Source organism: Arachis hypogaea, chromosome 14, assembly GCF_003086295.3.
Source record: "Arachis hypogaea cultivar Tifrunner chromosome 14, arahy.Tifrunner.gnm2.J5K5, whole genome shotgun sequence".
Lineage (NCBI taxonomy): Eukaryota > Viridiplantae > Streptophyta > Magnoliopsida > Fabales > Fabaceae > Arachis > Arachis hypogaea.
The window spans coordinates 79,100,898-79,245,076 of record NC_092049.1 but is presented as its reverse complement, the minus strand read 5'-3'; the positions used below and the strand labels follow the sequence as shown (position 1 = coordinate 79,245,076).

Here is a 144,179-nt window from a genome sequence, read left to right as displayed (position 1 = left end):
TTCTAGATGATAGCTTTCTGTCATGCCACTTTTTTTATTTCTCTTTATAAAGCTTGGCATTTTCGAAAGCTGTGAATCTGAATTCTTCTAGCTCATTTAGCTGGAGAAATCTTTTTTCTCCTGCTAATTTGGCATCAAAGTTTAAGAATCTGGTTGCCCAGTAGGCTTTATGTTCCGGTTCCACGGGCAGGTGACATGCCTTACCATACACAAGTTGGTATGGAGAGGTCCCTATAGGGGTCTTGAATGCTGTTCTGTAAGCCCACAGAGCATCATCCAAGCTCCGTGCCTAATCCTTTCTACGGGTACTTACTGTCCATTCTAGGATTCTCTTTAATTCTCTGTTAGAGACTTCAGCTTGCCCATTAGTTTGTGGATGATATGGAGTAGCCACCTTATGGCGAATTCCATACCGAACCATGGCAGAGTAAAGCTGTTTATTGCAGAAGTGAGTGCCCCCATCACTGATTAGTACTCTAGGGACACCAAACCTGCTAAAGATATGTTTCTGGAGGAACTTCAGCACTGTTTTAGTATCATTGGTGGGTGTGGCAATGGCCTCAACCCATTTTGATACATAGTCAACTGCCACCAGAATATAAGTGTTTGAGTATGATGGTGGGAAAGGTCCCATGAAGTCAATTCCCCATACATCAAACAACTCAATTTCCAAGATTCCTTGTTGAGGCATGGCGTAACCATGAGGCAGATTACCAGCTCTTTGGCAGCTGTCACAGTTACGTACAAACTCTCGGAAATCTTTATAGAGTGTGGGCCAATAGAAGCCACATTGGAGGACCTTGGTGGCTGTTCGCTCACCTCCGAAATGGCCTCCATATTGAGATCCATGGCAATACCACAGAATCCTCTGTGCTTCTTCTCTAGGCACACACCTACGATTATTTCGTCTGCACATCTCTTAAAGAGATAGGGTTCATCCCACAAGTAGTACTTTGCATCAGTAATTAATTTCTTCTTTTGTATCCTGTTGTACTCCTTGGGTATGAACCTTGCAGCTTTATAGTTTACAATATCGGCAAACCATGGTGTTTCCTGAATGGCAAATAAATGCTCATCCGGAAAAGTCTCAGAGATCTCAAGAGAGGGGAGGGGCGTCCCTTCCACTGGCTCTTTCCAGGACAGATGATCAGCCACTTGGTTCTCTGTCCCTTTTTGTGTCTTATTTCTATATCAAACTCTTGCAGAAGCAACACCCATCTGATGAGCCTGGGTTTTGAATCCTGCTTTGTGAGTAGATATTTAAGAGCAGCATGATCAGTATACACAATCACTTTTGATCCTACTAAGTATGATCTGAACTTGTTAATGGCGTAAGCCACTGCAAGTAATTCTTTTTCTGTGGTTGTGTAATTTTTCTGGGCATCATTTAGAATGCGACTAGCGTAATAAATGACGTGCAGAAGCTTGTCATGGCTCTGTCCCAACACTGCACCAATGGCGTGATCACTGGCATCACACATTAGCTCAAATGTTAATGTCCAGTTTGGTGCAGAAATAACTGGTGCTGTGACCAGCTTAGCTTTCAGCGTTTCAAACGCCTGCAGGCACTCTGTGTCAAACACAAATGGCGTGTCAGCAGCTAGCAGATTGCTTACAGGTTTTGTAATTTTTGAAAAATCCTTTATAAACCTCCTAGAGAATCCTGCATGCCCCAGAAAACTTCTGATTGCCTTAACATTGGCAGGTGGTGGTAATTTTTCAATTACCTCTATTTTTGCTTGATCCACCTCTATTCCCTTGTTTGAGATTTTATGCCCAAGAACAATCCCATCAGTCATCATGAAGTGACCCCACCCTGTAACTATTCTTGTAGGAACCAGTTCATTTTTTTCATTATGAATCACTGTCATGCCTCCCTTTTTTGGGACGACTTGGACAGGGCTCACCCAGGGGCTATCTGAAATAGGATAAATAATCCCAGCCTCTAGTAGTTTGGTGACCTCTTTCTGCACCACTTCCTTCATGGCTGGATTTAGCCGCCTCTGTGGTTGAACCACTGGTTTAGCATTATCCTCCAATAAGATTTTGTGCATGCATCTAGCTGGGCTTATGCCCTTAAGGTCACCTATGGACCACCCAAGAGCTGTCTTGTGTGTCCTTAGCACTTGAATAAGTGCTTCCTCTTCCTGTGAATTTAAGGCAGAGCTTACGATCACTGGAAAAGTGTCACCTTCTCCCAGAAATGCATATTTCAAGCATGGTGGTAATGGCTTGAGCTCGGGTTTAGGAGGTTTTTCTTCTTCCAGAAGAAATTTCAGAGGCTCTTTCATGTCCTCTGAACCCTCTAAATCAGGCTGTACATCTTTAAAGATGTTTTCCAACTCTGATTCGAGACTCTCAGCCATGTTGATCTCTTCTACCAAGGAGTCAATAAGATCAACTTTCATGCAGTCTTTTGATGTGTCAGGATGCTGCATGGCTTTGACAGCGTTCAACTTAAACTCATCATCATTGACTCTCAGGGTTATCTCTCCCTGTTGGACATCAATGAGAGTTCGTCCAGTTGCTAGGAAGGGTCTTCCTAGAATGAGAGTAGCACTCTTGTGCTCCTCCATTTCCAGCACAACAAAGTCAGTAGGAAAGGCGAATGGCCCAACTCTGACAATCATGTCTTCAATCATGCCTGATGGGTATTTAGTGGAGCCATCAGCAAGTTAGAGACATATCCGGGTTGGTTTAACTTCTTCAGTTAAGCCAAGCTTTCTGATAGTGGATGCAGGTATTAGGTTGATGCTTGCCCCAAGATCGCATAAAGCTGTCTTGGTGCATTGACCTTCTAATATGCATGGCATCAGAAAACTCCCAGGGTCTTTAAGCTTTTCAGGAAAGCTTTTCAGAATGACTGCACTGCATTCTTCAGTGAGGAGAACTCTTTCAGTTTCTCTCCACTCCTTCTTATGACTCAAGATCTCTTTCATGAACTTGGCATAAGAAGGTATTTGCTCAAGTGCTTCTGCAAATGGAATCTTTATTTCAAGAGTCCTGAGGTAATCTGCAAAGCGAGCAAATTGCTTATCCTGCTCCTCTTTCCGGAGTTTTTGAGGATAAGGTATCTTGGCTTTATATTCCTCAACCTTAGTTGCTGCAGGTTTATTGCCTACAGAAGTGGTTGAAGAAGCCTTTTTAGAGGGGTTGTTATCAGCATTTGTGTGTGTCTGATCCCTCACCGGCAATTGAGTGCCAGGGTTAGAAGCTGGAGTGAAATTGGACGCCAGCTCCTTGTCTGTTCCTGGCGTCTGAACGCTAGAACTGTGCCCATTTTGGGCGTTCAGCGCCAGATCTTGCCCATTTTGGGCGTTCAACGCCAGATCCTTGCCTATTTCTGGCGTTGAACGCCAGTCCTGCCTTGTTTCTGGCGTTGAACGCCAGTCCTGAGCATGGTCTGGGCGTTCATCGCCAGCCTTCCACCAAATTTCTGGCGTTAAAACGCTAGAATTGCTTTTCCCTGGGCTCTTACTGTCCTCAGGTGAATTTTGGGTGGTCTGCTCATTCCTTAGCTCTTTGTTGCCTTGAGGTGGAGTATTTAATGTTTTCCCACTTCTTAATTGAACTGCTTGGCATTCTTCTGTTATTTGTCTTGACAGCTGCTGCTTGGTTTGCTTCAATCGTTCTTCCACATTTATATTAGCCATCCTTGTCTCTTGTAGTTTATTCTTGAATTCAGCTAACTGCTTTGTTAGAAAATCCAATTGCTAATGGAATTCAGCAGCTTGTTTCACAGGACTGAGTTCAGCAGTTACTATTTTAACCTCTTCTTTCATGGAAGGGTCACTGCTTAGGTACAGATGCTGATTCCTGGCAACTGTATCAATGAGCTCTTGAGCCTCTTCAATTGTCTTTCTCATGTGGATAGATCCACCAGCTGAGTAATCTAGAGACATCTGAGCTCCTTCTGCAAGCCCATAATAGAAGATGTCTAACTGAATCCACTCTGAAAACATTTCAGAGGGGCATTTTCGTAGCATCTCTCTGTATCTCTCCCAGGCATCATAAAGAGATTCATTATGTCCTTATTTAAAGCCTTGGATGTCCAGCCTTAGCTGTGTCATCCGTTTTGGGGGAAAGTATTGATTTAGGAATTTTTCTGTCAGCTGTTTCCATGTCCTTATGCTGGCCTTAGGTTGGTTATTTAACCACCTCTTGGCTTGATCTTTCACAGTAAATGGAAACAGTAATAGTCTGTAGACATCCTGATCTATTTTCTTATCATGTACTGTGTCAGCAATTTGTAAAAACTGTGCCAGAACTTCTGTAGGCTCTTCTTGTGGAAGACCGGAATACTGGCAACTTTGCTGCACCATGATAATGAGCTGAGGATTCAACTCAAAGCTACTGACTCCAATGGAGGGTATGCAGATACTACTCCCGTATGAAGCAGTAGAGGGGTTAGCATATGATCCCAGAGTCCTCCTGGACTATTCATTTCCGCTTAGGTCCATGACGGAGAAAGGGAGATGATGTAAAATAGAAAAAATAATTTTTTTATTTATTTAATTATTTATTTATTTGATTAACAAAATAAATCAAAATAAATAAATAAATAAATAAATGAGTGAAGATTTTCGAAAAACTGAGGAGAGAGAAAGTGGTTCGGAAGTTTTGAAAAGGATATGATGATTTTTGAAAAAGGTTTTAAATTTTGAAATAAAAATCTGAATTTTAGAAATAGATTTCAAAATTTGCTTTTAAAATAGAGAGAAAAGATATTTTGAATTTAAAGAGGAGAGAGAAAAATAATAAGATAGCAAAAGATTTAAAATTTTTAGATCTAATGCTCCTTGTTTTCAAAAATTTTGGGGAAAAACACCAAGGGACACCAAACTTAAAAGTTTTAAGATCAAGACACAAGGAAAACTCAAGAACACTTTGAAGACTCACAAGAACACAAGAACATGAAGGAAGAACACCAAACTTAAAATTTTTAGAAAACCAAACTAAAATTTTCGAAAAACACAAAAAATCAACAAGAAAACACCAAACTTAAAGTTTGGCACAGAATTTAATAGAAAAATTATTTTTGAAAAAGATTTTAAAAAGAGTGTACCAAACTGCCACGGACTTAGACCAACGCTCTAGCCAATTGGGCAGTAAATGTAACACTTGTTTTGAAGAAGGATATTTGTAACCAAGAACAATAATAAGAGACTCTAAACCAAAAAAAAGAAAATTTTCCTAATCTAAGAAACAAAATAAACCTTCAGTTGTTCAAACACGAACAATCCCCGGCAATGGTGCCAAAAACTTGGTGCACGAATTGTGAATCACACTTTTCACAACTCGTACCACTAACCAGCAAGTGCACTGGGTCGTCCAAGTAATACCTTACGTGAGTAAGGGTCGAATCCCACGGAGATTGTTGGTTCGAAGCAATCTATGGTTATCTTGCAATTCTCAGTCAGGAAGTCAATTGTGTTTATCAGTTGAATTGCAAATAAACAAGAGAGCTTCGGTTAAAGATTACTTATTATGCAGTACTGGAGAATATGTTGGAGTTTTGGAGATGCTTTGTCTTCTGAATCTCTGCTTTCCTCTGTCCTCTGATTCACGCACGCACGTCCCTCTATGGCAAGCTGTGTGTTGGGGCATCACCGTTGTCAATGGTTACATCCCCTCCTCTTGTGAAAATGGTCCAAATGCTTTGTCACAGCACGGCTAATCATCTGAGGTTCCCGATCATGCTGGAATAGATTCACCTCCTTTTGCGTCTGTCACTATGCCCAGCACTCGCGAGTTTGAAGCTCGTCACAGTCATTCAATCCCGGAATCCTACTTGGAATACCACAGACAAGGTTTAGACTTTCCGGATTCTCATGAATGCCACCATCAATCTAGCTTATACCACGGAGATTCTGATTAAGGAATCTAAGAGATATTCATTCATTCTGATGTAGAACAGAGGTGATTGTCAGACACACGTTCGTGGATTGAGAAAGGTGATGAGTGTCACTGATCATCACCTTCTCCATAGTTAGGCGCGAATGGATATCTTAGACAGGAACACACATGTTTGAATAGAAGACAGAAATACTTGCATTAATTCATTGAGACACAGCAGAGCTCCTCACCCCCAACAATGGAGTTTAGAGACTCATGCCGTCAAGAGTACAAAGTTCTGATCTAAATTGTCATGAGATACAAAATAAATCTCTAAAAGTTGTTTAAATACTAAACTATTAGCCTAGGTTTACAAAAAGTGAGTAGACTATGACAGATGGTGCAGAGATCCACTTCTGGGGTCTACTTGGTGTGTGGGGCTGAGACTTAAACATTTCACGTGCATAAGGCTATTTTGGGCGTTCAACGCCAGGTTTGGATCCATTTCTGGCGTTGAACTCCAACTTTTAATCCTTTTCTGGCACTGGACGCCAAACTTGGGCAGAGAACTGGCGTTGAACGCCAGTTTACGTCATTTATCCTTGAGCAAAGTATGAACTATTATATATTGCTGGAAAGCCCTGGATGTCTACTTTTCAACGCAATTGGAAGCGTGCCATTTCGAGTTCTGTAGCTCCAGAAAATCTACTTTGAGTGCAGGGAGCTCAGAATCCAACAGCATCTGCAGTCCTTTTTCAACCTGAATTAGATTTTTGCTCAGCTCCCTCAATTTCAGCCAGAAAAATACCTGAAATTACAGAAAAGCACACAACTCATAGTAAAGTCCAGAAATATGAATTTTTCCTAAAAACTAATGGAAATAAACTAAAAACTAACTAGAATATCCTAAAAACTATATGAAATTAACCCCAAAAAGCGTATAAAATATCCGCTCATCAGCCACCAAGAAAGGAGGAAAAGGGAAAAGCTTTTAAATGGGGCCACAGTTAAGTCATCTGCACAATCCTTTGAGGAGCTCATCAATTGTAACAACCCATCCACCTTGCTCTCCTTTGCATTCACCGAGGACGATGCAATCTTCAAGTGTGGGGAGGTCGTCCGACCGGTCGGCGATTTTGGGTGACAAGTTTCTAATCTCAACACTTTTGCATTTCATTTTTTTAGATCTTTTAGGATTTTTGTTTCATTTTCTTATTTTTGCATATATATACATAATAAACTTAGTCATAATAATGAAATTTTTCAAGATTTTTATATATAGGACACCTCAATTGATTTGAGTGAAAACTTTTTATAGAACTTGCTTCAATTATATATATTGTGGATCATATTTTTGAGCTAAGAACACAAGCTAGTGAGATTTGAGCCTAATGGTGTGGTTACATCTTATAACCACTTATTTTCCCTTCTTGTGTGCATTATTCTCTTTCTATGATTGTAATCTTTGATTTGTTTGATTCTTTATGTCCATTATTTTGTGTATTCATGCATTTATATGATTGAGGCCATCATTTCATTTAGCCCACTTACCCAAATAGCCTCACCTCTTATCATCCATTGTTAGCCAATTTGAGACTACGATTAACCCACTTGTTCTTAATTTAGCACATTACAAGCCTAAAGCGGAAAATAATAAATGTCCTTATTTGGATCTTTGATTAGCTTAGGCTAGAGTGTGTGTATCATTCAAGTGTGGGAACCTTGGGACATTGGGTGAATAAAAGGGGGAGTTTTGTATTTTTATTGTAAATATTGGGAATTGGGTACATGCTCATGTGTAATGAATGTATAGACCTTATGCATTGATGTTCTTGTATATAGTTTGAAAGAGAAAAACAAAACAAAAACAAAAGAAAAACAAAAGAAAAAATAGAAAAAGAAAGAAATAGAAAAAGAAAAAGAGAAAAAGAAAGAAATAAAAAAGGGGACAAAAATGCCCCAAAGTAAAGTCAATAAGAATCAATGCATATGTGTTGTGATCAAGAAAAAGAAATGCATGAGAATGTTGAAAAAAAAAGTGAGAAAAATGGGTAGTTAGATAGTTTTGAATTGTATAGGATGTCATAGGTTTGGTGGGAAGTCTAAGCTTATCAAAGATTTAAATTTCAAGCTCACTTGACCAAATATGCATCCTTACCTTGACCCTAGCTCCATTACAACCTATGAAAAGTCCTCATGATAGTTGTATGCATGCATGAAATAATTGTTGATTGTTAGATGAAAAACAAATCTTGGAAAGCATGATTAGGGGAGAATTGAGAGAATCGATCCTATACACTTGAGCGAATAGAGTGCAAACACTTCCGGTGAGGGTTCGATGCTCAATTCCATGATTCCCGGCTTTCATAAGTGTTCTTCTTGCAAGTCTATTTGAACTTCTTTTTTATACTTGAATTGGTAGGATTCATGAATCGTCATATGATCTTGGCCCTACTTGTGCATGTATGTCTTGGGGATTGATTTATTTTTAACCAAGTAGGTAGAATCATTTTGTATTTAGTTGCATTCATAATAGATAAGATTGCATTTAGATTAGTTTACATTGAATAAATGTTGATACTCTTTGTTCTCTCTTAGTATAAGCATGAGGGCATGCTTGGTTTAAGTGTGGGGAGGTTGATAAACCCCCTTTGTAGGGTTTATCTTGTGTTGAATTTAGAGGATTTTATGACCTTCTACCCACATTTATCCAATGAAATAGCATGGTTTTATAACTTCTCCTTTAATTGTGCTTAAGAGTGAAAACATGCTTTTTAGATCTTACAACAGCTAAATTTAATTTACCTTGATTCCATTAGATGCCTTGATATGTTTGTTAAGTGATTTCAGATTTAGGAAGCAAAGATTGGATCAAGGGAATGAAGGAAAAGCATGTAAAAGTGGAGAACTCATGAAGAAATGAAGGAATCGCAAAAGCTGTCAAGCCGACCTCTTCGCACTCAATCGACCATAACTTGAGCTACAGAGGTCCAAATGATGAGGTTCCAGTTGTGTTGGAAAGCTAACATCTGAGGCTTTGAAATGATATAAGATTTGTCATAGTTGCATCCGTGCATAGGGGCGCGCACGCGCACGGTATGTGTACACGCCGATGGTGGCACATGCTTCACTTAATGCAACTCGTGGCCAGCGATTTTAGAAGCCTTGTGGGCCCAATCCAACTCATTTCTGTTGCTATTTAAGCCAAGAATTGAAGGAGAATTAAAATACTTTACATACTTTTGATCATTAGTCATAGTTGAAAGTTTTAGGAGTAGTTATAGTTAGTATTCTAGAGAGAGAAGCTCTCACTTCTCTCTAAAATAAGGATTAGGTTTTAGATCTAGATCTAGTTCTTCTTCTCTCTTCTAATTTTCCTTTTCTTCCCTAATTGTTCTCTTGTAGTTATAGAATTCTTCTTCTCTTGTAATTCCTTTGTATTGTTAGTTGTAGTTTATGAACTTTCTTTTGTAGATCTACATTTCTTCTTCAATGCAATTGGTAAGTTCTTTGTTGTTTCATAATTGTCTTCCTTTTCTATTGTTGATCTCTTGCTATTCTAGTTAGATTCTTCTTTAATTCTTGCTATTCATGTTGTTTACTTTTATTGCCTTCTATGTGTTTGTTAAAATGTTTCTTTTAGTTATGAGTTTAGTTTTCTATTGTTTTGCCTTTCTATTGTTAATCTCTTACTTTTGTAGTTGTCGATTCCTTTAATTGTTGCAATTTTACTATGCTTTTCTTTTGTGCCTTCCAAGTGTTTGATGAAATGCTTGGTTGGATTTTAGAGTAGATTTTAGTGCTATTGGCTTGGGAAGGTAACTTAGGAACTCTTGAGTTACTAATGTCCAAGTGATTGACAATTGAGAGCCATTAACTCTAGATCTCACTAATTGATTTGGTGTAGAACTAGGACTTATGGACTTGGATTGACATAGCTCATTTGACTTTCCTTTATTAGTTAGAGGATGACTTAATGGGGTTGATCCTTGCCAATTCTCATGTTGTGGTTTGTGATTAGGATAGAGATCCTTGACCACCAAACCTTGCCAAGGCCTTTTTGTTATTTAAATTTCATTTCCATTTACTTTTCATGTTTCTTATCCAAAAACCCCAAAATACCTCATAACCAATAACAAGACACTTCATCGTAATTCCTAGGGAGAACGACCCGAGGTTTAAATACTTCGGTTTATAGATTTTAGGGGTTTGTACTTGTGACAAACAAATTTTTGTATGAAAGGATTATTTGTTGGTTTAGAAACTATATTGCAACGAGAATTTATTGTGAATTCTAAACCGTCAAAAGTCCTTCTCGTTACCGGCCCCTGACAATTACCTCAAAAGGACAACGAAGCCCCTGAGCAAAAAAAAGTCAATGTCGTTTTTTTTGGCACAGGGGCTAATTAGTCCCAAAAACAAAACATCAAGGGCCGGATTTGGTGTTTTTTTTCTTGGGGGCCTAGTTGTCCTTTCGAGATAATTGTCAGGGGCCAGATGGGGTATTCACTCAGTTTGATTTTTTAACTTTTATAATTTCAAATGTCATTATAAATATTTTTTAATTATTTTTTTATATAATTGTGCAGGATAATATTGAGGATGATAATGAAGATTAAGCTGTTTATTATTGTGGTTTATTGGTTAAGATAGAGTAGTGTTAGAAATGAATACATGTATGGTTGACTAATGACTTTTATTAGAAGATACTTATGTAGAATTTAATATTTTAGTATTTCGTAGAGTATTAGTAGTAAATTCTAAGTGGTTTCATTCTTATTTTGATATAGCTATGTTTAATTTAGTGTGAGATGTATGAATATTTAAAATTAACTTTATTCCAATATTTTTGGTTCATTATAAATATATTTTGGTTAGAGATAATTTTTATTATTTAAAAAAATTATTTAGTATAACTATGTATTTATTTTTATTTTATAATATTTAACTCATTTAATTAAAAATGCAGAATTATTATACATATAATCATATTACTAAGTATTATGTTGTATTAATAATTATTAGAATATTATATATATAGAAAATAAAAAAAATAAGGGACCTAAGGCTACACTTATATACAGTAGCTATGGTATATATAAAAGAAAAAAAACGGAGGACCTAAGGCTACACTTATAAACGGTAGCTATGATATACAATGTGGCTACGCTTTACAGGTGATGCGGTAGCGTTGAAAAGTGTAGCCTATGCTGGCAAAAATGGAAGCTGAAAAGCGTAGCCTTTGGTCTTGGACAGCATCACTTGAAAAGTGCACCCTATTCCCAAACACCAAAAGCGTAGCCCTTGGTGCAGAAAAGCGTAGCCTTTGAGAATAGGCAACGACCGAATAGGACTCACCCCAAAAAGCGTAGCTGTAGCCCAAAAAGCGTAGCCGTAGCCTATGACATCTTTTTTTTTTACTTTTGGCTACACTTTTCAAGTGTACCTGAATGGGTGTTTTTCTTGTAGTGTTTATTGTTGATTTGTTTTGTTGTTGTTAATTTCCTTGCAATTAGTAGTTATAGATTTATTTTCCTTGCAGTTCTATCTTGCTTTCCTTTTATGCCTCCCAAGTGTTTGATAAAATGCTTGGAAGGATGCTAGAGTAGATTTTTCTCCTCTTGGCTTTGGTTGAGTAATTGGAGACTCTTGAATTATCAAACTCTCTTGTTGATTGATAATTGAAAGTTGCTAATTGATTTGAATTCCACTAATTCTAGTCTTTCTTTAGGAGTTGACTAGGACTTGACTTTCCTTCATAGTTAGAGGTTGACTAAGTGGGAGCAATGGACAATTGATGTCACAATTGAGGAAGATAATGTGGATAGGACTTCTAGTTCTCATACCTTGCCAAGAGCTTTCTTAGCTATTAGTTTAATTCGTGCAATTTTACTTTTCTTGATCCTTATTCAAAACCCCAAAATACACATCCCATAACCAATAACAAGAACACTTCCCTGCAATTCCTTTGAGAGACGACCCGAGGTTTGAATACTTCGGTTATTGATTTTTATTGGGGGTTTGTTACTTGTGACAACCAAATTTTTGTATGAAAGGATTATTTGTTGGTTTAGAAACTATACTTGCAACAAGGTTTCATTTGTGAAATTCTAAACCGCAAAAAATTCGTTCATCAATCTTCATCGTGGTGAATAGGATGATCTGACAAATTAGCTCTGTTCATCATATTAAGACAAACGTGCCTGACAAACACCGGCGTCTACTTGGGTTCGTGTGAATACTTGGCCGGAAAGCACGAACCAACAGCTATGTTTATACATCTCTCAGACAGTTAATCCAGGACTTCGTTGGGGACTTTATCACGACACTAGTTCAGCTGATTTCTGGGGAGATTAGGGTCTCCATGGTATAGGCTAGAATCCAAAGAAGCAGCGTTCTCTGATCCGGAAGATTCGACCTTGTCTGTGACATTTTGAGTAGGATTGCTAGGAGAATGACTACTAGAGCTTCTCCCTCCGTCAGATTGAATGACCACGGGAAATGGCGTTTGACCTATAGCAGAGGAGTTCAATGACCACAGGCAATGGCTTTGATCACTTACAGCCTACCATAAAAGAAGATCATTCACAAGCAAGGAAGACAGTAATACCAAAGTTTATTCAGAAAGACAAAGCAACTCCGACTCTCAACTCTATTCTTATTAAATATCTTTATTAGTTATATGTCATCATACTTCAACCAACTCAATATACAACCTTCTGATTCTTCCTGACTAAGACCTGCAAGACAACCATTGCTTGCTTCATGCCACAATCCTCGTGGGATCGACCCTGACAAGCTCAGGTATTATTTGGACAACCCAGTACACTTGCTAGTACTACTGCTGTACGAACAGTGTGGGGTTTGCGTACATACCCACCAAGTTTTTGGTGTCATTGCCGGGAATTGTTTAGTTTAGACAAACTGCCGAATTGTTTTGCTCCTTAGATCAGGTAAGTTTATTTTACATTATTTTAATTAAATCTTTAACTTTTGTTTTCTTCTTCTTCAATTTTCAAAATTCTTAAAACTTTTTTAAAATTATTTTTCTTTTCTTTGTTCAATTTATGTTCTTGTTGAGTCTCTGATTCTTGCAAGAGTATAACTTTGATTAAAGTCCTTTATTTTTATTTTCTTCTTCTTCAAAATTTTCGAAAATTTCAAAAAGTTTTTCAAAATTTTTTTTTATTTTCTTTGTTTGATCTTTGTTTTTGTTTTGAGTCTTTTGTTTTTGTTCTTGTGTTTTTCGATTTTTATGAGTCTTTCTTTCTAAAAATTTTTCAAAAATAATTTTTCTTTGTTTAAATCTTGTTTCAATTTTTATGTTTGGTGTTTTCTTTTTATTTTTCTTTAAATTTTCGAAAATTTGTGTTTAGTTTTCTAAAAATTTTAAGTTTGATGTTCTTTTTATGTTCTTTAGTTCTTTGAGTCTTTGAATTTTGTTCTTTGTATTCTTGTTAGTCTTCAAAGTGTTCTTGAGTCTTGTATGTGTCTTGATCTTAAAATTTTTAAGTTTGGTGTCCCTTGGTGTTTCCCTCCAAATATTCGAAAAGACAAGGGTGCTAGATCTAAAAATTTTAAGTCTTGTGTCTTTTTTGTGTTTTTCTCTTTCATCAATAAATTCAAAAAATCAGAAAAATATCTTTTCTAATTTATTTCAACTAAATTTTCGAATTTTTTTAATAAAATTCAGATTTCAATTTTAAAATTTTATCTTATCATATCATAGTTGTCAATTTTTCAAAAATCAAATTCTTTTTCAAAATTTAAAATTCTTATCTTTTTCAAAAATCTTATCTTTTTCATATCTTTTTCAAAATTTAAAAATATTATCTTATCTTTTTCAAATTTCAAATTTAAAAAAAAACATATCTTTTTCAAAATCAAATTTCAAAATTTTATCTTTTTCTAATTTCAAACTTTAATTTCAAATCTTTTCTCATCTTATCTTTTATTTTTATTTTTATTTCATATCTTTTCTTAATTAATATCTTATCTTCTCTCTCTTATTTTTCAAAACCTCCTTAACTAACTTTTTTATTCTTAATTTTCGAAAATACTTCTCATTCTTCTCTCTCATCTTTTTCAAAACCACCTAACTAACTTTTTCCTCTCAATTTTCGAAAATTACTTCCCCTTTTCTCTCTCTTATTTTTCAAAACCACCTAACTAACTCTCTCTTCTTAATTTTTGAAAACTTCTTCTTCTCTTCCTTCCTCTATTTTGGAAAATTCAACAATTAAAATTCAAATTTTTTTTAATTAATTTAAGCTAATTTTCAAAAAATTAATTAAATAAATAAAATAAAAACAAAAATATTTTAATTCTTATTTGCTTTTTCTATTTATACTTCTCTTCATCTCACATCCATATTATTCTAACTCTACTTCCTTCTCTTGGTCTACCTCAACTTCTTTATCTTCTTTCTTTCTTTTTCATATCTCACTTAGAGCTTCTTGCCAATTGGCACAGAAAGCTTTCTTGTGATTTCCTTTCTTTATTTACTCTTATCTATTACTTCCTTGGTATTTTTCTTCTACTTCTTTTATTTATTTTTATTTTTATTTTTTTATCTTCTTCTTTCTTCTCTACTTCTAACTTTAAAGAGGAGCTTCTTGTCTACTGGCATAGTCTCTCTTCTTATTTTTCTTTTCTTCTTGTTTATGACAATGAACAGGGATAAAGAACCCCTCTTGACTCCTGATCCTGAACCTGAGAAGACTCTGAGGAGGCGTTTACAACAGTTAAAGCACAACACTCCGGTAGAGACCTTTTAGAAAGTTTTGAACAAGAAACAAGGGACATGGCCGAACCACAAGAGGAGCCTAGAAAGGTCTTTGGTGACTTGACCATGCCTACCTATGACTTTTATGGCTGAAGCATTGCTGTACCTGCCATTGGAGCTAACAATTTTGAGTTTAAGCTTCAGTTAGTCTCTCTTCTATAGCAGAACTACAAATTCCATAGACTTCCAATAGAAGATCCACATCAGTTATTAGCAGAATTCTTACATATCTGTGATACTGTAAAGACTAATAGAGTTAATCCTGAAGTCTACAAGCTTATGCTTTTTCCCTTTGCTTTAAGAGACAGAGCTAAGTTTTGGTTGGATGCCCAACCAAGAGAGAGTCTTGACTCTTGAAAAAAGCTAGTTAATGCTTTTCTGGCTAAGTCCTTTCCTCCTCAAAGGATGAGCAAGATTAGAGTGGAAGTACAAACCTTCAGACATAGAGAAGGTGAATCCCTTTATGAAGCTTGGGAAAGATACAAGCAACTGATCAGAAGATGTCCTCCTGACATGCTCTCAAAGTGGTACCTCATAGGCGTGTTCTATGATGGCTTATCTGAGATATCCAAGATTTCCTTGGATAGCTCTGCAGGTAGATCCCTCCACTTGAAGAAAACACCTACAGAAGCAAGAGAACTCATTGAGATGATTGCAAGCAACCAATTCATGTACACATCTGAGAGGAATCCTGTAAACCATGGAAGCTCTTAGAAGAAAAGAGTTCATAAAGTTGAAACTCTGAATGCCATCCTGGCTCAGAATAAGATCCTGACCCAACAGGTCAACATGATCTCTCAACATTTCACTGGGATGCAAACTGCACCTGGCAATAATCAGGAAGCTTCTCTTGAAGAAGAAGCTTATGATCTCTATCAACCCACCATGGAGGAGGTGAATTACATGGGAGAACCCTATGGAAATACTTACAACCCTTCATGGAGGAACCATCCTAACCTCTCATAGAAGGATCAACAGAAACCTCAGCAAGGTTTCAATCAAAGTGGTAGGAACCAGAATAGGTTCAACAACAAACCACCATTCCCATCTTCTCAAGAGAATATGGAGACCTCTAAGCAGAGCCTTTCTGACTTAGCCATTCTGGTCTCTAGCCTCACTATGACCACCCACAGTTTCATTAATGAAACAAGGTCCTCCATTAGAAATTTAGAGGTACAGGTTGGTCAACTAAGCAAGAGGATCCCTGAGATTCCCCAAAAACTCTTTCTAATAATACTGAGGTTAATCCCTAGAGAAGAGTGTAAGGCCATAACCATGGAGGTTGAGGCCGAAATAGAGGAGATTGGGAAGGCATTGAACGCTTGATAAACCACTATTTTATGGTTTATCTTGTACTTAATTGAGTGATTTTTATCTACTCTTTACCCACTTATTCATACTATTTGCATGGTTTTACATTTGCCTTCCTAATTATGAGCTTTAACTGAAAACATGTTTCTTTGGCCTTATATTTGCTAATATTAAATCCTCTCTTATCACCATTAGATGCCTTGATATGTGTGTTAAGTGATTTCAGAGATTATAGGGCAGGAATGGCTCAGAGGGTAGAAAGGAAGCATGCAAAATTGGAAGGAATACAAGAAGTTGAAGAAGTTGCTAAGTTGTCCAGCCTGACCTCTCTGCACTAAAACGGCTATAACTTGAGCTACAAAAGTCCAAACGACGCGGTTCCAGTTGTGTTGGAAAGCTAACGTCTGGGGCTTCGATTTAATATATAATATGCTATAGTTTCCCTGACGCTAGGTGACACGACCGCGTGATCCATGCGGCCGCGTCGCAGTGACAGAAATCAGCGCATTTGAATTCGCAACCAGCGAATTCTGGGCTATTTCTGACCCAGTTTGCGGCCCAGAAAACACAGATTAGAGGCTATAAAGTGGGGGAATGCATCCATTCATAGGGAGCTCGCGTTTTTATTACTTTCCATGATTTAGATTCAGTCTTGAGAGAGGTTCTCTCCTCTCTCTCTTAGAATTTAGGACTTCTCTTAGTTTTTAAGAGTGACTCTCGATCCAGGTTTTATGTTCCTTTGTTTTAAGCTTTCCTTTTCACTTTTATTTATTTATTCTAGTACTTGAGTTGATTATTTACTTTTATAATTTAATTTATGAATTATTCCATGTTACAGATTGTTATTTGAATTAATGATTATTTGAGGTATTCCAATTATTGATTGCTTTCTCTTTAATTTGTGTTACCATTGCTTTCCATCTAAGGACATTTTTATTCCAACAATTTTATTTTTTTCCTTTTTGGTCTTGGTTAAGAAATTAGTAACTCAACATTATTAACCTCAGCATAATTGATAATCGTTATCTTGCTAATTAAACTGAACTTCAATAATCCCAACCTTTTCTTAGGAAATAATTAGGATTCGAAGGTCAAACTAATTAGTCCCTTGACTTTCCTTTATTTTAGTAAAGGTTAACTAAGTGGAGTTTAGATTCAACTTTCATTATTGTTGAGAGAGATAACTAAGTTGGACTTCTAATTTCTCTTACCTTGCCAAAAGTTGCTTTACAGCATTTATTTATTTTAATTGCCATTTACTTTACTTGTCATTCAAATCACTTGCTTCTCACCTTCTAAACCCCAATTACAACCTTTATAGCCGATAATAAGAACATACTTCCTTGCAGTTCCTTGAGAAGACGACCCGAGGTTTGAATACTCGGTTAACAATTTTTAAGGGGTTTGTTACTTGTGATAACCAAAACGTTTGTACGAAGGGATTTCCGTTGGTTTAGAGAGTGTATCTACAACGCAACTGTTTTTATGAACTTCTTTACTGGCAAAAATCCCAATATCAAAATGGTGCTGTTGCCGGAGAATTGCAAACGTGTGCCTTATTAATGGTTATTGTAATTATTTTCTTTTTACTTGTTTTTATTTTTGTTTTTATTTTTGCTTTTTCTTAAATTAAGAGGTTATTGGTTTTTATTTTAAAATTTTTATTTTATCTTATCTTATTTCAAAAATCAAATTTCAAAATTCAAATTTAAAAATTTTTCAAAATTCAAATTTCAAAATTTAATTTTCAATTTCAAAATTTAAATAACTTTTTAATTTAAATTTGTTTTTATTTTTGTTTTTAATTTTTATTTGTTACTATGAACTCTCACCCCTTTGACTATGAGTTTGGTTACAATCATGTTGCAGGAAGAAGAAATTACAATGAGAACAGGCATCATGGTTGGAACAATCAAAGATGGGAGGAGCCACAAGGATTTGATTAACCCTCATGGCAACAACCACCTCCAATGGACTATCAACAACCACCACCATATGCCTATGAACCCTTTTCTCAACATGACTTTGGACCACCATACTCACAAGCCCCTTTACACCATTCACCTCCAGATGACCCTAACCCATATCCACCATACCAACCACCTTATGAACCATATATAGAACCACCCCAATTCCAACCCAATTACTCACAAGAACCACCATTTCAATATTCACCATCTCCATATCCATCAATCCAAGAGCACTATGATCCTATTTATGAAAGCCGAGTGCATCAAGAGACAAAGGATCGTTTCAAGGAAACAGTGGATCGATTTCATGCAACTATTCGTCAATTGGAGCAAGTAATAATGAGTCAATTAGCTTCCCGACATTCGGACACTCAAGGAACCCCCATGGCTTCATGTGGACAATCTAATGAAGAACGTAGTATGAAGGAGATACTAGAAACTCCAGTGAACAGTACGGAGCATGACTTTGTACTCGAACAAGTAGAGGAAGCTGGAATTATTGAAGAAGAAGAATTGGTTGAAGATTTAGGAGATGCAGAACCTCCATGGGAAAGTCCAGTCATAGAACCCCCTTCCAAGACGTTTGAAATTGATGCTAAGGAGGGTGTACAACCTCCAAAGCATATCATAGTTAAGGACTTGGAAGAGGTTGATCAAGAGAGGGAGATTCAAGAAGAAGAAGCACAACCTCCCATGCCCTTGGAAAGCAATGAAGAGGAGATTGAATTGGAAGAAAGCTACCAAGAGAAAGAGGTTGAAATTAAAGAAGCTTGCAAAGAGGTGGTAATTATCAGAGAAGAGCACAAGGGAGTGGAGCTTGCAATTTCATTAAAAATACCTCCCCCTAAGTTGCCATCATCCTTCACAACTTTCAAGTGGGTAAAATTCATATCCCTTTGCTTTCTAATCCCACTTGAATATGGGCTACTGGAGACGGATGGTCAAATTAGAGCTCTTTGTGGCATTAAGAGTAAGAGGAAGATGGCCAGTGGTAAGAATTGTCCTGCAAGGTTCATTATGGTTGGAAGCTTTAAGTTTAAACGCAAAGGTTGGTATAAAGCTCAACTGAGTGGGTCTAGGAAGTTATTTGGCCGCTTTAGTGAGAATTCAGATTGCCTACCACCCGGATGGAATCATGATGATCAACAAGAAGACGGGTGCAAAAGCAAGATTTGGGACCCCGGAATACAATCTATAAATCAGCACTCTTGGGGCCTTGTCACATGCTTTATCTTACTTGAAGGCTTTCTGCGCCTAGTTTGGGATCCCAGAGGACATTGGAATCATAAACATTGGTGGAGATTCCTGGATGAGTTCAAGCACAAGCCACCATAACAAAGGATTCCCCAAATGTCCAACTTAAGGACAATAACTAAAAGTGCTAGGTAGGAGACAACCCACCGTGGTATGATCGTTCCTTTTTCATTTTTATTTAGTTTTATTTATTTTTGAGTTTTATTTTATTTTATTGAACCTGGAGTTTTGCATCACATTCATATTAACACTGCATTCTGCATTTTCTTTTCAGATTAAAAAAAAATGCCACGTGACGCGTCCGCGTCGCAAAGAGAGGGGAGAAAATAAAAACGAACAGAGAGTCACGCTGGAGCGTGGCTGGAGGTGTGCCAGTGGCACAAATCGACCCACGCGACCACGTCGCCGACGCGTCCGCGTCACATGGGAACTTTGGCCTCCCACGCGACCGCGTCACCCACGCGACCGCGTGCCACGTAAATCGACATCACAAGGGTGCATGGCCGAAGGTTAAGCTGGAATGGGGCTGGACTCGTGCTAGAAGCCCAAGCCCTCCCACGCGAACGCGTGCCCCACGCGTCCGCGTCATATTGGAAATAAGGCCACTCACGCGATCGCGTCACCCAATATTTGGCAACTAATGATTTTGAACAGAGAGTTGTGCGAGTGCGAGGCTGCCCTCGCGCCAGTAGCATAAAACAGGTCACGCGACCGCGTGACCGACGCGACCGCCTCATTCAGTTTAAGCGCAAGTCGCGCGACCGCGTGGCTCACGCGACCGCGTCGCTTGCGCCGCACAGCTTATCTAAATTAGCCAAAAATATCTTATCTTTTCTTCCCCAAATCCTAATTTCTTTCTTCTTTTCTCTTCTTTCTTCTTTCTTTCTCTCCTTCTTCCCCTCTACTCTTATATCCCTTTAATTTAATGCATTTATTTGTTCTTTCCTTTTTCTTTTTCAATTCTTTTTCATGCATTTTTATGTTGATGTTGGAGTTTTATTTGGATAAGTGCCTTAATTTATTTGAGCAGGTGGCTATTCTGAGGAGAGATTTGACAATTGACATTTATTCATGGCTCTCTTATACATTTGGATTACATTATTTTCATCCCTATTTTAACTTGCACACCCAGTGTTTGTGAAAAAGCTTTTATGGCATTTTAAATCTTATTTTATTTTACTCTTTCACTTGCATGCCTCTTTTTTCACAACACTTGTGCTCCACATGTATTTGGATTATCACTCACAATTGTCATCATTACACATGCTCTTTAATTTAGCACATTTATTACTTGATGCTTGAGCTATGCTTCTCATGCCTATTATTTGCATGTTTTTTATCCTCTTGCATCTTATTATTTTAAATTGCCCTTTTTTGATCTTTATTATTGTCTTTCCTACATGTTGTAGCTACCATGTAGTTGGGCTATCATCTTTCCTTTGGCATTCCTTATCACTTGGAATTTCCTCCCTTCCAGTCTTAGTTTTCTATATTTTACACCCTTCCTTTTTTCTTCTTCCTTAGGCATGGGTACCAAGAAAGAAAAAGAGAAGGCCACTGACAAGACACCAGCAAGGAAAGGAACCAAGAGATCTCCAACTAAGGCACCTCCATCTACAAGCGTCAGTTGGAGCAACCCGTCCACCTGCACATCTCAGCATGCACCGAGGACGGTGCAATCTTTAAGTGTGGGGAGGTCGATACCGATCTCCATGGGTTAGTTACTCCTCTATCTCAACACCAATGATTTATTTTCCTTATTCATTGTTGCATTTGCATGTTTGATTGCATACTTGTTTAATTTTTTTGCATATTTTACCACTTGGTTGAAGTAATATTTTCTTTTTCAAGAAAACTTTTAGAGCATTTCACTAATTTGAATAAAATTTAATGTTACACTTCTTTGAAGAAATATTATACTGGAACATGGTTTAGAGCTTGAACATACAAAACCTGTGAGATTTTGAGCCTATTTGAATTGGTTGCATTTTAGCAACCAAAAATTTTGTTTTAGTGTGTATTTTTCTCTCTAAAATTGTGATCTTTGTCTTGCTTAATTCTATATTTCCATGGTTTGATGTATACATGCACTTATATGATTGAGGCCTTCTTTTCACTTAGCTTACATACCCATATGGCCTTAACCTTTTTATTATCCCTTGCAAACCAACTTTGAGCCTATTTTACCCCTTTGTTCTTTATTTTAGTACATCATTAACTCTAAGCGAAAAACAATAATGTCCTTAATTTGAATCCTTGGTTAGCTTAGACTAGTGAGAGTGCTTATGATTTAAGTGTGGGAAAATTGGGTTTGGAAACATTTGGTTTGACAATTGAGTATGTTAGAATTTTCTGAAAATGTGAAAGAAATGTTTAGGACATGTTCATGCATTCAATAATTTAATCATATGCATTGAGAAAAATAAAAGAAAAAAAATATATATATAATAAAAAAAAAGAAGAAGAAAAGAAAAAAAGAGAAAAGAAAAAGAAGAGAAAAAGAGCAAATAAGTAAAAGGGGACAAAATGCCCCAAAGTAAGTGGTGAAAACAATGCATATGTACTGTACTTGAAATTAGAATGCATGAATATGTGAAAAACATGGTTAATGGATAGTTAGATATTATATTATGATTACATGGATTGTCTAAAGTTAGGTGGAAAGTTTAAGTTAACTAACGATTCAGATTTTAGTCCACTTGGCCAAATACAATCCTACCTTGACCCTAACCCCGTTACAACCCTTAAAAGACCTCTTGATTTGTGTATTTGTGCATTAAATTTATGTTGATTGTTAGATGAAGAGCAAGCCTTAGAAAGCAAGTTTAGTAGAGAATTGAGAGAATCGAACCTTAAACACTTGAGTGATTAGAGTGTATACACTACCAGTGAGGGTTCGATGCTCAATTCCTTGTTCCCTGCTTTCATGAGCTATTTTCTTCTTGTAAGTCTATTTGTACTTCATTTTTATGATTTGAATTAGTGAAATCTAGTTCATATTTATTCTTAAAATATTTGTTTACTTTTAACCAAGTAGGTAGAAATATTTTGCATGTAGTTGCATTCATATAGATAGGTTGCATTTCATTCCTCTTCATTCTTTATAGTTTCTCTTGAGCTTAGCATGAGGACATGCTAATGTTTAAGTGTGGGGAGGTTGATAAACCACTATTTTATGGTTTATCTTGTACTTAATTGAGTAGTTTTTATCTACTCTTTACCCACTTATTCATACTATTTGCATGGTTTTACATTTGCCTTCCTAATTATGAGCTTTAATTGAAAACATGTTTCTTTGGCCTTATATTTGCTAATATTAAATCCTCTCTTATCACCATTAGATGCCTTGATATGTGTGTTAAGTGATTTCAGAGATTACAGGGCAGGAACGGCTCAGAGGGTAGAAAGGAAGCATGCAAAAGTGGAAGGAATACAAGAAGTTGAAGAAGTTGCTAAGGTGTCTAGCCTGACCTATTTGCACTAAAACGGCTATAACTTGAGCTACAGAAGTCCAAACGAGGCGGTTCTAGTTGCGTTGAAAAGCTAACGTCCGTGGCTTCAATTTGATATATAATATGCTATGGTTCCCCGGATGCTAGGCGACGCGACCGCGTGATTCATACGGCCGCATCGCAGTGACGGAAATCAGCGCATTTGAATTCGCAACCAGCGAATTCTGGGTTATTTCTGACCCAGTTTGCAGCCCAGAAAACACAGAGTAGAAGCTATAAAGTGGGGGAATGCATCCATTCATAGGGAGCTCGCATTTTTATTACTTCCCATGATTTAGATTTAGTCTTGAGAGAGGTTCTCTCCTCTCTCTCTTAGGATTTAGGACTTCTCTTAGTTTTTAAGAGTGACTCTCGATCCAGGTTTTATGTTCCTTTGTTTAAAGCTTCCCTTTTCACTTTTATTTATTTATTCTAGCACTTAAGTTGATTATTTACTTTTATAATTTAATTTATGAATTATTCCATGTTACAGATTGTTATTTGAATTAATGATTATTTGAGGTATTCCAGTTATTGATTGCTTTCTCTTTAATTTGTGTTACCATTGCTTTCCATCTAAGGATATTTTTATTCCAACAATTTTACTTTTTTCCTTTTTGGTCTTGGTTAAGAAATCAGTAACTCAACATTATTAACCTCAGCATAATTGATAATTGTTATCTTGCTAATTAAACTGAACTTCAATAATCCCAACCTTTTCTTAGGAAATAATTAGGATTCGAAGGTCAAACTAATTAGTCCCTTGACTTTCCTTTATTTTAGTAAAGGTTAACTAAGTGGAATTTAGATTCAACTTTCATTATTGTTGAGAGAGATAACTAAGTTGGACTTCTAATTTCTCTTACCTTGCCAAAAGTTGCTTTACAGCATTTATTTATTTTAATTGCCATTTACTTTACTTGTCATTCAAATCACTTGCTTCTCACCTTCTAAACCCCAATTACAACCTTTATAGCCGATAATAAGAACATACTTCCTTGCAGTTCCTTGAGAAGACGACCCGAGGTTTGAATACTCGGTTAACAATTTTTAAGGGGTTTGTTACTTGTGACAACCAAAACGTTTGTACGAAGGGATTTCCGTTGGTTTAGAGACTATATTTACAACGCAACTATTTTTATGAACTTCTTTATTGGCAAAAATCCCAACGTCAACGCTAGTGAAGAAGCCTTCGCTGGGCGTTCAACGCCCACAATGGCAGCAAGCCTGGCATTAAACGCTAGTGAGGAAGTCCTCATTGGGCATTTAACGTCCATCCTGGCAGAAAAGCTGGCGTTGAATACCAGCCAAGGAGCATTGGTTGGGCATTTAACGCCCAAACAGGAAGGCTTTCTGGCATTGAACGCCAGTGAGAAATCCCTCACTAGGCGTTCAACGCCCAACCAAGCAGCCATTCTGGTGCTGAACGCCAATGAGGAACCCCTCACTTGGCGTTCAACGCCCACCAGCCCAGGGAAGCTGGCGTTGAATGCCAGCAAGGACATCCCTCCTGGGCATTCAACGCCCAGAATGCTAGAGGGACTGGCGTTTAACGCCAGTCAGGGTGGACAGCAAGGGCGTTCAACGCCCACTAAGTTGACAAAGCTGGCGTTGAATGCCAGCCAAAGCACACCCTCTGAGTGCCTGAATCCCACTCAAGAACCCGCTAGCCCATAACCAAAGGAAACCATAAAGACAATTGAGGTTCCTTTGAATGCACTTCTACAGTGCCTAAGTTCTGATGACTACTCATCCTCAAGTGAGGACAAAGACACTAGGGAAGAGCAAGTTGCTCGTTTCCTAGGAGTTCTAATGAAGCTGAATACCAAGTTATTTGGTACAATGCCTTTGGAGGAAGAACCTCCACTGCTTACCAAAGAACTTCATGCCTTGGTTCAGCAAGAGCTACCTCAGAAGCTTCCAGACCCTGGACGCTTTCTGATTCCTTGCACCATAGGCACCATGACCTTTGAAAAGGCCCTGTGTGACCTAGGGAATCCTTGAGGTACAAGCTGCACACATCTCTTTTGAGATGGCAGACAAGACCATGAAGAAGCCATATGGCTTAGTGGAGGATGTCTTGGTTAAAGTTGAAAACCACTACATCCCTGAAAACTTCATTGTCTTGGACATAGGAGAGGATGAGGATGACTATGTCATCCTTGGAAGACCTTTCCTAGCCACAGCTAATGCTATCATTGATGTGGCTAAGGGAGAACTAACCCTAAAATTAGGGGAGGATCACATCTTATTCAAGATGCCTCATCCTAATTCTCCCTCTAAAAGAGAGATAACAGTGCAACACCTAGTGTGCCAACCCTCTCTTTCTGTGCAAAGCTCTGCAGAGCCTCCAGACATCCATTCTAAGTTTAGTGTTGGGCAACCCTCAACAAGCTCTAAGCACAAAGGTACTAAGAAGAAAGTACCTTAAGGCTGGAAGAACAAGAAAGTTCCTACTGAAGGCCTCTCACCTGGCATGAGAGTTGTCTTCACTAAGAATCCAATCCTACCATATACAGTGAGCCGTGTCCTATCTCTAGAGTATGTGGAGCTCATTCATGAAAGGACAGGAAGAAAATTCATTGTCAGGGGTGGAAATCTGAGCCCTTACTCACCTCCTTAAGGAGCTGAAGGTCAAGCTAGTGACTTTAAAAGAGCGCTTGTTGGGAGGCAACCCAACTTTACTCAACCTTATTTATTTTATTTTCATTTTGTTTTTCTTTCAGTCTTAGAGTCATGATCATATGCATCAGTCAAGAGATAGAAATTCAAAGCAGTGAAAACAGAACACTCCCTAAAGAGTGTTAAAGTTGAACGCCAGTGAGGAAGCCCTCGTGGATTAGCTGTCTAAGAGATGTATAATAAAGCGTGTGGTTCAGTACTATCTTGTCAAGGACTCGCAAGAACCCATGTGGAGTAGGGATAACGGTCAAGTTACACTCCCAATCCATTAGGATAAAGAACGAAGATACATCTTAGAATAGAATCAAGCATAGAGTGAAATAGAATAGTGATATTATTAATCCATAAGAATCAGTAGAGCTCCTAGCCTTAACCTAGGAGGTTAGTGACTCATACTGTACATAAAATAGTAGTGAAATGTTCGAATGGGCAAAGATCTCCAACAAGGGTGATCTTTGTTCTATATATATACTAGTCTAGCATCTAAGAATTAAATAAATAAGATAAACTAGTCCTATAGTGCAAAAAACCACTTTTGGGCCCACTTGGTGAGTGTTTGGGCTGAGCTTGAGTGAAGCCACGAGTTGGTACTCCCTCTAGGGCGTTGGATGCCAGCTTGGGACTCTTGAATGGGCTTTGGACGCCAGCTACCCCCTTCTGGGCGTTGAACGCCAGGAATGGGGTTGGTGGCTGGCGTTGAAGGCCAGTTTTGGGCCTTCATTTCCAAAGTAATGTATGGACTATTATATATTTTTGGAAAGCCCTGGATGTTAAAATCTAACAGAAATGCTCTTTCGAGTGCATGGAGGTCAGAATTTAATAGCAACTGCAGTCCTTTCTTTGTCTCTGAATTAGACTTTGTCAAAACTTCTCAATTTCAGCCAGAAAATACTTGATATCATCATAAAACACAACAACTCAAAGTAGAATCCAAAAATATGAACTTTGCACTGAAACCTATGAAAATATAGAAAAACTTAAACAAAACATAACAAAAACTATATGAAAATGATGCCCAAAAACGTATAAAATATCCCATCATCAGAACACCAAACTTAAACTGTTGCTTGTCCCCAAGCAACCAAAACAAAGTAGGATTAAAAAGAAGTGAAGGATACAATAAATCTCAGAGTTCTCAATGAAGCTTAGTTTCAATTAGATGAGCAAGACTTAGTAGCTTTTTGCTTCTGAATAGTTTTGGCATCTCACTTTCCATTGAAGCTCAGAATGAGTGGCATCTTTAGGAACTTAGAATCCAGATGATATTATTAATTCACCTAGTTTAGTTCTTTTTTATTCTTGAACACAGCTTCTTTTGATTCTTGGCCGTGACCCTAAGCGCTTTGTTTTCCAGTATTACCACCCAATACATAAACGCCACAACATCAAATATGCACTGTTCATTCATGCATTCAGAAAATAAAAGCAATGCCACCACATCAAATAATTGAACTATTCTTAATATATAACTTGAAATTCATGCATCTTACTTTTCTTTTTCAAATAAAATTTTCTTTTAAGAAAGGTGAAAGATGCATGGAATATTTCATAGCTTTAAGACATAGATAAAGATAATCATGCACTAGAAACAGACAATAAAATAGAATACATGGAAAACAGATAAATGACATAGGCAAAGGGAAGTATGGAACTTGACCACCTTAGTGACGGCGGCTGCTGCTTCCTCTGTGGAATCCAATTGAGCGCTTGATGTCTTCTATGTCACGCCCCTGTCTCTGTTGTTCTTCCCTCATGGCTCTTTGATCTTTTCTTATTTCATGGAGGATGGTGGAATTCTCTTGATGTCCCATCCTCAGCTGATCCATCTTGGAGCTTAATTCTCCTAGAGAAGTATGCAATTGGTCCCAATAGCCTTGGGGAGGAAAATGCATCCCTTGAGGCATCTCACAGATTTCTTGTTGAGTAAGCTCCACATGCTCTTGTTGAGGTGCATGTGCAGGATCTCTAGTTTGTTCCATCCTTCTTTTAGTGATGGGCTTGTGCTCCTCAATAGGGATGTCTCCTTCTATGATAATTCCAGTTGAATTGCATAAGTGATATATAAGGTGGGGAAAAGCCAACCTTGCTAAGGTGGAAGGCTTTTTAGCTTTCTTGTACACTTCTTGAGGTATTACCTCATGTACTTCCACCTCACTTCCAATCATGATGCAATGAATCATAATGACTTTGTCAATGGTCACTTCTGACTGATTGCTAGTAGGGATGATAGAACGTTGGATGAATTCCAACCATCCTCTAGTTACAAGCTTGAGGTCAAGCCTTCTTAGTTGGATAGGCTTGCCTTGAGCATCCCTCTTCCACTGAGCTCCTTCCACACAAATGTCTGAAAGGACTTGGTCCAACCTCTTATAAAAGTTAACTCTACTAGTGTAAGAATGTGAGCCTCCTTGCATCATTGGCAAATGGAGCGCCAACCTTACACTCTCTAGGCTGAAATCCAAGGGTCACCATCGGACCATGGTGCTCCAACTTTTAGGATGTGGGTTCACACTAATGTCATGGTTTTTAGTGACCCATGCATTAGCATAGAACTCTTGCACCATCAAGATTTCAACTTCTGGAATAGGATTGGTTAGAACTTTCCTACATCTCCTCCGAATTTCTCGTCGGATCTCCGGATACTCTTTCTTTTTGAGCCTAAAGGGGGCTTCAGGAATCACCTTTTTTCTTTGCCATTACTTCATAAAAGTGGTCTTGATGAGCTTTGGTGATGAATCTCTCCATCTCCCGAGGTTCGGAGGTGGAAGCAACAGCTTTCCCTTTCCTCTTTCTACAGGATTCTCCGACTTTGGGTGCCATAAGTGTGAATGGAAAGCAAAAAGTAAGAATTTTCCAACACTCAAAATTTGACGATGGCCTAGAGCTGGTTAGGAATTTTTGTCAAAATAAAATTGGCATTGCAGGTATAGTCCCAACCCGACAATCGACCATCAATCAAATTTTTAAATTCAAAGATGTCACATTTCAAAGAAAATATAAACTGGGAGTTTTTAAGTCCCGGGTCATCTTCCCTAGGAGTTGCAAATGAAATGCTCGATTATTAGCTATGGAGGGAAAAATGGGTTTTGATTGTAAGAGAAATAAGTAATGTAAATAACAAGAGATTAAATAAGCATGCAATAGCTAAAAATCAAAGCAATTAAATTCAAAGGCAATTAATAAGAGAAAAGGGGAATTCAAATGCTAAGAAACCTCTGGCAAGGATTGGGAGCTAAGGTTACCTATCCTAGACATTGACCACAAACATATGATGATTATGAAGAGTTAATCCTACTTAGTCAACCCTACATCGAGGATAAGTCAAATAGGCATAACTGATTTCAATTCACAAGTCCTAGTCAACTCTATTAATGGAAGACTTAGAGTTAGTGGAAAGCAAATCAACTAACTACTCTAATATATCAATCAAGAATGGACATCAATGACTCAAGGGTCACCAAAGTCCTCAATTCCAAGCCAAGAGTGAAGAAAAACTAAGTAAATACCAAGGTTCTGAAAACTGGTTTGAACCGGCCGATCGAACCATGAACCGGTAAAGAAAGTGGTTTGGACAGAAGCCATAACCGCCTGTTTTAAAAATCGTAAATGAATCGCCAAACCGGCCGAGAACCAGCCAGTCGAACCGAACTGGGACCCGGCCGGTTTTCTTCTTTTGAACATGAACGACGCCGTTTCATTCTCTAAGATAACGAAGGAACTCTAATCCCCTCACTCACTCACGCAGTCACTCACTACCAGAGTACCAGGCAGCAGCATCTCTTCCTTTGAGCTCCTCTCTCACTCCCTCCCTTGTTCCATCCAACAACCGCCGTGTCACCGTTGCCATCCGTGCTTCTCCAGCGTCGTCGCAACGACTCTGTTCAGCCGCTTTCCGCCGCGCTTCCGTGTCTGTTTTGTCGAGCTTCCCCTCTGTTTCACCGTGCTTTTTCCACCATTTTTCTGTGCTTTCGCCGCGCTCCAGCCATTGCCTTCTGGCCTCTGTTCAGCTTCGGTTCCGTTGCGTGGTACAACCTCTGTGCAGACGTCGTTTCGCCACTGCTCAGCCTCCTTTCCACCGCAGCTCAGCCCTCTGTTCAACCATCTCCATCGAGTTATAAAGTTCTAGCTCCCTCTCCCTCTCCCTCCTCTGTTTTTAGTTATTATTTTAGTTTGCCATTGTTTTAATTGTTAGGTTGCTGTTCCAGACTTAGAGCTTTTGTTTTTTGTTGGTTTGCTATTTTGTTAACTTGTTTTGTTTGATTATTAACTCGTTTTCTGATGTTCTTGATTTGATTATTAACTGGTTTTGATATGTTCTTGATCTTATTAATTTGTTAATTTGATAAATTGTTGTGGTGTTGTTCTTGACCTTATGATTGTTAGATTGTTGTGTTATTATACCAGTGGTAGATTTTGATCTATGTCTGTCAATCTGTAGTACCCCAGAAGCAGAATCTCCCAAAGGTGAATTATTTTTTATTTATTTCTTGGAAAAGATTTAATTTTTTTTACTCCCCGTGAATTCTGATAGCCATCAAGAGTGGAAGAAATCTTTTGAGGATGCAAAATGTAGCATCTTTGATGTAATCCACAATGCAATTGATGCGGCTGCTTTAGATTATCCCAAAATGTTGAATATATTGTTTTGTATTTGCTCTGTTGTCATTAGTCCGTCTCTATTTTTAATTATCCAGCACTAACTTGTTTGGAAAATACTGAACAAACTAAGTGATTGCACTAAAAGAATATTTATCAGTTTAGAAGGGGATTTTTTTTTGGTGATGTTTAGAAGGAGATTGTACACATCATTTTCATTACTTGATTGTTTCATCATTTGCAATTTTCATTACCTTAATGACTATAACTATAACCATTAATGATTCACACTTTCCTTTAATAGGAAGGTTTGTATATTGCTGATGTGAATTTATTTTGGCACGAAGGACTACTTGAGTTGCACTGATTGCATTCATGCCAACCAACCCAAATGGTGCATTAGGCTGATTAGACTACAAGAAAGAAGAGAGGCGCACATTGGCAATTAAATCCCATTATGCAGCTCCAAGGTTTGGGACTCCTGAGAAGCAAAAACTGATAGATGAGGTAGAATAATTCTTATTGTTTTCTCCCTAGTGCAGTGTTCTGTAATATTAGGCATATTTTGGAGATTAAGGAGATACTTTACAAATTACAACTATCACAAAGAGGTTAGTGATTATAAATTATTGTATTGAGATTAATAAAAATTGCTATTGGATTGTTATTACATCGTTATTGTAAGGTGATAATCTTAACGAAGCAAATCTGCAGTAAGTTTTGGTGGATTTTGATGATTATTGGTATTTTATGTTTGGCTTTTTTTTTGTTAATTGACTTTTGAGTTTCTATTGGAATGATATTATAACATTGTGGTTTATATAGTACTTTTAATTTGGATGATATTTTAAACTATAACTAGTGTATGTTCCCGTACACTGTACGGGATAATTAATAAAAATATATAATTTTTTTTATTAAAAAATTAAACAAAAGATATATATAATAATTATTACTATAAATATTTTACAAAGTTATAATTAAAATCAAAATTTAATTATTTTTAATGTTAAAAATATTAAAAATAATTCGTATTTGTCTTAACTGATTTAGATTGATTGAGTGGTCATCTCACTCGTCTACCTAAGTAAGTATTAGAGTTTTGAATTTTGCCTTGTGTATGTAATAACTCATTGGCTAGCGGCAGACCCTTAATAAATGGAGCTTCAATCCGTGGAGGATTAGTTCTCGACCTGCCGAGTTGGAAAATACAGTGAAAGAAAATAGTATTTGTCTTGAAAGTAGAACAATTATCATTGATGATAGCAATACTTATGGAGATTTGCCTTTGTTGAAATTTAACTGTGACGGTTTTATTTATTGGTATCATATTCATTCAGGAAGTCAACAAATATGATTAACGTTATTATCGGTTAAAATTTTATATTTTATGATATGATTTTCAAGCTTCTAAACTTATAAACTTGTCATTAAAAAAGTTACTAGATTGATTAATATTTTTTGGTAATATTACCAAAACACCGTAGTTGAGTATATTAAATTGTGTAAAAAGAAACTATAATAACTTTTGTTATTTAATATATAATTTATTCTATTGAAAAATAAATTATTATTCCTAGATTGGAATATATTTTTTTCTATTTTTATATCATTTTATTTCACAATAATTGCCATTAAAAAAATGAATGACTACACTATTTTATAATATGATGTAGAAAATAAATTTTTATTGCAAAATTAATTCTGGTTAGTGAAAAAAATTCAAAATATTTTCTTACACAAATTTAAATTTAAATTTGAATTCAGAATTGATTAACAACTCACCTTTTCTAAAATTTTAATAACAAAAACAAAATTAGTTAACTGCAAAATATTTAGCATTTAATAATTTTAATCATTTAAATTTTAATTACCAAAAGTTGAGTTAGAAATTAATTATAACTTAATAATCAATAATACATACACATATATATGTATATATATATTAGTACACAAATAGTAATATCTAATATATCATTTAATTTTTTTAACAGAGCTAATGTATAATTCATTGAGGATTGATTTATTGTCTGAATTTTTTTAAAAACTTTATAGTATGTGAAAATAGTGATCTTATTTTTTATTATGTAATTAACTTAATTAATAACCTTTATTATTGTTTTTCTACAAACAAAATCATGTTTATATTATTTGTATATTTTTTTAATACTAAGAAATATATAGGTATTTGTACTATTATATTTATTGTCTTAAATAATTAGCTTAAGTTACTTATTTCGTATGTTAAATAATATAAATTATATTTTATATATTAAATTCATCAAGTTATCCATATTAAGAGGAGAAAAATTATGCAATAGAACGTATGATATAAAGATTAGTTAATTTACGTATAAATTATCTTTAAAAAAATAAAGAAATAATTTATCACATATAATAATCCTTGATATATGTAGTGTCATGTGTATATTAGGATGATCTATTTTAATTATGTAAGTGATTATTATTATTATTCACTTTTTCAATAAGATAGTAAATAATATTTAAAATTAAATAAAAAGATAATTAGAATTTTTTTAGTGTGATTATAATAAAATCTATTATAAGTATACTTAACTTTTATATATACAAAATATAATCATATTTAATAGTATAGTATTTATTACAGTAATGATTCAAAATATTAAGTCAAGTGAGTAAGATCAATCTTGGTCTATTGTTAGGATCCTAAATTCAAATTAGGTTCATTGCCTTAAAACCCGATGCAGATAAAGTTCACGTGTCCTATCTCAAATCGGTTCAAATTAAGTTTTCGTTGTTAGTTAGATATAGTAATAGATACTCGTGTAGGCACAGTGGCAGACCCCTTTTTTCCGTCCTTCGCTCCCATTTAAAACTTGTAAGGAAGCTCTTAAGCAAATTTCCAAAACCATTTAGCAAATCAGATTCTTTTTGACACAGAATTCCATCAAATAGAATCTTGTTGCACTAAATAAAAAAATGTCATTTAATGAAACAAGGTTAGGAAAAATCCGGTAGCATTTCAGTAGTAAATCGACCTATTTCCCCATTTCAATCAATCAATTCAGATTCCATATGAATTCTTTAACAGTTAAAAACACAAAAAATCATAATGAATTCATAGGAAGTAAGTAAATTAGCCAATTCCAGTAAGAAAACATGAGCAAACAATTAAAACCAATCCAACCAGCAAGGAGCAGGGCAGCACTCAACAGAACAGCAATCAATAGCCCATCATACAGCACCCAAAACAGTAAAATGAACAAAGATAATAGACTCAGGAATCATTTCCTTTCTTAGTGAATTTAACAATCATTCAACAAACAAGCAATAAGAATCCAAAACAAATGCACATCACTGAATGAAATGATTTAGCTCAGTTTGAAACAAAATACAGCAGCAGTAGTACTCACAGTTAGACATTGATAAAAAATCATCACTGCACAAGCAGTGTTCAGAAATCATTCACTTCAAACAGCAGCTGTTACAAGAATGCAGCAGTAGTGATAGCTTAGACTCAGAAATACGTCAAAGTTATCATTACTGCACAAATAATTCAGAATTTGTTCACTCCAGCAGCGGCCAACAGGAATAAAGCAATAATACAACTATGCAGCAGCATCAAATAGTTTAGTAGAGAAGTAAATCAATGAAATAGCAACATAACATCAATAACAATTTAAACCAAACTAACAGCATCAAGCAGCATTCTTTCTTTGAACAATGAACAAAAATGATGGCTTAAAATACAGCACCCAAAACAGCACAATGAACAAAGATAATGGATTCAGGCAGCATTCTATTCATTGAATTCAATAACCATTACACTTGCAAGCAGCAGGAATTTGAGAAATTATTTATAACTGAATTTGAGCAACAATAAGCAAGAGTAAAGCAGCCATAAATAACCAGGCAGCAGCATCAAGAAACCAATTTAGCACAAGGGCAGATCAACCATCAACAAACAAACCAATTAAAAATAGAAAACCAGTAATTCCCAAACAGCAGCAACAATCAAGAAAACCTAAATCAACTATCCAGACCAGATTCTCTAACAACCTAATTCAACTAAACTAAACTAGTTGAATTAAATAAGCTAAACAGAATGAGCTAAACCAGATTAATCAAACAGAAATAAAATAAAATGAGATGAAAGGGGAACCTGGGAAGTAGGGGATTGGAACAAAGGAAGAGAATGGAAGGTGGATGATGGTGAGTGAACGGCCCGGAGCAACTCAGTTGGCCTGGTAGTGGAGCTGCTCCAATGGCAGCAGCGAAGGAGGGGCACAACAAAGAAACAAGGGCGTTGCCCTGTTCTGACCTTTTCTACGATGAAGGAAATAGGGCAAGGGGAAGGGGAAAGGGCTTTGCACGAAGGGGAAGGGCCTGGACGCCGCGGCGGTGTTATGGTGGTATGGTGCCGGAAGTGGTGGTCGCGGTGCTCAACATCGGTGGTTCGGCTAGTGAGAGAGAGAGGGATGAGAAAGTAGCTGACGAGAGATGTTGGACGACGGCGAGGAGGACAGAGTGCACGCGGTGGGTCCTGGGCTCGGCGATTAGGGTTGCTGGCGGCATTGGGTGGTTGCGTGATGATCTGAGGCAGGGAAGGAGAGTGTTATGGTGCTAGGGTACCGCGAAGAGGAAGGTTGCAGGGTTGTGGATTAGCGCGAGAGAAGGGGTGAGGGACGAGGACAGAGAGATGAGAGAGGAGAAAGAAGAGAGGGGGAAAGGAGATGGCGGCTACGTCGGTCACCGGCGATTATAGATGAAGAGAAGGGCTTTGGCGTCACTGTGGTTCGGTCATGGGTCAGTGGTGAAGGAAAGAGAAAAGAGGAGAGAAAGAAGAAAAGAGAAAGGGTTGCGGCTGGGTGGTTGCAGGTGGGTAATGGTGGTGGTGGGCGTTGAAACAGAGGAGGAGAGGAGTGGTCCTGGTTCGGCGAGGAGGGGCACGGCGGTGTGGGTTGTGGTCGGAGACAGAAGAAGAAAACAGGAATGAATGCTGGGGAAGAGGGAAGAGGGCTCGCACCAAAGGGGGTTTTTTTTTTCGGGCGTACGCATTCATGGGTAAAAGACTATTGGCCGTACGCACATACTGTGTGAGTGCCAAAATTTAACGATGGCCTAGAGCGGGTTAGGAATTTTTTTCAAAATAGAATTGGCGTTGCAAGTATAGTCCCAACCTGACAATCGACCATCAATCAAATTTTTAAATTCAAAGATGTTACAATTCAAAGCAAATATAAACTGGGAGTTTTTAAGTCCCGGGTCATCTTCCCTAGGAGTTACAAATGAAATGCTCAATTATTGGCTATAGAGGGAAAAGGGATTTTGATTGCAAGAGAAGCAAGTAATGTAAATAGCAAGAGATTAAATAAGCATACAATAACTAAATATCAAAGCAATTAAATTCAAAGGCAATTAATTAGAGAAAAGGGGAATTCAAATGCTAAGAAACCTCTTGGCAATGATTGGGAGCTAAGGTTACCTATCCTAGCTATTGACCACAAACATATGATGATTATGAAGAGTTAATCCTACTTAGTCAACCCTACATCGAGGATAAGTCAAATAGGCATAATTGATTTCAATCCACAAGTCCTAGTCAACTCTATTAATGGAAGACTTAGAGTTAGTGGAAACTAAATCAACTAACTACTCTAATATATCAATCAAGAATAGACATCAATGACTCAAGCGTCACCAAAGTCCTCAATTCCAAGCCAAGAGTGAAGAAAAACTAAGTAAATACTAAGCTAAGCATTTTAACAAACACTTCATGTGTATGAAAATAAAATAATATAAAATTACATTAAAAACAAAATCTAACGACCAAAAGCAAGAAAATAATAACAATAACTCAAACAAGTATTAAATGAACATAAAACATAAATTGCATTAATAGATATTAAAATTAACAAAGAGTGCAAATATATAAAAGTGGCAAAATTGAGAAAATGACAAGATAAACTAAGAAAATTAAGACAATAGAACAAGGAAAGGTAAAAGAAACTATATGAAAACAAGAATTAAAAAGAGAAATTACAAAGAAATTAAACTAAGAAACCCTAATTCTAGAGAGAAGGGGGAGCTTCTCTCTCTAGAAAAACTAAACAAAAACATGTAAAAACCTAAACCTAAGTGCTCCCCCTTTCATCCTTTTTCACTTTGGCTTGAAATAGCTTCAGAAATGAGTTGGACTGGGTTTTGGAGGCCCAGAATTCACCCCCAGCGATTTGCAATTAATGAGCTCACGTGCCAGGACTTGTGCACACGCACAGGTGTGTGCGTATGCATACTTGCTAAATCGTGACATGTGCGTACGCACAAATTCACTTAAGCTTATGTCCACTATAGCAAATTATATATCATTTTGAATCCCCAGACATTAGCTTTCCGATGCCGCTAGAACCACCTCATTTGGACCTCTGTAGCTCAAGCTATAATCAATTTAGTGCGAAGAGGTCAGGATTGACAGCTTCGCAAATCCTTCATTTCTTGAATTCTTCTACTTTGTATGCTTTCCTTTCACTTTCACAAGCCATTCTTGCCTTCAAAACCTTAAATAACTCAAACAAACATATCAAGGCATCGAACGAGAGAAAAGTGAATTAAAATTTGCAATTTAAGCATAAGAAGCATGTTTTTCACAATTAAGCACAATTAGGAAAGAATTCACAAAAGCATGCTATTTCAATGAATAAATGCAAGAAAAGTTGATGAAATCCACCAAATTAGAACAAATAAATATTATGAAATGTGGATTCATCAGTGGGGTAGGTGGAGATTATATGGGACCCACTGATCCTAAGGGCTAGGAAATTCGAATTCCCTGCCCATTGTGGGAGTTGAACGCCCAGCTCCTGCTCTTGGCTGGCGTTCAACGTCAGCTATATGCTCCTTATAGGGCGTTGAATGCCCATTGGGGGCCTCCTGCCTGGCATTCAACGCCAGGTCTCTGCCTTCTTTGGAGCGTTCAACACCTAGTCTCTACCCTCTGGCTGGTGTTCAACACCAGCAATGCTACTCCTTTTGGGTGTTGAACGCCCACTCTGGCTTCCTTGTCTAGCGTTCAACGACAGCAAGGTACCTGCTCTAGGGTGTTCTGTTTCCAGTTCTGACTGTATCTGTTTTTATTCTAACTATTGCACATGATCACAAACTTAAAGAAACAAATATGAAAATTAAATTAATATAACTGAAATAAACTTAAAGAAAAATAGAAATAACTAATTATGATTGGGTTGCCTCCTAAAAGCATTTCTTTAACGTCACTAGCTTGACAGTTAGCTTCTTACGGGGATGAATAGGGGCTCAGAATTTTGCCCCTTACAGTGAACTTCTTGCCTATGCTCTCATGGATGAGTTCTACATGTTCTAGAGACAGAATTTTGTTCACAGTATGTGGAATGACTGGGTTTTCAGTGAAGACAATTCTCATGCCAGGTGAGAGGCCTTCAGTGGGGATCTTTTTGTCCTTCCAGTCTTTAGGTACTTTCTTCTTAGTACCAATGTTTTCAGTGTTTGATAATGGCTGCCCAATACCAAACTTAGAATTGATGTCTTGGGCTCTGTATAGCTCTACACTGAGAGAGAGGGTGGAACACTAGGTGTTGCACAATTGTCTCTCTTTTGTCAGGGAGAGAGTTAGGGCTAGGTATCTTGAATAAGATATAGTCCTTGTGCAATTGCAGGACTAGCTCTCCCCTTACAACATCAGTGATGGCATTGGCAATGGCTAGGAAGGGTCTTCCAAGGATGATGGATTCATCCTCTTCCTCCCCAGTATCCAAGATTATGAAATCTTCAGGGATGTAAAGGTTCTCAACCTTTACCAAGACATCCTCTACCCGGCCATATGCCTTTTTCATTGACTTGTCTGCCATCTCTAGTGAGATTCTTGCAGCTTGTACCTCAAAATTCCCAGCCTCTCCATTACAGAGAGTGGCATGAGGTTTATGTTTGACCCTAGATCACACAGAGCCTTCTCAAAGGTAATGGTGCCTATGGTGCAAGGAATTAGGAAGTGTTTAGGATCCAGCATCTTCTAAGGTAGTTTCTTTCGAACCAAGGCATCGAGTTCCTTTGTGAGCACTGGGGGTTTTTCCTCTAATGTTTCTGTTCTAATAACTTGGCATTTAGTTTCATGAGGACTCCTAGGTACCGAGCAACTTGCTCTTCCCTGGTTTTCTCATCCTCATCAGAGGAGGAGTGATCCTCATAATCCATGATCTGCAACAAGGCATTCAAGGGAACTTCTATAGTCTCCTCATGAGCCTTAGTGGGCGTTGAATGCCCAGCTGCCCCATTACTGGCATTCAACGCCAGCTTTTGTGCCTCTTTGGGCATTGAATGCCCAGTAAGGACTTCCTTACTGGCGTTTAACGCCAGTGATGGTACTTTTTTGGGCGTTAAATGCCCAGTAAGGACTTTCTTACAGGCGTTCAACGCCAGAGGATCCCCTTCAGATTCGGCCTCAGCTTCTACAGTGATGGCCTTGCACTCTTCTCTTGGATTTACTTCAGTGTTACTTGGGAGAGTGTTGGGAGGGGGTCTCAGGGATTTTCTTACTCAACTGACCAACTTGTACCTCTAGATTTCTGATGGAGGAACTAGTTTCGGTTATGAAACTGTGAGTGGTCTTAAAGAGTTCAGAGACTATGGTTGCTAAATCAGAAAGGCTCTTCTTAGAAGTCTCCATCTATTGCTGAGAAGTTGGGAATGGTGGTTGACGATCGTGATTTCTGCCAGTAAAGAATGTCATAAAAATAGTCGCGTTGTAGATATAGTCTCTAAACCGACAAAAATCCCTTTCGTACAAACGTTTTGGGTGTCACAAGTAACAAACCCCTTAAAAATTGTTAACCGAGTATTCAAACCTCGGGTCGTCTTCTCAAGGAACTGCGAGGAAGTATGTTCTTATTATCGGTTATAAAGGTTGTAATCGGGGTTTAGAAGGTGAGAAGAAAGTAATTTAAATGACGAGTGAATTAAATGACAATTAAAAATAAATAATAACTGTAAAACAACTTTTGGCAAGATAAGGGAAATTAGAAGTCCAACTTAGTTATCCCTCTCAACAATAATGAAAGTTGTATCTTAATTCCACTTAGTTAACCTATGAATCAAAGGTAAGTCAAGGGACTAATTAGTTTGACCTTCGAATCCTATTTATTTCCTAGGAAAAAGTTGGGATTATTGAAGTTCAGATCAATTAGCAAGATAACGATTATCAATTATGCTGAGTTCGATAATGTTGAGTCACTGATTTCTTAACCAAGACCAAAAGGGGAAAAAGTAAATTGCTGGAATAATAAAAGTGTCCTTAGATGGGAAGCAATGGCAACTTAAATCAAAGAGAACAATCATAAACTGAAAAATACCTTAAATATCATTAATTCAAATAGAAATATGTAACATGGAATAATTCATAATTTAAATTATAATAATCAATTCAAATATTGGAATCAAATAAATAAAAGTAAAATTGAAATAAAAGAACATTAAAACCTGGATCCAGAGTTACTCCCAAAACAAGAAGAAGTCCTAATTCCTAAGAGAGAGAGAGAATCTCTCTCTAAACTAAATCTAAATCATGAAAACTAGAAATTGGCGAGCTCTCCTTGAATGGATGCATTCCTCCACTTTATAATCTCTAATCTATGCTTTCTGTACTTGGATCTGGGCCAAAAAGGGCTTCAAAAATTGCTGGGGGCGTATTCTGTAAATTCTGATACGTGGCCTCTGTCACGCGTCCGCGTGGGTCACACGGTCGCGTCATCTGGAGCTTTTCCTTTCCACGCAGTCGCGTTAGTCACGCGTCCGCGTCGTGGGTGTTCTACTCAAGGCGCGCGGTCGCGTCAGTCATGCGGCCGCGTCGCTGCTTCTTTGCTTCTGGCACGCGATCGCGTCGTCCATGCGATCGCGTGGATACCAGTTTCCTTAAAGCTCCGTTTTGCCTTCTCCTTCCATTTTTGTATGTTTCCTTTTTTCATCCTTTAAGTCATTCAGCCTTAGGAAACCTGAAGCTACTCAACACACTAATCACGGCATCGAATGGAAATAAAGGTAATTAAAATAATTAATTTTTTTAAAGCTTAGGAAACATGTTTTTCACAATATGACATAATAAGGAAGGGAAAGTAAAATCATGCAATTAATATGAATAAGTAGGTGAAGAGTTGAATAAATCACTCTAATTAAGCACAAAAGAACTCATGAAATATGGGTTTATCAACCTCCCCACACTTAAACACAAGTATGTCCTCATGCTAAATCCAAGGTAAATAATTAAGGTTAAAGTGATGGAATGTTATAAAATACAACCTATGCTAAATGCATCTACCTAATGAGTCATGCAATTCTAGTTCATCCACTTATATATAAAGCCTATATGTTGTCAAATTATTTCACATTCTCAAGGAGATATATATACATATATGGCTAACCCTCAAATAATAAAGCATTTTTTTGCAAATGAGATGAGAGAAAAAAAACTTGCAAGACAATCAGAGATAAATGTTTAATGAGCTTTTGAACCCTCACTGGATTTTGTGTTTTTTCTCTAATCACTCAGTGTTTATTGGGTTAATCACTCTATTCTTCTTTTCATTCTTCCTTTCTATAACTTTGTTTTTCATCTAACCAATCAACAATTATAGAACATAGTCATACCAAAACTCATGAGGTCTTTAATTAAGGTTGTAATGGGGTCAAGGCAAAGGGTAAGGATATATGTATAAGGCTAAGTGAGCTAATAAGTGAATCCTTAATTAGACTAAGACCTCACCTAACATACATACTTAGTAAAACAATGCTTCTTTACCTATTCTCCCTATTTTCTCGCTTTTGATGTCACATGCTCATGTTTCAATTCTTGTTTTTGTCCCATGTGCATTGCTTTTTATTTTGCATTGGGGAGTTCTTTTTGTATCCCCTTATTTACATGCTTGAAAACGAACCATTTTTTTTGAATACACATGGTAATTTTAATTAATTTGAATTTTCATGAGTCTGCTTCCCAAAATTTTGAGTTGCTTTATTCTTTTTAATTTTTCTACCTTTTGTCTTTATCAACTATGTTCCCAATAAGTTTCCCACATTTTACTCTATTTATAATTTTCTATCTTAAGCTAACCAAGGATTCACTTGGAATTTTCTTTTGTTTTTCTGCTTAAGGCTAGTAATTTGGCTAAAATAGAATAAAGGGTTTTTTTTTTTATAAAAAAGCTCAAAGGGGGCTAACAAAGGTGATGTAAAAGGTAGGCTAATTTAGGATAAGTGAGCTAAAATCAAATGATGGCCTCAATCATTATTTTGAGATGTACCTATATTCTATAATCGGACATATAGACTAAAACAAAGTAAAGAACACCAGAATAAGAAAGAAGGTTGGAACACACAGAAATAAAAATTATGGTTTGAATGTAACCATACAGTTAAGCTCAAAACTCACAGGCTATGTGTTCTCTAGCTGAAAAATCATTTATCACTTATGTATGTCATGCAGGTTTAGTTAAAAATTCTCATTATTCTCTTAAAAAGTAATTTAGGGTAGCCTTTGAAGTTTTAATGTTTCTCCTTGATGAAATGTTGTCAGTTTAACTACATCATGTAATGCTATATATACAAGGTTTTATGGATCTAAATCTATTATGCTCAAGTTCCTAGCTTACTCTTTTTTTATATTTGTCAATTTAAACTAAGCTATAACTAAGCTGTCTTATGTAAAAAGGGTAAACTATACTAATTGATCCACTAATAAGTTAGAATTGCAAACTAAACTAAATAACTAAAATGAACTAAATAACTAAAATATGAATCCACGCGGCCGCGTGGGGCACGCGGTCGCGTGGTTGGGGTGAAAATGAGGGAGACGCGATCGCGTGGGGCGCGCGATCGCATGAGAGGGGGGAAAAGAGGGGTGACGCGATCGCGTGGGTCGCGCGATCGCGTCGTTGGAATTCGTGCTAAACGCACGACTCCAGCGACGTTTCGGCGCAACTCTCTGTCTCCTTTTGGGGTGATATGCAATCCATGCGACGCGATCGCGTCGATCACGCGGTCGCGTGGGATTGGTATTGGGTAAGTGACGCGATCGCATGGGGCATGCGATCGCGTGGGCCAATTTGTGCGAAACGCACAAGAGCCGCACGATTCCAGCCCAACTTTCTGTTCGTTGGATCCTTACGCCGATATATATATCACGCGGCCGCGTGGGTCACGCGGTCGCATGGGTGGTGTTTTTCGCGATATGTCGCGATCGCATGGGGCATGCGGTCACGTCGTGCAACCCTTTTTTTTTTAACTGAAAAAATGCAAGATGCAGTGATTAACATGAATGCTATGCATGATTCCAGGTTAATGTTAAAATAAAAAAAAGGGTAAATTGAAAACAATAAACAAGAAATAGATTGAGAAAGAAGCGACCATACCATGGTGGGTTGTCTCCCACCTATCACTTTTAGTTAAAGTCCTTAAGTTGGATATTGGAAGAGTATCCTGTTATGGTGGCTTATGTTTAAATTCGTCCAAAAATTTCCACCAGTGCTTGGAATGCCAATAGCCTCCGGGTTCCCAAACTAGGCATGTAAAGCTTCTGAGCAGCTTCAAACAGATATTTAGCCTCCCGGGATGACGAATGTCAGAATATAATCCATGATCCCAACCTGTGTTTTTAGATCCGCCTCCGTTTTGATTTGTAAATTTCCATTCGGGTGGGTTAAAAAGTAGAATCTCACCGTGGTGACCAAACGTTCTCCGTGATCCATGCAATTGAGCATGATACCAATCCGTGTACTTCGAGGTGAAGCGTGGAACCTTATTGAACCTGGTGCACCAGTTCTGAGTACGAGCCAATTCCCTCTTACTCTTAAAGCCGCAGAGAGCTCTAAGTTGGCCATCTGTTTCAAGCAAACCATATTCAAGTGAATAAGTAAAATTATAAGTTAAGGATTGTACCCACTTGAAGCTTGTATTAGGTGGTAATGGCCTTGGGATAGGTGTTTTTGGTGGTTCTGCAAGTTCCGTTTCCTTGTGCTCTTCTGTGAATTCTTTCACTTCCTTGCAAAGATCTTCAATTGTATCTGTATCTTGGTCAAAGTCTTCCTCATCACTCGAGTCATAGATTGGAAGTTGAGAGAAATCTACTTCCGCATCATCTTCATATTCACTTGGAGAAAATTCTTCGATCTCAGAGAATTCACTTGCGGACGCAAGTTCATCACTAGGAGAACTAGACTTGTGACTATCATCATCAAGGAAATTTGATTCTTGGATTATTCCGTCTGATTCTTCGTAAACGACTTGCCTTGGAGATTGTACGGTATCCTCCTTAGCATCAACTGTAGCATCTTGGACGGAGTTTTCCTCAATTCTGGATTCCCAAGGAAGTTCAGCATCTCCTAGATCTTCAACCAACTCTTCTTCTTGAACAATGACAGCTTCTTCCACTTGTTCTAGTACGAATTCATTCTCTGTCTTGTCCACTGGAGTCTCTAGTATTTCTTTCATGCTACGCTCTTCATCGGGCTGTCCACATGGAGCTGTGGTTGATCCTTGTATATTTGAGCGCCTAGTGGCCCATTAAATTATTACTTGCTCCAGTTGTTGAATGGTTGTTTGAAATTTAATTACTGTTTCTTTTAGGCGATCCTGTGCTTCGCAGTTTGTCGGACTTGGACATGATACAAAGGAAAGTGGTGATGATTGGGAACGATTGGATTGGTATTGGGGTAAGGAAGGATCATATGATGGTGAATGGTGAAGAGAAGCTTGTGAGTGTGGTGGTTCGAGGTTATGTTGAAAGGATGGTTCATATGCACGGGTTGGGGCTTGTTGGTAGTTACAAGGTTATCCACCATGTCTTTCAGCTGGGTATGCACGGTAGAATGGTCTTTGTCCAGGATATCTCGGAGGGTGTTGCTGCCAAAAGGGTTGATTAGATCCTCTTGGTTCCATCCATCCTTGATTGGTCTGACATTGATGCACATTCCTGCTGTAACTTCTATTTCCTTTAACAATATTAGAACCAAACTCAAAGCGAGAGGGGTGAGAGTTCATAGTAGCAAATAAAGATAAAAAGGAAAAACAAAAATAAATAAACAAGCAAAAGAAAAATATTTACAATAACCAATAATAAGGCACACATTAGCAGCTCCCCCGCAACGGCGCCATTTTGATGATCGTGATTTCTGCCAGTAAAGAATGTCATAAGAACAGTCGCGTTGTAGATATAGTCTCTAAACCGACAAAAATCCCTTTCGTACAAACGTTTTGGGTGTCACAAGTAACAAACCCCTTAAAAATTGTTAACCAAGTATTCAAACCTCGGGTCGTCTTCTCAAGGAACTGTGATGTTAGGATTTTTGCCAGTAAAGAATGTCATAAAAACAGTCGCGTTGTAGATATAGTCTCTAAACCGACAGAAATCCCTTCGTACAAACGTTTTGGTTGTCACAAGTAACAAACCCCTTTGAAATTGATAACCGAGTATTCAAACCTCGGGTCGCCTTCTAAAGGAATTGCAGGGAATTATGTTTTTATTATTGGTTATGAAGATTGTAAATTGGGGGTTTTGGAAGTTGGGCAATGCGCACAGGTATATTTTCGAGCAATAAAAATAAATAAATAACTGTAAAATAAACTCTTGGCAAGGTATGAGAACCGGAAATCCTGTCCTTGTTATCCTTATCAGATGTGATGAGAATTGGATTTTAATCCCACTTAGTTAAGTCAAGTGGACTAATTAGCTTGATCCTCAAGTCCTAGTCAACTCCTGTGGAGAGACTAGTGTTAGAGCAATCCTAGCTAAAGCAAAATCAGCCAATTTCAACCACTCCTGAGTTTGACAACTCAAGTGTTACCAATTACCTAACCAAAGCCAAAAGGGAGAAAATATCTAATTTAAATTAAAAGCAATCTTAAACAGAGCATCAATATAAATAAAGCAAAGCAATCTTAAATCTGAAATACCTCGAATTGCATTAACAAAAGAAATTAAATCTGGCATAGATGTTCATAAATTAAATTGGAAAAATAAATAAAAATAAAGAACCTGGGATTGAGAGCTACTCCTAAAACTAAGAGAAATCCTAAATCCTAATCCTAAGAGAGAGGAGAGAACCTCTCTCTCTAAAAACTACATCTACTCCTAAAATTATGAATTATGGAAGCCTCCTCATGAATGGATGCAGTCCCCCACTTTATAGCCTCTAATGTGTGTTTTCTGGGCCGCAAACTGGGTCAGAAACAGTCCAGAATTCGCTGGTTTCAAATTTTGCCATGCTGGATTTCCGTCACTGCGACGCGGCCGCATGGATCACGCAGTCGTGTCGCCTAGCTTCAGGGGAACTATAGCATATTATATATCAAATCGAAGCCCCGGACGTTAGCTTTCTAACGCAACTGGAACCGCGTCGTTTGGACCTTGAAGCAAAAGTTATAGTCGTTTGAATGCAGAGAGGTCAGGCTAGACAGCTTAGTAATTTCTCCAACTTCTTGCATTCCTTCCACTTTTGCATGCTTTGTTCCCATCCTCCAAGTCATTCCTGCCTTATAATATCTGAAAACACTTAACACACATATCAAGGCATCTAATGGTAATAAGAGAGGATTAATAATAAGCAAATATAAGATCAAAGAAGCATGTTTTCAATCAAAGCACATAATTAGGAAGGCAAATATAAAACCATGCAAATAATATGAATAAGTGGGTATAGAGTTGATGAAATCCACCCAATTGAGCACAAGATAAACCATAAAATAGTGGTTTATCAACCTTCCCACACTTAAACACTAGCATGTCCTCATGCTAAGCTCAAGAGAAGCTATAAAGGTGAAGAGGAATGATAGAATGTATGAAATGCAATCCTATCTATATGAATGCAACTAAATGTGAAATGATTCTACCTACTTGGTTAAAAAGTAAATAAGCTCTTCAAGACAAACATAAATCAGATTTCACTAATTCAAATTATACAGTAAAAGACAAGTAAACTTGTAAGAAGATAGCTTATGAAAGTAGGGAACATAGAATTAAGCACTGAACCCTCACTGGTAGTGTATATCACTCTAATCTCTCAAGTGTATAGGGGTATTCTCTCTACTCTTCTCTAGTCATGCTTTCTAAACCTTGTTCTTCATCTAACCAATCAACAAATATTTAATGTACTAATGCAAACATCATGAGGTCTTTTCAAGGTTGTAATGGGGCTGAGGTAAAGGTAAGGATATATGTATGGCCAAGTGAGCTATAATATGAATCTTCAATTAACCTGAGCTCTCACCTAATATACATATACTCTATATACTTTTAAATTCATGCCTAGCTACCCATAATTCTCACTTTTGTATAATTCCCATACTCATGTACCAAATTTTTCTTTAATTTTTATCACATGTACATTGATCTTTTATTAAACTTAATATTGGGGTAATTTTGTCCCCTTATTTACTTATTTATTGAGTATTATTGGATTTTTCTCTTTTTTCTCTCTTTTTTTTTTGTAGAGAAACAAACATAACTTATCAATGCACATGGATTTTCTATTATTTTTCTATTTTGGTTTTTCATGAGTAGGTTCCCAAATTCCTGATATTCAAATAAATTAGAAACATTATACTTTTCCTTTATTAACATGTTCCCACAGTCTCCCCATACTTAATTAACACACTATCTTAAGCTAACCAAAGATTCAATTGGGATATTTAATTGTTTTTCTTCTTTAAGGCTAGTGATGTGGTAAAATACAGAACAAGAGGGGGTTAAAAGGCTCAAAGTGGCTGACAAGGGTGATTTAAAGGGTAGGCTTATTTGGGATAAGTGAGCTAAAATCAAATAATGGCCTCAGTCATATGCAAACATGTAAATACACTAAATAATGGACATATAGGTTGGAACAAAATATAGATTACAATCATAGAGAAGGGAACACACAGGAATAAAATATTTATGGTTAAATAATGTAACCATGTAAATAAGCTCAAAGTCTCACAGGTTGTGTGTTCTTTGACTCAAAAACTATGTTCCAAATACAACTTCAAACTAATTTAACACATAAAAATTTTTTAAAATTTTTATTTAAATTAGTGAAATTTTTTTTTCAAAAATAGGATATTAAAAAGAGATTTATTATTTTAACCAAGTAGTAACTAAATGCACAAAATCAAATAAATATGCAATCAAATATGTAGATGCAACAATGAACAAATAAAGAAAATAAGATTATTGGTGTTGAAAAGAAAGTACTAACCCACGGAGATCGGTATCGACCTCCCCACACTTAAAGGTTGCACCGTCCTTGGTGCATGCTAAGATGTACAAGTGGACGGGCTGTTCCAACTGATGCTTTTCTTCAAGGATTGTGCAGATGGACTTGTTTGTCTCCCCTTTTAAGCGTCTTCCAGTTCTCTTCCTGGTGGCCAGCCTGATAGAAGAGGGGAAGAAGAACAGTAACCCAGAAATAAAGATAAGAAACAATTAAAGCATGGGTTGGTTAATGCCAAATAATGAAGGTCTCAATTACATGGTAGCTACAACATTCAAGTGAGAAAACAATAGAAGCACATGGCATACCAGTGGTGCAAAAATGTTGCAACAATGAGGGAGAGTGTGGGTAAGGAGAGATAATATAAATTCATATCAATGTAAAAGTAATACAGGTATAAAAGATTGGCATTAATATAAATAATATTACCTATTCAAAATAAAACAAGTCACTAAGCATCAAGAAAATACCAGAAAAGATGTAACAGTTGAATAAGAATATTTGAACACCAATAATAATTTTAGAAAAATAAAAATATGCAATGAATGAAAGTATGCAAATAAATTAAATAAAATAAAATGGGAGTGAGAGAAAATAAGAAAGGAAGAAGAAAGGAATAAGAAAAGAGAAGAAAAATAAGGATTAGGGAAGAAAAGATAAGAAAATTGGCTGATCTGGATATTCTGTGCGCCGCCTGTGACGCGGACGCGTGGGTCACGCGATCGCGTGGCCTGTTTTGTGCGATTGGCGCGAGTGCAGCCTCGCGGTCGCGCAACTCTCTGTTCAAAACTCTTTTTGCCAAAAATCTGGGTGACGCGATCGCGTGGGGCATGCGATCGCGTGAGTGACCATCATGGGGATATGACGCGGACGCGTGAGGCACGCGTTCGCGTGGTGAGGCTTGGGCTACCAGCACGAGTCCAGCCCAACTCCAGCTCAACTTTCGGCCATGCACCTGGTTGACGTCGATTTTCAGGTCACGCGGCCGCGTGGGTAACGCGGTCGCGTGGGAAGGCTTTATTCCCAGGTGACGCGGTCGCGTGGGGTGATTTGTGCCATTGGCACGCCTCCAGCGCTGCTCCTGCGAAACTCTCTGTTCGTTTTTATTTTTCTCCCCTCTCCTTGCGACTCGGACGCGTCGCTGATGCGGTCGCGTCACGTACTCGCTTTTTTTTTTTTTAGTCTGAAAAATGCAGAATGTAGCGTTAATAAGAATGTGATGTAAAACTCCAGGTTCAATAGAACAAAATAAAATAAAATTCAAAAACAAATAAAACTAAATAAAAATGAAAAAGGACAATCATACCATGGTGGGTTGTCTCCCACCTAGCACTTTTAGTTAGAGTTCTTAAGTTGGACATTTTGTGAGCTCCCTGTTATGGTGGCTTGTGTTTGAACTCATCCAGGAATCTCCACCAATGTTTGTATCTCCAGTCACCTCTGGGGTCCCAAACTAGGCATGTAAAACCCTTGAGCAGCTTCAAAAAAATTCTTAGGCTCCCGGGGTGTTGGATGTCAGAACAGATTCCAGGATCCCAAATCTTGCTTTTACACCCATCTTTGTCGGGATCTGTATTTTTCCAGCCGGGTGATAAGTAATTTGAATTCTCACTGCAGCTACCAAACAGCTTCCTAGACCCATTCAAATGAGCTCTACACCAACCTTTGCGTTTAAACTTAAAGCTTCCAACCATAATGAACCTTGCAGGACAATTCTTACCACTGGCCATCTTCCTCTTACTCTTAATATCACAAAGAGCTCTAAGTTGACCATCCGTCTCCAGTAGCCCATATTCAAGTGGGATTAGAAAGCTATGGGATATGAATTTTACCCACTTGAATGTTGTGAAGGATGATGGCAACTTAGGGGAAGGTATTTTTAATGAAATTGCAAGCTCCACTCCTTTGTGCTCTTCTCTGATAATTACCACCTCTTTGCAAGCTTCTTCAATTTCAACCTCTTCCTCTTGGTAGCTTTCTTCCAATTCAATCTTCTCTTCATTGCTTTCCAAGGGCATGGGAGGTTGTGCTTCTTCTTCTTGAATCTCCATCTCTTGATCAACCTCTTCCAAGTCTTCAACTATGATATGCTTTGGAGGTTGTACACCTTCCTCAGCATCAATTTCAACCGTCTTGGAAGGAGGCTCTATGACTGGACTTTCCCATGGAGGTTCTGCATCTCCTAAGTCTTCAACCACTTCTTCTTCTTTTTGAACAATGACAGCATCTTCTACTTGTTCTAGTACGAATTCATTCTCTGTCTTGTCCACTGGGGTTTCTGGTATCTCCTTCATGCTACGCTCTTCACTAGACTGTCCACATGGAGCTGTGGTTGATCCTTGTGTATTTAAGTGTCTAGAAGCCCATTGAATTAATGCTTGCCCCAGTTGTTGAGTGGTTGCCTGAAATCGATCCACTGTTTCCTTGAAACGATCCTGTGTCTCTTGATGCACTCGACTTTCATAAATAGGATCATAGTGCTCTTGGATTGATGGATATAGAGATGGTGAATATTGAAGTGGTGGTTCTTGTGAGTAATTGAGTTGAAATTGGGGTGGTTCTATATATGGTTCATATGGCTCATAAGGTGGTTGGTGTGGTGGTTGAGAGTTAGGGTCATATGGAGGTGAATTGCGGAAAGGGGCTTGTGAGTATGGTGGTCCAAAGTTGTGTTGAGGAAAGAGTTCATAGGCATATGGTGGTGGTTGTTGATAGTCCATTGGAGGTGGTTGTTGCCATGAGGGTTGATCGAATCCTTGTGGCTCCTCCCATCTTTGATTGTTCCAACCTTGATGCCTATTCTCATTGTAATTTCTTCTTCCTGCAACATAATTGTAACCAGACTCATAGCCAAAGGGGTGAGAGTTCATAGTAGCAAAATAAAAATTAAAAATGAAAATAAAAATAAATTTAAATTAAAAGGTTATTTAAATTTTGAATTTGGAAATTAAATTTTAAAATTTGAAATTTGAAATTTTGAAATTTGAAATTTGAAATTTGAAAAATTTTAAATTTAAATTTTGAAAATTTTTAAATTTGAATTTTGAAATTTGATTTTTGAAATAAGATAAGATAAGATAAAAATTTTAAAAATAAAAATCTGATTTTTTTTTTCGAAAAAAATTAATTAAAAATATTTTTGAATTTAATGAGGAAAGAGAAAAATAATAAAATGACACCAAATTTCAAATTTTTAGATCAAAACGAAGAAAACAACTAAGAACAGCTTGAAGGTCAAGATAATCGTGAAGAACAGCTTGAAGACCAAGATGAACACTAAGAACAAATTTTTTTGAAATTTTTTTTTTAATAACTAAATAAAAACCAATAACCTCTTAATTTATGAAAAAGCAAAATAAAAACAAAAATAAAAACAAATAAACAAGCAAAAATAAAAAAAAAATATTTACAATAACCAATAATAAGGCACACGTTTGCGATTCCCCGGCAACGGCGCCATTTTGACGTTAGGATTTTTGCCAGTAAAGAATGTCATAAAAACAGTCGCGTTGTAGATATAGTCTCTAAACCGACAGAAATCCCTTCGTACAAACGTTTTGGTTGTCACAAGTAACAAACTCCTTTGAAATTGATAACCGAGTATTCAAACCTCGGGTCGTCTTCTCAAGGAATTGCAGGGAAGTATGTTCTTATTATTGGTTATGAAGATTGTAAATTGGGGGTTTTGGAAGTTGGGCAATGTGCACACATATATTTTCGAGCAATAAAAATAAATAAATAACTGTAAAATAAACTCTTGGCAAGGTATGAGAACCGGAAATCCTGTCCTTGTTATCCTTATCAGATGTGATGAGAATTGGATTTTAATCCCACTTAGTTAAGTCAAGTGGACTAATTAGCTTGATCCTCAAGTCCTAGTCAACTCCTGTGGAGAGACTAGTGTTAGAGCAATCCTAGCTAAAGCAAAATCAGCCAATTTCAACCACTCCTGAGTTTGACAACTCAAGTGTAACCAATTACCTAACCAAAGCCAAAAGGGAGAAAATATCTAATTTAAATTAAAAGCAATCTTAAACAGAGCATCAATATAAATAAAGCAAAGCAATCTTAAATCTGAAATACCTCGAATTGCATTAACAAAAGAAATTAAATCTGGCATAGATGTTCATAAATTAAATTGGAAAAATAAATAAAAATAAAGAACCTGGGATTGAGAGCTACTCCTAAAACTAAGAGAAATCCTAAATCCTAATCCTAAGAGAGAGGAGAGAACCTCTCTCTCTAAAAACTACATCTACTCCTAAAATTATGAATTATGGAAGCCTCCTCATGAATGGATGCAGTCCCCCACTTTATAGCCTCTAATGTGTGTTTTCTGGGCCGCAAACTGTGTCAGAAACAGTCCAGAATTCGCTGGTTTCGAATTTTGCCATGCTGGATTTCCGTCACTGCGACGCGGCCACATGGATCACGCAGTCGCATCACCTAGCGTCAGAAGAAGTATAGCATATTATATATCAAACCGAAGCCCCGGACGTTAGCTTTCCAACGCAACTGGAACTGCGTCGTTCGGACCTTTGTAGCAAAAGTTATAGTCGTTTGAGTGCAGAGAGGTCAGGCTGGACAGCTTAGCAATTTCTCCAACTTCTTGCATTCCTTCCACTTTTGCATGCTTTGTTCCCATCCTCCAAGTCATTCCTGCCTTATAATATCTGAAAACACTTAACACACATATCAAGGCATCTAATGGTAATAAGAGAGGATTAATAATAAGCAAATATAAGATCAAAGAAGCATGTTTTCAATCAAAGCACATAATTAGGAAGGCAAATGTAAAACCATGCAATTAATATGAATAAGTGGATAAAGAGTTGATGAAATCCACTCAATTGAGCACAAGATAAATCATAAAATAGTGGTTTATCAACCTGCGAGGAAGTATGTTCTTATTATCGGTTATAAATGTTGTAATCGGGGTTTAGAAGGTGAGAAGCAAGTAATTTAAATGACGAGTGAATTAAATGACAATTAAAAATAAATAATAACTGTAAAACAACTTTTGGCAAGATAAGAGAAATTAGAAGTCCAACTTAGTTATCCCTTTCAACAATAATAAAAGTTGTATCTTAATTCCACTTAGTTAACCTATGAAGCAAAGGTAAGTCAAGGGACTAATTAGTTTGACCTTCGAATCCTATTTATTTCCTAGGAAAAAGTTGGGATTATTGAAGTTCAGATCAATTAGCAAGATAACGATTATCAATTATGCTGAGTTCGATAATGTTGAGTCACTGATTTCTTAACCAAGACCAAAAGGGGAAAAAGTAAATTGCTAGAATAATAAAAGTGTCCTTAGATGGGAAGCAATGGCAACTTAAATCAAAGAAAACAATCATAAACTGAAAAATACCTTAAATATCATTAATTCAAATAGAAATCTATAACATGGAATAATTCATAATTTAAATTATAATAATCAATTCAAATATTGGAATCAAATAAATAAAAGTAAAATTGAAATAAAAGAACATTAAAACCTGGATCCAGAGTTACTCCCAAAACAAGAAGAAGTCCTAATTCCTAAGAGAGAGAGAGAATCTCTCTCTAAACTAAATCTAAATCATGAAAACTAGAAATTGGCGAGCTCTCCTTGAATGGATGCATTCCTCCACTTTATAACCTCTAATCTATGCTTTCTGTACTTGGATCTGGGCCAAAAAGGGCTTCAAAAATTGCTGGGGGCGTATTTTGTAAATTCTGATTCGTGGCCTCTGTCACGCGTTCGCGTGGGTCACGCGGTCGCATCATCTGGAGCTTTTCCTTTCCACGCGGTCGCGTTAGTCACGCGTCCGCGTCGTGGGTGTTCTATTCAAGGCGCGCGGTCGCATCAGTCATGCGGCCGCGTCGCTGCTTCTTTGCTTCTGGCACGCGATCGCGTCGTCCATGCGATCGCGTGGATACCAGTTTCCTTAAAGCTCTGTTTTGCCTTTCCTTCCATTTTTGTATGTTTCCTTTTTTCATCCTTTAAGTCATTCAGCCTTAGGAAACCTGAAGCTACTCAACACACTAATCACGACATCGAATGGAAATAAAGGTAATTAAAATAATTAATTTTTTTAAAGCTTAGGAAACATGTTTTTCATAATATGACATAATAAGGAAGGGAAAGTAAAACCATGCAATTAACGTGAATAAGTAGGTGAAGAGTTGAATAAATCACTCTAATTAAGCACAAAAGAACTCATGAAATATGGGTTTATCAGTGGTCTGTTGTTGAACCTATTTTGGTTTCTTCCACCTTAATTATTATTCAAGCCTTATTGGGACTTCTGTTGATCCCTCCATGAAAGGTTAGGATGATTCCTCCATGAAGGGTTATAGGTATTTCCGTAGGGTTCTTCCATGTAATTCACCTCTTCCATCATGGGTGATTTGGATCATAAACATCTCCATCATAGGAGGTGTCTTGAATGCTGCCAGCTGCAGCTTGCATTCCAGTCAAATGCTGAGAGATCATATTGACCTGTTGGGTCAAGATCTTATTCTGAGCCAATATGACATTCAGAGTATCAACCTCCAGGATTTCTTTCTTCTGAGCTACCCCATTGTTTACAAGGTTTCTCTCAGAAGTATACATGAATTGGTTGTTTGCAACCATTTCAATGAGTTCCTGTGCCTCTTCAGGCATCTTCTTCAAGTGGAGTGATCCACCAGCAGAATGGTTCAAAGATATCTTGGACATCTCACATAGACCATCATAGAAGATTCCTATGATAGCCCATTCTGAGAGCATGTTAGGAGGACATCTCCTGATCAGTTTCTTGTATCTTTCCCAAGCTTCGTAAAGGGATTTACCCTCTTTTTGTTTGAAAGTTTGAACTTTCACCCTGAGCTTGCTCATCTTTTAAGGTAGAAATAACTTGGCCAAGAAATCATTGACCAACTTTTCTCAAGAGTCTGGGCTTTTCTTAGGTTGAAAATCTAACTATATCCTAGCTCTATCTCTAACAGCAAAAGGAAAAAGTATAAGCCTGTAGACCTCAAAATCCACTGCATTGGTCTTAATAGTATCACAGATTTACAAGAATTCAAATAGGACTTGATTTGGATCTTTCAGTGGAAGTCCATGAAATTTACAATTCTGTTGCATTAGAGAGACTAACTAAGGCTTAAGATCAAAGTTATTTGCTCTAATGGCAGGTATGGAGATACTTCTTTCATAGAACCTTTCTTGCATCTCCTCTATTATTCTGATCAGCTATCATGTTTGTATTTTCAGTTTCTTGTTCGAAAAGTTCTATGAGGTCTCTTCCAGAGTGTTGTGCTTTAACTTGTTGCAAACGCTTCCTTAGGGTCCTCTCAGGTTCAGGATCAGGATCAAAGAGCGGTTCTTTATCTCTGTTCCTGCTCATAAATAAGAAAAAGAAGAACAAGAAAGAAAGAGAATGGAAGTTTCTATTTCAAAGGATAGAGAACTCCCTATGAGATGTGAAGAAGAAAGAAGAATGAAGATAGGGGGACGAGAAGGAGAATTCGAATAGAGGGGTAGAAGAATTCAACAATTTAAGAAGTAAAAAGAGAAACTAGAATTAAAATATTTTTATTTTTATTTTAATTATTAATTGAATTAAAAAGATTTGAAAATTGAGTGTGATTTTCGAAAAAGAAGAAAGAGAAAGAGGTAAGAAGTTTTCAAAAATAGAAGAGAGAGGAATTAGTTAGGAAGTTTTGAAAAAGATAGAAGAGAAAACAAGTAACTAATAAACAAAGATTTGAAAATAACATAAGATAGGAGATTTGAAAAAGATTTGATTTTAACAATTTTCAAATGCAAAATTGGAAAGGAAAAATCAACAAGATAAGATAAGAATTAAAAAGATTTTAAAAAGATTTAATTTTGAATTTTGAAATTGAAACAAGATAAGATAAAGATTTGAAAAAAAGTTGAAAAGATAAGATATGGTGAAGATTTGAAAAAGATTTGACTTTGAAAAGATTTGAAATTGAAATTTAAAATTAAGATAAGATAAGATAATGATTTGAAATTTAAAGAAAGATAAACCAAAGATAAGATAAATATTTGAAAAAGTTTTGAATTTTAAAATTTTAAAAGAAATGTAAGATATGAAAGGATCAAATTAAAAGAAAAGATTTGAAAAGACTTAAAAAGATAAGATTTGAAATTTGACTTTACTAACAAGAAAATACCAACTTTAAAAAAAAATTAAATCAAAATAAAAAAGAAAGCAAGATCTTCGAAATTTATGAATAAAGATAAAAAAAGATTTTTTTTTATTTTTTGAATTAATGAAGAAAGAGAAAAACAACCAAAAGACACCAAACTTAAAATTTTTAGATCAAAGACACTAGCTTTTTCGAAATTTTAAAGAAAAATAAGCAAAAGACACCAAACTTAAAAATTTTAAGATCAAAACAAGAAAAGAAATAAGAACAACTTGAATACGAAGAAGAACACTCAAGAACAAATTCAAAAATTTAAAGAAAATAAAGAACACACACAGGACACCAAACTTAAGAACTGACACTAGACTAAAAAAAAGACTAAGAGAAGATGGATTTTGAAAAATTTTTGAAAAAGAAAAAAAAAGACACAAACAAAAGTAAAAAGTACCTAATCTAAGCAACAAGATAAATCTGGTAGTTTGTCAAATCTGATCAATCCCCGGCAACGGCGCCAAAAACTTGGTGCGTGAAACTGGCTCCGTAATATTCGCACAGATAGACCGGCAAGTGCACCGGGTCGTCCAAGTAATACCTCAGGTAAGTGAGGGTCGATCCCACAGAGATTGCTGGTTTGAGCAAGAAATGGTTACCTTGTAGATCTTAGTCAGGCGGATAGAAAAGATGATTGTTGTGGAAAAACGCATAAAACAGAATAAATAAATAAAACGTTACTAGATAGGTGTGAAATAAATAGTATGAGAACGGTTGAGGCTTCAGAGATGCTTCTTCCTTTTGGATCAACTTTTCTCCCCATCTACTCCAACTTTTGATTAATTCATTCCATCGTAGGTTGTAAATGATTAACGCCGGGTCAGCGGTCATTAATCTGCTCTGCTTCAGATCAAACGTCGGGTCAGCAATCATCCAATCTGAACGGGGGTGAAGCTCTAGCAGTCCATTCCCTTGGTGATCCTACTCAAAACGCCACAGACAAGGTCGGATCTTCCGGATTAGAGAATGCCGCTCCTGTGATTCTAGCCTATACCACAAAGGCCCTAATCGCCCTGTACCTCGGCTGCACTGATGTCTCCAAGTACCCAACAAAGTCGTGGATTAGCCATCTAATAGATGTATAATAAAGCTTGTGGTTCAGTACTATCCCGTCAAGGACTCGCAAGAACCCATGTAGAGTAGGGATGACGGTCAAGTTACACTCCTAATCCATTAAGATGAAGAACGAAGATACATCATAGAATAGAATCAAGCATAGAGTCAAATAGAATAGTGATATTATTAATCCAAAAGAATCAGCAGAGCTCCTAGCCTTAATCTAGGAGGTTAGTAAGTCATACTGTACATAAAATAGTAGTGAAATGTTCTAATGGGCAAAGATCTCTAACAAGAGTGATCTTTGTTCTTTATATACTAGTCTAGCAACTAAGAATTATAGAAATAAGATAAACTAGTCCTGTAGTGCAAAAATCCACTTTTCGGACACACTTGGTGAGTATTTGGGCTGAGCTTGAGTGAAGCCATGAGTTGGTACTCCCTTTGGTGTGTTGGACGCCAGCTTGGGACTCCTGAATGGCTGTTGGATGCCAGCTGCCCCCTTCTGGGCATTGAACGCCAAGAATGAGGTTCGTGGCTGGAGTTGAACGCCAGTTTTGGGCCTTCATTTCCAAAGCAAAGAATAAACTATTATATATTTATGAAAGCCCTGGATGTTATCTTTTCATATCCGTTGAGATCGCGCCATTTGGACTTTGGTATCTCCAGATATGCTCTTTCGAGTGCATGGAGGTCAGAATCTGATAGCATCTGCAGTCCTTTCTCTGTCTCTGAATCAGACTTTCTCAAAACTCCTCAATTTTAGCCAGAAAATATCTGAATCATCATAAAACACAAGAAATCAAACTAGAATCCAAAAATATGAATTTTGTACTAAAACCTATGAAAATATAATAAAACTTAAACAAAACATAACAGAAACTATATGATAAAGATGCCAAAAAGCGTATAAAATATCCGCTCATCACTCGCGCCGCGTGCTGAAGCTCGCGTACGCAAGGGTCCAAATTTTGGTAGTTCACGTACGCATGTAGTGCCTGTGTACACGAGATGCCCAACCCAAATAGAATACTCGCGTCGAATGTTCTGTGTCGCATACGCAACCCTCACCAGACTTTAAACGTTCATAACTTCCTCTACAAAATTCCATTTTCCTCAAACTTTATATCAATTTAAATATCTTTAAATGAACTTTAATTTAAGATAAATTTCAATCAATTTTAAAAACTAAGACACAAGTTATGATCCGCCAAAATTTGGTAAAAATCAAGTTTCACAAAATCCAACAAGGTTCTCTAATTTTCAAAACTTTGAACCAAACCAACTCCAAGCCATAACACACATCAATTCACATCAGAACTTACCATTTAATCTCAAATCACCACTTTTACCAAATTTCCACTTACAATACACTATCCTCATAATTCTCAACCCCAATCATCAAATTCCTCATACTAAAACCATTTCTCAACCAACACACTCATCAAATATCATTATATTATTACCAATAATCATAATTAGCATCATTCAATCTCAATCTCAGTATTCAACACCATTTACCAATAACAAAAACATAGTTCATCAAAATTTATCAGTTCATCATACATTGGAATATACATATTGTCTTTCTTGTAAATCACACTATTTTTAATAGCTTCTTTTAACCTTATTAGTGCTTCCTCAGTAATTTTGTTTTCTTGTTGCCCTATGATCTCGAAAATCTTTTGTTTTCATTTTTAGGATGTGAAAGAAAGGTAAAACACCAGTTACATCACCGGTTGTGCAACCAACAATTCACCCTCCTAATATTTGGTTGGATCGCCAAAGTGCGAAACCAAGTACCTTGGTTAACCGAAGAGTCGACTTCCAATATGAAGCAATTGAGAAAAGAACAATTCATTGGGAGCGGACACGGAAGGTTCCAAGCAAGTACAAGGCGATTATTCATGAAAGGATTGCCTCACTTCATTGGGGATATCTTGAGCAAAAACTCATTGAAGTTAATGAATCCATGGTGCAGGAATTCTATGTGAACTACCAAGCTTGGGAAGAGGAGTCGGTATTCCTCCAGGGAAAGATGTTGGACACTTCCAACAAGGCTCTAGAGGCTATTCATAAGAGAATTGGCCGTCCTGGTGCATCTTGGGAGTATAACAAAGGGAGAAAATCTGTTTCCACTGGTATCGCTTACTCCGATTTGAACGCCGAGGCGCGTATATGGCATCAGATTGTGGCGGACTACATCATTCCGAGCACCCATGCTACCAATGTCAGATTTTGAACTGCTTTGCTACTTTCGGCTATTATGGAAGGAAAGAACATAATCATTGTACCTTCGATGCGCAAATCGATTTGGAAACTCATTTAGAAGAAAAAGATCAACATTCTATTTCCATCGATGGTGATGCGTTTAGCAATAGTAGCGGGGGTAGAGAGGCAATCGACGGACGTCATGTTCGAGAGTTCAAGAGGCAACAAGTTCATTCCGAGGGGAGAATTGGATAGATCATCAAAAATAAGACACCCTCCAAAAGGAAGGCACCCACAGCACCACCATCGAGTCCACCAACCTCATCAACTCTTTACCGTTTCTCTGGCCACTTTCAGAATTATTCCAAGACATCTTGCACGATATCCACCACATGGAGCACCTTGAGCACAAACGTTTCAAGTGGATAGCAGCAAAGCTAGAAGGAAGAGACCGTGGCCTAATTCTTGAGGCTTCATCCAAGCTAATTAGGGAGGAGCATGATGAAGGTAACCAACCCATTTTCGAGACCACTGGCTGAAGGTGGACCCCTGAAGTTATTTTTCTCTCGGATCGTAAGTATGCACGGAGGACTGTGTACGAACTAAGTGTGGGGGAGGATCGATGACTGCATGGGGGTAAAATTCTTTTCTCAAAACACTTTACAATACTCTTTTAGTTCTTTTTCTTCATTTTTAGTAGCTTTATTTCTATTGCATCTTGGTTGGTTTGTTTGTACATATCTCTTTATTGTTCATAGTTATATGGTAGTTAATGTGTGCATGTTGCATGATAGAGTGAATAAGTTTGGTGAAACACCAAGGAACTTCCATCAAATCTTTCGTAGGACGTACCATTGATTGAATTGAAGAAAAATCTTGTGTTTTTCAACTTGCTTGAAGTATTATGTTTGTAGAACATAGAAAAGAGCTAGAACAACATACCTTGTGAGATTTGAGCTCTAATATATGGTTGCACTTTTCAACCATAATGTTTGTTCTTGTGTGATTATACTCCTTTTTTATTGTGATCATTGATTTGCATGATTCTTTATGTCTTGTATTTGTTGTTTGGATGTATTTAGCATGATTGAGGCCATCTTTAATGTTGAACTCACCAACCTATATGGCCAACCCTTGCATTCACCTTTGTGAACCTCTGTTGAGCCTGTAATCCCCTTTTGTTATGATTTTAGCACATTACTCTCCCTTAAGCAAAAAGCCATCGATGTCCCTGAATTACTCTTTGATTAGCTTGGGTGGATTAGTGTGTATATTATAAGTATAGGGGGAATTATTGGAAAGCATTGGTGATAGAGGCATGGAACTCATTGTAAAAAAAAAAATTGGCAATTGGGTAATGCTCATGCATTCATTGTTTTAAGTCATATGCATATCTTGTGCTAACAAAGACAAGAAATAATTTAAAAAAAAAACAACGAGAAAGAAAACAAACTTGTGCATAATAGAATGTGAAATAAAAAGTTGAAATAAAGGATGCATATGTTCATGTTTCGAAAAGAAAGTGCATGAGTAGAGTGAGATAGGAGAAAAATGGGTAGATAGGTTGCATTGTTATGAGTATATAGGTGATATGGGATTAGGTGGATACTTAAGCTAATCAAAGAACTAATTCGTTAAGTCCACTTAACCATATTTATCCTACCTAAACCCTGGCCCCATTACAACCCTCTAAAGACCTCATGATATTTATTTTTCATGCATCAAATACTAGTTGATTGTTAGATAACTTGCAAATCTTTGAAAAGCATGATTAAAGGAGAATTGAGTGATTAATCCCTAAACACTCAGCGAATTGAGTGAATACACATCCGGTGAGGGGTTCGATCACTCAATTCTATGTTCTTGCATCTCATGTTGTATCTTCTTGCAAGTTGTTTGTTGATTAGTTTTGAAAATTTCAATTCAATTCTTTGGACATTGATTTTATTGCATAAACTCTTTGCATTGGCCCTAAAGCTTTCTTGTGATGGATTGAAATTTCATGGTTTGTTTTGCCAACTCCTTGCATAGAACATATTGGTAGTAACCTTTAGGATAGTTGCATACAATTAGGTAGTACATAGAATAAATCATTTTTCCCTTCATCTATCTCCTTTGAGTGTGTTCAGCATGAGGACATGCTAGTGTTTAAGTGTGGGGGAATGGATGAATCCATATTTGATGATGATTTTTGGTTGAAATTGAATGGATTTCATCATATAAACTTGCACTTATTCCCTTAAATAGCATGCTTTTGAACTTTCCTCCTAATTTGTGCCTAATTTGATTAATTTTATTCCATTTGCCTTCCATTCGATACCTTGATATTGTTTGTGAGTGATTTCAGATGTATAAGGTAGGAATGGCTTGGAGAGAATGGAAGAGGAGCATTCAAGTGAAGAAGCATGAAGAATCAAAGGAGAAGAGCATAGCGATGAGTATGTAACATCCCTTCCAGCAAAATACCTTGCTTAATTCAAGGTATTTCTACTGGAAAGAACATTACGTGACCTTTTCTAATATTAACTACTTAATTACTGAGCCTTTGTATCGATTTCGCGTTTCGGTTTTAAGAAAATGACAGAAAATTTTGTTTTTATTCGTTAAAGACATGAGTATTATTAATAGTAATTCTTATACATAAGAAGTCATATAAACCCAAATACAACACCTACCCCTCTGTTAAAATAAAACCTCAAAGGACAAGAGAGAGGGGACTCTATGAAAGCAATTAAAACCATAAAGAAAGCCTACTAATCGCTTGCAGCTTCATATTGCATCTTCAAACCTGTGTCACTGAAAGGGTGGAAAATTTGGGGGTGAGAACCAAACGACATGTTCTCAGTAGAGGTCGAGAATGCCGTGAAAGTAAAGAATAAAGTGCAAATAGTTAATTTCATTCAGAGACATCTGAAAGAAAATTAACCTTCTTTAAAAGCATTAGTTAATTATTCAAAATCCTAGAAGCATATTTTCTTTATAAAACTCTTAAAAGTTTCCTACACTATATGAATGACTAACCTATTCCAAGCATAGGTTCATTAAGTCTATGCTGAACCAGTTTGATTTTTCATACTTTACTAGACCATAACATAAAAGAAGTTATCTACGCGGTATAAATGATCATCCCGCTCCAAGCATAGGTTCATTAAGGCTATGCTGAACCAGTTAGATACTTTATACAGAATTAGACCTCAAACATACCAGTCATGGCCTCGGGCCCAAACAACTCAATCAACACCTAATCACCACAATCCAAACAATCAGTTACAAACATAGGTAATGAGGTTCAAACACAATCAAGAGCAATTACATCAAGTATAGTAATTAGCAATTAAACAGAATTATTCACTTAGGCAAACCAATTACAATATACACACCCAAACAATGTCACATAGATGAATATGATGAATGTCTAGTCCTAGTGCAAGCCATGAGCTCATGTGTCGGTTAGCACCTGCATTCCCGACATTTATCCAGTCACGAGTTCACGATTTCCCGAATACGATTTTCCGTTCAAATAAATGTGCATATAATTATTAGCAGCTCTATTGAGACAGCCTCTGATTTCTACTCGCAGGAAATATACTCTTGGGAACGGAAAATTGCTGTAGGTATCCTAGTTTCCCTACAGAAGCTCTTGGGTTGCTTTAAGCAACAGATAAATAAATATTATCTCTTGGGTTGCATTAAGCAACAAATAAGCAAACAATATCTCTTGCGTTGCCTCAAGCAACAAACAAACATCTCTTGGGTTGCTTCAAGCAACAAACAAATAAACTAATATCTCTTGGGCTGCCTCAAGCAACAGATAATCATACAATAAGTACTTTACTCTTTCTTTTTTCTTTCATAATTGCAAATACGCAAGCGGGACAAGACTCATGCCCTTGCCAACAATCTCGTATACCAAATAATCTTTTTTTAAAGAATCATTGAAGTTATTATCATTAAATAAGCCTTAAATATTGATTTTGATTAAGTTCTTATACTTTTATAAAAATTTGGACATAATCTCCTTTAAAAATAGGACTTAGTCACCCTTACAGGTCCCAACCAAACAATTTACCAAACTCTTTTCAACCTCTCCAATATCAAATCAATTCAGAATCAAACAAATTCCAACATTGAATCAGCCCTATGACGCTAAGGTTCATCTTTAATTTTTTGAACTCATAACTCTCACTCAGACATTCTCTCTATCTTCTTTTCTGTTTTTAATATAGCAAATAAACTCGGAATTGCACAAACTTTATGTCCAGGCATTCATCTTGAAATAAGATTTCTAACAAATCAAAGATCATAATTTTCTAGTTTCTCTAGCATTAGGAATAAAGGAAAAACCGTGACTACTCTGCAATGCGTAAAACCAGAAAAATAGCAGCAGCATGTGATATTCAAAATTCAATATAAAATCCAAGTTAAATCCAATGACTTTAAAAATTAATATACTTCAAATTTACTCATCCAGGTTTCTTTCTCAATTGGTTTTGAGTTAATACCATTTTTAATGAAGAAGTTACATAACCTGAAAGTTAAGTAAAAATAAGTCAGAATCTGTTTTAGAAACCAACAAGCTTAGTACTTTCCAATTTGAATAACTCTTACTACAAAACTCCAATTAAGCTAAATTTTGGTTTGGAAACTCCTAAATCATCCAGAAACAAGTTTATCTTGGTTGAAACCCAATTTCTATTTAATTCTAAGAGTTACAAGCATTGGAAGTTGATGCATAGCTTGCTGAAATCTGTTTCTTTTCAGCTTTGACCACCAATATTCAAAAATTCACAACTCCCAATCTTTAACTCCTAAAATTCTGAAGTTTTAGATCAATAAACCAAATTAATCAAATTTGATAAAAAAATTGTTTCACTCCAAAACTCAGCTCGTAGAAGTTGCATCAAGACACACAAGTTGCTGCCCTGTTTGACCTTTTCTGCTGCAGGACAGATTTAACAACCTAACTTTAAAAATTTGCCATAAATTATATGGTTAACAAAAATGTCTCAAATTTTCCAGTTTAGTTCCTTATATTCCTAAGTTTAACGCAGACTTAGTCTCATGCAATTCCGATCATTACATAATTAGTAATAGCTTTTCAAATTTTCTGACTTCGTTTAAAATTATGCAGAAAATCAGATTTTAGAGTTCAACTTTGAAAAATCATAACTAATTCTATAATTGATACGAAACCTTCAAAATTGAATTTTCACAATTACACTTAATATAATTTACTAACATTTAAATTCTTATCATTTCAATCACTAAAGAATTATTAAATTACTTTCAAAGTTGCCGTTTAATTTCAAGAGAATCTGATTTTCAGAAACCATTTAGTATTCAATATCCAACCCTTCAATACCCCTCAAAATTAGTTCCAAATCAACCACCAACCAAGTTCATTAATATTACAATATATCAAATAACAGCTCAACGACAACAAATCCAACATAATCTATTAAAATTCAGAAATTTTCAACAATTGGTCATCAAACAATTCCCAATCCACATAATCATTCAATATCACTAATCAACAATTCCAAATCACAATCTCAACAATTCGAGTCACAATTTCAGCCACAATTCTATATTCACATAATCAATCAATTACTCAAACTATTAAATCTATTTGCAGTTATTCAATAAACTTTGTGGGCATTCTAAAATTAAAATCATTTAAGTGAAACCCCCTACCTCAATGTCGCATTAACAACGCAATCAAACCAAACATCAGCCTCAATAACATTTTTTTTTATGAGTTCCATTCCTCCGGCAACAACACAGCAGCTCCGAACCTACGTAGTAGCATCAAAATCATCAAGGGCAGCTCCAACATTAGTTCCCAACGACTCCTACGGCAATACCCACGGCAGCAGAGATTTAGGTAACTGCGAAAATCAAAAGCAGAGGAAGAACAGAGGACAACCGTGAGTAGGGACAAGGATGAATTACATCAGAGTCAAAACAGCAACTTCGGCAGTCTCGATTAGTACCAGCGGCAGACCTCACTCACGGCGATGGCGATGGCCACAATGGCAACGTCAGTGGCTCTTCTGGCTCGCAGTTCCTGCGGCAGCTTCGTGCGTCACTTCCTCTCCCCCGCAGCTTCAGTCTTCTCGCTCTCCTCTGGCGCACTTGCTTCCTCTTCCTCCATGAATGACGATGGCAACGGCGTGGAGTGTGGCGGCAGAAGTAGCTTGAACGGCGACGGCGGCAAGCTCCACCAACGGCGCGACCCCGGGCAGCAATCCCTCCTTCGCGACATGGTGATGGAACAAGCTGACGTGAACGGCGTGACGACGAGTTGAACGGCGGCGGTACCCAGCTGGCGACGCCACCCCTTCTCCTTCTCTTCTTCCTCACGCTCCCTCACTCTCTGGATCTCAGATCTCCATCATTCATTTCTACCTCTACGTGTTTATGTGTTTGTTACGTGAAGGAAGGTGAGGTTGCAGTTGTTAGGGTTAGAGATTGGGAAAATTAGGGTTTGTGAATGAATTTGGGGATTTTGGGATTTAGGGTTAGAAATTAGAATTTTATAAAAGAATATGGTATATATGAATAGATATTTTGATAAAATTAGAAAGTAGAGTGATTTTAAAACTAAATAACTCTCTTAAAAATATTTAAGAACATTATTTATCAATATATTGGTAAGTTGAATTAATTATTTCTAATTTAAATTATAAATAAGCATATTAATCACATTTTTATAAAATATAGTTTAAACTCAACACTAATTGTCAAATTAAATGATATAACTTTTTATTATTTTTCTATCACCGAAACTTTAATTTCAATTTACAAAATATCTAATTATAATAAAATTACTTAAACTTTAAGTATTTATAAAAATCTATTTAATCATTCCTAATAAATTAATCTCTAAGAGCTTTAAACTAATAAAATAAACCATAATTTATTCATAATAAAAGTTACTTAAATGAAATTATACAATTCTTTCTTATTTTTCAATTACTAAAACTATACAAAATATTCCATTAAAATAAAATTACCTAAGAATATTAATTGGTTCAAAAAAATTTATCTCCGAATCTATTTAATTATTTCTAATAAAATAATTTCTAAAATTATAAAGTTTAAACTTAATAAGATAAAATTACAATTTATTTATATTTAAATTTTAAAAAATGTGGGATGTTACATTCTATCCAACTTACAAAAATTTTCACCCTCGAAAATTGATATAAAATGAAGAAAAGATTTATATTCACATCCCCTTTTGAATATTTTAAAGGCTCCAAGAAAATCATATCACATAAACATAGAAGAAAATATACTAGGTAATGCAAGAGTTGATAAAATAACTTAACACAAGAAAAATTTTAAAATCCAAAATCAAATAGGCACAATATTCGTTCACAACTTTTAACAAAGCATGATCACTTCCTCTCGTCGCCTCAGAACTCCATAACTCCTTATAACTTCGTAGACTGACCAGATTCACTTTCCGTACGCACAAATCGTGTCCCTAAGAACTAGCGCATATAAGGAATACGAAATATGAGAAGAGAAAGACAAACGGCACGAAAGGTTTATGCGAGAAATTGAAGAATACTCAAGTTTGTAATTGCACAAGATGGTATTTCGCAAGGTTTTGAAGAAATACGTGAAATCGTCAACAAACAAGGATATATATAAGCAATGAAATGGAGCATAAAGGGAGTTAATTCAAGGCTTAGGAAGAAATTTTGAATCAAACAGTTTCAATATGAACATCATTAGGAAAAATAGTACAACAATTTTGAACAACTTCAGTTTGAAATAGAGGGAATTAGTTTATCTTTTTCAAAAGAATATATATAAATCTATCATTTTTCAAAGTACTAAACTTAGTATAAATAATATGTTATATCGATTTAATTTTTAAATCAAAACGAATCATGCATGGTTTGTAAATTAAAGCTTGTTTGATGTTAAGGGCAAAATATTTTTTTAAAAATCTTGGAGGATATTTAAGTACATAATTAGGTAAGGATAGCCATAAAATTATAGTAAAGTTGTCAGAAAATCAGCTTCTATTTAAAGAATAAATTCTGAAACAAAATTTTCTATAAATCAATAAAAGATAAGTGGTATATCACAGATAAACAAGATTAAACTACATAAAGAAGTTTTAAAGTTTATGTAAGAAAGTCTAGGCTGAATTAAAAACAATCCCATCAAAATTTAAGCAAGGGTTGTGGATACTGTCAAGTAAGAAAAGATGTAAATTAAAATTTTTCTCGAAGAGAATCTGAAACAAGTACTCAAGAAGGAAATTACAAGAAATGGTATGTTGCACCGAAATAAATCAGTGTTCAGAGCAAGGAGCATAGAGTTTGTAAGGTAAGGGATAAATGTTTCAAAAGATTCAAACAACAACCAGATACAGAGTCAAGCAAGGACGTGCACGAATGATAATACAAGGTTAGCAAGAAAGAGATCAGAAACTAGAAATTCCAATACAATTAGTAGAGAAAGAGATAACGCTAAGCATGAATAAAGAGCATACGTTGAAACGGAACTAATCTCTAGAATTTAGTTTCTAACGTCCCCAAAACCTCGTAATTCGCATTAACCTATCACTTCTATTTCGTCTATGATAACCCATTAGTGTTCCATATACATAAATCATTGGTATTAAATTGGCCAAACTTGATACCATGAGGTATGCAATGGTAAACTAATAGCGTTAATCACCAGACAGTCATGCATATAAAACATAAACTCTTGTCATCTGAACAAGTTAGAAAGCATGACAGACACTCAGAGTATGTAATGAAGCATAGTCAGTCCACTCCCAAGGCTCTACAAGAAGGACTGCTCTGATACCATATTGTAACATCCCTTCCAGCAAAATACCTTGCTTAAGTCAGGGTATTTCTACTTGAAAGAATGTTACGTGACCTTTTCTAATATTAACTACTTAATTACTGAGCCTTTGAATCGATTTCACGTTTTAGTTTTAAGAAAATACCAGAAAATTTTGTTTTTATTCGTTAAAGACATGTATCAAGGATAAACATTCTAAATAATAATAATAATCACATAAGTATTATTAATAGTAATTCTTATACATAAGAAGTCATATAAACCCAAATACAACACCTACCCCTCTGTTAAAATAAAACCTCAAAGGACAAGAGCGAGGAGACTTTATGAAAGCAATTAAAACCATAAAGAAAGCCTACTAATCGCTTGCAGCTTCATATTGCATCTTCAAACCTGTGTCACTGAAAGGGTAGAAAATTTGGGGGTGAGAACCAAACCACATGTTCTTAGTAGAGGTCGAGAATGCTGTGAAAGTAAAGAATAAAGCGCTAATAGTTAATTTCATTCAGAGACATCTAAAAGAAAATTAACCTTCTTTAAAATCATTAGTTAATTATTCAAATCCTAGACCCATATTTTCTTTATAAAACTCTTAAAAGTTTCCTAGATTATATGAATGACCAACCTGTTCCAAGCATAGGTTCATTAAGTCTATGCTGAACCAGTTTGATTTTTCATACTTTACTAGACCATAACATAAAAGAAGTTACCTACGCGGTATAAATGATCATCCTGCTCCAAGCATGGGTTCATTAAGTCTATGCTGAACCAGTCAGATACTTTATACAGAACTAGACCTCAAATGTACCAGTCACGGCCTCGGGCCCAAACAACTCAATCAACATCCAATCACCACAATCCAAACAATCAGATACAAACACAGATAATGAGGTTCAAACACAATCAAGAGCAATTACATCAAGTATAGCAATTAGCAATTAAACAGAATTATCCACTTAGGCAAACCAATTACAATATACACACTCAAACAATGTCACATAGATGCATATGATGAATGTCTAGTCCTAGTGCAGGCCATGAGCTCATGTGTCGGTTAGCACCTGCATTCCCGACATTTTTCCGGTCACGGGTTCACGATTTCCCGAATACAATTTTCCGTTCAAATAAATGCGCATATAATTATTAGCAGCTCTATTGAGACAGCCTCTGCTTTCTACTCGCAGGAAATATACTCTTGGGAACGAAAAATTGCTGTAGGTATCGTAGTTTCCCTACAGAAGCTCTTGGGTTGCTTTAAGCAACAGATAAATAAATATTATCTCTTGGGTTGCATTAAGCAACAAATAAGCAAACAACATCTCTTGGGTTGCCTCAAGCAACAAACAAACATCTCTTGGGTTGCTTCAAGCAACAAACAAATAAACAAATATCTCTTGGGTTGCCTCAAGCAACAGATAATCATACAATAAGTACTTTACTCTTTCCTTTTTCTTTCATAATTGCAAATACACAAGTGGGACAAGACTCATGCCCTTGCCAACAATCTCGTATACCAAATAATCTTTTCTTAAAAGAATCATTGAAGTTATTTGACGTTAGGATTTCTACCAGTAAAGAATTTTATAAAAACAGTCGCATTGTAAGTATAGTTTCTAAACCAACAGAAATCCCTTTGTACAAACGTTTTGGTTGTCACAAGTAACAAACCCCTAAATAAATTGATAACCGAAGTATTTAAACCTCGGGTCGTCTTCTCAAGGAACTGCAAGGAAGTATGTTCTTATTATTGGTTATGAAGATTGTAAATTGGGGTTTTGAAGGTAGGGAGCAAGTAATTTAAATTGCAATTAAAATAAGTAAAAGACTGTAAAATAAAATAAATGACTGTAAAACACACTTTTGGCAAGGTATGAGAAATTAGAAGTCCTATCCTAGTTATCCTTATCAATGATGATGAAAATTGAATCTTAATTCAACTTAGTTAACCTTTGCTAGAGCAAGGGAAGGTCAAGTGACTAATTAGTTAGACCCTCAAATCCTAGTTAATCCCTAAGGAAAGATTGGGATTATTGAAGTTCAATTCAATTAGCAAAGATAACAATTATCAATCATGTTGAGTTTGATAACTCCCCAAGACCAAAAGGGGAAAAATAAATCTACTGGAATAAAAATGTCTTCAGATTGGGAATAACAATAACATAAATAAAAGAGAGCAATTGTAAACTGAAATACCTCAAATAACATTAATTCAAAAGAGTAATCTGCAACATGGAAGAATTCATAAATAAAATTGAGAAAATAATAAAAAGGAATATTGAACCTGGTAAAAAGAGATAATCCTGAAGGCGAATAAAATCCTAATCTAAATCCTAACCCTAAAGAGAGAGGAGAGAATCTCCCTCTCAAAACTAAATCTAAATCAGGAAAAGTAACTAATTGGAGACTCTCCTTGAACGGATGCATTCCCCCACTTCATAACCTCTGATCTATGCCTTCTGGACTTGGATTTGGGTCAAAAAGGGCTTCAGAAATCGCTGGAAGCGTTTTCTACAATTTCTGGTGCGTGGCCTCTGTCACGCGTCCGCGTGGGTCACACGGTCGCGTCATTTGGAGTTTTCCTTGTCACGCGGTCGCGTCAGTCATGCGTCCGCGTCATATGCGTTTCGCTTATGGCGCGCGGTCGCGTCAATCATGCGGTCACGTCACTGCCATTTCGTGCTGGCGTGCGATCGCGTCATCCATGCGGTCGCGTCGTTGCCAGTTTCTTCAAAAACTCCGTTTTATGCTTTCCTTCTATTTTTGTATGTTTCCTTTCCATCCTTTAAGTCATTGCTGCCTTAGAAGATCTGAAACTACTCAACACACGAATAACGGCATCGAATGGAAATAAAGGGTAATCAAAATAATTATTTTTAAGCATAGGAAACATGTTTTTCACATACATCACATAATAAGGAAGGGAAAGTAAAACCATGCAATTAATATGAATAAGTGGGTGAAGGATTGAATAAATCACTCAATTTGAGCACAATATATATCATAAAATATGGGTTTATCATTATTATCATTAAATAAGCCTTAAATATTGATTTTGATTAAGTTCTTATACTTTTATAAAAATTTGGACATAATCTCCTTTAAAAATAGGACTTAGCCACCCTTACGGGTCCTAACCAAACAATTTACCAAACTCTTTTCAACCTCTCCAATATCAAATCAATTCAGAATCAAACAAATTCCAACATTGAATCAGCCCTATGAAGCTAAGGTTCATCTTTAATTTTATAAACTCATAACTCTCACTCAGACATTCTCAACACTCTATCTTCTTTTCTGTTTTTAATATAGCAAATAAACTCGGAATTGCACAAACTTTATGTCTAGGAGTTCATCTTGAAATAAGCTTTCTAACAAACTAAAGATCATAATTTTCTAGTTTCTCTAGCCTTAGGAATAAAGGAAAAACTGTGACTGCTCTGCAGTGTGTAAAACCAGAAAAACAGCAGCAGCATGTGATATTCAAAATTCAATATAAAATCCAAGTTAAATCCAATGACTTTAAAAATTAATATAATTCAACTTCACTCATCCAGGTTTCTTTCTCAATTGGTTCTAAATTAATACAATTTTTAATGAAGAAGTTACATAACCTGGAATTTAAGTAAAAATAAGTCAGAATCTATTTTAGAAACCAACAAGCTTAGTACTTTCCAATTTGAATAACTCTTATTACAAAACTCCAATTAATTTCTATTTAATTATAAGAGTTACAAACATTGGAAGTTGATGCATAGCTTGCTGAAATCTGTTTCTTTTCAGCTTTGACCACCAATATTCAAAAATTCATAACTCCCAATCTTTAACTCCTAAAATTCTGAAGTTTTAGAGAAATAAACCAAATTAATCAAATTTGATAACAAAATTCGTTTCGCCCCAAAACTCAGCTTGTATAAGTTGTAGCAAGACACACAATTTGCTGCCCTGTTTGACCTTTTCTGCTATAGGACAGATTTAACAACCTAACTTTAAAACTTTGCCATAAATTGTATGGTTAACAAAAAGGTCTCAAATTTTCCAGTTTAGTTCCTTATATTCCTAAGTTTAACCCAGACTTAGTCTCATGCAATTCTGATCATTACATAATTAGTTATATCTTTTCAAAGTTTCTGACTTCGTTTAAAATTATGCAGAAAATCAGATTTTAGAGTTCAACTTTGAAAAATCATAACTAGTTCTCTAGTTGATACGAAACCTTCAAAATTGAATTTTCACAATTACACTTAATATAATTTAATTAACATTTAAATTCTTATCATTTCAATCACAATAGAATTATTAAATTACTTTCAAAATTACCGTTTAATTTCAAGAGAATCTGATTTTCAGCAAACCATTTAGTATTCAAAATCCAACCCTTCAATACCCATCAAAACTAGTTCCAAATCAACCACCAACCAAGTTCATTAACATTACAATATATCAAATAACAGCTCAACGGCAACAAATCCAACATAATCTATTAAAATTCAGAAATTTTCAACAATTGGTTATCAAACAATTCCCAATCCACATAATCAATCAATATCACTAATCAACAATTTCAAATCACAATCTCAACCATTCGAGTCACAATTTCAGCCACAATTCTACATTCACATAATCAATCAATTACTCACAGCTATTAAATCTATTTGTCATTTTTCAATAAACTTTATGGCCATTCTAAAATTAAAATCATTTAAGTTAAACCCCCTACCTCAATGTCGCGTTAACAACGCAATCAAACCAAACATCAGCCTCAATAACATTTTTTTTATGAGTTCCATTCCTCCGGCAACAACACAGCAGCACCGAACTTACGTAGCAGCATCAGAATCATCAAGGGCAGCTCCAACATTAGTTCCCAATGACTCCTACGGCAATACCCACAGCAGCAGAGATTCAGGTAACTACAAAAATCAAAAGCAGAGGAAGAACAGAGGACAACCGTGCGTAGGGACAAGGATGAATTACATCAGAGTCAAAACAGCAACTTCGGCAGTCTCGATTAGTACCAGCGGCAGAGTTCACTCACGGCGATGGCGATGGCCACAATGGCAACGTCAGTGGCTCTTCTGGCTCGCAGTTCCTATGGCAGCTTCGTGCGTCACTTCCTCTCCCTCGCAGCTTCGGTCTCTCTCAATTTCCTTTGGCGCACATGCTTCCTCTTCCTCCGCGAATGACGATGGAAATGGCATGGAGTGTGGCGGCAGCAGTAGCTTGAACGGAGACGGCGGCAAGCTCCACGAACGGCGCGACCCCGGGCAGCAATCCCTCCTTTGCGACATGGTGACGAAACGAGCTCGACGTGGACGGCGCGACGACGAGTTGAACGGCGGCGGTACCCAGCCGGCGACGCCACGCCCTTCTCCTTCTCTTCTTCCTCGCGGCTCCCTCACTCTCTAGATCTCGGATCTCCATCTCTCATTTCTACCTCTACATGTGTATGTGTTTGTTACATGAAGGAAGGTGAGGCTGTAGTTGTTAGGGTTAAGAATTGGAGAAATTTGGGTTTCTAAATGATTTTGGGGATTTTGGAATTTAGGGTTAGAAATTAGGATTTTATAAAAGAATATGGATAGATATGAATAGATATTTTGATAAAATTGGAAAGTAGAGTAATTTAAAAACCAAATAAATCTCTTAAAAATATTTAAGAACATTATTTATCAACATATTGGTAAGTTGAATTAATTATTTCTAATTTAAATTATAAAATAAGCATATTAATCCCATTTTTATAAAATATAGTTTAAAATCAATACTAATTAGTCAAATTAAATGATATAACTTTTTATTATTTTTTTATCACTGAAACTTTAATTTCAATTTACAAAATATCTAATTATAATAAAATTACTTAAACTTTAAGTATTTATAAAAATCCATTTAATCATTCCTAATAAATTAATCTCTAAGAGCTTTAAACTAATAAAATAAACCATAATTTATTCATAATAAAAGTTACTTAAATGAAATTATACAATTCTTTCTTATTTTTTAATTACTAAAATTATACAAAATATTCCATTATAATAAAATTACCTAAGAATATTAATTGGTTCAAAATAAATTTATCTCCGAATCTATTTAATTATTTCTAATAAAATAATTTCTAAAATTATAAAGTTTAAACCTAATAAGATAAAATCACAATTTATTTATATTTAGATTTTCAAAAATACGGGATGTTACAGTGTGTGTGCGCATAGGCCTGCGTTCGTACGTAAAACCATCAAAACAGAGCCATGCGTGTGCGTGAGCCGCATCGTGCGCGTCGCGCATCCATTCAAGCATCGCCTAGTGTGTGTGCACACAGCCTCTTGTGCGTACGCACAGGTAGAGATTTTGGCAGAGTGTGCATGCGCACACGTCTGTGCGTACGCATAGGTGTCCGTACATGCCTTCATTAAAACTGCATGTGACTTGTGATTTTGGTGATTTGGAGGCCCATTTCTGAAGCCATTTAGCTCATAATGAAGGAAAAATGAAGACGATAGCATAGCATAACATTAGGGTAGCTTAGGAGTAGTAGTAGGAAGCTTTTAGTATAGTTTTTCTTTAAGTTTTTCTTCATCTCTATTAGGGTTTATACTAGGTTTTTTACATTCAAGTGCCATTTCCATATTTTATCTTGGATTTTGCTAGCTTCCATTGTAAGTATCTCTTTGTTACTACTCTTTATAGCTACATTGTTCTTACTCTTTCTTATATTTCATGTTGTAGTTCAATTTTACTTCTCTTTTGTAATTTCAATTTTTTGTTGATGAATTTGATGATTGAGGATTGTTATATGCTTTCTTGAGTGGTTATTGTTGATTGAGATCATTTCTTACTTTTAGTTTCAAGCATTTTCTCATTTTTCCCATGTTTAGTGTTTTTGCCCACCAAGTGTTTGACAAACTGTCAATTATGATTTTGGGCTAGTTTTCTATCTCTTGGCTTGGGGAAAGTGGGCAATTGGATTCCTAGAGTTGGAATGTCTAACATTTAGTGTCAATTCCTAGATTGTTAATTGTTCTTGTTCCCACTAACGCTAATTTGTTGCTAAGGCAATTAGCAAGCAATTTAGGATTTGTGGGTTAAGAACACTTATGCTCATTTATCTTACTCTCCGATGTGAGGGTTAATCTAGTGAGATTAATCCATTCTAATTTTCATAGTTGTGGTTCCACAAGGAAAGGACCTTTAGCTCATTCCAAGCCAAGATACCTTTTATGCTTTAAATCTTTCATACACATTTACATTAATCCCTTTTATACCTTGTCTATATTGCATAGTTAGTTCGTTGATTCCTTTATTAGTTCATTTATCACAATTTTGCATGTTCTTTTTTTACTTTATATGTTTATCTCTTCATTCAAAACCCCATGAGCTTCATAACCGAAATTGCACACTCATTGGCCTCAAGTGTCCATGGAAGACGACCCGGGAATTGAAAACTCTCGGAATTGAATTGGTTTTGAATAGTGACATCTTTGAATTCAAACTTTGATTGTGAGTCGATTGTGGGTTAGGACTATACTTGCAACGGAGAAACTCTATTTTTGAGATAAAAATTCTTAACCCACTTTGGACATTGCATCAACCAACAAATCCAGCAGTAGATGGAAATGATGGCAAAAAGGATGGATGGACTTCAATTAGCTGCAATCAGCACAACAAGCCAAGCTTCAAATGCATGGGGTCAAAATGAAGAAAGCTTTAAGGCATACAACAATGAGCAGTAGCCTGAGCAAGTCCAATATATGCACAACACAAGCTCTTCCCACAATGATTTCCATGGGGACACATACAATTCTTCATGGAGGAACCATCGCAACTTGAGGTGGGGAGACAATCAGAAGCAATGGCTAATAAACCCCATATTTAGGGTTTATCTTGTATTGATTTTAGGGGGATTTTATCACCTTTTACCCATATTTATTCAATGAAATAGCATGGTTTCATGATTGTCTCCTAATTTGTGCTTAAGTGTGAAAACATGCTTTTTAAGCCCTTAATTATTTAATCTTGATTTACCTTTGATTCCATTAGATGCCTTGATATGTTTGTTAAGTAATTTCAGGTTTAGGTGGCAAAGATTGGATCAAGGGAGTGAAGGAAAAGCATGTAAAAATGGAGAACTCATGAAGAAATGAAGGAATCGCAAAAGCTGTCAAGCCGACCTCTTCACACTTAGTCGATCATAACTTGAGCTACAGAGGTCCAAATGATGTGGTTCTAGTTGCGTTGGAAATCTAACATCTGGGGCTTCGAAATGATATAATATTTTTCATAGTTGCATCACGTTTAGGGGCACGCACGTGCATTATACGCATACGCGCCGATGGTTGCACATGATTCACTTAATGCAACTCGTGGCCAGCAATTTTAGAAGCCTTGTGGGCCCAATCCAACTCATTTCTGATGCTATTTAACCCAAGGATTGAAGGGGAATTAACATACTTTTGATCTTTAGTCATAGTTTTAGTTTTTAGTTAGTTTTAGTGAGAGTTAGTTCCTAGAGAGAGAAGCTCTCTCTTCTCTCAAGAATTAGGTTTAGATCTAGATCTAGTTCTTCTTCTCTCTTCTAATTTCCTTTTCTTTCCTTAATTATTCTCTTGTAGTTGTAGAATTCTTCTTCTCTTATAATTCCTTTGTATTGTTAGTTGTAGTTTATGAACTTTCTTTTGTAGATCTACATTTCTTTTTCAATGAAATTGGTAAGTTCTTTGTTGTTTCATAATTGTTTTCCTTTTCTATTGTTGATCTATTGCTATTCTAGTTAGATCTCTCTTTAATTCTTGCAATTCATGTTGTTTAATTTTATTTCCTTCTATGTGTTTGATGAAATGCTTCTTTTAGTTATTAGTTAGATTTTGTTCCTCTTGGCCTAGGTAGAGTAATTAGTGACACTTGAGTTATCAAACACTTTTGTTGATTGATAATTAGAGATTGCCAATTGACTTGGATACCACTAAAGCTAGTCTTTCCTTAGGAGTTGGCTAGGACTTGTGGAATCAAGTTAATTCATCCACTTGACTTTCCTCCATGGTTAGAGGTTAACTAAGTGGTAGCAATGGACAATTCTCATCACAATTGAGGAGGATAGCTAGGATAGGACTTCTAGTTCTCATATCTTGTCAAGAGCTTTGTTAGTTGTTAGTTTATTTTCATTGACATTTATATTTCTTGTTCCTTATTCCCAAAACCCCAAAACATACTCCATAACCAATAACAAGAACACTTTATTGTAATTCATAGGGAGAACGACCCGAGGTTTAAATACTTCGGTTATTAATTTTAGGGGTTTGTTTTAGTGACAAACAATCTTTTGTACGAAAGGATTATTTGTTGGTTTAGAAACTATACTTACAACGAGACTTCATTTGTGAATTCTAAACCGTCAATAATACGTTCATCAAAATGGCGCCGTTGCCGGAGAATTGCAATGGTGTTGTATTATTGGTTATTGTATATATGTGAATATTGTAAATATGTTTGCCTTGTGCTTCTTTATTAGTTCTTGCTAGTTTTAGGATTTAATTTTCTTGCTTCTAATTTGATTTTGTTTTCACTTTCTCTTTGCTATTATGAATTCTCACTTTGGCTATGAGTTTGGTTCTAACTATGTTATAGGAAATGAGGGCTACAATGAGGATGTGTATCAAGGATGGGATAATCAAAAGTGGGAGGAGCCATATGCATATGATCAATCCTCTTGGCAACAACCTCTACCAATGCACTATGAACAAGAGCCATTCTATGATGCATATCAATCAAATGGCTATGGTGAATCTCCTTGTAATTTTCAAGAACCACCACCATATGCCTATGAGCCATATCCTCAACATAACCTTCAACCATACTCACAAGCCCCTTTTCACCAACCACCTTCATATGACCCTCATCCATATCCACCATTACAACAACCATATGAGCCATATGAACCACATATAGAGCCACCACTATTCCAAGATCAACATTTTCAAGAACCACCTGATGACAAGTCATCCTAGCCTATTTTAGCTAGTCTTTTTCTTTAGTTTTCATTAGAATTATGCACTTTCTTGAGCTACAAGCAAGCTAATTGAGTAGATTTTCATGTTTCCCTTGATTGAACCAACCATATATGAATTCATGCCATTTCATGAGGTTTTATGCTATATTTGTTGCATATTATGAAAGATTGAATATCTCATGATTTTGAGCATAGCTTTGATGAGTTTGGTTGATTAATGATAGGTGAAGAAAGCTTGGAGAAAGGTTGAAGCAAAGAGGAATGGCTAGGAGTGAAGAGAGGACAATGGAATAAGTGAAATTGAACCATGAAGCAAAAGGTTGGACCTAAAGTTAGCCTCAAAGTTAGACCCCTAACTTGAAGGCTAACGTTAGGCATGAAGAATTCTCCCTGGGCTCCCCACGTTTGAGCCAACGTTAGCCCCCTAACTTGGAGGCTAACGTTGGCAAGAGAAACTTCCTCCCTGGGCCACCAACGTTAGCGCCAACGTTAGCCCCCTAACTTGGAGGCTAACGTTGGCACATGAATTACAAAGGGAGAAGGGCCAACGTTAGCCCCAACGTTAGCCCCCTAACTTGGAGGCTAACGTTGGAACTTGAGAAGATCTCCCCTGGGCACCAACGTTTGCGCCAACGTTAGCCCCCTAACTTGGAGGCTAACGTTGGCGCCACTAGCACTAAGCATTGCCAACGTTAGGGTCAAAGTTAGACCCCTAACGTTGGCACCAACGTCCATACCAGCAGAATGTGCGTTGCTGCTATGAAAAGTTGGAGCCAAAGTTAGACCCCTAACTTTGGCTCAAACTTTAAGACCAACTTTGGCTAACTTCAAAACCGGTTCAATTGGTTCACTTCGGTTCTTCTTCGAACTTCAAGAGCAATCAACCAAGGCCTCTTTCAACCCAATTCCACCAAGAACAAAGGCCCAACTCAAGGCTTGAAGATCATTTTGGAAAGTGTATAAATAGGATAGAATTCAAGTTATTCGGGGAGCTTTCTTTTTAGAATTTTCATAATAGTTTTCGGAGAGCTTTTGAACTTGAGTGAACTTTAATTTCTTGTTTTCATTGCTTTCAATTTCATTTTACATTTGTCTTGGATCTTGGATTGGAGAATTGAAGAAATTCTGTTTCAATCTCAATCTTGGATCTCTCTGTTTCTTTACTGTTAATTGAATTTCATTTCCGGTTCATTGTTCTTCATCTCTTTTCTTTGCAATTTACAATTTCCGTGCAATTGTTCTTGTTGGATCTAGGAAGGCATTGAGATCTAGACTTGGTTTTCTAGTCTCTGGGTCCTGAGATCTAAATTTCCCATTTCAATTCCCTGTTTACTGCTTTCTATGTTCATTTACTTTTCTGCTTCATATCCGGTTCAATCCCAATTCCCTTTCCCTCTTCTGTTTGATGCAATTTAGCTTTTCCTTGTTTAATTTCTGCAAATCCACATCCCAGTCCCCCTTACATTTCAAGCAATTTACATTCCTTGCACTTTAAGATTCTGCAGTTTACATTTCTTGCACTTTAAGTTTCTGCCATTTAATTTCTTGTTCTTTAAGTTTTAGCAATTTATTTCTTGTTCTCTTTACTTCAATTCAATTTAATTCTGCAAGTCACAAAACCATCAACCAAATCTTGATTTGCTTGACTAAATCAACCACTAAACTAAAATTGCTCAATCCTTCAATCCCTGTGGGATCGACCTCACTCCCGTGAGTTTTTATTACTTGATACGACCCGGTACACTTGCCGGTTAGTTTTGGGTGTTTTGGGAGAGATTATATTTCCTCCAAAATATCTCATCAAGTTTTTGGCGCCGTTGCTGGGGATTGATTAGATTGACAATGATTAAGCGAGGTGGTGATCTAGATCAAGCACTTTTTCTTTATTTTTCTTTAATTTTTGATTAACCCACTAACTGTTTGAATTTTTGCTTGAACTAAACTTCATTCTAGCAATAGATTGGAGTGATCTTGCTGGTGTTTCTTTTGTCTTGTTTGTATGTCAGGTACATAGAGATCCGTTCCTGTTTTATCTGAAGCTGATCAGAGAACTCTTAGAAGGATAAGAAAAGCCGAAAGAGGGAAAAATATTGTTGGAGAAGACGAATCTGAGGAAGAATACCACGAGATGGAAGGAGATACATCTAATCCAGGAGGAGGAGTTAATAATCAACCACAACAAAGGAGAGTATTGGCTTCCTATACCTTTGCAAATGCTAGACATTGTGGAAGCAGCATTCTCACCCCTAATGTCAATGCAAATAACTTTGAACTGAAGCCACAACTCATCACATTGGTCCAGAACAATTGCTCATTTGGGGGAGGACCATTGGAGGATCCAAATCAACATCTATCTACCTTCTTTAGGATCTGTGACACTGTCAAATCCAATGGCGTGAATCCTGAAACCTACAAGCTTCTGCTGTTCCCGTTCTCATTAAGGGATAAGGCTGCACAATGGCTTGAAACTTTTCCCCAAGGAAGTATCACTAGTTGGGATGACTTGGTGACTAAATTTCTAGCCAAATTCTATCCACCCCAAAGAGTCATCAGGCTGAAAACCGAGGTGCAGACATTCACACAATTAGATGCCGAATCCTTGTATGAAGCATGGGAGAGGTACAAAGCCTTAATCAGAAAGTGTCCTCCAGAGATGTTCAATGAATGGGACGTGCTGCAAAATTTCTATGAAGGCCTGACATTGAAATCTCAGGAGGCATTAGATCATTCTGCTGGAGGTTCACTACAACTGATGAAAACTGCTGAGGAAGCTCAGAATCTTGTGGACATGGTGGCCAACAATCAATATTTCTTTACTCATCAAAGAAACCGCCAACCATCACAAAGGAGAGGAGTAATGGAGCTAGAAGGAGTAGATTCAATCCTGGCTCAAAACAAGATGATGCAGCAGCAAATTCAGCAACAATTTGAGCAAATGGCCAAGAGGATTGATAGCCTCCAAGTTGCAGCAGTCAACACTAGCCAACCATCAACCACATGGGGACAGAGTGAAGAAACTCAAGAAGAACAACAACAAGAGCAAGTACAGTATATGCACAACCAAGGACCAAATGAAGTGTATGGTGATACATACAATCCATCTTGGAAAAACCACCCAAACCTCAGATGGGGAGATAATCATACCCAAAACCAACAACCATGGCAGAGGAACTCAAACCAACACAACCCAAGAAGCAACCAAAATCACAACCAGTAGCAGACTAACCAAAACCCCTACAGAAAACCTCAGAACAACTACCCCAACCTCAACCAATACCAATCTAATAACCAACCCACCAACCAAAATGCCTACCATCCACCACCCACATCTCAAAACCCACCTCAAATATCACCTGAAGCCCAAAGAATCACTCACTTGGAAGCCATGATAGACAAAATGTTGAAACACCAAGAAATGGTAGCCAAGAATCAGGAAGCCTCTATAAAGAGCCTAGAGAGACAGATGGGGCAACTCTCTAAGCAAGTATCTGTTGAGAGACCTTCAAATGCACTGCCCAGTGACACAATCCCAAATCCCAAGGAGGAATGCAAGGCAATACAATTGAGGAGTGGGAGAACATTGATAAGCAACAATGACACTACAAGGAAGCAAGCAGAGAACATCAAAGGACCAACAGAGGATGAGAATCAAACAAAGGCAGATGAGGATAAGGAGCAAGATGTGATGCCAAACAAAGACACTGAGAAACTCAAAGAGAAGAACAACCAGCCACATAGCTCAAAGGAAGTAGCTCAGGGGCAGCAGCAAATGGAAAAAAACATCACACCTCCACTGCCTTACCCTCAGAGGTTCAACAAACAGATTAAAGACAAGCATTTTCACAAATTCCTTGAGATTTTTAAGAAGCTGGAAATCAACATTCCCTTGGCTGAAGCACTTGAGCAAATGCCTCTATATTCCAAGTTTCTGAAGGATCTTATCAACAAGAAAAGAAGCTGGGATGAAAAAGAAACCATAATGATTGCTGAGGAATGCAGGACCTTGATTCAAAAGGGGCTTCCTCCCAAGCTTGAGGACCCAGGAAGCTTCCTGTTGCCTTGCACCATTGGGAAATTGACAATAGCTAAAGCAATGTGTGATCTCGGAGCAAGTATTAACTTAATATCATCCTCCTTGGTGAAAAAACTGCATATAGAGGAGGTCAAACCAACACAAATGTCTCTGGAGCTGGTAGACAAGTCAATGGTATATCCCAGGGGTGTAATTGAAAATCTTTTGGTCAAGGTGGACAGTTTTATATACCCTGCTGATTTTGTGGTTCTAGAATCAAACAATGATGATGGTGACTCTGTTATATTGGGAAGGCCATTCTTGGCCACTGCTAGAGCTATCATAGACATAGAGGAAGGGGAATTAACTCTAAGGATGCATGACCAGAGCATCACTCTGAAGGTGTTGCCAGAAGCACAATTTAGCAAGGAAGAGAAAGACTATATGAAAAATGACCAGGAAAGTCACAGCAACATCCCAATGCTAAAGATTGTGCAGACTGATGAAAAAGCCCAAGAGGGTAGTAGAGTATTAGCCACTGAAAAGAGAGGTCCCCAAGGAAAGCCTATGGCCAGAAAAGAAAGATCAATAAAAGGAAAGATGAAACGCAGAAACAAAGCAAAAAGGGGCTGGAAGAATAGAAAGATTCCAACAGAGGGACTTTCTAAAGGTGACAAAGTGCAACTGATATATCAACAGTTGGGGGCAAATCAACAAACCGAGGATTACTACACTGTCAGCAACATACTATCATTAGAGCATGCTGAAATTGAACACCAGAAAACAAAGAAGAGGATCACGGTCAGGGGAGACAAATTGAGGCCCTACAAGCACCAACCACCATAAAAGAAAGCCTCAATGTCAAGCTAGTGACAATAAAAGAGCGCTCCATGGGAGGCAACCCATGCTTTAAGATTCATGTCATTTTACATTCAATAAATTATGATCACTTGATGCATGAATTCTTTTCTCTTTTCATGAACATGTCCATTTATTGCATGCACTATTTTGAAACATATACTAAGTTCGGTATATCTTCAAGCACACTTAATCAATATTACAAAGGATTTTGTTTCACATGCTTAAAATGTTTTGATAGAGCATATGGCCGAACACTAAGTTTGGTGTCCACATAGCTTCATGAAAATTTGAAACTCATGCATCAATAATCATACATTTGTTATTTTCCAAAACCTTATAAATAGAAAATTTTTTTTTATTTTCGATAATGAAGGCATTAATTGTGATTGACCCTTTGACAAGAAACAAGTTTGGTGTTCATCAAACCTTGATGCACCGATTCAAGGATACAATTAATCCTTCATGAAAAAAAAAAAGAAAAAAAAAGAAGAAAGTGTAATGGAAACAATCCTTATGAACATTTAACATTTGAACTTCACTAATTGGAGGAAGAAACTCATTTTCTTTATACATTACCAAACATTAAGTTTGGTGTCCTCCAAAGAAAGTGTCACGGTTCAAATGAGACAAGGATTGATGGTTCACAAAGTTTTAATAAAAAAAAAACACACCCTTGCTATGGTTGGATAAGACTAATGTATGTTGTCTTGTTGTGGTGCTTAGGTAGTCAAAGAATCTTCAAAGAAAAAGACAAGACAAAGGAAAGCATAGCATAAGGACAAAATCCCATCACATGCTTCAAGAAAGAAATCTGCCACTCCTTGAGAATGATCACGGCAAAGGCAAGGGAAGGAGAAAATTTTGTCTTCATTCATTCATACATGCACACCCTTGATTCCCATAGTGTCTAATTGCATCCTAGCCCTTCATTGCTCATTTAAAAGCATACCACCTTCAAGCCATGCACATAACCGAATCACTCCTCAACATAACAAGCCTTGTGCAACCTTTCTTCTACTTTAAACTCCAACCACTTAAACTCCTCTTCATAACTTCTTGTCATAAGCAAGTCCGGACCTCATCTCTTTTTCCTCCAAACACACATCAAACTCTCCAACATTCTTCACATCCCCTCTCAACCAACCAAGTGATCATGGCATCCTCCTCAAGAACCAAACGACGAAAAGGAAAAGATCCAATAGTAGAGGAAGAAACACATGAGTATGACCAATGGAGGTTCAAGTCTTGGTCTCATCAAATGCAAATTCAATGGATGAACGAGAAAAGAATCTATCCTGAAATTCCATTCATGTTGCCGGATGATGGATGTCAAGAAATAAAGAGCAAAATCCGGAAGAGGAGATGGGAGGAACTTACATCACCAGCCACCCGAGTTAATACCAATATCATAAGAGAGTTCTATGCAAATGTCCCAAGGATTGACATGCGTGAACCCCCAACGTACAAGAGCTATGTGCGTGGGGTGGAAGTAGACTTTAGCCCGGAGGCAATCAAGAAAGTCTTGAAACTAAAGTCAGTCCGCTTTGATGAACCGGGATACCAACAAAGATTGACTGAGGATCAAAATTATGAGGAGATTGCAAGAGACATTTGTTTTGAGAACTCAAAATGGGAAGGAGACAACAAGAACAGATACAAGTTCCTGAAGAGATGTAACCTCATTCCGGAAGCAAAAGGATGGTATGAGTTGATGAAATGGTCAATTCTGGGGACAGTGAACACCTCAGAAGTTAACAGGGAGAGAGCTTTAATGCTGCATTGTATCATGGTGGGTGGAGAAATAAGAGTTCATGAAATCCTTGCAAGAGACATTCAAAAAATAGCTGAAAAGAATTCGGCCGGATCTTGGTTGTACTATCCGAGCACCATTTGGAAGTTGTGTGCAAAGGCTAAAGTTCCATTGGAAGAAGAGAATCCAATGTGGTTGAGCCAAGGCATGCCCATAACCATTGAACGAATGATGATGCCCCTTGAGGCACATCAAGGCCGAAGACCACATGGAGGAAGGGAAAGAGAAGAGCCAATGGAAGAAGATGAGCCACACATAGAAGAAGAACCACAAGAGGAGGAGGAGCAGCCACACTTTTTCCCACATGGCAATATGGATATGACTCAAATGCAAGAAGCAATAGGGAGATTGTCTCAACAGTACACGAGAATCCAAGAGAGACAAGAGGAATACCATTCTCTGTACATGCAAAACCAACAAGCACAAGAAGAAAGAGAGCTAAGAATAATAAACAAACAAAATGAATTCGAGTCAAGATTTCTTGCGATGCAAGAAGAGCATGCCTTTCAATCTCATGAATCTTTTGGGAAGTTGGAACAAATGCAAGTTGAAAGTTTGAAGGCTTTCAAGGAGTTCACAACACTCCAAGAAGCAAGGTATGAAGTGCAAGCCGATTACAATGTCAATAGCCAAATCAAACTAAACTATATTGGAGAACATATGCATAACATGGATCCGGCATTCCCAACTTTTGATGAATTTTTCAAAATGAGAAGTGAGGTAGAAGTAAACAGGGCTATGAGACTTGAAGATAGAGTGGAGGAGGCTATGAATAATGCTGGCTTTTGGCAAGATCAACAACCACCAAACAAAGATGGTGGGAACACTAGCAGCCAAGTGTATGAAAGGAGAAAGAAAAGGCATGACAAATGAAAGGTGGACTTGCTCCTTGTTCATCACAACATACATTCTATCTGTTCTAATCTGTCTTTGCATTGTTAAGTAGTCATTTAAAAGTCTTTGCATTATGTTTGTTTTAAAATAAATAGGCTAGTTTATGTGTGTGCTTGTGTGTTTATTTTCACTTAACAAGAAGTATGTATTGTCCCCTGCATCTTTAAATTCAATAAAAGAACAGTTTGAATGTGAAGTGAAATGGTCTCTGTTAGATAGAAGTGGAATAAAAGTAAGTGGTGGTATGTGTGTGATTGTATAATAGCTCACTTTTAGTGAATAAAAAGCTAGGATATCTCCTTCTAAGTAAAGAGTGGCTTACTGTCTAGGAATCTCAATTGAATTAAATTCCTTGGTTAAAAAGAAAAACAAAAAGAAGGAAAGAACAAAGAGAGCCAAAAAGTGGCAAAACAAAAGAAAAACAAAAAGAGACAAAGCTAGACACCAATAGCTTGAACCTTAAAATATATGCCTGTGATGTCTTTGTACTAGGATCTGCTTGGATTAGTAAGCTCTTAGGAGTGCTTCAACACTTGGTGACTTGGGTTAACTAACCCGGGATCATCAGCTGAAAGTCCACTATCAAGAGCAACCTAACTACAAGGAATTTAGTAGCCCAAAGAGGTGCTGGGCATCAATGTTTTAAGAAGGAATGTGAGCCAAGTGTCTATGGTGAATAATGTGTCAAGTATAAAGAAAAGAAAATGAACTTGCTACACATGACACTCAAATAAAGCTTTTGAATAAAGTAATAGCCAAGGATAAAGGAATAAGGAGAGGTCATAGCAATATGTCACTTGAAGCTTGAAGGAGACTTTCTAGGCCTAGGAGTCAATAAGAAGTGAGTATTTGCATATCCACATAAAACCCCATGAACTATCAATAATACTCTGCTAGCATGAACTTCCTCTTCCATTTCATTCTTTCTTCTTAATAATCCATTTCTTGCTTGGGGACAAGCAAGCTTTAAGTTTGGTGTTGTGATGACAAGTCATCCTAGCCTATTTTAGCTAGTCTTTTTCTTTAGTTTTCATTAGAATTATGCACTTTCTTGAGCTACAAGCAAGCTAATTGAGTAGATTTTCATGTTTCCCTTGATTGAACCAACCATATATGAATTCATGCCATTTCATGAGGTTTTATGCTATATTTGTTGCATATTATGAAAGATTGAATATCTCATGATTTTGAGCATAGCTTTGATGAGTTTGGTTGATTAATGATAGGTGAAGAAAGCTTGGAGAAAGGTTGAAGCAAAGAGGAATGGCTAGGAGTGAAGAGAGGACAATGGAATAAGTGAAATTGAACCATGAAGCAAAAGGTTGGACCTAAAGTTAGCCTCAAAGTTAGACCCCTAACTTGAAGGCTAACGTTAGGCATGAAGAATTCTCCCTGGGCTCCCCACGTTTGAGCCAACGTTAGCCCCTAACTTGGAGGCTAACGTTGGCAAGAGAAACTTCCTCCCTGGGCCACCAACGTTTGCGCCAACGTTAGCCCCCTAACTTGGAGGCTAACGTTGGCACATGAATTACAAAAGGAGAAGGGCCAACGTTAGCCCCAACGTTAGCCCCCTAACTTGGAGGCTAACGTTGGAACTTGAGAAGATCTCCCCTGGGCACCAACGTTTGCGCCAACGTTAGCCCCCTAACTTGGAGGCTAACGTTGGCACATAAATCACAAAGGGGGAAAAGGCCAACGTTTGCGTCAACGTTAGCCCCCTAACTTGAAGGCTAACGTTGGCGCCACTAGCACTAAGCATTGCCAACGTTAGGGTCAAAGTTAGACCCCTAACGTTGGCACCAACGTCCATACCAGCAGAATGTGCGTTGCTGCTATGAAAAGTTGGAGCCAAAGTTAGACCCCTAACTTTGGCTCAAACTTTAAGACCAACTTTGGCTAACTTCAAAACCGGTTCAATTGGTTCACTTCGGTTCTTCTTCAAACTTCAAGAGCAATCAACCAAGGCCTCTTTCAACCCAATTCCACCAAGAACAAAGGCCCAACTCAAGGCTTGAAGATCATTTTGGAAAGTGTATAAATAGGATAGAATTCAAGTTATTCGGGGAGCTTTCTTTTTAGAATTTTCATAATAGTTTTCGGAGAGCTTTTGAACTTGAGTGAACTTTAATTTCTTGTTTTCATTGCTTTCAATTTCATTTTACATTTGTCTTGGATCTTGGATTGGAGAATTGAAGAAATTCTGTTTCAATCTCAATCTTGGATCTCTCTGTTTCTTTACTGTTAATTGAATTTCATTTCCAGTTCATTGTTCTTCATCTCTTTTCTTTGCAATTTACAATTTCCGTGCAATTGTTCTTGTTGGATCTAGGAAGGCATTGAGATCTAGACTTGGTTTTCTAGTCTCTGGGTCCTGAGATCTAAATTTCCCATTTCAATTCCCTGTTTACTGCTTTCTATGTTCATTTACTTTTCTGCTTCATATCCGGTTCAATCCCAATTCCCTTTCCCTCTTCTGTTTGATGCAATTTAGCTTTTCCTTGTTTAATTTCTGCAAATCCACATCCCAGTCCCCTTTACATTTCAAGCAATTTACATTCCTTGCACTTTAAGATTCTGCAGTTTACATTTCTTGCACTTTAAGTTTCTGCCATTTAATTTCTTGTTCTTTAAGTTTCAGCAATTTATTTCTTGTTCTCTTTACTTCAATGCAATTTAATTCTGCAAGTCACAAAACCGTCAACCAAATCTTGATTTGCTTGACTAAATCAACCATTAAACTAAAATTGCTCAATCCTTCAATCCCTGTGGGATCGACCTCACTCCCGTGAGTTTTTATTACTTGATACGACCCGGTACACTTGCCGGTTAGTTTTGGGTGTTTTGGGAGAGATTATATTTCCTCCAAAATATCTCATCACCACCCCCTCCATATTATTACCAAAATAAACCACCTCCAACATATGAAAATTTTCAACCACAAGATGAACTCTACTTCCCACCACAACCTCCCATGGAAAAATACTCATGTCCATCGATCCAAGAGCCGTATGATCCAAATCATATTATCCAAGAGGAACAAGAGTCAAGGGATCATCTCAAGGAAACATTGGATCAACTTCAAGCAACCATGGAGCGTGTTGTGAAACAAGTGAAAAGAGTGGAAATTATTGAACCACCACAACCCTACCAAGAAGAACCACCTCCCTACTATGAATCCTTCCCCAAAATTGATGAACCCTTCCATCCACCCCAACCTCCAATAGATGACGTCCTTGATGTTCTTCTTCAAGGCCAAGAGGAGATGAAAAGGAAGGTACAAAATTTCACGGCCGCCTTAGATGAGGTGGTGAACCGGTTAGCATCCCAATGCTTGAATACTCAAGGAACTCCCATGGCTACATGTAAAGAACCCAAGGGAGAGCATAGCATGAAGGAGAGATTGGATGATGAGAATTATTGCTTTATGTTGGAACAATTAGAGGAAGCTATAATTGTTGAAGAAAAGGAAGAAGTGGTTGAAGACTTAGGAGATGCGGAGCCTCCATGGGAACATAGAGTTGAAGAAAACCCCTCCAATAAGATTGAAGTTGATGTTGAGGAGGAATGTGCACAACCTCCAAGGCATATCCCTTAGGAAGAATTAAATGGGATAGAGCAAGAATTGAGTTTCCTTGGTGATGAAGATCAAGCATCAAGTCTTAGTGGTGGAGAATCCTTTGATCATGAAGAACCTTCTCCCAGTAGATTTGAGAGCGTTGAGGAGGTAAATTTCTCTCAACCTCCCAATTATGACTTGATTAAGGGAAAAAGCTTAGATAAAATTATTGAACAAAGGATTGAGATTAAGAGATCTTGTGAGAAGGTGGAGATCCTTAGAAAAAGGAGGATGGGAATTGAATACGCTTTGTCAAGATCCTTCGACGCTTCTTTGCCTAGGTTTCCATCTACACCTTCATTTGAGTGGGTGAAATTCATTTCTATTAGCTTTATTATCCCACTTGAATATGGTTTGCTTGAAACGGATGGCCAACTTAGGGAACTTTGTGGGATGAAGCGTAAGCGAAAAAGGTTTTGTGGTTGGTGTTGCAAATCAAGGCTCATTATGGTTGATGCATCAAACATGAGATATAAAGGTTGGAGTAGTGCTCAACTAGATGGGTCTAAGAGGATTGTTGGTCACTTTATTGAGAATTCACCTTACTTGCCACCCGGATGGACTAATGATGATCAATTCAAGGACGGGTGTGAAAATAAAGTATGGGATCCCAGATCACACAAGGAGAATCAATTTTGGGAGCCCATAATCTATGAAGAACTCCATCAAAGCTTGGGAAAATTGAACTTGAAGAATGGAGCTTATTGGAGACTCAAGAATTGATGGATGTTCCAAGATGAGTTCAAGCACAAGCCACCTTAAGAGGAGCTCCCCATAAGTCCAACTTAAGGACAATAAATAAAAGTGCTAGGTGGGAGACACCCCACCATGGTAAACTCCTTTCATTTTTTCTTTTGTAAATATTGGTAGAAATTGGTTTGATTTCATGTTTAGTTTAGTTAGTTGAGTATAATTGGTAGTTTAGTATGTTAAATAAGGTTTTATGGTATTTTGGTAGCTGTTTGGAGGTTTGGAATGCTTGGATTGGTGCAAAAACATAGAAAAATAAATAAATAAAAAAATATTTTTGAAAAACAGAGCACCATCCGCGCGTACGCGGACTGCGCGCGTACGCGTGCATCAAGCATTTTCACCTACCCACGTGGACGCGCCATGTACGCGTACGCGTGGATTGAGAAATTCCACCGCAAGCCAAAAACCAGAGAGTTGTGCGAATGCTGTTCGCACAAACCAACTCGCGTGTACGCGCACATGACGCGTACGCATCACTCTTGAAATAAGCCATCCGCGCGCACGCGCCATGTACGCGTACGCGTCGCGTCCATTGTACCACCATCCACGCGCATACGCGCGGATGTCCTTCCTTCAACACATCTCTTTTCTTCTCCTCTTTCCATTTCTTTCCTTCTCCTTTCTTCTTCCCTTCTTCAACCCCTCATCCAACACTCCCAAACACCATTGATAACCATTTATTTTAGTTAGTTATTTAGTTAGTTAGTTAGTTGATTAGTTAGTTAATTTAATTTTCATTTTCTCTTTTTCATTGTAAGTGTTGGATTGTTAATCTTGTTTACCATTAATTGTTGCTGAGTACTAAATGGGATGTTATCTTAACATCATTATGTTTATAATCTTTGTTGGATTCTATTGTTAAGGTTATATTTTGCTACTTGGTCTTGAGTTTTTTCATGCTTACCTTTTAAGAATACCAAGTGATGAGAATTGCCTTCGAGCTTGTAACTCTTCTTGAATTGCATGATTTGGCCACCATGTGATTTGAACCCTATTCTTTGATTAGGCAATCTTTTGACATTGGATGGTGTGCATTTACTTTAATGCATTGTATTTCATGATCATATGCATCCATATGCTTATAGCTTGAATGCCTTCATGCTTCTTTAATTCTTGTTTTACCTTAAAAGTTTACTTAAAGCATCTCAAGCACACTAAAATGAGTAAAGTGCATGCTCCTTTTGTGACATAACTTTTTATGCTAATGTGTGTTCTAAAAGGTGCCTAATCTAGAACACACATCCCTATTTTCCTAATGTCACACTAATTCACTCACTCAATTCTAGTGATTAGTACCTCATTCCCAACAATGTATGCTTCCTTGTTTTTGAGTTATCTCATCTTATGGTGTTATATTTTTGTTTTTCATGAATGATGCACCGCAAGCAAAAATGGAAGCGGAAGAAAGAACGCGCAGTAACCGGTTGATCTACCAGCTGAAGGTAGCAATCCAGAAAATTGCCATACCCCCTTGCTCATCTTTGAATGCACCGAGGACAGTGCACACTTTTAAGTGTGGGGAGGTTGGTGCACGAAATTACAATCACACTTTTGTGATTCCGCACAACTAACCAGTAAGTGCACTGGGTCATCCAAGTAATACCTTACGTGAGTAAGGGTCGATCCCACGGAGATTGTCGGCTTGAAGCAAGCTATGGTTATCTTGTAATTCTTATTCAGGATATCAGTAATGATTCTTAGTTTTAATTGTAAAAAGTAAAAAAAATGAAATAAATACTTGTTATGCAGTAATGGAGAACAGGTTGAAGTTTTGGAGATGCTCTGTCTTCTGAATCTCTGCTTTCCTACTGTCTTCTTCTTCACGCACACAAGGTTCCTTCTATGGCAAGCTGTATGTTGGTGGATCACCGTTGTCAATGGCTACCATCCGTCCTCTCAGTGAAAATGGTCCAAATGCGGTGTCACCGCACGACTAATCATCTGTCGGTTCTCACTCATGTTGGAATAGGATCCTTTGATCCTTTTACGTCTGTCACTACGCCCAGCACTCGCAAGTTTGAAGCTCGTCATAGTCATCCCTTCCCAGATCTTACTCGGAATACCACAGACAAGGTTTAGACTTTTTGGATCTCAGGAATGGCCGCCAATTGATTCTAGCTTATACCACGAAGACTCTGATCTTTCGGAATGGAGGCTAAGAGATACACACTCAAGCTATTGCAGATAGAATGGAAGTGGTTGTCATGCACGCGTTCATAGGTGAGAATGATGATGAGTGTCACGGATCATCACATTCATCAGGTTGAAGTGCGAGTGAATATCTTAGAATAGAAACAAGCCAGATTGAATGGAAAATAGTAGTAATTGCATTAATTCATCGAGACACAGCATAGCTCCTCACCCCCAACCATGGAGTTTAGAGACTCATGCCGTCAAAGATACAATATGAAACGTGTAAAGTGTCATGAGGTGTGTAAATACAATAGTAAAAGGTCCTATTTATAGAAAACTAGTAGCCTAGGGTTTACAGAAATGATTAAATGATGCAGAATCCACTTTCGGGCCCACTTGGTGTGTGCTTGGGCTGAGCATTGAAGCTTTCACATGTAGAGACTTTTCTTGGAGTTAAACGCCAGCTTTTGTGCCAGTTTGGGCGTTTAACTCCAGCTTTTATGCCAGTTCTGGCGTTTTGACGCAATAATTTTTATGCTGATTGGAACGCCAGTTTAGGCCATCAAATCTTGAGCAAAGTATGGACTATTATATATTGCTGGAAAGCCCAGGATGTCTAAATTTCAACGCAATTGAGAGCGCGCCATTTGGGCTTCTGTAGCTCCAGAAAATTCACTTCAAATGAAGGGAGGTCAGAATCCAACAGCATCTGCAGTCCTTTTTCAGCCTCTGAATCTGATTTTTGCTCAGGTCCCTCAATTTCAGTCAGAAAATACCTGAAATCATAGAAAAACACACAAACTCATAGTAAAGTCCAGAAATATGATTTTTGAATAAAAACTAATAAAAACATAATAAAAACTAACTAAAATATACTAAAAACATACTAAAAATAATGCCAAAAAGCGTATAAATTATCCGCTCATCACAACACCAAACTTAAATTGTTGCTTGTCCCCAAGCAACTAAAAACAAAGTAGGATAAAAAGAAGAGAATATACAATAAATTCTGAAAACAACTATGAAGATCAGTCTTAATTAGATGAGCGGGGCTATTAGCTTTTTGCTTTTGAACAGTTTTGGCATCTCACTTTATCCTTTGAAGCTTAGAATGATTGGCATCTATAGGAACTCATAATTCAGATAGTGTTATTGATTCTCCTAGTTCAGTATGTTGATTCTTGAACACAGTTACTTTATGAGTCTTGGCCGTGACCCTAAGCATTTTGTTTTCCAGTATTACCACTGGATACATAAATGCCATAGACACATAACTAGGTGAACCTTTTCTGATTGTGACTCAGCTTTGCTAGAGTCCCCAATTAGAGGTGTCCAGAGCTCTTAAGCACACTCTTTTTGCTTTGGATCACGACTTTAACCGCTCAATCTCAAGCTTTTCACTTGACACCTTCACGCCACAAGCACATGGTTAGGAACAGCTTGGTTTAGCCGCTTAGGCCAAGATTTTATTCCTGTGGGCCCTCCTATCCACTAATGCTCAAAGCCTTGGATCCTTTTTATTTTACCCTTGTCTTTTGGTTTAAAGGGCTATTGACTTTTTCTGCTTGCTTTTTCTTTTTCTTTCTTTTTCTTTTATTATTTTTTTTCGCCTCTCTTTTTTTTTTGCAAGCTTTTCACTGGTTTTTCTTGCTTCAAGAATCATTTTTATGATTTTTCAGATTATCAATAACATTTCTCCTTTTCCATCATTCTTTCAAGAGCCAACAATTTCAACATTCATAAACAAAAAATTCAAAAATATGCACTGTTCAAGCATTCATTCAGAAAAACAAAAAGTATTGCCACCACATCAAAATAATTAATCTGTTTTACAATTCAAAATTCCTGTACTTCTTTTTCTTTTTCAGAGAACTTTTTTTCCTTTAAGAAAGGTGATGGATTCATAGGATATTCATAGCTTTAAGACATAAACTTTAAATTTTATTAATCATGGAATAAAAATAAGACTCAGAAATAAATATAAGAGCAAACCAATTATAATAGAAGACAGAAAATTAAAAACAGAAAAATAAATGACTCTTAAAATAAATTCCTAATAATAAAGGTTATCACAAAGTTAGGACTCAACAACCTTGATTTTGAGAAGTGGATGCTCCTTCAATCTGTGGGGTGTTTGGTCCTTCAAGGGAGAGCTTCTGGCGCTTCAGCTCCAGTAGCTCACGCCCCTGTGATAAACCACTATTTTATGATTTATCTTGTGCTCAATTGAGTGGATTTTATCAACTCTTTACCCACTTATTCATACTATTTGCATGTTTTACATTTTCCTTCCTAGTTTTGTGCTATAATTGAAAACATGCTTCTTTGATCTTATATTTGCTTATTATTAATCCTCTCTTATTACCATTAGATGCCTTGATATGTGTGTTAAGCGTTTTCAGAGATTACAGGGCAGGAATGGCTCTGAGAATGGAAAGGAAGCATGCAAAAGTGGAAGGAATACAAGAAGTTAGAGAAATTGCTAAGCTATCCAGCCTGACCTCTTCGCATTGAAACGGCTATAACTTTAGCTACAAAGGTCCAAATGACGCGGTTCTAGTTGCGTTGGAAAGCTAACATCCGGGGCTTCGATTTGATATATAATTTGCCATAGCTGCCCCGACGCCAGGTGACGCAAACGCGTGGATCACGCGGACGCGTGACCTGGCAGGAAAGCAATCCACGTGGCTGCGTGGACGACGCCTCCGCGTCACTTGCCCGCGATCTGAACGTAACAGAAATCGCAGGGGGTGATTTCTGGGCTGCTTTTGACCCTATTTTCAGCCTAGAACACACAGATTAGAGGCTATAAAGTGGGGGAATGCATCCATTCAAAGGAGGCTCGCCAATTTTTACTTCCCATGATTTAGATTTAGTCTTGAGAGAGGTTCTCTCCTCTCTCTCTTAGGATTTAGGACTTCTCTTAGTTTGTAAGAGTGACTTTCGATCCAGGTTTAATGTTTCTTTGTTTTAGCTTCCCTTTCACTTTTATTTATTCCAGCACTTGAGTTGATTATTTATTTTTATAATTGAATTTATGAATTATTCCATGTTACAGATTATTATTTGAATTAATGATATTTGAGGTATTTCCAGTTTATGATTTCTCTTTTTAATTTATGTTATCATTGTTTCCGATCTGAAGATATTTTATTCCAGCAATTTACTTTTTCCCCTTTTGGTCCTGGTTAAGAAATCAGTAACTCAACAGTTATCAACCTCAGCATAATTGATAATCGTTATCTTGCTAATTAAACTGAACTTCAATAATTCCAACTTTTTCTTAGGAAATAATTAGGATTCGAAGGTCAAACTAATTAGTCCCTTGACTTTCCTTTGCTTTAGTAAGGGTTAACTAAGTGGAATTTAGATTCAACTTTCATTATTGTTGAGAGAGATAACTAAGTTGGACTTCTAATTTCTCTTACCTTGCCAAAAGTTACTTTACAGTATTTATTTATTTTAATTGCCATTTACTTTACTTGTCGTTCAAATCACTTGCTTCTCACCTTCTAAACCCCGAATACAATCCTTATAGCCAATAATAAGAACATACTTCCTTGCAGTTCCTTGAGAAGACGACCCGAGATTTGAATACTCGGTTAACAATTTTTAAGGGGTTTGTTACTGGTGCACGAAATTGGAAATTACAATTCTTCACAAATTCACACAACTAACCAGCAAGTGCACTGGGTCGTCCAAGTAATACCTTACGTGAGTAAGGGTCGATCCCATGGAGATTGTTGGCTTGAAGCAGTCTATGGTTACCTTGTAACTCTTAGTCAGGAAAACAATAAAACAATTCACTTATCAAATTTGATTGCAAGGAATAAAAGAGCATGAAATAAATACTTATTATGCAGTAATGGAGAATATGTTGGAGTTTTGGAGATGCTTTGTCTTCTGAATTTCAGCTTTTCTCTTGTATTCCTCTTCCATCATGCATGAAAAAGTGCAAAGTTCCTTCCATGGCAAGCTCTATGTAAGGTGTCACCGTTGTCAATGGCTACTTCCCATCTTCTCAGTGAAAATGGTCCAAATGCTCTGTCACAGCACGGCTAATCATCTGAAAGTTCTCGATCATGCTGGAATAAGATTGACTATCCTTTTACGTCTGTCACTATGCCCAGCACTTGCGAGTTTGAAGCCCGTCACAGTCATCCAATCCCAGAATCCTACTCGGAATACCACAGACAAGTTTAGACTTTCCGGATTCTCATGAATGCCACCATTGATCTAGCTTATACCACGAAGATTCTGATTAAGAAATCTAAGAGATAATCATTCATTCTAATATAGAATGGAGGTGGATGTCAGACACATGTTCATGGATTGAGGAAGGTGATGAGTGTCACAGATCATCACCCTCTCCATAGTTAAGCGCGAATGAGTATCTTAGAGAGGAACACACATGTTTGAATGGAAAACATAAGTACTTGCATTAATTCATCGAGACGCTGTAGAGCTCCTCACCCCCAACAATGGGGTTTAGAGACTCATGCTGCCAAAAGGTACAAATTTCAGATCTAAAATGTCATGAGATACAAAATAAATCTCTAAAAGTTGTTTAAATACTAAACTAGTAACCTAGGTTTACAGAAAATGAGTAAACTATGATAGATAGTGCAGAAATCCACTTCTGGGGCCCACTTGGTGTGTGCTGGGGCTGAGACTAAAGCTTCTCATGTGCCTGGGCTGTTTTGGGCGTTCAACGCCAGGTTGTAACCTATTTCTGGCGTTGAACTCTAACTTGTAACTTGTTTCTGGCGCTGGACGCCAGACTGCAACATGGAACTGGCGTTGAACGCCAGTTTACGTCGTCTATCCTTGAGCAAAGTATGGGCTATTATATATTTCTGGAAAGCCCTGGATGTCTACCTTCCAACGCAATTAGAAGCGCGTCAATTGGACTCCTGTAGCTCCAGAAATTCCATTTCGATTGCAGAGAGGTCAGGATCCAACAGCATCAACAGTCCTTTTTCAGCCTGAATAAGATTTTTGCTCAGTTCCCTCAATTTTAGCCAGAAAATATCTAAAATTACAGAAAAACACACAAACTCATAGTAAAGTCTAGAAATATGAATTTTGCATAGAAACTAATGAAAATAAACTAAAAACTAACTAAAATATCCTAAAAACTATAGGAAATTAACGCCAAAAAGCGTATAAAATATCCGTTCATCACAACACCAAACTTAAATTGTTGCTTGTCCCCAAGCAACTAGACAAATAAAATAGAATACAAATAAGTCAAGAAGCAATAATATCTCAGAGTTTTTGGGTGAAGCTCAGATTCTAATTAAATTAGCGGGACTAGTAGCTTTTTGCTTCCGAACAGGTTTGGCATCTCACTTTATCCATTGAAGCTCAGAATGATTGGCATCTATAGGAACTCAGAGTTCAGATAGTGTTATTGATTCTCCTAGTTTAGTATGTTGATTCTTGAACACAGCTACTTTTATGAGTCTTGGCCGTGGCCCTAAGCACTTTGTTTTCCAGTCCGGATACATAAATGCCACAGACACATAGTTGGGTGAACCTTTTCAGATTGTGACTCAGCTTTGCTAAAGTCCCCAATTAGAGGTGTCCAGGGTTCTTAAGCACACTTTTCTTTTTGCTTTGGACCTTGACTTTAACCGCTCAGTCTCAAGTTTTCACTTGACACCTTCACGCCACAAGCACATGGCTAGGGACAGCTTGGTTTAGCCGCTTAGACCAGGATTTTATTCCTTTAGGCCCTCCTATCCACTGATGCTCAAAGCCTTGGATCCTTTTTATTACCCTTGCCTTTTGGTTTTAAGGGCTATTGGCTTTTTCTGCTTGCCCTTTTTTTTGTAAGCTTTGTATTCACTGCTTTTTCTTGCTTCAAGAATCATTTTTATGATTTTTCAGATTACCAATAACATGTCTCATGTTCATCATTCTTTCAAGAGCCAACATATTTAACATTCTAAAAAATCAAATTCAAAAGACATATGCACTGTTCAAGCATTCATTCAGAAGACAAAAAGCATTGCCACCACATGTAAATAATTAGAATTTTTCTTATTAAAAACTCGAAAATTATTGACTCCTTATTCTAAAGAAAATCTTCTATTTTATTCATGTTTAATGATGATGAGAGAAATAAATTATAGCTTAATTGGAGATAAAATAAAAAATATAGATACTAATTATTACTATATGACTCCTAAGGTGAAACTCAAATAAAAAAAAAGTTATCACAGGGTTAAGGTTAAGATCAGAACTCAACAACCTTGAAGTTGGGAAGTGGATGCCTCTTTAGTCTGTGGCGTGCTTGGCCTTTCAAGAGATAGTTTCTGACGCTTCAGTTCTTTGAAGTCATGCCCTTGCTCTTCTTGTTCCCTGAGCAGTTTGCAGAGTATGCTGTTTTGATTTTGCTGTTCTTCTTTTAATTGGTCCATAGCTTCTTGCAACTTAGTAACAGATGCTTCAAGATGTTCCCAGCATTCAAATTAAGGGAGTTCTGGTAGGAATTCTTGGGCCCTCCTCTTGATGGGATCATCCTGCACTTGTTGTTTTTCCATTGTGATTTTAGTGATTGGCTGCTCCACTGAGATATACTCTGTTATTCCCATCTTTACTCCAGCATCTTTGCAGAGCATAGATATTAGGCTTGGATAAGCCAACCTGGCATCCTTGGAGTTCTTGTAGCAAGTATGTAGAATTCAGATGGAATCAGTTGATGAACTTCTACTTCTTTTCCCAACATAATGCAATGGATCATCACTGCTCTTTTAACATTGACTTCAGAACGGTTACTGGTGGGCAATACAGAACGCCCAATGAAGTCCAGCCATCCTCTGGCGACTGGTTTGAGATCTTCTCTCTTGAGTTGATTTGGGACACCCTTCGTGCTGGTAGTCCATCTGGCTTTAGGGATGCATATATCCTCTAGAATCTTATCCAAACCCTTGTTTGTTCTCATCATTCTCCTATTGAAAGAGTCTGGGTCATCTTTCTGCTGAGGTAGCTTAAAGATCTCCCTGATTTTGTCAGGGTGGATATGAGCAATCTTTCCTCTGACCGCAGTCCTATAGTCATAGAGGGCAGTTCCAGATATTCTCTGCCTGTCTGTTTGCCACAGATTAGCATAGAATTCCTGAACCTTATTCCTTCCCACTTTCGTTTCAAGATTAGCTAGGACTTCCCAGTTCTTGTTTCGAATCTGCTCTTGGATCTCCGGATATTCATCTTCTTTCAGATCGAACTTGACTTCCGGGATCACTGATCTTAGACCCATTATTTTGTAGTAATGGTCTGAATGTTCTTTGGTTAAGAACCTCCGTTGATTCCAAAGTGGTTTTGGAACACTCTCTTTCTTGCCTCTTGGAGTGGGTTATTTTCCTTTAGGAGCCATGATCTTAGTGGGTATAGTTTAGTGATCACAGATAAACACACCAAATTAGAGGTTTGCTTGTCCTCAAGCAAAAGAAAGAAAGGAGAGGGATAGAAGGAGAGCGAGTGTTGAATGGTAGATGAGAGGAGGGAGGCCGAATGTGTTTTTAAAAGGGAGGGGGTGGGTTTTCGAAAATAGGGAGAAAGATAAGATAGAAGTTATGATTTAAAAAGAAATAAGTATGATAAGAAAAGATATAATTTAAAATTGAAGAGATAGAAAGATATTTGAAAAAGATAAATTTGGATTTTTGAAAAAGATAATATGGAGATTAAAAAAAGATATTGATTAGTTGAAAAGATTTTAGAATGAAAAGAGATAGATTTGTTTTGAAAATTTGAAAAAGAGTTGAATTGGATTGAAAAAAAAGGATTTGTGCTTATGGATCAAGATACATTTGATATTTTTAAAGTAGGGTTTTTAGAAATTAGGGATTTTAGAAATCAGGGTTTGTAACATGTTTATGCAAGAAATCATGAATTGAAACATGAAAATTAAAATTAAAATGAAAAATATGAAGTAAAAACGAAATTACCTCCTCCCCACCATCCTGGCGTTTGAACGCCCAAACGCTGCATGTTTTGGGCGTTCAACGCCCAACTGCTGCTTCTCCTGGGTGTTCAACGCCCAGCTGTTGCTTCTTTCTGGCGTTGAACGCCAGGAACTCCTTTGTCACTGGGCGTTTTTTTGAACGCCCAGGACGCTGTAAATCTGGCGTTAAACGCCCAGAAGGAGCTTCTTTCTGGCGTTCAACACCCAGAAGATGCTTCTTTCTGGCGTTTAACGCCCAGATGGCTATCCTTACTGGCGTTCAACGCCCAGTGAATGCTTCTTTTGGGCGTTGAACGCCCAAAACAGACTTTTACTAGCGTTTTCTTGCCAGTGAGCTCTTTTTCTCTGTTTTGTGTGCAGAATCCTTTTGTAACCCTGTAAACTTATACAATTGACTCTTTACCTTAGTATCAATGAACTTTATATAAACAAATTAAATCAAGAATAGGGCAAAATGCTTAGAGGAAATGATGCCCCATGGCTGGGTTGCCTCCCAGCAAGCGCTTCTTTATTGTCTTTAGCTGGACCTTGCTGAGTTTTTAATCTAGCCTTAGCCTTAAGCACTCTTGCTCAACATTGCCTTCAAGATAGTGCTTGATTCTCTGTCCATTAACAATGAACTTCTTATCAGAATCAATATCTTGAAGCTCCACATAACCATATAGTGATACACTTGTAATCACATATGGTCCCTGGTGCACGAAATTGTGATCTCTGGTAATGGCTCCAACAACTTGGTGCTCTAATCTCATTCATAATTTGTCACAACTTCGATACAACTAACCAGCAAGTGCACTGGGTCGTCCAAGTAATACCTTACGTGAGTAAGGGTCGAATCCCACGGAGATTGTTGGTATGAAGCAAGCTATGGTCACCTTGTAAATCTCAGTCAGGCGGATATAAAATAGTTATGGATTTTTCAAAAATAAGTAATAGAAGAAGGATAGAAACACTTATGTAATTCATTGGTGAGAATTTCAGATAAGCGTATAGAGATGCTTTCGTTCCTCTGAACCTCTGCTTTCTTGCTGCCTTCATCCAATCAGTCTTACTCCTTTCCATGGCTGGCTTTATACAAGGGCATCACCGATGTCAGTGGCTACATCCCCTCCTCTTGTGAAAATGGTCCAAGATGTCCTATCACGGCACGGCTAATCATTTGAGGTTCCCGATCATGCTGGAATAGGATTCACCCTCCTTTTGCGTCTGTCACTACGCCCAGCACTCGCGAGTTTGAAGCTCGTCACAGTCATTCAATCATTGAATCCTACTCGGAATACCACAGACAAGGTTTAGACTTTCTGGATTCTCTTGAATGCCGCCATCAATCTAGCGTACACCACGAAGATTCTGATTAAGAGATCTAAGAGATACTCATTCAATCTAAGGGAGAACGGAAGTGGTTGTCAGGCACGCATTCATAAGGAATGATGATGATTGTCACGTTCATCACATTCAGGTTGAAGTGCGAATGAATATCTTAGAAATGAAATAAGATGAATTGAATAGAAAAATGTAGTACTTTGCATTAATCTTTGAGGAACAACAGAGCTCCACACCTTAATCTATGGAGTGTAGATACTCTACCGTTGAAAATACATAAGTGAAGAAGGTTCAGGCATGGCCAAGAGGCCAGCCCTCAAACGTGATCTAAGATAGCATACAACTGATCAAAGATGTCTAATACAATAGTAAAAAGTCCTATTTATAATAAACTAGCTACTAGGGTTTACAGAAGTAAGTAATTGATGCATAAATCCACATCCGGGGTCCACTTGGTGTGTGCTTGGGCTGAGCTTGAATATTACACGTGCAAGGCTCTTTTTGGAGTTGAACACCAGGTTGTAACGTATTTCTGGCGTTCAACTCTGGTTTGTGACTTGTTTCTGGCGTTTAACTCCAGACAGCAGCGTAGAACTGGCGTTAAACGCCCTTTTAAGTCATCTAAACTCGGCCAAAGTATGGACTATTATACATTGCTGGAAAGCCCTGGATGTCTGCTTTCCAACGCAATTAGAAGCGCGCCATTTTGAGTTCTGTAGCTCCAGAAAATTCACTTTGAATGCAGGGAGGTCAGAATCCAACAGCATCAGCAGTCCTTCTTCAACCTCTGAATCTGATTTTTGCTCAAGTCCCTCAATTTCAGCCAGAAAATACCTGAAATCACAGAAAAATACACAAACTCATAGTAAAGTCTAGAAATGTGAATTGAATTTAACATAAAACTAATGAAAACATCCCTAAAATTAACTAGATCCTACTAAAAACATACTAAAAACAATGCCAAAAAGCGTACAAATTATCCGCTCATCACAACACCAAACTTAAATTGTTGCTTGTCCCCAAGCAACTGAAAATCAAATAGGATAAAAAGAAGAGAATATACTATAAATTCCAAACTATCAATGAAACATAGCTCCAATCAAATGAGCGGACTTATAGCTTTTTGCCTCTTGAATAGTTCTGGCATCTCACTTTATCCGTTGAGGTTCAGAATGATTGGCATCTATAGGAACTCAGAGTTCAGAAGTCTTATTGATTCTCCTAGTTCAGTATGATGATTCTTGAACACAGCTATTTTATGAGTCTTGGCCGTGGCCCTAAGCACTTTGTTTTCCAGTATTACCACCGGATACATAAATGCCACAGACACATAATTGGGTGAACCTTTTCAGATTGTGACTTAGCTTTCCTAAACTCCCCAATTAGAGGTGTCCAGGGTTCTTAAGCACACTCTTTTTTTTTTTGCTTTGGACCTTGACTTTAACCGCTCAGTCTCAAGTTTTCACTTGACACCTTCACGCCACAAGCACATGGTTAGGGACAGCTTGGTTTAGCCGCTTAGGCCAGGATTTTATTCCTTTAGGCCCTCCTATCCACTGATGCTCAAAGCCTTGGGATCCTTTTTATTTACCCTTTCCTTTTGGTTTTAAGGGTTACTGGCTTTTTGCTCTTGCCTCTTGGTTTTTAGAGCTTTTGGCTTTTTCTGCTTGCTTTTCTTTTTCTTTCTATTTTTTTTTCTGCAAGCTTTGTTCTTTGCTGCTTTTTCTTGCTTCAAGAATCATTTTTTTATGATTTTTCAGATTATCAAATAACATGTCTCCTTGTCATCATTCTTTCAAGAGCCAACATATTTAACATTCTTAAACAGCAACTTCAAAAGACATATGCACTGTTCAAGCATTCATTCAGAAAACAAGAAGCATTGTCACCACATCAATATAATTAAACTAAGTTCAAGGATAAATTCGAAACTCATGTACTTCTTGTTCTTTTGAATTAAAAAGTTTTCATTTAAGAGAGGTGATGGATCATAGGACATTCATAACTTTAAGACAAAGTTACTAACTACTAATGATCATGTAATGAAGACACAAACATAGATAAGCACATAATGAAAAATAGAGAATGTAAGAACAAGGAATGAGTCCACCTTAGTGATGGTGGCGTTTCCTTCTTGAGGAACTAATGATGTCCTTGAGCTCTTCTATGTCTCTTCCTTGTCTTTGTTGCTCCTCCCTCATTGCTTTTTGATCTTCTCTTATTTCATGTAGGATGATGGAGTGCTCTTGATGTTCCACCCTTAATTTCCCATGTTAGAGCTTAGTTCTCCTAGGGAGGTGTTGATTTGCTCCCAATAGTTTTGTGGAGGAAAATGCATTTGAGGCATCTCCGGGATCTCATGGTGATGAGCTTCATGCGCCTCTTGAGCTCCATGAATGGGCTCTCTTGCTTGCTCCATCTTTTTCTTAGTGATGGGCTTGTCCTCTTTAATGAGGATATCTCCCTCTATGTCAATCCCAGCCGAATTGCATAGGTGGCAAATGAGATGAGGAAAGGCTAACCTTGCCATAGTGGAGGACTTGTCAGCCACCTTGTAGAGTTCTTGAGGTATAATCTCATAAACTTCCACCTCTTCTCCAATCATGATGCTATGATGGCCGGTAATTCGACGTTGCTAGTGGAATTGAGCATTGAATGAACTCCAACCATCCTCTAGCTACAGGCTTAAGGTCCAGTCTTCTTAGTTGAACCGGTTTGCCTTTTGAGTCAATCTTCTATTGAGCTCCTTCTACACATATGTCCATGAGGACTTGGTCCAACCTTTGATCAAAGTTGACTCTCCTTGTGTAGGGGCGTGCGTTCTCTTCCATGTTTGGCAAGTTGAACACCAACCTCACATTTTCCAGACTAAAATCTAAGTATTTCCCCCGAACCATGGTGAGATAATTCTTTGGGTTCGGGTTCTTACTTTGATCATGGTTCCTAGTGATCCATGCATTAGCATAGAACTCTTGAACCATTAGGATGCCGACTTGTTGGATGGGGTTTGTTAGAACTTCCCAACCTCTTCTTTGAATTTCATGTCGGATCTCCGGATACTCATTTCTTTTGAGTTTGAAAGGGACCTCGAGGATCACCTTCTTCTTGGCCACAACATCATAGAAGTAGTCTTGATGGGCTTTGGAGATGAACCTTTCCATCTCCCATGACTCGGAGGTGGAAGCTTTTGTCTTTCCTTTCCCTTTTCTAGAGGATTCTTCGGTCTTAGGTGCCATCAATGGTAATGGAAAAACAAAAAACTTATGCTTTTACCACACCAAACTTAGAATTTTGCTCGCCCTCGAGCAAGAGAAGAAAGAATAGATGAAGAAGAAGAAGAAAAGATGGAGAAGAGGGGGGAGGTGTGTTTCGGCCAAGAAGAGAAGAGAGGGTTGTGTTGTGTGAAAATGAGGAAGAATGGAAGGCTTTATATAGGGAAGGGAGGGGGGTTAAGTTTCGGCCATGTAGGGTGGGTTTGGGTGGGAAATTGATTTTGAATTTTGAAGGTAGGTGGAGTTTATGAGGTAGGTTTATGGGGAAGAGTGGATGGATGTGAGTGGTGAAGAGGTGATGGGGAAGGAGATTGAGGTGATTGGTGAAGGGTTTTGGGGAAGAGTGTTTATGGGATTGTGTGAAAGAGGGGTGAGAAGAAGTAAGTGGAGGTAGGTAGGGATCCTGTGGGGTCCACAGATCCTGAGGTGATCCTGTGGGGTCCACAGATCCTGAGGTGTTCAAGGATTTACAGCCTTTCACCAAATTAGGCATGTAAAATGCCCTTGCACACAACTCTGGGCGTTCAGCGCCAGGTTGGTGCTTGTTCTGGGCGTTGAACGCCCATTTGTAGCCTGTTTCTGGAGTTGAACACCAGAACCATGCTTGTTCTGGGCGTTCAGCGCCAGCTCTCCTCCAGGGTGCATTTCTGGCGTTCAAACGCCCAGATGCTGCCATTTCTGGCGTTCAGCGCCAGAACCATGCTCTGTTCTGGCGTTGAACGCCCAAAACATGCTTCTTACTGGCGTTTAAACGCCAGTAAGGTCTTCCTCCAGGGTGTGATTTTTCTTCTGCGTTTTTGATTCCGTTTTCAATTTTTATGTTTATTTTTTGACTCCACATGATCATGAACCTAATAAAACATGAAAAAAATGAAAATTAGATAAATAAACATTGGGTTGCCTCCCAACAAGCACTTCTTTAATGTCAATAGCTTGACAGTGGGCTCTCATGGAGCCTCACAGATGTGCAGAGCTTTGTTGAAACCTCCAACACTACACTTAGAGTTTGGATATGGGGGTTTGACACCAAACTTAGAGTTTGGTTGTGGCTTCCCAACACCAAACTTAGAGTTTGACTGTGGAGCTTTGTTTGACTCTGCTTTGAGAGAAGCTTTTTATGCTTCCTCTCCATGGATGCAGAGAGAGATCCTTGAGTTGTAAACACAAGTTTGTCCTCATTTATTTGAAGGATCAATTCTCCTCTGTCCACATCAATCACAGCTCTTGCTGTGGCTAGGAAAGGTCTTCCTAGGATGATGGATTCATCCTCATCCTTCCCAGTATCTAGGACTATGAAATCAGCAGGGATGTAAAGGCCTTCAACCTTTACTAACACGTCCTCTACTTGTCCATAAGCCTGTTTTCTTGAATTGTCTGCCATCTCTAATGAGATTTTAGCAGCTTGCACCCCATAGATTCCCAGTTTCTCTATTTTAGAGAGGGGCATGAGGTTTATTCCTGAACCAAGGTCACACAGAGCCTTAAAGATCATGGTGCCTATGGTACAAGGTATTTGAACTTTCCAGGATCCTGTCTCTTCTGAGGCAATGTCAGTTGATCCGGATCACTTAGTTCATTGGTGAACAAGGGAGGTTCATCTTCCCAAGTCTCAATACCAAATAATTTGGCATTTAGCTTCATGATTGCACCAAGGAACTTGGCAGCTTGCTCTTCAGTAACATCCTCATTTTCTTCAGAAGAGGATTACTCATCAGAGCTCATGAATGGCATAAGGAGGTTCAATAGAATCTCTATGGTCTCTAGATGAGCTCAGAGTCCTTTGATTCCTCAGAGAGAAGCTCCTTATTGATCACTGGACGTCCCAGGAGGTCTTCCTCCTTGGGATTCACGTCCTCTCCTTTCCTTACAGGTTCGGCCATGGTGCTTATGTCAATGGCCTTGCACTCTCCTTTTGGATTCTCTTCTGTATTGCTTGGGAGAGTACTAGGAGGGATTTCAGTGATCCTTTTACTCACTGGCCCACTTGTGCTTCCAAATTTCTAATGGAAGACCTTGTTTCATTCATGAAACTTACAGTGGCCTTGGATAGATCGGAGACTAAGTTTGCTAAATTAGAGGTGTTTTGTTCAGAGTTCTCTGTCTGTTGCTGAGTGGATGATGGAAAAGGTTTATTATTGTTAAACCTGTTTCTTCCACCATTATTAAAATCTTGTTGAGGCCTTTGATCCTTCCATGAGAGATTTGGATGATTTCTCCATGATGGATTATAGGTGTTTCCATATGGTTCACCCATGTATTTTAACTCTGCTATTGCAGGGTTCTCAGGATCATAAGCTTCTTCCTCAGAAGATGCCTCTTGAGTACTGTTGGATGCAGCTTGCATTCCATTCAGACTCTGAGAAATCATATTGACTTGCTGAGTCAATATTTTATTCTGAGCTAATATGGCATTCAGAGTATCAATTTCAAGAACTCCCTTCTTCATAGGCATCCCATTACTCACAGGATTCCTCTCAGAAGTGTACATAAACTGGTTATTAGCAACCATGTCAATGAGTTCTTGAGCTTCTGCAGGCGTTTTCTTTAGGTGAATGGATCCACCTGCAGAAGTATCCAATGACATCTTTGATAGCTCAGATAAACCATCATAGAATATATCAAGGATGGTCCATTCTGAAAGCATGTCATAAGGACACTTTTTGGTCAGCTGCTTGTATCTTTCCCAAGCTTCATAGAGGGATTCACCTTCTTTCTGTCTGAAGGTTGAACATCAGCTCTAAGCTTGCTCAGCTTTTGAGGAGGAAAGAACTTGGCTAAGAAAGCAGTGACCAGCTTATCCCAAGAGTTCAGGCTATCTCTGGGTTGAGAATCCAACCACACTCTAGCTCTGTCTCTTACAGCAAAAGGGAAAAGCATGAGCCTGTAGACTTCAGGATCTACTCCATTAGTCTTAACAGTATCACAGATCTACAAAAATTCAGTTAAGAACTAAAAGGATCTTCAGATGAAAGTCCATGAAACTTGCAGTTCTGCTGCATCAGAGAAACTAGCTGAGGTTTTAGCTCAAAGTTGTTTGCTCCAATGGCAGGAATGGAGATGCTTCTTCCATGTAAATTGGAATTAGGTGCAGTAAAGTCACCAAGCATCCTCCTTGCATTATTGTTGTTGGGTTCGGCTGCCATCTCCTTTACTTGTTCGAAATTTTCAATAAGGTTGTCTCTGGATTGTTGTAATTTAGCTTCTCTTAGTTTTCTCTTCAGAGTCCTTTCAGGTTCTGGATCAGCTTCAACAAGAATGCCTTTTTCTTTGTCCCTGCTCATAAGAAAGAGAAGAGAAAAAGAAAAGAAGAGGAATCCTCTATGTCACAGTAAAGAATTCCTTATTGTTAGTAGAAGAAGAAAAGAAGAAAAAAAATCGAACACAGATAGAAGAGGGGGTTCAATTTGGTGAGTGATGTGAGGAAGAGATGTTAGTAGATGAATAAATAAATAGAATAAGATGAGAGAGGGAGAGGATTTTCGAAAATAATTTTTGAAAACGAGTTATAATTTTCAAAATAGTTTTTGAAAAATGTTAGTAATTTTCGAAATTTAAGATTTAAAAATTGAAATAATTAGTTAATTAAAAAGAAATTTTGAAAAAGAGGGAAGATATTTTCGAAAATTAGAGAGAGAGAGTTAGTTAGGTGGTTTTGAAAAAGATAAGAACAAACAAAAGTTAGTTAGTTAGTTGAAACAAATTTTGAAAAGATAAGAAGTTAGGAAGTTAGAAAAGATATTTTGAAATCAATTTTTTAAAAAGATAAGATAAAAAGATATTTTTGAAATTAGTTTTTGAAAAGATTTGATTTTTAAAATCACAATTAATGACTTGATTCACAAGAAATCACAAGATATGATTCTAGAACTTAAAGTTTGAATCTTTCTTAACAAGTAAGTAACAAACTTGAAATTTTTGAATCAAAACATTAATTGATGATTGTTATTTTCGAAAATATGATATAAAAATAAGAAAAAGATTTTGAAAAATATTTTTAAAATTTTCGAAAATAACTAAGAAAAATGAAAAAGATTTGATTTTTGAAAAAGATTTTGAAAAAGATAAGATTTTTAAATTGAAAATTTGATTTGACTCATAAAAACAACAAATTTTAAAAATTTTTGAAAAAGTCAACTCAAATTTTCGAAATTTATGAGTGAAAAAGGGAAAAATATTTTTTTGATTTTTTTGAATTTTTATGATGAGAGAGAAAAACATGAAATTTATGCAATGCATGAAATTTTTAGATCAAAACAATGAATGCATGCAAGAATGCTATGAATGTCAAGATGAACACCAAGAACACTATGAAGATCATGATGAACATCAAGAACACATTTTGAAAAATTTTTAATGCAAAGAAAACATGCAAGACACCAAACTTAGAAATCTTTGATGCTTAGACTCTATGGATGCAAGAATGCATATGAAAAACACCATACAACACAAAACAAGAAAACATCAAGATCAAACAAGAAGACTTACCAAGAATAACTTGAAGATCATGAAGAACACTATGAATGCATGAATTTTCGAAAAATGCAAGATGAATATGCAATTGACACCAAACTTACAACTTGACTCAAGAAACACAAAATAATTTTTTTTTTTTATGATTTTCTAATTTTTTTTGTATTTTTTCGAAAATTATTTGAAAAACAAAAATAAGGATTCCAAAATTTTTAATATGAATTCCAGGAATCTTATGCTCTTTAGTCTAAAGCCCCAATCAAAGGGTCAGGCATGGCTAATAGCCAGCCAAGCTTTAGTATGTAACTCAGACATGACACGCCTAACATGCCCTACAGTCGTGGCTTTACGGCCAACCAGCTTCAACATGCTTTATGAAACACTAGAATTCATTCTTAAAAATTCTGAAGAAAAATATATTTTTGAAAACATTTTTATTTTTATTTTTTTTTTCGAAAACAAAGGATACATTTTTGAAAGATTTTTGAAAATTTTTTTTGAAAATTTTTTTTGAAAACTTTTTGAAAAGCAAACGAAAAGAAAGTTACCCAATCTGAGCAACAAGATGAACCGTCAGTTGTCCAAACTCGAACGATCCCCGGCAACGGCGCCAAAAACTTGGTGCACGAAATTGTGATCTCTGGTAATGGCTCCAACAACTTGGTGCTCTAATCTCAATTCATAATTTGTCACAACTTCGATACAACTAACCAGCAAGTGCACTGGGTCGTCCAAGTAATACCTTACGTGAGTAAGGGTCGAATCCCACGGAGATTGTTGGTATGAAGCAAGCTATGGTCACCTTGTAAATCTCAGTCAGGCAGATATAAAATAGTTATGGAGTTTTTGAAAATAAGTAATAGAAGAAGGATAGAAACACTTATGTAATTCATTGGTGAGAATTTCAGATAAGCGTATAGAGATGCTTTCGTTCCTCTGAACCTCTGCTTCCTGCTGCCTTCATCCAATCAGTCTTACTCCTTTCCATGGCTGGCTTTATGCAAGGGCATCACCGTTGTCAGTGGCTACATCCCCTCCTCTTGTGAAAATGGTCCAAGATGCCCTGTCACGGCACGGCTAATCATCTGAGGTTCCCGATCATGCTGGAATAGGATTCACCCTCCTTTTGCGTCTGTCACTACGCCCAGCACTCGTGAGTTTGAAGCTCGTCAAGTCATTCAATCATTGAATCCTACTCGGAATACCACAGACAAGGTTTAGACTTTCCGGATTCTCTTGAATGCCGCCATCAATCTAGCGTACACTACGAAGATTCTGATTAAGAGATCTAAGAGATACTCATTCAATCTAAGGGAGAACGGAAGTGGTTGTCAGCCACGCGTTCATAACGAATGATGATGATTGTCACGTTCATCACATTCAGGTTGAAGTGCGAATGAATATCTTAGAAGCGAAATAAGATGAATTGAATAGAAAAACAGTGGTACTTTGCATTAATCTTTGAGAAACAGCAGAGCTCCACACCTTAATCTATGGAGTGTAGAACTCTACCGTGAAAATACATAAGTGAAGAAGGTTCAGGCATGGCCGAGAGGCCAGCCCTCCAACGTGATCTAAGATTGCATACAACTGACCAAAGATGTCTAATACAATAGTAAAAAGTCCTATTTATAATAAACTAGCTACTAAGGTTTACAAAGTAAGTAATTGATGCATAAATCCACTTCCGGGGCCCACTTGGTGTGTGCTTGGGCTGAGCTTGAATGTTACACGTGCAGAGGCTCTTTCTGGAGTTGAACGCCAGGTTGTAACGTATTTCTGGCGTTCAACTCTGGTTTGTGACTTGTTTCTGGCGTTTAACTCCAGACAGCAGCGTAGAACTGGCGTTCAACGCCATTTTACGTTGTCTAAACGCGGCCAAAGTATGGATTATTATACATTGTGGGAAAGCCCTGGATGTCTACTTTCCAACGCAATTAGAAGCGCGCCATTTTGAGTTCTGTAGCTCCAGAAAATCCACTTTGAGTGCAGGGAGGTCAAATCCAACAGCATCAGCAGTCCTTCTTCAACCTCTGAATCTGATTTTTGCTCAAGTCCCTCAATTTCAGCCAGAAAATACCTGAAATCACAGAAAAACACACAAACTCATAGTAAAGTCCAGAAATGTGAATTTAACATAAAAACTAATGAAAACATCCCTAAAAGTAACTAGATCCTACTAAAAACATACTAAAAATAATGCCAAAAAGCGTACAAATTATCCGCTCATCAGTCCCCTCCACCGGGACTTCAGTTTTCCGGGGAATAGCCTGAGCCTAGAGTTAAACAACAGAACCTTTTGTCCTGGTTCAAAGATTCTAGATGACAGCTTTCTGTCATGCCACCTTTTTGACTTCTCTTTATAAAGCTTGGCATTTTCGAAGGCAGTGAATCTGAATTCCTCTAGCTCATTCAGCTGGAGCAATCTTTTTTCTCCAGCTAGTTTGGCATCAAAGTTTAGGAATCTGGTTGCCCAGTAGGCCTTATGTTTCAGTTCCACGGGCAGGTGACAAGCCTTACCATACACAAGTTGGTACGGAGAGGTCCCTATAGGAGTCTTGAATGCTGTTCTGTAAGCCCACAGAGCATCATCCAAGCTTCGTGCCCAATCCTTTCTACGGGTACTTACAGTCTGTTTAGGATTCTTTTTAGTTCTCTGTTAGAACTTCAGCTTGCCCATTTGTCTGTGGATGATATGGAGTCGCCACTTTGTGGCGAATCCCATACCGGACCATGGTAGAGTAAAGCTGTTTATTGCAGAAGTGAGTGCCCCCATCACTGATTAGTACCCTAGGGATACCAAACCTGCTGAATATATGTTTCTGGAGGAACTTCAGCACTGTTTTAGTATCATTGGTGGGTGTGGCAATGGCCTCAACCCATTTTGATACATAGTCAACTGCCACCAGAATATAAGTGTTTGAGTATGATGGTGGGAAAGGCCCATGAAATCAATACCCCATACGTCAAACAACTCAATCTCCAAGATTCCTTGTTGAGGCATGGCGTAACTGTGAGGCAAATTACCAGCTCTCTGGCAACTGTCACAGTTACGTACAAACTCTCGGGAATCTCTGTAAAGTGTAGGCCAGTAGAAACCACATTGGAGTACTTTGGTGGCTGTTCGCTCACCTCCGAAATGACCTCCATATTGTGACCCATGGCAATGCCATAAGATCCTTTGTGCTTCTTCCTTAGGCACACACCTACGGATTATGCCGTCTGCACATCTCTTAAAGAGATAGGGTTCATCCCACAAGTAGTACTTTGCATCAGTAATTAATTTTTTCTTTTGTTGCCTGTTGTACTCCTTGGGAATGAACCTTGCAGATTTGTAGTTTGCAATGTCTGCAAACCATGGTAATTCCTGAATGGCAAACAAATGCTCATCCGGAAAGGTTTCAGAGATTTCAATAGAGGGGGAGGACGCCCCTTCCACTGGTTCTATCCGGGATAGATGGTCAGTCACTTGGTTCTCTGTCCCTTTTCTGTCTCTTATTTCTATATCAAACTCTTGCAGAAGCAACACCCATCTTATGAGTTTGGGTTTTGAATCCTGCTTTGTGAGTAGATATTTAAAAGCAGCATGATCTGTGTACACAATCACTTTTGATCCTACTAAGTATGATCTAAACTTGTCAATGGCATAAACCACTGTAAGCAATTCTTTTTCTGTGGTTGTGTAATTTTTCTGGGCATCATTCAAAACACGGCTAGCATAATAAATGACATGCAGAAGCTTGTCATGCCTCTGCCCCAGTACTGCACCAATGGCGTGATCACTGGCATCACACATTAATTCGAATGGTAATGTCCATTCTGGTGCAGAGATAACTGGTGCTGTGACCAGTTTAGCTTTCAGAGTTTCAAACGCTTGCAGGCACTCTGTGTCAAACACAAATGGCGTGTCAGCAGCTAGCAGGTTGCTTAGAGGTTTTGCAATTTTTGAAAAATCCTTTATAAACCTCCTATAGAATCCTGCATGCCCCAGAAAACTTCTGATTGCCTTAACATTGGCAGGTGGTGGTAATTTTTCAATTACCTCTATTTTAGCTTGATCTACCTATATTCCCTTGTTTGAAATTTTATGCCCAAGGACAATCCCTTCAGTCACCATAAAGTGACATTTTCCCAGTTTAAAACCAGGTTGGTCTCTTGGCATCTTTTCAAAATCAGTGTCAGGTGATCAAGACAGGAGCTGAATGAGTCTCCATATACTGAGAAGTCATCCATGAAGACTTCCAGAAATTTTTCCACCATATCAGAAAAAATAGAGAGCATGCATCTCTGAAAGGTTGCAGGCGCATTACACAGCCCAAAAGGCATCCTTCTGTAAGCAAATACTTCAGATGGACATGTGAATGCTGTTTTCTCTTGATCCTGGGGATCTACTGCAATTTGGTTGTAGCCTGAATAGCCATCCAAAAAGCAGTAATAATTATGACCTGCTAGTCTTTCTAGCATCTGGTCTATGAATGGTAAAGGAAAATGATCATTTCTGGTGGCTGTATTGAGCCTTCTGTAATCAATACACATGCGCCACCCTGTAACTGTTCTTGTAGGAACCAGTTCATTTTTTCATTATGAACCACTGTCATGCCTCCCTTTTTAGGGACAACTTGAACAGGACTCACCAGGGGCTATCAGAAATAGGATAAATAATCCCAGCCTCCAGTAATTTAGTGACCTCTTTCTGCACCACTTCTTTCATGGCTGGATTTAGCCGCCTCTGTGGTTGAACCACTGGCATAGCATCATCCTCCAATAGGATTTTGTGCATACATCTCGCTGGGCTTATGCCCTTAAGGTCACTTATGGACCACCCAAGAGCTGTCTTGTGTGTCCTTAGCACTTGAATTAGTGCTTCCTCTTCCTGTGGATTTAAAGCAGAGCTTATGATCACTGGAAAAGTATCACCTTCTCCCAGAAATGCATATTTCAGGAATGGTGGTAATGGTTTGAGCTCAGGTTTAGGAGGTTTTTCCTCTCCCGGAGGAAATTTCAGAGGCTCTTTCAATTCCTCTGAATCCTCTAGGTCAGGCGGAACATCTTTAAAAATGTTTTCCAGCTCTGATTCGAGACTCTTAGCCATGTTGATCTCCTCCACCAGAGAATCAATAAGATCAACTTTCATGCAGTCTTTTGGTGTGTCTGGATGCTGCATGGCATTGACAGCATTCAACTTAAACTCATCCTCATTGACTCTCAGGGTTATTTCCCCCTGTTGGATGTCAATGAGAGTTCGTCCAGTTGCTAGGAAAGGTCTTCCTAGAATAAGAGTAGCACTCTTGTGCTCCTCCATTTCCAGCACAACAAAGTCAGTGGGAAAGGCGAATGGCCCAACCCTGACAATCATGTCCTCAATCACGCCTGACGGGTATTTAATGGAGCCATCAGCAAGTTGGAGACATATCCGGGTTGGTTTAACTTCTTCCGTTAAACCAAGCTTTCTGGTGGTGGATGCAGGTATTAGGTTGATGCTTGCCCCAAGATCACATAGGGCTGTCTTGGTGCAATTACCCTCTAATATGCATGGTATCAGAAAGCTTCCGGGATCTTTAAGCTTTTCAGGAAAGCTTTTCAGAATGACTGCACTGCATTCTTCACTGAGGAGAACTCTTTCAGTTTCTCTCCAATCCTTCTGATGACTTAAGATCTCTTTCATGAACTTCGCATAAGAAGGTATTTGCTCAAGTGCCTCTGCAAACGGAATCTTAATTTCAAGAGTCCTGAGATAATCTGCAAAGCGAGCAAATTGCTTATCCTGCTCCTCTTGGCGGAGTTTTTGAGGATAAGTATCTTGGTTTTATATTCCTCAACCTTGGTTGCTGCAGGTTTATTTCCTACAGAAATGGTTGAAGAAGCCTTTTTAGAGGGGTTGTCATCAGCACTTGTGTGTGTCTGATCCCTCACTGGCATTTGAGTACCAGAGTTAGAAGCTAGAGTGACGTTAGACGCCAACTCCTCATCTGTTCCTGGCATCTGAACCCAGAACTGTGCTTCTTTTGGGCATTCAACGCCAGTTCCTTGCTTGTTTCTGGCGTTGAACGCCAGTCCTGAGCATAGTCTGGGCGTTCAACGCCAGCCTTCCACCCAATTTCTGGCGTTTTAACGCCAGAATTATCTTTCCCTGGGCTCTTACTGTCCTCAGATGAATTTTGGGTGGTTTGTTCATTTCTTGGTTTCCTGCTGCCTTGAGGTGGGGTATTTAATGTTTTCCACTTCTTAATTGAACTGCTTGGCATTCTTCTGTTATTTGTTTTGACAGCTGCTGCTTTGTTTGCTTCAATTGTTCTTCCACATTTATATTAGCGATCCTTGTCTCTTGTAGTCTATCTTTGAATTTGGCTAACTGCTGTGTTAGAAAGTCCAATTGCTGATTGAATTTAGTAGCTTGTTCAGCTGGACTGGGTTCAGTAGTCACTATTTTAGCCTCTTCTTTCATGGAAGATTCGCTGCTTAGGTACAGATGCTGATTTCTGGCAAGTGTATCAATGAGCTCTTGAGCTTCTTCAATTGTCTTTCTCATGTGGATAGATCCACCGGCTGAGTAATCTAGAGACATCTGAGCTCTTTCTGCAAGCCCATAATAGAAGATGTCTAACTGAACCCACTCTGAAAACATTTCAGAGGGGCATTTTCTTAGCATCTCTCTGTATCTCTCCCAGGCATCATAAGAGATTCATTATCTCCTTATTTAAAGCCTTGGATGTCCAGCCTTAGCTGTGTCATCCATTTTGGAGGAAAGTATTGATTCAGGAATTTCTCTGTTAGCTGTTTCCATGTCTTTATGCTAGCCTTAGGTTGGTTATTTAACCACCTCTTGGCTTGGTCTTTTACAGCAAATGGAAATAGTAATAATCTGTAGACATCCTAATCTACTTCCTTATCATGTACTGTGTCAGCAATTTGTAAAAATTGTGCCAGAAACTCTGTAGGTTCTTCCTGTGGAAGACCGGAATACTGGCAGCTTTGCTGCACCATGATAATGAGCTGAGGATTCAACTCAAAGCTACTGAGTCCAATGGAGGGTATGCAGATACTATTCCCATATGAAGCAGTAGAGGGGTTAGCATATGACCCCAGAGTCTTTCTGGACTGTTCATTTCCACTTGGATCCATGATGGAGAAAGGGTGATGATGTAAAATAGAAAGAAATATTTTTATTTATTTAATTATTTATTTATTTCGAAAATAAAATAAATTAAAATAAAATAAATAAAAATGGGTGAAGATTTTCGAAAAAATGAGGAGAGAGAAAGTGGTTAAGAAGTTTTGAAAAAGATATGAATTTTAAAATTGATTTTCGAAAAATTGCTTTAAAATAGAGGGAAAAGATATTTTTTGAATTTAATGAGGAAAGAGAAAAACAATAAAATAACACAAGATCTAAAATTTTTGATTTAATGCTCCTTGTTTTCGAAAATTTTGGAGGGAAAACACCAAGGAACACCAAACTTAAAAATTTTAAGATCAAGACACAAGGAAAACTCAAGAACGCCTTGAAGACTCACAAGAACAACAAGAACATGAAGAAGGAACACCAAACTTAAAATTTTTAGAAAACCAAACTAAAATTTTCGAAAAACAAAGGAAAATCAACAAGAAAACACCAAACTTAAAGTTTGGCACAAGATTTAATAGAAAAATTATTTTTGAAAAATTTTTGAAAAGAAAATAAAAGACTCTGACCCAAAAGACAAAAATTTCCTAATCTAAGCAACAAGATTCACCGTCAGTTGTTCAAACTCAAACAATCCCCGGCAACGGCGCCAAAAACTTGGTGCACGAAATTGGAAATCACAATTCTTCACAAATTCGCACAACTAACCAGCAAGTGCACTGGGTCGTCCAAGTAATACCTTACGTGAGTAAGGGTCGATCCCACGGAGATTGTTGGCTTGAAGCAGTCTATGGTTACATTGTAACTCTTAGTCAGGAAAATAATAAAACAATTCACTTATCAAATTTGATTGCAAGGAATAAAAGAGCATGAAATAAATACTTATTATGCAGTAATGGAGAATATGTTGGAGTTTTGGAGATGCTTTGTCTTCTGAATTTCAGCTTTTCTCTTGTATTCCTCTTTCCTCATGCATGAAAAAGTGCAAAGTTCCTTCCATGGCAAACTCTATGTAAGGTGTCACCGTTGTCAATGGCTACTTCCCATCTTCTCAGTGAAAATGGTCCAAATGCTCTGTCACAGCACGGCTAATCATCTGGAAGTTCTCGATCATGCTGGAATAAGATTGACTATCCTTTTGCATCTGTCACTACGCCCAGCACTTGCGAGTTTGAAGCCCGTCACAGTCATCCAATCCCAGAATCCTACTCGGAATACCACAGACAAGGTTTAGACTTTCCGGATTCTCATGAATGTCGCCATCGATCTAGCTTATACCACGAAGATTCTGATTAAGAAATCTAAGAGATAATCATTCATTCTAATGTAGAACAGAGGTGGTTGTCAGACACATGTTCATGGATTGAGGAAGGTGATGAGTGTCACGGATCATCACCCTCTCCATAGTTAAGCACGAATGAGTATCTTAGAGAGGAACACACATGTTTGAATGGAAAACATAAGTACTTGCATTAATTCATCGAGACGCTGCAGAGCTCCTCACCCCCAACAATGGGGTTTAGAGACTCATGCTGCCAAAAGGTACAAATTTCAGATCTAAAATGTCATGAGATACAAAATAAATCTCTAAAAGTTGTTTAAATACTAAACTAGTAACCTAGGTTTACAGAAAATGAGTAAACTATGATAGATAGTGCAGAAATCCACTTCTGGGGCCCACTTGGTGTGTGCTGAGGCTGAGACTAAAGCTTCTCACGTGCCTGGGCTGTTTTGGGCGTTCAACGCCAGGTTGTAACCTGTTTCTGGCATTGAACTCCAACTTGTAACTTGTTTCTGGCGCTGGACGCCAGACTGCAACATGGAACTGGCGTTGAACGCCAGTTTATGTCATCTATCCTTGAGCAAAGTATGGACTATTATATATTGCTGGAAAGCCCTGGATGTCTACTTTCCAACGCAATTGGACTCCTGTAGCTCCAGAAATTCCATTTCAATTGCAGAGAGGTCAGGATCCAATAGCATCAGCAGTCCTTTTTTAGCCTGAATCAGATTTTTGCTCAGCTCCCTCAATTTCAGCCAAAAATACCTGAAATTATAGAAAAACACACAAACTCATAGTAAAGTCCAGAAATATGAATTTTGCCTAGAAAATAATGAAAATAAACTAAAAACTAACTAAAACATCCTAAAAACTATATGAAATTAACCCCAAAAAGCGTATAAAATATCCGCTCATCAGTTACTTGTGACAACCAAACGTTTGTAGGAAGGGATTTTTGTTGGTTTAGAGACTATATCTACAATGCAACTATTTTTATGAAATTCTTTTCTGGCAAAAATCCCGAACGTCAAAATGGCGGCGTTGCCGGGGAACTGCTAACGTGTGCCTTATTGTTGGTTATTGTAAATATTTTTCTTTTACTTGTTTATTTATTTCTATTTTTCCTTTTTATTTTTCATTTGCTACCATGAATTCTCACCCCTCTCGCTTTGAGTTTGGTTCTAATTTTGTTGAAGGAAATAGAAGTTACAGCAGGAATGTACATCAATGTCAGACCAATCAAGGATGGATGGAGCCAAGAGGATCTAATCATCCCTTTAGGCAGCAACACCCTCCGAGGTATCCTGGACAAGGACCATTCTACAATGCATACCCAGCTGAAAGATATGGTGGAGAACCTTGTAACTACCAACAAGCCCCACCCCGTGCCTATAGACCATCCTTTTAACATAACCTCGAACCACCACACTCACAAGCTTCTCTTCACCATTCGCCACCATATGATCCTTCCTTACCCCGATTCCAATCTAATCACTCCCAACCACCACCACTTTCCTATGTATCATGTCCAAATCCGGCAACCCGAGAAGCAGAGGTTCGCCTAAAGGAAACAGTAAATAAACTTCAAACAACCATTCGACAACTGGAGCAAGCAGTAATTCAATGGGTTTCTAGGTGCTCAAATACACAAGGATCAGCCACAGCCCCATGTGAATAGTCTAACAAAGAGCGTAGCATGAAGGAGATACCAGAAACTCCAGTGGACAAGATAGAGAATGAATTCGTACTAGAACAAGTAGAAGAAGCTGTCATTGTTCAAAAAGAAGAGTTGGTTGAAGATCTAGGAGATGCTTAACCTCCATGGGAATCCAGAACTGAGGAGAACTCCGTCAAAGACGCTACAGTTGATGCTAAGGAGGATATTGTACAATCTCCAAGGCAAGTTGTTTATGAAGAATCAGACAGAATAACCCAGGATACAAATTCCCTTGATGATGATAGTCACAAGTCAAATTCTCTTAGTAATGAATTTACATCTGCAAGTGAATTCTCTGAGATCGAAGAATCTTCCCCAAGTGAATACGAAGACGATGCGGAGGTAGATTTCTCTCAACCTCCAATCTATGACTCAAGTGATGAGGAAGACATAGAAGACTTTGTCCAGGACACAGATACAATTGTAGAACCTTGCAAGGAAGTGGAGGAATTCACAGAAGAGCACAAGGGAGTAGAACTTACAGAAACACCAGAAACACCTATCCCAAGGCCATTACCACCTAATACAAGCTTCAAGTGGGTACAATCCTTAACCTATAACTTTACTTATTCACTTGAATATGGTTTGATTGAAACAGATGGCCAACTTAGAGCTCTTTGCGGCTTTAAGAGTAAGAGGGAAATGGCTCGTACTCAGAGTTGGTGCACAAGGTTCAATAAGGTTCCACGCTTCACCTCGAAGTACACGGATTGGTATCATGTTCAATTGCATGGATCACAGAGAACGTTTGGTCACCATGGTGAGATTCTACTCTTTAAACCGCCCGGATGGAGACCTGTAGATCAAAACGGAGGCGGATTTAAAAACAAGGCTTAGGATCCTGGAATCTATTCTGATATTCGTCACCCCGGGAGCCTGAAAATCTGTTTGAAGCTGCTCAGAAGCTTTACATGCCTAGTTTGGGACCCCGGAGGCTATTGGCATTCCAAGCACTGGTGGAGATTTTTGGATGAATTTAAACATAAGCCGCCATAACAGGAAGCTCCTCCAATGTCCAACTTAAGGACTTTAACTAAAAGTTCTAGGTGGGAGACAACCCACCACGGTATAATCGTTCTTTTTCAATTTTATTTCGTGTTGTTTATTTTTATTTTATTTTATTTTCATTGAACCTGGAAGTTTTCATAGCATCTACATTAGCACTGCATATTGCATACTACATAATTGCATATATAAAAAAAAAAGAAAAATGCCAGGCGACGCGACCGCAATAGCGACACGTCCGCGTCGCAAGGAGAGGGGAGAAAATAAAAATGAACAGAGAGTCACGCTGGAGCGTGGCTGGAGGCGTGCCAATGGCACAAATCATCCCACGCGACCGTGTCGCTGACGCAACCGCGTCAAATGGGAATTATGGCCTCCCACGCGACCGCGTGTCCCACGCGGCCGCGTGACCAGGATTTCGACGTAATAATAGTGCACAGCCGAAAGTTGTGCTAGAGTGGTGCTGGACTGGCGCTGGACGCACAGTCCATCTCACTCGACCGCATGCCCCACGCGGCCGCATCACATCCTATTAAGTGGCCACTCGCGCGATCGCATCGCGTCACCCAATATTTGGCAATTAATGATTTTTGAACAGAGTGTTGTGCGAGAGCGAGGCTGCCCTCGCGCCAGTAGCATAAAACAGGTCACGCGATCGCGTGACCGACGCGACCGCGTCAATCAGTTTTGGCGCAAGTCACGCGACCGCGTGCCCCACGCGACCGCGTCGCTTGCGCCGCACAGCTTATCCTAATTTGCCAAATATCTTATCTTTTCTCCCCCAATCCTAATTTTTCCTCCCTCCTTTCTTACTTACTTCTTCTTCCCTTCTTTCCTTTCTCATTCCTCTTATCTTTTATTTTATTTTACTTAATTTAATTGCATATTTTCATTCATTGCATATTTTTATTTTTGTAAATTTATTATTTTACCATTGGTGTTCAAATGTTCTTATTCAACTGTTACATCTTTTCTGGTATTTTCTTGGTGCTTAGTGACTTGTTTAATTCTGATTGAATAATATTATTTAAATCAATGCAATCTTTTATATCTGTATTACTTTTACATTGACATGAATTTATATTATCTCTCCTCCCCCATTCTCTTCCCCATTGTTGCAAATTTTGCACCATTGGTATGCCATGGCTTCTATTGTTTTCTCACGTACATGTTGAAGCTTCCATGTAAATGAGACCCTTTTCACTTGGCATTAACCCAACTATACTTCATTTGTTTTCTTATCTCTATTATTGGATTACTTTTCTTCCCTTTTTCTTTTAGGATGGCCACCCGGAAGAAAAGCGGAAGACATTTACATGGGGAAACAAACAAGTCCATCTGCACAATCTTTAGAGAAAAGCATCAGTTGGAACAACCCGTCCACCTGCACATCTTAGCATGCACTGAGGCCGGTGCAATCTTTAAGTGTGCGGAGGTCGATACCGACTTCCAGGGGTTAGTTATCTTCTATCTCAACACCAATGTTTTATTTTCTTTATTAGTTCATTGTTGCATTGCATAATAGATTGCATGTGTAGTTGAATGTTTGCATTTAGTTACTACTTGGTTAAAGTAACTCCTTTTTGAAAAATTTCACTAATTTAAATTGAAAAAAAAATTTAATTTTTATGTGTTAAAACTTGTTTGAAGTTGTATTTGGAACATGGTTTTTGAGCTAAAGAACACACAACCTGTGAGATTTTGAGCTTATTTATATGGTTACACTATTTAACCATAATATTTTTATTCTTGTGTGTTTTTTTCTCTATAATTGCAATCTTAGCTTTGTTCCATTCTATATGTCCAATATTTAGTGTATTTACATGCTTGCATATGATTGAGGCCATTATTTGATTTTAGCTCACTTATCCCAAATAAGCCTACCCTTTAAATCCCCCTTGTCAGCCACCTTGAGCCTTTTAATCCCCATTTATTCTGTATTTTACCACATCACTAGTCTTAAGTAGAAAAAAATTAAATATCCCAATTGAATCTTTGGTTAGCTTAAGATAGGGATTGTGTAACAATTAAGTGTGGGGAAACTGTGGGAACATGGGTTAATAAGGGAATGTATTATGTTTCTAATTTATTTGAATATTGAGAATTTGGGAACCTACTCATGAAAAAACAAAATAGAAAAATAATGGAGAATCCATGTGCATTGATAAGTTATGTTTGCTTTTATGATTAAAAAAAAAGAGAAAAAAAAGAAAAAAGATATATATATATATATATATATATATATAAATATAAATAAATAAGGGGACAAAATTACCCCAATATTAAGTTTAATAAAAGATCAATGCACATGTGATAAAAATTAAAATTTGGTACATGAGTATGGGAATTATACAAAAGTGGAATTATGGGTAGCTAGGCATGAATTTAAAAGTATATAGAGTATATGTATATTAGGTGAGAGCTTAGGTTAATTAAAGATTCATATTATAGCTCACTTGGCCAGACATATATCCTTACCTTTACCTCAGCCCCATTACAACCTTGAAAGACCTCATGATGTTTGCATTGGTACATTAAATATTTGTTGATTGGTTAGATGAAGAACAAAGTTTTAGAAAGCATGATTAGAGAAGACTAGAGTGAATTACCCTATACACTTGAGAGATTAGAGTGATATACACTTCCAGTGAGGGTTCAATGCTTGATTCTATGTTTCCAGCTTTCATGAGCTATCTTCTTACAAGTTTACCTGCTTTTTATTGTACGATTTGAATTAGTGAAATTTGATTTATGTTTGTCTTGAAGATCTTATTTACTTTTGACCAAGTAGGTAGAAACATTTTGCATGTAGTTGCATTCATAGGTTGCATTTCATACATTCTACCATTCCTCTTCATCTTTATAGCTTCTCTTAAGCTTAGCATGAGGACATGCTAATGTTTAAGTGTGGGGAGGTTGATAAACCACTATTTTATGGTTTATCTTGTGCTCATTGAGTGGATTTTATCAACTCTTTACCCACTTATTCATACTATTTCATGTTTCAGAGATTACAAGGCAGGAATGGCTCTAAGAATGGAAAGGAAGCATGCAAAAGTGGAAGGAATACAAGAAGTTGGAGAAACTGCTAAGCTGTCCAGCCTGACCTCTTCGCACTCAAAGGCTATAACTTTAGCTACAGAGTCCAAACGACGCAGTTCAATTGCTTGGAAAGCTAACATCCGGGCTTTATTTGATATATAATTGCCATAGCTGCATCGACGCCAAGCGATGGGAACGCGTGGATCACGCAGATGCGTGACCTGGAAGGAAAGCAATCCGCGCGGCCGCGTGGACGACGCCTCCGCGTCACTTGCCTGGATATAACGTAACAAAAATGCAGGGGAGATTTCTGGGCAGCTTTTGACCCAGTTTTTAGCCCAGAACACACAGATTAGAGGCTATAAAGTGGGGGAATGCATCCATTCAAAGGAGGCTCGCCAATTTTACTTCCCATGATTTAGATTTAGTCTTGAGAGAGGTTCTCTCCTCTCTCTCTTAGGATTTAGGACTTCTCTTAGTTTGTAAGAGTGACTCTCGATCCAGGTTTAATGTTTCTTTATTTTAGCTTCCCTTTCACTTTTATTTATTCAGCACTTGAGTTGATTATTTACTTTTATAATTGAATTTATGAATTATTCCATGTTACAGATTATTATTTGAATTAATGATATTTGAGGTATTTTCAGTTTATGATTGCTCTTTTTAATTTATGTTATCATTGTTTCCGATCTGAAGATATTTTATTCCAGCAATTTACTTTTTTCCCTTTTGGTCTGGTTAAGAAATCAGTAACTCAACAGTTATCAACCTCAGCATAATTGATAATCGTTATCTTGCTAATTAAACTGAACTTCAATAATCCAACTTTTTCTTAGGAAATAATTTGGATTCGAAGGTCAAACTAATTAGTCCCTTGACTTTCCTTTGCTTTAGTAAGGGTTAACTAAGTGGAATTTAGATTCAACTTTCTTATTGTTGAGAAGATAACTAAGTTGGACTTCTAATTTCTCTTACCTTGCCAAAAGTTGCTTTACAGTATTTATTTATTTTAATTGCCATTTACTTTACTTGTCATTCAAATCACTTGCTTCTCACCTTCTAAACCCCGATTACAACCCTTATAGCCAATAATAAGAACATACTTCCTTGCAGTTCCTTCAGAAGACGACCCGAGGTTTGAATACTCGGTTAACAATTTTTAAGGGATTTGTTACTTGTGACAACCAAACGTTTGTACGAAGGGATTTTTGTTGGTTTAGAGACTATATCTACAACACAACTATTTTTATGAATTTCTTTACTGGCAAAAATCCAAACGTCACCCTGCTTCTCCTGTTCCTTAAGCAGCTTGCAGAGCATGCAGTTTTGATTCTGCTGTTCTTCCTTAAGTTGATCCACAGCTTCTTGCAGCTTGGTGACAGATGCTTCTAGGCGGGTCCAGTAGTCAATTTCAGGAATTTCTGGGAGGAACTCATGCGCCCTCCTTTTAATGGAGTTATCTTGCACTTGTTGTCCTTCCATTGACTTCTTGGTGATTGGGTGTTCGATTGGGATGAATTCATCTACTCCCATCCTCACCCCAGCATCTTTACATAGCAGAGAAATTAAGCTTGCGTTAGCCAGTTTGGCTTCAGTGGAGTTCTTGTTTGCAATTGTGTAAATCTCATAAGAAATCAAATGATGAATCACCACTTCATTTCCCAGCATAATACAATGAATCATCACTGCTCTTTTGACAATGACCTCAGAGCGGTTGCTAGTGGGTAGTATAGAACACCCAATGAAGTCCAACCAGCCTCTTGCGACTGGTTTGAGATCTCCTCTCTTGAGTTGGTTTAGGGCACTTTTGAATTGGTTATCCACTTAGTTCCAGGGAGGCATATGTTCTCTAGAACTTGGTCCAACCCCTTATCTACTCTCACCATTCTCCTATTAAAGGATTCTGGATCATCTTGTAGTTGAGGCAGTTTGAAGACCTCTCTTATTTTGTCCAGGTGGAAGTAAATAATCCTCCCTCTGACCATAGTTTGGTAGGTATGAAAGGTGGTTCCAGTTATTCTCTGCTTATCTGTCAGTCATATATTTGAGTAGAATTCCTGAACCATATTTCTTCCAACCTTTGTCTCAGGATTAGCTAGAATTTCCCATCCTCTATTTCGAGAATTTTCTCTTGGATCTCCGGATATTGTCTTCTTTCAGATCGAATTTAACTTCCGGGATTACTGACCTCAGACCCATTATTTTGTGGTAATAGTCTGCATGTTCTTTGGTTAAGAACCTCTCTTGATTCTAAAGACTCTTTGGAGTATTCTCTTTCTTGCCTCTTGAATTGGTTTGTTTTCCCTTAGGAGCCATGATCTTAATGAGTCTTAGCTCAGTGACCACAGAAAAACACACCAAACTTAGAGGTTTGCTTGCCCTCAAGCAAAAAAAAGGAAAGGAGAGAGATAGGAGGGGAGGCAAGTTCGAATGGTGGAGAGATAGGGATGGCCGAATGTGTATTATAAGTGGAGGGGAGGGATGACGAAAATTTGAAAAAGATATGATATAAAGATATGATTGGTGAAAGAAAAAAATAGAATCATTATATGAAAAAGATGAGATTTTTAAGTTGGAAAAGATACAAAGGAGTTAAATCTGAAAATTTGTTGATGCATCTAAGAATTAAAAGATGATATAATGAATTGGAAAAGATATGGAAAGAAATTGAGAAGATAATGGAGTTTTTTTTGAAGAAGATTTGGAAAGGATTTGAAAGAAAATTGAAAAGGAATTTAGAAAATTATTGAATTTTTGAAAATTGAAGGTGAATGATGAAGATTTGTAACATGTTTATGCAGAAAATTATGAATCAAAACATGAAAGTTTGAAAAATTTTGAAGTGGAAAACAAAATCCTCTCCCCCTGCCTTTCTGGCGTTAAACGCCCAGAATGGATACCATTCTGGGCGTTTAACGCCCATATATTGGCCATTGTGGGCGTTTAACACCCAGCCAGGTACCCTGGCTGCCGTTAAACGCCAGAAATCTTTTGTTACTCGGCATTTTTCTGAACGCCCAGGATGCTACAATTCTGGTGTTAAACGCCCAGAATGGTACCCATCATGGCGTTTAACGCTCAGAATGGTATCTTTACTGGCGTTAAATGCCCAGAATGGATACCATTCTGGCGTTTAACGCCCAAAATGCCCCTTAATGGCGTTTTCTTGCCAGTGAGCTCCTTTTCTCTGCTTTTTGTGCTGAATCCTTTTCTAACTCTGTTAATTCCTACAATATGATGATTGATCTTAAAGACAATTTATATCAAACTTCTATAAGTATTAATTAAAAAGCAAATAACTTGCTAATGGCTGGATTGCCTCCCAGCAAGCGCTTCTTTATTGTCTTTAGCTGGACCTTGACTGAGCTTTATTCTAGTCTCAGTTTTGAGCATTGTTGCTCAAAATTGCTTTCAAGATAATGTTTGATTCTCTGTCCATTAACAATGAACTTTTTGTCGGAGTCAATATCCTGAAGCTCAACATATCCATATGGTGACACACTTGTAATCACATATGGTCCCCTCCACCAGTATTTCAATTTCCCGGGGAATAGTCTGAGCCTAGAGTTAAACAGCAGAACCTTCTGTTCTGGTTCAAAGACTCTAGATGATAATTTCTTGTCATGCCACGTTTTTGCTTTCTCCTTATAAATCTTTGCATTTTCAAAAGCATTGAGTCTGAATTCCTTTAGCTCATTCTAACTTAGCATGTAGGTTTAGGAATCTGGTTGCCCAGTAGGCCTTATGTTCCAGTTCCACGGACAGATGACAGGCCTTGCCATACACAAGCTGGTATGGAGAGGTTCCTATAGGAGTCTTGAATGCTGTTCTGTATGCCCACAGAGCATCATCCAAGCTTTTTACCCAATCCTTTCTACGGGCAATTACAGTCCATTCCAGGATTCTTTTTAGTTCTCTATTAGAGACTTCAGCCTGCCCATTTGTCTGTGGGTGATATGGAGTTGCTACTTTGTGGCTAATTCTATATCGGACCATAGCAGAGTATAACTGTTTATTGCAGAAATGAGTGCCCCCGTCACTGATTAGTACTCTGGGGATGCCAAATCTGCTGAAGATATGTTTCTGGAGGAACTTCAGCACTGTCTTAGTATCATTAGTGGTGTGGTAATTGCTTCTACCCATTTAGATACGTAGTCTACTGCCACCAGAATGTAAGTGTTTGAGTATGATGGTGGGAAAGGACCCATGAAGTCAATACCCCATACATCAAACAACTCAATCTCTAAGATCCCTTATTGAGGCATGGCATAACCATGAGGCAAGTTGCCAGCTCTTTGGCAACTGTCACAATTACGCACAAACTCTTGGGCATCTCTGTGGAGAGTAGGCCAGTAGAACCCACATTGGAGGACCTTAGTGGCTGTTCGCCCACCTCCGAAATGTCCTCCATACTGTGATCCATGGAAATGCCATAGGATCTTCTGTGCCTCTTCTCTAGGCACGCATCTGCGGATCATTCCGTCTGCACATCTCTTAAAGAGATATGGTTCATCCCATAAGTAGTACTTTGCATCAGAAATTAGTTTTTTTGTTTGCACTCTGTTGTACTCCTTGGGTATGAAGCTCACAGCTTTATAATTTGCAATGTTTGCAAACCATGGTGCTTCCTGAATGGCGAAGAGTTGCTCATCTGGAAAGGTCTCAAATATCTCAATAGGAGGGAGGGATGCCCCTGCTACTGGTTCTAACCAGGACAGGTGATCAGCTACCTGGTTTTCTGTCCCATTCCGGTCTCTTATTTCTATATCAAACTCTTGCAGAAGCAACACCCATCTTATGAGCCTGGGTTTTAAATCCTGCTTTGTGAGTGGATATTTAAGAGCAGCATGGTCAGTATACACAATCACTTTTGAACCTACTAAATAGGATCTAAACTTGTCAATGGCATATACCACTGCAAGCAACTCTTTTTCTGTGGTTGCATAGTTTTTCTGTGCGTCATTTAGAACACGGCTGGCATAGTAAATGACGTTGATAAACCACTATTTTATGGTTTATAATGTACTTAATTGTGTGGTTTTATCATGATCTTTACCCACTTATTCATATGATTAGCATGCATTTATATTTCCGTCCTAAAATTATTACATGATTGAAAACTTGCTTCCTAAGAGACTTTTAATTATGTATTTTAATTCTCCTTTATTCCATTCGATGCCGTGATCTGTGTGTTAAATGTTTTAGGCTTTATAGGGCATGAATGAGTTGGAGATTAGAAAGGAAGCTTGCAAAAATGGAAGGAACACAAGAAATTAAGGAGATGACCAACGAGAAGTGACGCGTCCGCATGGCTCACGCGACCCCGCGAAAGAGAGGAAATCGCAGTGACGCGGCCGCATGGCTCACGCGACTGCGCGGATTGGAATAGCATAAGTGACGCAGAGGCGTGGACGACGCGCCCGCGTGGCAAAACAAAATGCCGAATGACACGTCCACATGAATGACGCGATCGAGTGACGTGCACGATCTGCATAATCTGCAGAATTCGCTGGGGCGATTTTGGGCCCTGTTTTGACCTAGTTTTTGGCCCAGAAAAGCAGACTAGAGCCAGAGAATATGCAGAAACGAGAACAACATTCATTCCACACAATTTTTAGCTTTTAGATCTAGTTTTACTCTTCCTCTAGGTTTTCTCTCTACACATTCATAGTTCTTAGGATTTTATTTCTATTGCTCTTTGCATTGGGATATTGAGAAGAGTTATTACCTCATCAAGACTTCGTCATTCTAGTTCGTTTTCTTTACTTGGCTTTACTCTTCCATGTCCTTTAATTTACTCAATTTTACTATTAGATTATTTTAGAATTTATTAATACAAGAATTACTTTTATTTTTAATTGATTCCTTTGAGTTTTATTTATCATGTCTTTCTTTAATTCTCTTTCCTATGTTATGAGTTCTACATTCACAATGAGCGAGTAGTTCCCTAACTTGATGGGGAGTTGATTGAAAGGAACCCTTGAGTTGGGATGCTTAAAAGAAAAATTGTCATTGGGTTTATTGTTGGAATGCTCTCTAGTCACTGACACTAATCCTTTTCAATTGAGCGGATTGGAACTTGTGAATAGAAACAGCATTCCAACTTGTTTGACTTTCCCTTACCTAGTAAGGGATAACTAAACAGAATAACCTTCAATTATCAATTAATCTTGAGAGTACTTCAACAAGAATAGGGCTTGCAACTAATCTACTCCTAGTCAAGGCTTTTATTTAAATTACTTAATTTCTCCAATTTAATTTCCTGTTTATTCAACTCAAACCCTTTTTTTTGAAAACATCTGATTAATAAAAATAGCATACCTTTCTGCAACTCGTTGGGAGACGACCTGGGATTCATACTCCCAGTATTTTAATTTTAATTTTTGTGACAACCCTTCTAAATTGATAAGCGGATTTCTGGTTGGTTAAGAACTATACTTGCAACGCATATCTCATAAGAATTCTTAATTCGCCAATTTTCGCCACGTCAATTTTTGGCGCCGTTGCCAGGGAGTTACAATAGAGTGCTAAAGTTATTAATTAGAATTTATTTATTTGCATTTTATTTTATCTTGCTACTATGAGCTGCTTGTTTCTTTCGTTAGATGACGCGTTCACTTCCTGATCCAAGCTTGCCAGTATTCGATCCTGAGATTGAAAGAACTATTTCACGAATAAGGCAAGCTCGGCATCGGTTAGTCCTCTCTGAGGGCGGATCTGAAACGTCACTCGAGGAAGAAACCAGCTCCCGTTTTACTGATTCGGTTGATTTACGTATAGGTAACATGGCAGCAGCTAGGAGAGTTACTATCCAGGAGGCTGGAGTCCCTGATTTTTCAATACAACCGTTTCAAGTGCATCACCCAGCGGTGGCTACAGATTTTGAAATAAAGACTGCACTGCTCAATTTGATGCCCAAGTTTCATGGCTTACCTACTCAAGAGCCTATCAAGCACCTGAGAGATTTCCAAGCAGCCTGTTCTACTGTCAGGCGTGATGGTGCAGATGAAACTTCAATTTTGTTGAAAGCTTTCCCATTTTCTATTGAGGGAAAGGCAAGAGAGTGGTACTACACTCAACCCGCAGCAACTGTATCCGACTGGGATACACTTAGAAGAGAATTTTTGGAAAAGTTCTTTCCAGCTGAAGTTGCTGATAAACTGAGGAAAGACATTTCCATGATTGTTCAGGACGAATTCGAGACTCTCTATGAATACTGGGAGCGCTTCAATAATCTTCTAGAAGCATGCCCCTACCATATGATTGACAAGATAGTGTTGCTCGGTTACGTCACACAGGGCATGAGGCCCCAAGATAAGACCACATTGGAAAGTGCTAGCAATGGGTCTATAAAAAAGTACAAGACCACTGATGAGGCATGGCAATTGATCAGCGACTTAGCTGAATCCACTTGGAATCACAGGCAGAAATAAGGCCGTTCAAAAGCCGTTGTAGAAGTATCCTCTAGCAGAGAGACTGCTGCTCTAACTCAGAGTATCTGTGAAATGACCAACTTGCTGAAGCAGATGCAATTGAATCAACAACAAGTTCAGCAAGCTCAACCTTCTCCACCACAGCAAAGCCAACAGTTAGTCCCACAGAGAGTTTGCGAAGTCTGTGCTAATTATAGCCATTATACTGATGAATGTCCGCAGCTCCAGCAGGAAGACAACACCGTGGCAGCCACTCATAACTTCTATGACCGCCCCAACCAAGGGTACAATTAAAGTGGCAGTTACAACCACGGATGGCAAGACAATTCTAACCAGAATTGGAGGGACAACAACAACAACAACAGAGGAGGCAGAGACAATCAAGGAAATCAGAGGTGGAATAATAACAACAACAGGATGCAGAACCAGTACCAGCCTTACAGAGCACCTCACCTGAGGCAATCCCAAGGACCACAGAATACCCAATAGCAGACCTCTCAAATTACTTATCCTTCTTCATCTGCTAATGATGACTTACTACAATCTATTGATCGGAGACAACAGACCATGGAAAATAACCTTTATGCTGCACTAAATGGTCTGAACTCTACCCTGCAAGCTCTTGTCTCACAGATTGGATCAATGAATAACTCCAATAACCAACCTTTGAGCTCCAGTCGAATTCCTTCTCAACCATTACCCAATCCAAAGGGTGGCATTAATGTCATTGCCCTAAGGTCCGGAACCACACTGTAGGTGAGGAATCAGGAGGAGCCAAGCCCACTAGAACACGCCTCAGCTGAAGAGGTAGTGGAAATAGAAGATGTTGAAGAGGAAGAAGACATACAGGACATAGATGAAAAAGAAGAAGTTCAACCACAGGAGGAAGCACCAAAGGGCGCAGACACTGCAGAAGACACCACTCCCATTCCATTTCCACAACTTGCAAGGAAGCCCAGGAAGCAGCTGGAACCTGATCCCAAAATGGTAGAGATATTCAAAAAGGTTGAGGTAACTGTTCTCTTTTTGATGTTATTCAACACGTACCTAAATATGCCAAGTTTCTAAAAGATTTATGTATACATAAAGACAAAATTATCGAATTAGAAACTATTCCTTTAGGTAGTTCCATATCTGCTTTAATGGGAGGTTTACCTGAAAAGTGTAGTGACCCAGGTCCATGTATGGTTAATTGTACTATTGGTGGTGTGGTATTTTTTGACTGCATGTGTGATTTAGGAGCATGTGTGAGTATAATGCCTTTGTCTATATATGATATTTTGAGGCTCCCTCCCTTAAAAAGGTCGGCAGCTCGTTTTGTGTTAGCAGATAAAAGCATTATTACAGTGGCTAGAGTTGCTGAAGATGTATTAGTGGGCATTAAGGGGCTCACATTTTCCATTGATTTTTATATCCTGGAGATGCCCTAAAATGACTCAGAGAAGCCGTCATCAATCCTACTCGGAAGACCATTCCTGAAGACCTCGAAGTTCAAATTAGATGCTTTTTCAGGAACATACTCTTTTGAAATAGATGGCCGAGTAGTAATCTTCAATCTAAATGGAGTTATGAAGCATCCTCCGGAGGATCATTTTATCCTCCAGTGTGACATTATAGATGAAACCGTGGCTGAAGTTCACCAGGAGGAATTTAAAGAGAAGCACATAGGACAAAGTCCAAGTGTGGGGACATTCTCAGAGGACAATGACAGTACTTTACCATTGTTACCAGCTCCAGACAACCCAGAGCCTGACCACGATCAGAAGTTAGAATTAAAACCCCTTCCTCCACACCTCAAATATGCTTACCTTGAAGGCGAGCAGAAGTTTCCAGTTATCATTGCAAGGGAACTCACTTCTCAACAGGAAGAGCAGTTACTTAGTGTGCTGAGGAGCTACAAGAAGGCAATTGGTTGGAGTTTGGCAGACATAGTAGGCATCAACCCTCAAGTCTGTGAGCATAGAATATTTTTAGAAGAGGGAGCAAGACCTGTCCGTCAACCCCAGAGAAGACTAAACCCTACTATCTTAGAGGTTGTCAAAAAGGAAGTGACCAGACTACTGAAGGCAGATATCATCTATCCCATCTCAGACAGTGAATGGGTAAGCCCAGTACAAGTGGTGCCCAAGAAGTCTGGAGTTACTACAGTGAAGAATGAGCACGGAGCTCATGGCAACCAGAGTTCAGAACGCCTGGAGGGTCTGCATGGACTACAGATGCCTCAACCAGGCCACTCGTAAGGATCACTATACTCTTCCATTCATTGACCAAATGCTGGATCGCCTGTCAGGTAAATCACATTATTGTTTTTTAGATGGTTACACAGGTTATTTCCAGATTTATATAGCTCCTGAAGATCAGGAAAAGACTACTTTCACATGTCCTTTTAGGACTTACGCTTACAAGAGAATGCCTTTTGGCTTGTGCAATGCACCAGCTACTTTCCAAAGGTGCATGATGAGTCTTTTCTCTGATCTTATTGAGGACTGTATGGAAGTTTTTATAGATGATTTTAGTGTATATGGTGATTCCTTTAGCCTTTGCGTAGATGGATTATCTAGAGTATTAGATAGATGTGTCAGTACAAACCTTGTATTAAATTTTGAAAAATGTCACTTTATGGTAAAACAAGGTATTGTACTAGGACATGTTATGTCTAATACTGGCATTTCTGTAGATCCAGCAAAGGTGGATGTTATTTCTAGTTTACCTTACCCCTCTTCTGTGAGGGAAGTTCGTTCGTTCCTTGGCCATGCAGGTTTTTACAGGAGATTCATTAAGGACTTCAGTAAGGTAGCTCTTCCCTTATCCAGACTACTGCAGAAGGATATTGAGTTCGAGTTCAGCGAGGATTGCAAACAAGCATTTGATAAGCTGAAGACCGCCCTGACTCAAGCTCCAATTGTGAGAGGACCAGACTGGAGCCAGCCATTTGAAATAATGTGCGACGCCTCCAACCATGCAGTAGGAGCAGCACTGGCTCAGCGTGAAGGTAAGGACCCCTTTGTTATTGCTTATGCGTCTAAAACTTTAGATGCCGCTCAGTCCAATTACACTACTACTGAGAAAGGGCTTCTTGCTATTATTTTTGCTCTGGATAAATTCCGAGCCTATTTACTTGGTACGAAGGTAGTAGTGTACTCAGACCACGCAGCTCTAAAGTATCTATTAGCTAAAAAGGAGTCCAAACCAAGGCTTATACGTTGGATACTGCTATTACAAGAATTTGATTTAGAAATTAAGGATAGGAGTGGTAACCAGAATTTAGTGGCAGACCATTTGAGTCGCCTTGAGCACATTACAGATGACCCCACTCCTATAGCTGATAATTTCTCATTTGATAACCTGCAAGCAGTATCTGAGGTAGTCCCTTGGTATGCACCTATAGCTAATTATCTAGTTAGCTGCACCTTTCCTCCAAACTTTTCTAAGCATCAAAGAGACAAGTTGAAAAGCGAGTCTAAATATTATATATGGGATGACCCATATTTATGGAGATGTGGCGCTGACCAGGTAATTAGACGGTGTGTGCCTCAATCAGAATTCCAGTCCATCTTAGAGGCATGTCACTCGTCTGAGAGTGGAGGACATTTTGGCCCTCAAAGAACAGCTAGAAAAATCTTAGACTGTGGATTCTGGTGGCCTACTCTTTTTAGAGACGCTGCTGAATTTTGTAGATCTTGTTTTCCATGCGAAAAATTTGGTAATAAATCCAAGAGGGATGAGATGCCTCAACAAATTATGCTTTTCTGTGAAATTTTTGATGTTTGGGGCATTGACTTCATGGGTCCATTTCCAAATTCTAATGGTTATCATTATATATTGTTAGCTGTGGATTACGTTTCTGTTCATACCTGGGGTCGAGCTGACCAAACCTGGATGTTCAGTAGCGAAGCGACCGACCTGTTCAGGTCAAGCGGACCGACTTCTTTACGAAGAACTCGGCCAAATCGATAGCAAAAGCCCAATAAAAGGCAATCCCAGCCTATAGAGATAAAGACGGTTCCCTTGAAGATAAGCTGACTTCATTCAAGATAAGATAAGATAAGATAAGATAACTAACTTATCTTATTAGAAAGGTCAGCCCACGCTTCTATAAATGCACTGGAGCGCCCAGCTATAACTCATACTCTGATTCTACATAGAAACCTGCTTAATACCCGTGCTAACTTAAGCATCGAAGTCTCTTGCAGGTACCCCCCACCCTCTGGTGGCCAAGGATCAGCAGTACTGCAAGTCCAACGAGTCGGACCCAACATCCGAGATCTCCGACCAGTACAAAAGATCTCATCCGAGATCGGCCTCCAGTTTCAGGTAACCCTCGGAACATTGGCGCCGTTGCCGGGGAACCTGGAAGTCATCCCAAAACCATGGCGAACGGCCATGACAACGACCACGATTCAGATATGAAGAACAGAACGCCGCACAAGAACGCAGACACTACGCTAAAGGATACCCCGGAATCCAACGGGGACAAAAACTCACCAAATCCGGGAGCCATGGAAGCACTCCAAGATCGTTTAAAGGAGCTGGAGAAAGAAACCCAGCAACAACGAGAGATCGGAAAAAATCTACAAAGAGAAGTACGGTGACGTCGAGAACTAGAAGAAAAACTACAGCAATTAGAAGCCGACCTCGGACCACTCCTGAAGAAAAATCACGTAAAGAACAGGACCCATTCACCAGGGAAATCATGAAGACCAAAATTCCAAAGGACTTCAAGCTTCCGGATATGGTTTTGTACGATGGCACTACAGATCCCAACCATCATCTTAGCAATTTCAGAAGCAGGATGTACCTTACCGATGCCTCGGATGCCGTTCGCTGCAAAGCTTTTCCAACAACTCTCACAAAAACGGTGATCAGATGGTTCGACAACTTACCTCCGAGGTCCATCTCAAACTTCGACGATCTGGCCAAAAAGTTCCTGGCCAGATTCTCCATCCAGAAAGATAAGGCCAAGCACGCACCCAGCTTACTAAGGATCAAGCAAGGAGATCGGGAGAGCCTCCGCAACTACATAAAAGATTCAACAAAACATGCATGGACATACAAAGTTTACCAACAGAGGCCGCCATCATGGGGCTTATCAACGGCTTACGGGAGGGACCTTTCAGTCAATCCATATCAAAAAAGTATCCTACCTCCTTAGACGAAGTACAGGAGCGAGCAGAAAAATACATCAACATGGAAGAAAATGCCCGGCTGGGAGAAACCTCAAAATCTGGAACCTCCTACCGAGACAAAGACAAGGACTCCAAAAGGAAAGAAGATCGACAGGGTGAGAAAATAAAAAAGTACCACAACTACACTCCTCTCAAAGTATCCCTGGTCAACATATACAAAGAAGTTTGCCATACTGAGAAAATCCCCCCTGCACGACCACTCAAAGGCAAAAGGGGAGGAGGAAATCAGAAGGAGTATTGCGACTACCATCAAATTCGGGGACACTCTACCAACGAATGTTTCAATTTGAAAAACATCATAGAAAAATTGGTAAGAGAAAGAAAATTAGTTTCGATTTCTGGCCACCCGGGATGATGACCAAAGAAAAAGACGGAGAGACGAAGATGATGGACGAACTGAACGGTCATCTCGGACACCAGAAAGACACGTCCACATGATACATGGCGGATTCGCAGGAGGTGGGATCTCCAAATCATCCCGAAAGAGACACCTTAAAGAAGTATACCATGTTGAGGGAAAAGGGGAAGCACCTGACATCCCGGCGATAACATTCACTAAAGAAGACGCATCAGGCATCATCCTGGGACACGACGACCCCATGGTCATCACAATTATACTGGAAAACGCCAATCTACACCGCACACTAGTAGACCAAGGGAGTTCTGCCGACATCTTATTCAAAACAGCCTTCAACAAACTCGGCTTAGACGAAAGGGAACTAAGAGCATACCCGAACAATCTGTTTGGACTAGGAGACACTCCGATACAACCGTTGGGATACGTATCGCTACACACTACTTTTGGAAAGGGGAACCAATCTAGGACCCTCAAAATAGACTACAATGCTCTCATAGGACAGACAACACTCAATCAACTTGGCGCAATAGTCTCAACTCCACATCTATGCATGAAATTCCCAACTACAGAGGGGATAGCCACGGTAAAGGCAGATCAGAAGATGGCACGTCGCTGTTATAACGAGAGCTTAAACCTCAAAGGCAGAGGAGAAGAGTTTCATACAATTGAGCTTGGCGGAGCTCAGCATCGAGAAGAACTCCGTCCGCACCCAGAAGGTGAGGTAGAGAAGGTCCAGATTGAAGACACTGCAGATAAAATGACTAATATCGGTACGGTCCTAAGAGGAGAATCAAAGGATTCACTGAAACAATTCCTGCAAGATAATGTCGACCTCTTCGCATGGAAAGCCGCAGACATGCCAGGCATAAATCCCGAGTTAATGTGCCATAAGTTAGCAGTCTATCCAGGATCTCGGCCGGTGCAACAGAAACGAAAAAAACTCGGACCAGAACGATCCCGAGCTGTGGAAGAACAAGTACAGGCGTTATTGGAGGCAGGATTCATAAGAGAAGTCAAGTATCCACTATGGCTAGCCAACGTCATTTTGGTGAAAAAGTCAAACGGGAAGTGGCGCATGTGTACCGATTACACTGATCTCAACAAAGCCTGCCCAAAAGATCCATATCCACTTCCAAGTATTGACGCTCTGGCAGATGCTTCCTCTGGATATAGATACCTCTCGTTTATGGACGCCTATTCGGGATACAACCAAATCCCCATGTATCCACCAGATCAAGAAAAAACGTCGTTCTTAACACCAAAGGCGAACTACTGCTACATCGTGATGCCTTTCGGCCTCAAGAACGCAGGAGCTACTTATCAAAGGCTAATGAATAAAGTCTTCTCAGATCACATCAGGAAAATCATGGAAGTCTATGTGGACGACATCTTGATAAAAACACAGAACGAAAATACATTATTGTCCGACCTGTCCCAAGTATTCGACACTATAAGAAAGCATGACATGCGACTCAATCCTGCAAAATGCACCTTCGCAGTTGAAGCAAGCAAATTCTTGGGTTTCATGCTCACACAAAGGGGAATTGAAGCAAATCCAGACAAATGTCAAGCTATACTCAACATGAAGAGCCCAACCTGTGTCAAAGAGGTACAGCAACTCAACGGGAGATTGGCCGCCCTATCCCGATTTATCGCAGGAGCTGCGATAAGATCCCTCCCCTTCTATGCTACTTTAAGAAAGGGAAAACAGTTCGAATGGACGACAGAATGTGAACAAGCTTTCCAAGACTTCAAGGAGTTCTTAGGACGGCCACCTATCCTATCTCGACCACAAGAAGGAGAACCACTTATATTATATCTCGCAGTAGGAAGCCGGGCGATAGCCTCAGCACTAGTCAGAGAAGGCGAAAATGGGCAACAACCCGTCTACTTCATTAGCAAAGCACTACAGGGATCCGAGCTGAACTACCAGAAAATAGAAAAATTTGCCTATACTCTCATCCTAACATCTCGACGACTCCGCCCATACTTTCAGTCTCATACCATTAAGGTTAGAACTAACCAGCCCATAAAAGGAATACTGCAAAAAACAGATCTAGCAGGGCGAATTCTACAATGTGCAGTCGAGTTATCAGAGTTCGACCTCCAATATGAAGCTCGGACGGCCATCAAATCACAGTATCTGGCCGACTTCATTGCAGAATTCACAGATACCCCGGAAACTCCCGAAGAATGGAATCTCTACGTGGACGGTTCCTCAAATAAAACTGGAAGCGGCGTAGGCGTGATAATAGAAAGCAACCAAGGAACCCAAGTTGAGCTTTCCCTCAAGTTCGGGTTCCCGGCCTCCAATAACCAAGCGGAATATGAAGCACTATTAGCTGGTTTGAAGCTGGCTAAAGAGGTCGGAGCCCAAAAACTCAACATTTACAGCGATTCACAACTGATCACATCACAAATAATAGGGAGCTACCAAGCCAAAGACCCCACCATGAAAAAATATTTAGACAAAACCAAGGAATTACTCGGACAAGTCGGGGGATATAAGATTTGCCACATACCCCGCGAACGAAATGCCCGAGCTGATGCACTCTCAAAACTAGCCAGCACCAAACCAGGGGGCAACAATAGAAGCCTCATCCAGGAAATATTGCAAAGCCCGACAATCTCAGAAGAAGAACAAGTCCTGGCCATAACAAGTCAGGACCAAGGATGGATGACCCCCATAGTCAACTACCTCAAAGAAGGAACACTCCCCGCAGAAGAAAAGGAGGCAAAAAAGTTAAAAAGGGAGGCACAGTACTACACCATCATAAACAACATCCTGTACAAGAGAGGAATCTCAATACCCTTACTAAAATGCGTGCCGACTTCCAACACTAAGGAAGTGCTAGAAGAAATACATAGCGGCATTTGTGGCAATCATCTCGGAGTGTGAGCTCTCGCCAAAAAAGTACTCCGGGCAGGATTTTATTGGCCAACTCTACGGAAAGAAGCCACAGAATTTGTAAAGACATGTCCACCATGTCAAAAACATGCCAATTTTCACATCGCCCCGCCAGAAGAGCTCATCAGCGTGACTTCACCTTGGCCATTTGCAAAATGGGGACTCGATCTTCTCGGCCCCTTCCCACAGGGATCAGGACAAGTTAAATTCCTCATAGTAGGGGTAGATTACTTTACAAAGTGGATCGAGGCAGAGCCCCTGGCCAATGCCACCACTCAAAGAAGCCGGAAATTCTTATATAGAAACATTGTCACAAGGTTCGGGGTTTCATATTCAATAACCACAGACAATGGCACTCAATTCACAGATGCAGGCTTCAGAAAACTAGTAGCCGACTTGAATATAAAGCACCAGTACACCTCCGTCGAACATCCACAAGCCAATGGGCAGGCCGAAGCTGCTAACAAAGTCATATTGGCCGGATTAAAACGAAGATTACAAGATGCAAAGGGAGCCTGGGCAGAAGAGCTTCCACAGGTCCTGTGGGCATATCGAACAACGCCACATTCCACCACGAAAGAATCCCCCTTCCGATTAGCATACGGAGTAGAGGCGATGATTCCAGTAGAGATTGAGGAAGGGTCGCCCAGAGTAGTTCACTACAATGAGGGAGCAAACTCCCAACTTCAGAGAGAAGAGCTCGACTTGTTACCCGAAATCCAAGAAAGAGCTCGGATCAGGGAAGAAGCTCTAAAACGCCGAATGGCTTCCAGATATAATCAAAAGGTAGTACCGAGAAGTTTTGCAGAAAATGATCTCATCCTAATCCGAAATGATATCGAAACAACTCGACCAGGAGAGGGAAAGCTGGCAGCAAACTAGAAAGGACCCTACCGAGTTGTAGAAGTACTTGGAAAGGGCTACTACAGACTGTCTGAACTCGATGGATGAGAACTTCCCAGGTCATGGCACGCCTGCAACCTCAGAAGGTACTACAGTTAGAAAAGATAAAAGATCTCATCATTGGATGCACTCTTTTTCCTGAAAAGGTTTTTTTAATGAGGCACCAAGTTGAGACTCAGACAAATCCCATATGTATATATTTGCATTTTCCTTTTAAATAAAATATATTTTAGATATTCTACAAAGATTTCAAGACGCATTAATCTGAAGCATTCATCGTCCGATTATAAAGCAACAGATCAGCAGAAAGTGAAAAACAATTTCACTGCACGATCATGATAAAGACAATTGTCCGATAAAGGTGAAAACGCGATTCACCCAAAGGACGATCTAGAGACGACAACCAATTTCTACAAATCGGCAAAGATGAACACAGAATAATGTAAGAAGTTATCGAAAGTGATCTAAAAAAGAACCTGACGAGGTCTTACAAATTGCTAAAATAATAACTTGAAGACTGGCCGACGTTGAGAAGTCGGACCAAGTCAACCCGAGTTATAAGTAAACCCTGGAAAGAGGTCTGGCCAACCCTATTAAAGAGGATTACTTTAACTCATAAGGGCTCGACATGACAAAGTCAGCCCAAACTAAAAGTTATCAAAGTAGTCTTTGAAAGAGATCTGACAAAGATCCAAGAAAGAGGACTACAAATAACTTAAAGGAGACCGATATAACCAAGTCGGACTCCTACTACTACTAAAAGTTATCAAAGTAGTCCCTGAAAGAGATCTGACAAAGATCCAAGAAAGAGGACTACAAATAACTTAAAGGAGACCGATATAACCAAGTCGGACTCCTACTACTACTAAAAGTTATCAAAGTAGTCCCTGAAAGAGATCTGACAAAGATCCAAGAAAGAGGACTACAAATAACTTAAAGGAGACCGATATAACCAAGTCAGACTCCTACTACTACTAAAAGTTATCAAAGTAGTCCCTGAAAGAGATCTGACAAAGATCCAAGAAAGAGGACTACAAATAACTTAAAGGAGACTGATATAACCAAGTCGGACTCCTACCACTACTAAAAGTTATCAAAGTAGTCCCTGAAAGAGATCTGACAAAGATCCAAGAAAGAGGACTACAAATAACTTAAAGAAGACCGATATAACCAAGTCGGACTCCTACTACTAAAAGTTATCAAAGTAGTTCCTGAAAGAGATCTGACAAAGATCCAAGAAAGAGGACTACAAATAACTTAAAAGAGACGGATGTAACCAAGTCGGACTCCTACTACAAACAAGTTATCAAAATAGTTCCTAAAAGAGATCTGACAAAGATCCAGGAAAGGGATTACAAATATAACTTGGAAATGGACTGCGAAAACAACTCGGAGACCAACTTGAAGGAATTGGTTACGAATCGTCAGAAATAAAACAAGGCGAGAACAAACCAAAAAATTCCTAGTTAGACCTACCTAGCCACAACCACAAAGGATTCAAAATGCAAAATACAAAAGCAATCCAAAAGAGGTTAAGTTGTAAGGTTTCAACATTCACAGAAAAAGAAATACCAAGTCAAGCACAAAGACAAAGTTATCATCCACAAAATTAAAAAAAAGCCTCGGAGGCAACCAAAACCTACCGCAAAAGTAGAAGCATGCTACCATTTGTTTTTATAAAAAACAAAAGTTGCTAGGCAAGCAACAAGAAAGTGTTAGCAAAACATAAAGAGTTTAAAAAAGCCAACAAGCCGGGCCAACTACATATCCAGAATAAAGATTAAAACTAAGGGTCAGAAGATTTTTTAGCAGCATCAGGCTGAGGAGACGGAGGCCGAGTCTGGAGAGGAACGGCATCTACAGTACCGTCATCCCGATCCAAGATCTGGCAGTCGGGATCAGAAGCGGGAGGACCAACCTCGGCAGGGATAGCAGAAGTCGACACCTTGGTAGAGGCTACAGGGGGAGGATCGACATCATCCTCATCCTCGTCATCAGGGACAACCTTGCCAACCCTGACAACGTTCTCCAAGCTAAAGAGGGTCAGGTCGGCCTCGGGAGCAATAACTCGAACTTGTTCCCTCAGGTTCTCATAGGCAGCAGTTACACTGCCAACAAGATGACCTTGGAGTTCGGAATAATTAGCCCGGGCATTCTCCAACTCTTCTCTCAGACGCAACACCTCCCGGTAAGACGTCAAATAACTGTCCTTATGCCGCATAGCCGTGTCATCGGCCAGTTTCAGAGAGCCAGCCAAGGAAGTAGAAATAGCCTTTTCATTTTCCAAATCTTTCTCCAACCTGGCCACCCTTACTTCAAGCTCCCCCTTTAAATCCTTCATCCGATCAAACTCCTGTTTGGCCTCCTCCATAAAAGCTTTAGTGGCATGGAGAGGAAGACTTTGAGCAGTCCGATATAGGGCCGCCCCTATGTGTGCCAACTTGATACCACTCCGGGTGATATAATCAAAATGATGAAGAATCGACACGTCATCCATCGGAAGAACACCATAAGGGCCGATTTGTTGATCTACAAACTCAACTGCATCGAAGTCAGGAGCATCAAGGTTGAAAGGTTCAGTTGTTCTTTGCTTCTTACTAGGAGGGGGACCGGAAGCAGCAACAGAAGATTGAGGAGGATCGACCTGACGGACCCGAGGAGTAGGAATTGCTCTCCTCGGCCCGGGAGAACTCGGTATAGGAGGTTTAACCAGAGGCTGAGAAGACCCCTCTCCGGCCGCTTTGGCCGAGAGGTTTAGTGTTGCGGTCGCCTTCTTCGCCTTCTTATAGGCTCTCATAGAATCATTATTCTTCGACATCTCTGAAAAACACAAAAAACAAAGACAAGTTACAACATAGAAAAAACAAAGCCCGAGAGCAAGCATAAAAACAAATCAGGCAGTACCCAAAGCAGCTCGAACCAAAGATGGATCACTCAAAAATCTCTTCGTGTCCAGGTGGGGTGGCTTCCCCCACAAATCTTCAAGAACGACCAGAAAGGCCCACTCAACCTCACTAAGCATTTCCCATGTGTAACGTGACACTCTTACATTCTTTTGCCACTCAAGAGGAAAAGCAGGTTCATCATTTTCATCAAGAAAAAAGGGGCGAACCCCCTCAATGGCACGGACTCGGAAGAAATAGTTCTTAAAATCTTTAAACGACTCATCATACATGGCAAAAACTTTATGCCCCTGGGCCGACCTGAAAGAAACCCAGGAAGCTTTCTTTTTGGAGGAACCCCCAGGTTTGGCCGAAACAAAAAGATAAAGGAAAATAGTTTCAGAAGGTGTTATATCCAACTCCTGACAAAGAAGCTGAAATATTTTGATAAAACCCCTGGAGTTTGGATGCAGCTGGGATGGGGCAATATTGCAGGACCACAACAAATCAGTTTCAAAGGCAGTAAAAGGGAAAGTAACGTTCAATTGGCTGAAAAAGTATTCGTAAGCATAGAAAGAGGGACGCTCCCCCTCGACGGAAGTCGGAAAACAAGCTCTCTCATCAGAATCAGGAGCAACAAGCTCATAATCACCCTCGCAGGAACTGTTAGTACAAATCCTATGGCGCTTCCTCAGCTCTGTGCAAAATTCAGCATCCACAATAGAAACACACAACAAAACAAGGGATTCCAGCCAATCGGACATCCCCTCGGGAACTCTGGAAGACATCTCTACAATGTTATTGCGAGAAGACATGAGGCCAACTAAATCCTACAAGTAAAAAAAAAGAAGAGGGGATTACTAAAAACATCTCGGACAAGGGAGAAAATAACTCAATACGATGCAGGAGATCACATAGAAAAGGAAAACCCCAAGACTCAAACCAAAATCTTGGGGCATCCTTTGGAGGCAATAATCAGGCAAAGTTTCCAGGAAAAATCTACAGCTCGCACCCCGGCGTCTCTCAGAAAGAAAACAAAGAAAGCAAAAATGCAAAAAGGATCACCTTCATACAGTTTATCAGAAGAAAGCACTATTTCTACAGTTTAGTAAAAATAACCTAGTGGAAAGGCGCAAACTTTTTTCGAAGTCAAGCAAAAAGCAAGCCCCAACACCGAGCATACCAAACAAGAAATCATCAAAGACACCAGCCTTTTTTCCAGAATTAAACGCATTATCATCAAAAGCACAAACGAGAAATAACATGCAGAAAGCCCTAAGGCACATTAAAGCAATAGGAAAGGCGAAAAAGATTCAGAGCACGCATTACGACTATAACCAGGCACAGTAGAAGTAGAAAAATCCAAACTTCCCTCAAAGCAAAATCACAACTTAATCACAAAAAAGCCAAAAGCAGCGAAAAAGAAAGAAAATGCGAATGGAACTCACCTGGAGAAGAGAAAAGCTTCAACAAAGGAGATGTAAGTTGTCCCGAGAATCGCCAAGCGACGCCGCCACGAAGGAAAAGAAGAAGCGAAGGCAAAAAAACAGAGAAAAGAGAAAAACGGAGGAAAATGGTAAAGAAGTTACGAAAGAGGAAAGAAGAGAAACCGTCTCTGAGCTTTCAAAAATCAAAATAAAGAGCCAAAGGAAAAACGGAGCAATTAATACTAATTAATTAGGGTATTAAACCCTCGCACGTTCCCCAGGACAAAGCGCTAATACAAAAGGCCGCGTTTTTAGAAGGAAAACGT

General features: G+C 38.2%; 1 non-coding gene across 1 annotated transcript; it reads left to right on the top strand.

Moving 5' to 3' along the window:
• The first annotated feature begins 106,755 nt into the window (after positions 1 to 106,755).
• LOC112746670 (small nucleolar RNA R71) lies at positions 106,756 to 106,862 on the top strand. Its single transcript, XR_003174541.1, has one exon. It is a non-coding gene; the product is annotated as a small nucleolar RNA R71 (small nucleolar RNA).
• The last annotated feature ends 37,317 nt before the right edge of the window (positions 106,863 to 144,179 follow it).